Source organism: Bufo gargarizans, chromosome 3 (genome assembly GCF_014858855.1).
Source record: "Bufo gargarizans isolate SCDJY-AF-19 chromosome 3, ASM1485885v1, whole genome shotgun sequence".
Classification (NCBI taxonomy): Eukaryota; Metazoa; Chordata; class Amphibia; order Anura; family Bufonidae; genus Bufo; species Bufo gargarizans.
In genome coordinates, this window is record NC_058082.1 from 618,615,026 (window position 1) to 618,759,204 (window position 144,179).

Genomic DNA, 144,179 nt, shown 5'->3' on the forward strand with positions numbered 1-144,179 from the left:
AGCTGACACTCTAGGATGATTCTTCACCTCATTGAGCAGTCTGCGCTGTGCTTTTGCAGCCCTCTTTACAGGACGGCCACTCCTAGGTAAAGTAGCAGCAGTGCTGAACTTTATTTATAGACAATTTGTCTTACCATGGACTGATGAACAGCTAGGCTTTTGGAGATACTTTATAACCCTTTCCAGCTTTATGCAAGTCAACAATTCTTAATCGTAGGTCTTCTGACAGCTCTTTTGTGCGAGGCATCATTCACATCAGGCAATGCTTCTTGTGAAAAGCAAACCCAGAACTGGTGTGTGTTTTTTATAGGGCAGGGCATCTGTAACCAACACCTCCAATCTCATCTCATTGATTGGACTCCAGTTGGCTGACACCTCATTCCAATTAGCTATTGGAGATGTCATTAGTCTAGGAGTTCACATACTTTTTCCACCTGCACTGTGAATGTTTACATGGTCTGTTCAATAAAAACATGGTAACATTTAATTTTTTGCGTGTTATTAGTTTAAGCAGACTGTGATTGTCTATTGTTGTGACTTAGATGAAGATCAGATCACATTTTATGACCAATTTGTGCAGAAATCCATATAATTCCAAAGGGTTCACATACTTTTTCTTGCAACTGTATATGTGAGATACCAGTAAGTGGTCTTGCCATGCAGCCTCACATAAATAGTGCTGTGGAATAATACCAAATCGTATTCATCAGTGATGACTCAAGAAGCATAGTATAGGACAGAACCACCCATGTCCAGGCCTGACATAGGGTCATTTTAACACATTGGTGAGCTCTGTGCAGGTGCACCATTCACTCTATGGTTAAAGCAGTCCTGGCCTGACAGCCACTTAATAAGGTCTTCAAGGAAAGAAAGGAATGACTGCTATCAACAACCGATTGTTGTAACCTGCTGATGAAATGAATGAAACCTCTGTAAATCAGAAATCTATTTCCATGTTTTTCGAGTAAGGACCAACTGTAAATTACCCCCTACTACTGCCTCTCTTACATTCTGTAAGCACTGGGGGGCTGCACTTCACAACACCTTCACGAACCCAACCCAGAGAACGGCAACTAGAGATGAGCTAATTTCTTAAAAATTTGATTTGGTCGGTTCGCCGAATTTTTCCGAAAAGATTCGATCCGAATCTATTCGTGGCAAATCGCTTTAAAAAAAACCCTGCTATTTTCTGGCTGCAGAGAGCCTGTATAGTGGTGTAGAACACTGTGCCTTGCAGTAACATGCATAGGGAGTCTGCTGTGGTAGTGAAACAATACTGTGAGTCAGTATGACATGCAGATGACAGGCGTCACTCTTAGAATCACTTCACTTATTTGGGCAGTTACGCGGTCAAAACTGACCAACTAACTCAAGTGTAAACTCAGCCCTACAGGTCAATGTTATTGTCAAGAAGAAGAGCACTCCTTTTACACCGTCGTCAGCTAATTCCACATAGATGTCTACAGAACCTGCTCTATTAAACACTTATACAAGTAGAGCCCCCCCCCCGACAGAGTGGAGAGGGTGTCAGCAGTAAGTTTGTGTTGGCGTCACAGATTTTTTTGCAGAACAACGGATCCTGTCTGTTGATCATCTGCCTTCACTCGGTAAGCATTTTGTCAGTAATCCATCAGTGTTGCTAAAGCAAAAAAAAAATCAGTGGATCCAAAACAGAGATAACACATGGATAGAATATTTACATGTCTTCTGTGTTTTGTACCCACTCCTGCTTTTGGCTACCAAATCATAGGTGAATTCTGATGCAAAATAGGGACCATGTCATGCAGGCCTTACAGCTGCTACATAGACAGGATCCGTTGTGCGTCTCATTTTTCCTTCCTTCTGACAGAGCAGAAGAAGAGTCAAATAAATAATGTTATCAGCCAGGCTGAAAGGCAAAATAGTGGCCCAGTCATGAAGTGGGGAGGGTGGAAACAGCATGAGAAGTCAACAGAGTGGCCCTATGACATAGTGGTGAGGTGGAAACAGCATGAGGAGACCACAGAGTGGCCCAATGACAGAGTCTGAAGGTGGCAACAGCATCAGGAGGAGGCCACAGAGTGGCACAATGACAGTGTGGAGGTGGCAAAATGACAGAGTGTGGAGGTGGCAGCAGCATCAGGAGGATGCCACAGGGTGGCACAATGACAGTGTGGAGGTGGCAGCAGCAGTATCAGGAGGCCACAGAGTGGCACAATGACAGTATGGAGGTGGCACAATGACAGAGTGTGGAGGTGGTGGCAGCAGCAGCATCAGGAGGAGGCCACAGAGTGGCACAATGACAGAGTGTGGAGGTGGCAGCAGCATCAGGAGGCCACAGAGTGGCACAATGACAGAGTGTGGAGGTGGCGGCAGCAGAATCAGGAGGAGCCCACAGGGTGGCACAATGACAGTGTGAAGGTGCCAGCAGCAGCATCAGGAGACCTGAGTGGTGAGGTGGCAGCAGCATCAGGAGACCATAGAGTGACCTGTTGACAGTGTGGGGAGTTGGGTGGCAGCTAAAGATGGTGGGTGAAAGAAGGAGCACTTGGCATCAGATGTGTGGCATCAGGCGGGTGGCAGCAAAAATAGCAAAAATAGAATGTGAACCCAGCCATAGTGTCAAATTAAACACCAGTACACAGTGGAGCAGCGTGGCGGAGAGGGGAGGCCGCCATGTACTGCTACTTGGTCCTGGTGGTCAGGGATGAGGACTGTGTTTCCCAAGGATCATTTTCTACTAGAAAATACAGGGCACAGTATAATACACTAGAATCTATATAATATAAAGATATTAGCCCTACCACCGAATAATAATACAATTAGGTGATCATTTTTTTTATATAGAAATACGTCTATGTTAGGCATATTTCTGACACAGATTGTGGCGCAAAGGTCCTTAGCACCACAATCTGCATATTTTTACCACTCATGCCAGGTCTAAAAAAGGATGGAGTGAGCAGGGAAAGGGATACAGTTATGGCCATCCAGTTTTTGGATACCACCGCCATACATTGACCGGATAACACCTCTGTACAGTGACCGGATAAGACCACCATACCATGACCGGATAAAGGGGTGTAAGAGGGCATAGTACAGGGAATGACTAGGGGCACTGCACAGGGTGTGGTAAGAGGGCACAATTCAGGGTATAAGAGGGAACAGTACGAGGTGCGGAGAACAGTACGGGGTGGGGGGCACAGTCACATGACCCTGTGACATTAGAAGGTCCTTATGGTAAATGCGGTTCATACGCCACCATAATGAGAGGCAGAGGAGTGAGACAGGGGTGTGATTATATAACTGTCGGCCAGTACAGGCCCCAAAAATTAGGCAATAGGCATTCACCTGACAGCAAAGAACTTTGGATTCTGTGGCTGGAGGTACATTAGGCAGTCACAGGATAAAAATGTAACTGTCGGCCAGTACAGGCCCCAACAATTAGCCAATAGGCATTCACCTGACAGCAAAGAACTTTGGATTCTGTGGCTGGAGCTACAAGGTGCCTTGTTAAGGCAGTCGTCCCTAGGTGAGTGTTGGACTTACCGCAGATGGCAACACTATTATCAGCAGCTGACCTTAAAAAAAAGCCCACACTGCGGAGCCATGTGCCGACGTCCTAGGAGCGCAAGATGTGACTGTGCATGGTGGATGGCTTGCTCAAGATACATTTGCAATCTGCTTTTTGCCTCCTGTGCAATGCGAGTTTTGCCTGAACTCCCCTCCTCTTCCTCTCTTGTGGACACCCACGTGAAGTCCATCGACACGTCATAATCGTCACCTTCACCACATTAGAGATCTCGGAGTAGGAGCAACAGCAGGGGCCCACCCTTCTTGGGCTGATCTGGGTACTGTCGTCAGACCGCTGGGTGGCGACCGTTACCACCTCCTCTTCCTCATCTGATGTGAAGAATGGCTGTGCATCGGTAAGGTCTGGGAATAAATGGGAAAAGAATTCCTCTGACTCGAGTGGAGGGGCTATCGTGGTGGTGTCTTTGGGGGTGCACACAGCAGAGAGTGAGGAGCGTGCAGATACATAGGATGAGGAGGGTGCAGAAACAGAAGGCTGAGTGAGCCACTCAACCAACTCTGGTGCGGCCTTTGAAGTTATCACACGCGCCTTCTCCAACTTCCCACTTAGGCCCCGGCCTGGTGCACCTTCCCGACCCCTACCACCCCTGTGGAACAGTATACCTCTTCCTGTCATTTTCTAAACGACGATGCAGGGGGAGAAACAGAACTGGATCGCACATCCAGAATGCTATGCTTTGATCTAACTCGCTTATCAGCACTATAATAAAGTGTACAGCCCCCCATACTGCATGCTGTACAAGAGGCATTAGTGTACATTTTGATCAAAAGGCATAAGCCTACTCACCACGCCAAGGTCGCCTCTTTGAGTGGGACCTACTCTGAAAAAGGCGCAGCGACCATGCAGTGACGAGGTGGCGCTGCCCTAGTAGTCTTTTCTGGTATCAGCACTCCTCCCATTCGGCACAGGTGGTTTTAATCACACAGGTCTGCATATAGTGGTCATTGACCTGTAGCTCCTGATAGTGGTGGACATGTTGTGTTAGACAACTGTTCACATGGTGCAGTCTTGCGTAAAGGCCTTTGTTTTTGTGGCGCTGTGCTGGTGGGTTGGTGGGACCCAGTGCCATGGATGGCATAATCAGACAGCAGAGGTGCTGTTTGACCCTTGGGTCCCGTCCGCCTACTAGGGCAGCGCCACCTTGTCACTGCATGGTCGCTGCGCCTTTTTCAGAGTAGGTCCCACTCAAAGAGGCGACCTTGGCGTGGTGAGTGGGCTTATGCCTTTTGATCAAAATGTACATGTCACGGCCTATGGTGTGTTTTGTGACACTTTCCTTCACTTGGTTGCCTGTGGCAACGTGTGGTGTTGTGTGCATGTGGTGGCAGTGTCTCAGCCCTATGGCTGATCCCCAGGACATGGTTGCCACGCATGCCGCTGCCCGCGGCAACAGATGAAGTGTGTGTTTAAGTGTGTACGTCCTCTTTAAGTGGTCGTCTTCCCTTGCTTTGTATTGGAAGGGTTGACTCCCTTCTGTGTGTGTGATCACCTGGTGTGTCTGAGTGTGGGTGTGGCTACTTTGGGCTATAAAGCCTCTGCTGTTTTCAGTTAGCTGAGGGGTTCTTCAGCCATGGTTGCTGGAGACATCCTCCTGTTATACCATCTGGGTTCCAGGCTCTGTGTCGGTGGCAGGTAGGTGTGGTACTAGTCTCACTTACCTGCCATTGCCATATGTCTGTTTCTGTTTCCCCTGTCTTTATAGCTTGGCCAGTGAGACTCCTGTTCGTCCGTATCTAGGAGGAACAGGTAGTCTTACCCAGCTCCTAGTCCAGAGCCACCCTGAGGGCTAGCAGGAATATTAGGTTCCGGAGTATGAGCCCTCCTACCATCAGGGTCGGCTCATACAGGCTAGGAGACAGGGTCAGAATTAGGGATTGTTAGGAGGTGACCTGCTCCCTGATTCCTGTCCTGGCCATGCTCTGACCATCCATCTGCTGATACCGCACGGCTGAGGGTTTTCCCCATCCTCAGCCGTGACAGTATGACCACAATGGCTCCTCACGTGGCATTTTCCTCGAAAGAGGGTGCAGCATGTACCGCCATCTGCGGATGGGGTGCATGCGCGTTCTCCGGAGGGAGAGCGTTATGGGGGTTTCACCGTTTACGGCGCGGTGAGTGGCATTCCCCGCCATTCCTTTCTCACCGTTGTCCGTGTTGGTGTCCCCTTGTTTGTCATTCCCCTCCCCCCCTCCCATTGTTTTTTATGCCTCACCAACTTTCCCCTTTTGTTGTTGGGAGGGGCTTTGAGGGGTGGGAGTATCCGGCCTTCGGAAGAGGGCGCAGCATGTGGTGCCTACCGCTTTCTGGCACACATGCTTATCCTCTGGAGGGAGGGTGAAAGGGGAACCCTGATACTGTGCAGTTCTCTGTGGCTGTGGCTGCAGTGTGTGTGAACTGGCACTTGTGGTTGGGTCTCTCCTCGTCCACTTCTCAGAGGTTCGCTCACCTGTGTCGGTGTGGCTGGCTGCAGTCCTCGTTGGACTGGCTGTAGTGTATGCTGGGAGAGGATGCATACTGGCAGCGACTTGGTGGAACCGTTTACTGAGAGTGGACGCAGTGTTCAGTGCAGGTCTCTCTGGGCTGTTTCTTTGCTGGTCTCTGGTCCCAGTGTGTTGTTCCAGAGGCTTGCAGTCAGCACCCTGGTCCCTGTGTGTTGTTCCAGGGGCTGGCAGCAGTCCTAGGGAGACTCGCTGACACTGATTCTGCTACCCTTTTCCCTTCTCCCTTCCCTGTTTAGGGATCCCACACTGGTTTTCCCTTTTTGTGTGGTAAGGGGGCTTTGAGGGGTGAGAGTGTCACGGCCTATGGTGTGTTTTGTGACACTTTCCTTCACTTGGTTGCCCGTGGCAACGTGTGGTGTTGTGTGCATGTGGTGGCAGTGTCTCAGCCCTATGGCTGATCCCCAGGACATGGTTGCCACGCATGCCGTTGCCCGCGGCAACAGGTGAAGTGTGTGTTTATGTGTGTACTTCCCCTTTAAGTGGCCGTCTTCCCTTGCCTTGTGTTGGAAGGGTTAACTCCCTTCTGTGTGTGTGATCACCTGGTGTGTCTGAGTGTGGGTGTGGCTACTTTGGGCTATAAAGCCTCTGCTGTTTTCAGTTAGCTGAGGGGTTCTTCAGCCATGGTTGCTGGAGACATCCTCCTGTTATACCATCTGCCAGTGGGGGCCACCCTTGTGGTCATAAGCTTTATGTATGGTGTTAAGTAGATGTTTCTTTGGTCTTCATTTATTGCAGCATATGGTTTCCTGGTTTCCCGTGTGATGTGTGTTGTGTGCTGTGTCTCTTGTGTTGTTGTGGACAGCAGCACTTATACATGGGTTCCAGGCTCTGTGTCGGTGGCAGGTAGGTGTGGTACTAGTCTCACTTACCTGCCATTGCCATATGTCTGTTTCTGTTTCCCCTGTCTTTATAGCTTGGCCAGTGAGACTCCTGTTCGTCCGTATCTAGGAGGAACAGGTAGTCTTACCCAGCTCCTAGTCCAGGGCCACCCTGAGGGCTAGCAGGAATATTAGGTTCCGGAGTATGAGCCCTCCTACCATCAGGGTCGGCTCATACAGGCTAGGAGACAGGGTCAGAATTAGGGATTGTTAGGAGGTGACCTGCTCCCTGATTCCTGTCCTGGCCATGCTCTGACCATCCATCTGCTGATACCGCACGGCTGAGGGTTTTCCCCATCCTCAGCCGTGACAGTACACTAATGCCTCTTGTACAGCATGCAGTATGGGGGGCTGTACACTTTATTATAGCGCTAAAAAGCGAGTTATATCAAAGCATAGCATTGTGGCTGTGCGATCCAGTTCTGTTTCTCCCCCTGCATCATTATTTGAGTATTTTCTTCTTTATTACTGGTATCAGCACGCCTCCCATTCGGCACAGGTTGTTTTAATCACACAGGTCTGCATATAGTGGTCATTGACCTGTAGCTCCTGATAGTGGTGGACATGTTGTGTTAGACAACTGTTCACATGGTGCAGTACTGTGTGGTGGCCTTTGTTTTTGTGGCGCTGTGCTGGTGGGTTGGTGGGACCCAGTGCCATGGGTGTCATAATCAGACAGCAGAGGTGCTGTTTGACCCCTGGGTCCCGCCGCCTACTAGGGCAATGCCACCTCGTCACTGCATGGTCACTGCGCCTTTTTCAGAGTAGGTCCCACTCAAAGAGGCGACCTTGGCTGGTGAGTGGGCTTATGCCTTTTGATCAAAACGTACACTAATGCCTCTTGTACAGCATGTAGTATGGTGGGCTGTACACTTTATTATAGCGCTGAGAAGCGAGTTATATCAAAGCATAGCATTGTGGATGTGCGATCCAGTTCTGTTTCTCCCCCTGCATCATTATTTTAGTCTTTTCTTCTTTATTACTGGTATCAGCACGCCTCCCATTCGGCACAGGTGGTTTTAATCACACAGGTCTGCATATAGTGATCATTGACCTGTAGCTCCTGATAGTGGTGGACATGTTGTGTTAGACAACTGTTCACATGGTGCAGTACTGTGTGGTGGCCTTTGTTTTTGTGGCGCTGTGCTGGTGGGAACCAGTGCCATGGGGGGCATAATCAGACAGCAGAGGTGCTGTTTGACCCCTGGGTCCCGCCACCTACTAGGGCAGCGCCACCTCGTCACTGCATGGTCGCTGCGCCTTTTTCAGAGTAGGTGCCACTCAAAGAGGCGACCTTGGCGTGGTGAGTGGGCTTATGCCTTTTGATCAAAATGTACACTAATGCAGCATGTAGTATGGGGGCTGTACACTTTATTATAGCACTGAGAAGCGAGTTAGATCAAAGCATACCATTGTGGATGTGCGATCCAGTTCTGTTTCTCCTCCTGCATCATTTTCTAAATGACCCTCTGCCTAAGTCTGTAGAGAAGAGCACCATTTGTGGAAGAAGGTATATCGCAGCCCTCAATCAGTATTTAGTGGAAAAAGTTATATAGCAATACCACCCCTCAATCAGTATTTTGTGGAATAAGGTATATGGCGGAAATAGGTATATGGCACCCCTCAATCAGTATTTTGTGGAAGCATGTGTATTGCAGCCCTCAATCAGTATTTGGTGGAAGAAGGTAGATAGCAATAGCATCCCTCAATCAGTATTTTGTGGAAAAAGGTATATCGCACCCCTCAATCAGTATTTGGCGGAAACAGGTATATAGCACCCTTTCAATCAGTATTTGGCGGAAACAGTTATATAGCACCCCTCAATCAGTATTTTGTTGAAGCAGATGTATCGCAGCCCTCAATCAGTATTCGGTGGAAAAAGATATATAGCAATAGCACTCCTCTAACACTATTTTGTGGAAGAAGGTATATGACACCCCTCAATCAGTATTTGGCGGAAACAGGTATATAGCACCCCTCAATCAGTATTTGTCGGAAACAGGTATATAGTACCCCTCAATCAGTATTTGGCGGAAACAGGTATATGGCACCCCTCAATCAGTATTTTGTGAAAGCAGGTGTATCGCAGCCCTCAATCAGAATTTGGTGGAGGAAGGTATATAGCAATAGCACCCCTCAATCAGTATTTGTCGGAAACAGGTATATGGCACCCCTAAATCAGTATTTTGTGGAAGCAGGGGTATTGCAGCTCTCAATCAGTATTTAGTGGAAGAAGGTATATAGCAATAGCACCCCTCAATCAGTATTTTGTGGAAGAAGGTACATGGCACCCCTCAATCAGTATTTTGTGGAAGCAGATGTATCGCAGCCCTCAATCAGTATTTGGTGGAAGAAGGTATATAGCACCCCTCAATCAGTATTTGGCGATAACAAGTATATGGCACCCCTCAATCAGTATATTGTGGAAGCAGGTGTATCACAGCCCTTAATCAGTATTTGGTGGAAGAAGGTATATAGCAATAGCACCCCTCAATCAGAATTTTGCGGAAGAAGGTATATGGTACAACTCAATCAGTAATTGGCGGAAACAGGTTTATAGCACCCCTCAATCAGTATTTGGCGATAAAAAGTATATGGCACCCCTCAATCAGTATATTGTGGAAGCAGGTGTATCGCAGCCCTTAATCAGTATTTGGTGGAAGAAGGTATATAGCAATAGCACCCCTCAATCGGTATTTTGTGGAAGAAGGTATATAGCACCCCTCAATCAGTATTTGGTGGAAACAGGTATAGAGCACCCCTCAATCAGTATTTGGCAGAAACAGATATATGGCACCCCTCAATCAGTATTTTGTGAAAGCCGGTGTATCTCAGCCCTCAATCAGTATTTGTTGGAAGAGGGTATATAGCAATAACACCCCTCAATCAGTATTTAGGGGAAGAAGGTATATGGAAGAAGGTGGGTGCGTGCCACTGGGTGATGCAGCGGTTGCTGCAGCAGGCTGGACCACCACATATAAGCCACAGTTCTCCCAGGCCACTTTATGGTGACGCTGCATATGTTGACGCAGGGCCGTGATGCCAACATTGGCACCCTGGCCACGCTTCACCTTCTGCCCACAGTTTCTACAAAGGACCATGTTCACCTCCTCCGGTGGCTTAACAAAAAACTGCCACACCGCCAAGTAGGTGATTTTACCCCCAACACTCCGCACTGACTGACTGCTATCGCCACTGCTTCTGTGAACCCCTGCACCGCTACTTTCCGGGCAGGTAGGCTCCTGCAAAGCGGTTGGCGGGTTGCCTCACGGGCAAGCTGACACCCTCTTCTCTCGATGATCATGAAGCCCCTAATTGACCCGGTTCCCAAGTGCGATCAGTTACATCATTATCGAGTACTGTCTGGACGTCAATGATGTCCCCCTCAACAGTCTCTGGGTCAGAAGCTTGACCTCTTGCAACACCAGCTCCCATGTCACTCTCTTCATCACTACTTGACTGCCTACTGGAGGAAGCGGTGTATGTCTCCTCCACATCTTGCCTGGCTAGTAGCTGCTGACTGTCCTCTAGTAGCTTGTCCTCGCTGTATAGTGGAGCTGAGCCCACAGCATATAATACTTCTCTGGCTGAGGGAACAGAAAAGGACAGAGGCAGGTTGAGGACAGGTGAGGGCACAGGGCCTGCTCCCGGGCCATGCCAACTAAGGGTTGAGTCTGACGAACCCACAGAATCTTGGCTGGGGGTGTCTGATGTCACTTGGGACGAAGTGGATGACCGAGTCAACCATTCAAGAACCGCTGGGTTGCTGGTCAAGACACGACCGCTAGATAACACCGGGAGCTCAGGCCTCTTGCTGCGACTCCTGCTGCCACGCCCCCTTACTCTGCTGCGACCTATGCCTGCGCCAGAAACATTTAGGCCTCTGCCACTCCCCTGTGCAGGGCCTGGCACTTCTCTGTCTGACATACTGTTAGATCAAATAAATAAAAAGGAAAGTAAAACACCCCAAAAGAGTCTGTAATTTTGTCCCTTTACCACACAACGGCTAATAAGCCCTTTTTTTTCTGCTAATACATGCCAAAGAAGGCTTAAGAACATATAACTGCACCGCTGAACAGCAAATAATATATATTTTTTCCCACTAATACACTCCAAAAAGGGCTTTAGAACACATAACTGCACCGCTGAATGGCAAATAGGCCCTAACTTTTTTCCACTTATACAAGCCACAACAGTCTTTAGAATATATAACTGCACCTCTGAACAGCAAATAATATATAATATATAATAATATATATGCCACTAATACATGCCAAAAAAGGCTGCAATTTTCTCACTTCACCACACAACGGCAAATACTTTTTTTTGTGCCACTTATACATGCTAAAAAGGGCTTTAGAACATATAACTGCACCACTGAGCAGCAAATATATATTTTGTTGCCACTAATACACGCCAAAAAAGGCTGTAATTTTCTCACTTCAACACACAACGGTAAATACTTTTTTGTGCCACTAATACACGCCAAAAAGGGCTTTAGAACATATAACTGCACCACTAAACAGCAAATACCGGGTATATATTTTTTTTGCCACTAGTACAAGCCAAAAAGGGCTTTAGAACATATAACTGCTTCGCTGACCATAAAATAGGGCCTTACTTTTTTCCACTTATACACGCCACAAAAAGCTTTAGAACATATAACTGCACCGCTGAACGGCAAATAATATATATTTTTTTTGCCACTAATATATGCCAAAAAGGGCTGTAATTTTCTCACTTTACCAAACAATGGATAATAAGCCCTTTTTTCCCCACTAATACAAGCCAAAAAATGCTTTCGAACATGTCACTGCACCGCACAAGTGCAAATAAGACATAGAAATATTTTCTTGTAACAAACCCTGTTAATGGCTGTATGAAACAACACTTGCACCCCAATAACAGGAATGGTTTGTTGGAATTACAGAGCTGTATAATGGCAATTTGGATCCTCAGTCAGTGCAGCAAAGTGTAATAGGATTGTTCCTGTTACCCAGGCTGTAAACTCCCCTACTGAACCCTGTTCTGCTTCAATACTGTGGAATGATTCCTCCCTATCCTTCCCCTGAACTTCTATTCAGCAAAATAAAAGTTTTAAAGTCTTTCCTTGCACTTTCCCTAGCGCCTGCTGATGCCTCTACCTGCACTAAGTACACTGGAAAATGGCTGAATCCAAGATGGCTGAGGCTCTTTATAGGGCTGTGACATCATAGGGCTGGCTGGCTGCTGATTGGCTGCATGCATGGCATTGTGGGTGATCCCTCGTTCCTAGTGTTCTTTGTTCCATGTCCTTACACGTGTAGCAGCCATTTTAGGAAAAATGTGATTCGTTACCACGAAGCGTGAGGAAATTCGGCTTCGGTGCAAATCAAATTTTTCCTGAAATTCGGATTGAATTCCTCTTTATCAACTTCAATTTGCTCATTCTAGCAGCAACATATGTAGAGGCACCATTACACTTTTCATGTGGCAGCACCCTGAAAAGTAGTAATTCAGAGGTGGAGGGGTCACAAACTTCCTAAAGGGCCGTCTTGCCCAGATGGACCAGAGCGGGCAATGGGAGTTGTAGTGGCTCTGGCTACAATGGTTATCCTCACAAATCACAGTGGCAGTTCTCACGCAAATGCTCCTTAGGGCCAGGGCAGTGCCAAAAGGGCAAACCCTTTCTTCCCTCTGGGCTCACCCTGATGTTGGGGTTCCTGCCTGATAGTAGCGGGGGTGCCCTTGGTGTTATGAGTGGTGTATGGGTGCAAAGCAGGAAATGTAGGTGCTGTGGCCGGCGAGTAGTGCTGGAGTCAGTAACCAGGCCAGTTGTACAAAACAGGTAAGTCTCTCTCTACTAGAGTGCAGAATGGGGGTTTTAGTACATCCATTAGTATCAAAATACAGTTCCAAACAATTCACAGTAAAAATGCAATGAATGGAAATAAGCAATGATGGGGGTTGTAGTACTGCTTCCCACTATCTTTCTCTCTCTGTAGAATTTGAGACTGGTAATGAGGTTCTTGCACAATGTGTCTGTCATTCCCAGCTGGGGGATACAGGATTAAGATATGGCTGGCCAGGACCATGTCAAAGTGCGAAGGGTGTATCATCAATGTTCATCTCAATGCAGCAAAGTCTTTATCAGCCTTAAACAGTGAATATGTTCCTGACTGAATCCAGTGCTCAGTCATGCAGATTCTGGACCTTCTGGTTCTTTTCTCTCTCTGGAGTACTGTAGAGATGGCTTTCTAGGTGCAAATATCTCAGAGACAGTGACTCTCTGCGACTCAGGACTAGTCTTCTGAGGAGTAAGCACATGTGGCTCCTCTCTCTTCCTCAGCTAACACTGGAATGGACAAGGACAGAGTCAGGATTGTTAACCCTGACTGATCCATACACAACTATACAAGTAATACTATAAATCAGAAACAGTGGTGTACCTACCACACAGCTGCTATGGGACCCGTGAAGAAGGGAGGCCCAAAGTGGAGGAGAGTCCCCGCCTCCTCTATCTTCCTGTCTCCCGCCTGCTAGCCCTGCCTCCTAACCCCGCCTCCCGCCTGCTAGCTCTGCCTTCCGCCTGTTTCTCCGCCTTCCGCCTGCTAGCTCCACCACGCCTGATTCCTCTGGCTTGCCACAACCCCACCAGTAATGAAGTAAGTGACGACTTACAGTAGTCTAGGCTTTGCTCTATGATGATGATGTCATATTAATGTTTGTGTTTACTCCTAGGCGGTTCTATTATGCTGATGTCACTATCTTAACATATAAGCTGTTTTGTATTGTTACTAAAGCAATTCTCTATTTTCCTAGGATGTGCTTTGGATAGAAATTAATTTCTAACTACTAGCAGGAATAATAAAGGAATGGCACAACATAGAGTCACAAGAATAGTTATTACATGGGGAATGCAAGTAGTTACTGAAGCAGATCAGGAGAGGGGTCAACTCCTCTTTATTGGTGCCCCATGGGATGATCAATGATTGGGATATGTTTTTATAGCCCACCCCTGACCTATACTCCTCCAAAATGTTGTCTCTGACCTGTTTGGAGAGCTCCTTGGTCTTTATGTTGCTTAGTAGTTTTGCAGACTCAGGACATTTTAGAAATGGTGTATTTACACTCACATCATGTGACAGATCATGTGACATTTTGATTACACACAGGGCAAACCTATCCAACTACCCTAATTATGTGACTTCAGATGTTGGACCAGACCTTATTTGGGGATGTGATAGTAAAGGTTGTGAATACATACAGTCAGGTCCATAAATATTGGGACATGGTCACAATTCTAACATTTTTGGCTCTATATATGTCACGGACGGTGTACAGGATACAAGACAAAGCAACATGCATATATGACTTACTGGATCCAAAGCTAAGGAACCAAAAGGGAGACCCCTGCACAAGACCTAGCACTTTCCCTGGCTGCTCAGCCTATGCAAAGATCCCAAAGGTGGATGGTTGCATATCCACGTACCTCGACTATATAACCCCTGAACACCCTACAATAGTGAGGGGACACGACCACCGGCTCCCTACACCAGACACGGAGGGAGTCAGGGTCATCTGGGATCCAGCAAACAGAAAATAACAGATAAATGTACAGCACTTAGCTTTGTAGCAGACTGGGAAACAGGATCAGCATGCACACACACTCCAGGAAGAAGTATAAGCCGCCCAGTAATGCATTATGGGGCGGAATTTAAAGGGATGCAATCAGTCCAACTACATGACAGCTGAGAGGGGCTAACGAGATGAGGAACTGAACATCACAACAAAGAAAACTCAAGGAGGAGGTTCTGAAAGGCTTCTGTCAGAGCTTCTCAGCTGTCTGGTTGTGACAGTACCCCTCCCTCTACGAGTGGACTCCGGACACTCAGAGCCCACCTTCTCAGGATGGGACCTATGGAAAGCCCTGATGAGACGAGAGGCCTTAATGTCCGTCACTGGGACCCACATCCTCTCCTCAGGACCATAACCCTCCCAATGAACAAGGTACTGGAGAGAACCGCGGACAAGACGAGAATCCACAATCCTAGGGACCTGAAATTCAAGATTCCCATCAACCATAATCGGAGGAGGAGGCAAAGGCGAGGGTACAATGGGTTGAACATAAGGTTTCAATAAGGACTTATGAAAAACATTATGGATCTTCCAAGTCTGAGGAAGATCAAGACGGTAGGCAACAGGATTGATGACAGACAGAATTTTGTAAGGCCCAATAAACCTAGGACCCAACTTCCAGGAGGGAACCTTCAATTTGATATTCTTGGTAGACAACCACACCAGATCACCAACATTCAGGTCCGGACCAAGCACACATCTCTTATCTGCCACACGCTTATATCTCTCACTCATGCTTTTTAGATTATCCTGAATCTTCTGCCAAATAGATGACAAAGACGAGGAGAATCTGTCCTCATCAGGTAAACCAGAAGACCCCTCTCCCGAGAAAGTCCCATACTGCGGATGAAACCCATATGTACCAAAAAATGGTGACTTATCAGAGGACTCCTGACGACGGTTATTTAAAGCAAACTCCGCAAGGGACAAAAAAGAACACCAATCCTCCTGATTATCCGCCACAAAACAGCGCAGATATGTCTCCAGATTCTGATTGACGCGCTCCGTCTGGCCATTCGACTGCGGGTGGAAAGCAGAAGAGAATGACAACCGAAAACCCCAAGCGAGAACAGAAAGCCTTCCAGAATCTGGAAACAAACTGCGTGCCCCTATCAGAGACTATGTCTGAAGGAATACCGTGCAATTTGATAATGTGATCAATAAATGCCTGCGCCAGCGTCTTAGCATTGGGCAAACCAGGAAAAGGGATGAAATGCACCATTTTGCTAAAACGGTCCACCACCACCAGAATCACAGTCTTCCCCGAGGAACGAGGCAGGTCCGTTATGAAGTCCATGGACAGATGTGTCCAAGGACGGGAAGGAATGGGTAAGGGAAGGAGAGGACCTGACGGCCGTGAATGAGGGACTTTGGCACGAGCGCAAGTCTCGCAGGCTGCCACAAAACCCTCAACCGACTTACGAAGCGCAGGCCACCAGAATCTCCGAGCGATGAGATCCAGTGTGGCTCTTGCCCCCGGGTGCCCAGCAAGGACCGTATCGTGGTGTTCCTTAAAAATCTTGTGTCTTAGGCCTCATGCACACGGACGTTTTTTTTCACGGTCCGCAAAACGGGGTTCCGTTGGTCCGTGATCCGTGACCGTTTTTCCGTCCGTGGGTCTTCCTTGATTTTTGGAGGATCCACGGACATGAAAAAAAAGTCATTTTGGTGTCCGCCTGGCCGTGCGGAGCCAAACGGATCCGTCCTGAATTACAATGCAAGTCAATGGGGACGGATCCGTTTGATGTTGACACAATATGGTGCCATTTCAAACGGATCCGTCCCCATTGACTTTCAATGTAAAGTCTGGAGTTCTGTTATACCATCGGATTGGATTTTTCTCCAATCCGATGGTATATTTTAACTTGTAGCGTCCCCATCACCATGGGAACGCCTCTATGTTAGAATATACTGTCGGATATGAGCTACATCGTGAAACTCATTTCCGACAGTATATTCTAACACAGAGGCGTTCCCATGGTGATGGAGACGCTTCAGGTTAGAATATACAAAAAAACTGTGTACATGACTGTCCCCTGCTGCCTGGCAGGTGCTGCCAGGCAGCAGGGGGCAGACCCCCCCCCCCTGTTTTTAACTCATTGGTGGCCAGTGGGCCCCCCCTCCCCTGTTGTTAACTCGTTGGTGGCCAGTGTGCGCACCCCCCTCCCTCCCTCCCTCTATTGTAATAATAGCATTGGGGCCAGTGTGCGCAACCCCCCCCCCTCCCTCCCTCTATTATAATAATAGCATTGGGGCCAGTGTGCCCCCCCCCCCCCGATCATCGGTGGCAGCGGAGTAGAAGATTCTTACTTACCTGGCTGCTGGCTGCTGCGATCTCTGTGTCCGGCCGGGAGCTCCTCCTACTGGTAAGTGACAGGTCTGTGCGGCGCATTGCTGTCACTTACCAGTAGGAGGAGCTCCCGGCCGGACGCAGACATCGCAGCAGCCAGCAGCCAGGTAAGTATGAAAATCTTCTACTCCGCTGCCACCGATGATCGGGGGGGGGGGGGGGGTGCGCACACTGGCCCCAATGCTATTATTACAATAGAGGGAGGGAGGGGGGGGGGTTGGGGGGGTGGGCACACTGGCCCCAATGTATTAAAACAATAGAGGGGGGGGGTTGGGGGGGCGCGCGCACACTGGCCCCAATGTATTAAAACAATAGAGGGAGGGAGGGGGGTGCGCACACTGGCCACCAACGAGTTAACAACAGGGGAGGGGGGGGCCGCACAATGATATTCAAACTGGGGAGGGGGGGGGGGTCTGCCCCCTGCTGCCTGGCAGCCCTGATCTCTTACAGGGGGATATGATAGTACAATTAACCCCTTCAGGTGCCGCACTATCATATCCCCCTGTAAGAGATCGGGTGCTGCCAGGCAGCAGGGGGCAGTCTTGTACACAGTTTGTAGTGTATTCTAACTAGAAGCGTCCCATCACCATGGGAACGCTTCTGTGTTAGAATATACTGTCGGATCTGAGTTTTCACGAAGTGAAAACTCAGCTCTGAAAAAGCTTTTATGCAGACGGATCTTCGGATCCGTCTGTATGAAACTAAAACCTACGGCCACGGATCACGGACACGGATGCCAATCTTGCGTGCATCCGTGTTCTTTCACGGACCCATTGACTTGAATGGGCCCGTGAACCGTTGGCCGTGAAAAAAATAGGACAGGTCATATTTTTTTCACGGCCAGGAAACACGGCTCACGGATGCGGCTGCCAAACTGTGCATTTTCCGATTTTTCCACGGACCCATTGAAAGTCAATGGGTCCGTGAAAAAAAACGGAAAACGGCACAACGGCCACGGATGCACACAACGGTCGTGTGCATGAGGCCTTAAAGCGAGAGGCACAAACAACCTCCCAGGAGGACAAAGATCAGGAGCCTCTGACTGGGCTGCCTGCACCTCTGCCTCCAATTCAGAAAAAAGAGCAGAGACCACCACACCTTCGGCCAAAATGGGACGCGGGTCTTCAAAATTCCCGCCTCCCGGAAAACAACGTGACAGGGCATCTGCCTTCACATTCTTAACCCCAGGGCGGAACGTGACAACAAAATTAAATCTTGAAAAGAACAAAGACCATCTGGCCTGTCTCGGGTTCAGACGCTTGGCTGACTCCAAGTAGGCCAGATTTTTATGGTCAGTAAACACGGTAATAGGGTGTCTGGCTCCCTCCAGCCAATGGCGCCATTCCTCAAAAGCCAACTTGATGGCCAACAATTCCCTATCTCCCACATCGTAATTTCTCTCTGCGGAGGACAGTTTTTTCGAGAAAAAGGCACACGGTTGCCATTTGGCAGGAGAGGAACCCTGAGACAAGACCGCACCCACACCCACCTCAGAAGCATCAACCTCAACTATGAAGGGTAAAGAAATATCAGGTTGCACCAAGATGGGAGCGGAAGCAAAACTCTCCTTGATATTAGAAAAAGCCTTACGCGCCTCTACCGACCAAGAAGAAAAATCTACCCCCTTTCTGGTCATATCAGTGAGTGGTTTAACAATAGAGGAATAATTCAAAATAAACTTCCTGTAATAATTGGCAAAGCCCAAAAAACGCATCAGCGCCTTCTGATTCTCAGGAAGCTCCCACTCAAGCACAGCGCGGACCTTCTCGGGGTCCATGCGAAAACCAGAAGCGGAGAGAAGAAACCCCAGAAATTGAATTTCTGGAACCGCAAACACACATTTTTCCAATTTCGCGTATAATTTATTCTCCCGCAGGATGAGCAAGACCTGACGTAAGTGTTCCTTATGAGTTTTGAAATCAGGAGAAAAAATCTAAATGTCATCCAAATACACTAATACAAATTTTCCCATTAAATGATAAAGAATGCTGTTCACGAAATGCTGAAAAACGGCTGGGGCATTCATCAAACCAAAAGGCATAACCAAATTCTCAAAATGGCCCTCAGGGGTATTGAAGGCCATCTTCCATTCGTCTCCTTCTCTAACCCTGACCAGGTTGTATGCCCCTCTTAGATCTAATTTGGAAAAGACTTTAGCCCCAACAATCTGGTTAAACAGGTCCGGGATCAGAGGAAGCGGATAAGGGTCACGAATAGTGATACTGTTCAGCTCCCTGAAATCCAGACAAGGTCTTAAAGAACCATCTTTTTTCTTAACAAAGAAAAAACCAGCGGCAACAGGTGACTTTGAGGGTCGTATGTGTCCTTTTCTCAGACTCTCAGAGATATAAGCACGCATAGCGATCCTTTCAGGTTGGGAAAGATTGTATAAACGAGATTTAGGCAGCTTGGCGCCTGGGATGAGATTAATAGGGCAATCGTACTCCCTGTGCGGGGGCAAATCCTGAACTCCACTCTCAGAGAAGACATCCGAAAATTCAGAGAGAAAAGATGGTACAGTCTTAGTGGCAACCTCAGAAACAGATGTCGTGAGGCAATTCTCTCTGCAAAAGTCACTCCAACCATTTATTTGCCTCGCTTGCCAATCAATGGTGGGATTATGTTTAGTGAGCCAGGGTAGCCCCAACACTAGAGGAGTAGGCAAACCGCTAAGGACGAAACATGACACATCCTCAACATGAGCATCACTCACAATTAAACGGATATTGTGAACTATGCCCTTTAATGATTTCTGAGAAAGTGGAGCGGAATCAATAGCAAAAACAGGAATATCCTTTCCCAAAGTGCACACCTGGAAACCATGAGTTATTGCAAAATGACTATCCACGAGATTGACCGCTGCTCCACTATCCACAAAAATCTCTCAAAAAATGCTCTTGCTCTCTAGCGCCACCCTAGCAGGCAGGACAAAACGGGAACTACAAGCAAACGGAAAACCTTCAATTTCCGCCTCAACCCTGCCAATAGTAACAGACGGAACATTTTTAAAAGATTTTTTCCTCTTTGTTTCTTTATTACTCCCAGAGAACTGCCTGAATCTCCTAGAGGGACAAACATTTGCCAAATGATTTATACCTCCACAACAAAAACAAACCTTCCCATGCGGGCTGAATCTTCTATTGTCAGAAGCAATCAACCCCAGCTGCATGGGCTCCTGCTCAGAAGGGGCTGACAGCGACTGAGACCCCTGCGCACAGAATGGGACCGCTGCACTGTCCTGGGACTGAGTATGACAGGAAAGAGAGATCTCTCCTCTCTCTCTAAGACACCTGTCAATACGAACGGCCTGAGACATAGCAGAGTCCAAGGAAATAGGCCTTTCATGAAAGGTAAATGCATCTTTCAATCCCTCTGAAAGACCATGGCAAAATTGACTTCGGAGTGCAGCATCATTCCAACCAGTATCAGCTGCCCATCTCCGAAATTCTGAGCAGTATATCTCTGCGGATTTTTTACCCTGGCATAATAGACGTAGTCTAGACTCAGCCAGAGCAATACGATCCGGATCATCATATATCTGACCCAGGGCTAAAAAGAAATCATCCACTGAACGGAGGGGCCGTGCCCCCACCGGCAGCGAAAAGGCCCAGGACTGAGCGTTACCCCTGAGCAGCGATATAATGATCCCCACCCTCCGTTCCTCATCACCAGAGGAATGGGGAAGAAGGCGAAAATGGAGTTTGCAAGCCTCTCTAAAACGCACAAAATTCTCACTACCCCCGGAAAACGTACCCGGGAGCGAGATCTTAGGCTCAGAACAAACTCCATGAACGCCAGCTGAACCGGTCACTTGAAGCTGAGAAAAAGTCCTGCAGAGATCAGCTACCTCCAATGAAAGACCCTGAAGGCGTTCAGCCAAAAGTGAAACCGGATCCATGCTTGAGACGGTTTTGGCGGCTTATAATGTCACGGACGGTGTACAGGAAACAAGACAAAGCAACATGCATATATGACTTACTGGATCCAAAGCTAAGGAACCAAAAGGGAGACCCCTGCACAAGACCTAGCACTTTCCCTGGCTGCTCAGCCTATGCAAAGATCCCAAAGGTGGATGGTTGCATATCCACGTACCTCGACTATATAACCCCTGAACACCCTACAATAGTGAGGGGACACGACCACCGGCTCCCTACACCAGACACGGAGGGAGTCAGGGTCATCTGGGATCCAGCAAACAGAAAATAACAGATAAATGTACAGCACTTAACTTTGTAGCAGACTGGGAAACAGGATCAGCATGCACACACACTCCAGGAAGAAGTATAAGCCGCCCAGTAATGCATTATGGGGCGGAATTTAAAGGGATGCAATCAGTCCAACTACATGACAGCTGAGAGAGGCTAACGAGATGAGGAACTGAACATCACAACAAAGAAAACTCAAGGAGGAGGTTCTGAAAGGCTTCTGTCAGAGCTTCTCAGCTGTCTGGTTGTGACAATATACCACCACAATGGATTTGAAATGAAATGAACAGGATGCGCTTTAACTGCAGACTGTCAGCTTTAATTTGAGGGTATTTACATCCAAATCAGGTGAACGGTGTAGGAATTACAACAGTTTGCATATGTGCCTCCCACTTGTTAAGGGACCAAAGGTAATGGGACAGAATAATAATCATAAATCAAACTTTCACTTTTTAATACTTGGTTGCAAATCCTTTGCAGTCAATTACAGCCTGAAGTCTGGAACGCATAGACATCACCAGATGCTGGGTTTCATCCCTGGTGATGCTCTGCCAGGCCTCTACTGCAACTGTCCTCAGTTCCTGCTTGTTCTTGGGGCATTTTCCCTTCACTTTTGTCTTCAGCAAGTGAAATGCAGCTCAATCGGATTCAGGTCAGGTGATTGACTTGGCCATTGCATGACATTCCTCTTCTTTCCCTTAAAAAACTCTTTGGCTACTTTTGCAGTATGCTTTGGGTCATTGTCCATCTGCACTGTGAAGCGCCGTCTAATTAGTTCTGAAGCATTTGGCTTAATATGAGCAGATAATATTGCCCGAAACACTTCAGAATTCATCCTGCTGCTTTTGTCAGCAGTCACATCATCAATAAATACAAGAGAACCAGTTCCATTGGCAGCCATACATGCCCACGCCATGACACTACCACCACCATGCTTTGCTGATGAGGTGGTATGCTTAGGATCATAAGCAGTTCGTTTCCTTCTCCATACTCTTCTTTTCCCATCACTCTGCTACAAGTTGATCTTGGTCTCATCTGTCCATAGGATGTTGTTCCAGAAGTGTGAAGGCTTTTTTAGATGTCGTTTGGCAAACTCTAATCTGGCTTTCCTGTTTTTGAGGCTCACTAATGGTTTACATCTTGTGGTGAACCCTCTGTATTCACTGGGGAAGTCTTCTCTTGATTGTTGACATTGACACACGGACACCTTCCTCCTGGAGAGTCTTCTTGATCTGGCCAACTGTTGTGAAGGGTGTTTTCTTCACCAGGGAAATAATTCTTCGGTCATCCACCACAGTTGTTTTCCGTGGTCTTCCGGGTCTTTTGGTGTTGCTGAGCTCAGCGGTGCGTTCCTTCTTTTTAAGAATGTTCCAAACAGTTGTTTTGGCCCTGCCTAATGTTTTTGCTATCTCTCTGATGGGTTTGTTTTGTTTTTTCAGCCTAATGATGGCTTGCTTCACTGATAGTGACAGCTCTTTGGATCTCATCTTGAGAGTTGACAGCAACAGATTCTAAATGCAAATAACACACTTGAAATGAACTCTGGACCTTTCATCTGCTCATTGCAATTGGGATAATGAGGGAATAACACACATCTGGCCATGGAACAGCGGAGAAGCCAATTGTCCCATTACTTTTGGTTCCTTAACAAGTGGGAGGCACATATGCAAACTGTTGTAATTCCTACACCGTTTACCTGATTTGGATGCAAATACCCTCAAATTAAAGCTGACAGTCTGCAGTGAAAGCACATCTTGTTTGTTTCATTTCAAATCCATTGTGGTGGTGTATAGAGCCAAAAGTTTTAGAATTGTGTTGATGTCCCAATATTTATGGACCTGACTATGCACGCGCAACGTTCCAATTTTATCTACTTTATTTACTTTTTACTTTGCTTTTTATTTACCTTTTTTTTGTCATTCCAATGGAACACTGTTTTGTCAGGTCCATTCCATAAAATTAAATGCAACAAAACAAAAAAAAAAAAAACGATAAGGGGAGGTGTGTAATTTTACAAGGAACTGTAGAATACTTGGTCAAAGTATGGCAATGTGTTATCATTGTATATTGGTATTATTTCAAATCTTTTATAGGGCAGTACTAGTGGTATTATTTATGCTATGTGTTGGCACTATTTATGTACTGCATGTATATGCTGCTTATGCAGCACGCCAGACCTGCAGGGTATAGCGATAGTGAGGTCACGGTTATGGGCAATCGAGGGTTACTCACGTTTCTCAGGAGAACCCTGGGCAGGCATGCGACAGTGAAGGAGAGGTAGACACTAGTTCCTCTGGGGCACACTCTGGATGTAGGGACCTGGCCTAATGGTGTGTGAGGTGCCCTGGATGTTGCAAGTATTTTGAGTGCCTTAGGTAAGGACCCTTTAAGGATCGTGACGCCAGTGCCTGTAACGGTGGCACACCGGTTTGCAGGAGGATTAATGGAGTACACAGATGGTAAACCAAACGTTGCTTTACTTTAGGAAACAGTCCAACTTTATACAAGCAGTTGCAGTAGTGTATAATGCAGTCCTTTATAGTACAAATGCACAGCAGGTTTACTTGATAGCTCAGCAGGTTTCAATCTTGCAAGCTACTTGGAGGGTATACAGTTAATGTTTTGCAGTACAATGCTGCTCTATCCCCACAGCTATTCTAGCTGGCTGGATCCCAAGGCCCGGATGCCTATTTGCTGGCTTGAATCCTTGGTATATATAATCCTTCCTCCAGTATTGGCACTTGCTTTAGATTACAGTACCTTGGTTTCCTAGCTGGCTTCTCTGCTGGAGTGGAAAGGTGGCTGCAGGTTTCTCCCAGGAGGTGCTCTCCTACTACTGGGGTGTCTCATCTGTATTTGTTGGATTACTGGTCTCCAGGCAGGCTGTACTCCTTCTATCCTCCTGGTGCAACTAGGAACCATGACTGTCTAGCTGCATGTCAGGAGGAGGCCCTCAGCATATCTTGGGCTGGTGCCTTCTCACTTCTGTCTCCACAGACTCCTGACTATGACCTCACCCCTCCCTGTCTGGGCCTGGACATTTATACTAGGGGCTCCCTATCTCCCTCTAGTGTCTGGGATGTCTAATTACACCCAACTAGGCCTGATAAGCATATAACAGGGGAAATATACCAATGCAAAAACACACAGGAAATACATTACAATGCATAGATAAATATAATATCACTGTCCCTTGTGAGCAGAAGTAACACGTTACCCAATTGACCCTTGTGTAGTGCCCACTCCTACCTAGTGGGACACTACACATATGCATAACCATATCTGAGAGTCCTATCCTAGACAAATTTTAGCATGCACCCTTAGTTCTTCACTGTCCCTGTTTGGCATCTCAAACAGTTAGTAAACATCATTCCTGGTCTTAGTGGACAATGAGAAATGGCAGAACAGATCTCTGGAACCCAAATGGGTATATATCTTGAGGGTTTTACCAACCAGATAAGCCAATTTTACTACAATGGAGAGCATACAATAATATATGGACACTTATAAAACTTCAACCTCTAGAGCCATCCTTACAGACAAATTTATAGCATATTGTGATGGAAAAATCGACCTGAACTTCAAACACATTGGGGGAGATTTATCAAAACTGGTGTAAAGGAAAACAGTCTTAGTTGTCCCTAGCAACTAATCAGATCCCTCCTTTTATTTTCCCGAGCCTCTTTTGGGAAATGAAAGGTGGAATCTGATTGGTTGCTATAGGCAACTAAGACTGTTTTCCTTTACACCGGTTTTGATGACTTTCCCTCATAATGATAAATCTCCTGCTAGAATTATATCAAGATGACAGCTTAGGTGGCATGCACTTTCTCAGGTGGTGTGACCTTTCTACTGCAGCTGGTGGCAGTTGAAGGATTGAACTGAGCATGTGCTTTTATCTCAGCAGGATAGAGAAATTAGAAAAACAGCAAACAGCAGGTGGCGCTATGCAGATAGATTTCAGTGAATAACTAAATGACTATATTAAATTTTAATTACGTGCAGTTAAAATGTATTTAGATCAAGGTGCTGGCTTGAAAAATTTAGAATATTTAATATAATAACAAAATATCCAAAGTAATGTTGCATTTGTAGTTCCTTCCACCCACAATTATGACAGAACAGGAGTACAGTATATAGCATGAATACAGCATAGCATACATAGGCAAAAAAAAAAAAATCACTGGTCCGTCAAGTTCAACCTTTCTTGATAAACATTAAGTTTTACTTATAACCCTCAATACCATTTGTCATAAGATAAGATTCAAGCCCTTTTTCAAATGCTGACATAGTACTACGGGGAACATTTATTAAACGCCGGTCTTAATAATGCCCGGTGCTGGCGATGGTTCCATTAAAGCAATGAAGAGGCGCCGGCCTCTCCATAACTTTGGCACAACCAGAGCCAGTTCTAATACATTTAGACCTTTTTCTACGCCTAAAACAGGTGTAGAAAATGGTGAATGAGACTGGCCTACCAGCCTGTCCCCTTCCCCACCCACGCGACGTCCACAATTTTAGACCTGGCGTGACCCGCCGGTGTGCTGCCATCTGCGCCTGAAATATGACTAATTTAGGTATATTTCAGAATAGCGAATGACCCCCTATTTTATATCTGCTATTACTACCTTTTGGGGTAGAACATTCCACAGTTTGCTTTAACTGTAAAGAATCCTTTCCTGTACTGATGCTTAAATCGCCTTTCCTCCACACACAATGAATGGGCCATTGTAAAGTATTTGGTATGAATAAATCAGGTGCCAGCTTTTTGTACTGGCCACAAATGTATAGTATTTATACATGTAAATGAGATCAGCTCAGTGGTATCTTTTCCCAAGCTGGACAAGCTTGATTTTTCTAGCCTCTCATTGTAAGAAAGACGTTCCCTCCCATTTAATAATCTAATCATCTACATTTGAACCCTTTCCAGCTCAGCTACTTTTGTTTTTACGGAGGTACCATTGGTGTTATTACAGTCAATACATTGAAATGTTAATTATAATAATTATAGTCCATAAAACTGCATTCCCCAGTCGCGCAAGTGTTAGACACTCTACTGTACATATGTCAGATTTTGAAGATAATGAGGAAACTCTAGTAGCTATTCATCAGTGACTGCCTTGTAGATCATTATTTCCTCACCTTATGGTTGAGTTCATCCCATAAGATCTCAATATACCTTATGGATCAGTCGGCACTGTGTAGTAGCGTGCGGGTGCATGGTCCTAGGGTTGGTATCCCGGACAATAGTAATGATAATGAAGGATCGGCACTCCTTGAGGCGTTTCGGCACTTCAGGTGCCCTTGTCAAACATTGTGATAAAAAGATCTCAATAGGGATGGCATGTAGAGATATTGAACGCCAGTTCACCAAAGCCCCATAGTCACAGTCAGCTCCATACCATTGTGTTTCTTCTACAATACTTGACAGAAGACCTCAAGCTCTCTTGTGTAGGATCTTTTCACTTGCTCTGTGTTCTCTACCTTCAATCATATCAGGAGTTTGCCTCACCTATCTGTATCACTCAAGTTATTCACCATCCAATGTCTGTGTTTTTCAAATTTTACCCTTTTCTTTCTAGATTTCAGATGTTAAGTGTTGTCTTTGCAGTTCTGCCTGTAAGGCCAGAATACCAGAGCTATTCTTCTACACTTGTACATTTAATGGAAAACATTTATCACCTATTCACTAGATCAATGAAAGTGTTTTGATTGTCAGGGTTTCGACCACTGGACCCCCACTAGATTTACCCCTCTTCCATCGCTCATATAAAACAGCAAGCAGAATTAGTATGGAGCAGCAATCGAGCATGCATACAATTACAGAGACATCCCAGTGCTTTCACTAGTGGGTGGGTCCTGTGGATAGATGATACATGTTTTCTCCTAGAATACTACTTTAGGGAATGAGCCCCCTCATGGTATTTAAGGTCTCTCAGCTTGTTAAACTAAGTGATTTCCTCCTGTGGTACATTTGGACTTTGAGCTTCTTATCTATCCTGTTGGATTCAGTTTTCCCTCTTCTCTCAACACAGTAGTGGACACATTTGCTAGAAATTGTCAGTTTCCACTGTGCAAACACAATGACAATTTTTTTATCTAATAACCAAGCAACATTTAAGCTTCAGTAACTACCATAAACCAAGCGAGGACCTGAGTAACTACCGTAAACCAAGTAGGGACTTGATTAACTACCATAAACCAAGTAAGGACCTGAGTAACTACCATAAACCAAGTGAGGACCTGAGTAACTACCATAAACCAAGTGAGGACCTGAGTAACTACCGTAAATCAAGCGAGGACCTGAGTAACAACCATAAACCAAGTTAGGACCTGAGTAACTACCATAAACCATGTAAGGACCTGAGTAACTACCATAAACTAAGTGAGGACCTGAGTAACTACCATAAACCAAGCGAGCATAAGTAACTACCATAAACCAAGTAAGGACCTGAGTAACTACCGTAAACCAAGCAAGGACCTGAGTAACTACCGTAAACCAAGCAAGGACCTGAGTAACTACCATAAACCAAGTAAGGATCTGAGAAACTACCATAAACCGAGTAAGGACCTAAGTAACTACTCAGGGGCGTAGCTATGGGCTCATGGGCCCTGGTGCTAGAGTTCAGCTTGGGTCCCCCTTCTCTCAGTGCTTTGTGGCCAGGGGCGGGGAAGCACATAGCCTTCGTGCTGCCTGAGGCAAAAACCTCCCCCCGACCCCGCCATGCCAAATTCTTGGCCTAACCCCTTCCCTCCAGCCAGAGGGGTAACTTGACCAGCATGCACTTTCTATAATGCTAGTGTCTTTTTATGCGGCACAAGGGTCTTTGGGCCCCTTCAGGCTCCTGGGCCCAGTAGCGACTGCTACCTCTGCACCCCCTATAGCTAAGCCCCTGTAACTACTATAAACCAAGTAAGGACTTGGAGCAGGTAAACCTCAAAAAGTTCAAGCACACCACAGTTCAGATATGTCTCTACATTAGCAATATTGGTAAGTATTGTAGACTGTGTCAGAGCACCTGGTATACTCCAAAGGATTCCAAAACCATGACCTTTGAATATTGTTTATTTATTTTTATGTATATGCAATGGTCACATGCCACTAGGGACAAGTTAAAACGGCAGTGGTTTAGGAAAGAAGAGAATCAGGTTTTTGAGGTTATAAAACCAGACAACTTAGTTGGGAAGCTCCTTCTCTCTAGAATATATACGATCTTGATGAGCAATGGTCGTAGGACTGATAAAGGTAGTGGTTATATAAAATGGACTAAAATGATTGTAGACTTATCTGCCAAATCTTGGGCTGACATTTTGAATATGGTTCTAAAAACATCATACAGGGAGCGCAGAATTATTAGGCAAGTTGTATTTTTGAGGATTAATTTTATTATTGAACAACAACCATGTTCTCAATGAACCCAACTCATTAATATCAAAGCTGAATATTTTTGGAAGTAGTTTTTAGTTTGTTTTTAGTTTTAGCTATTTTAGGGGGATATCTGTGTGTGCAGGTGACTATTACTGTGCATAATTATTAGGCAACTTAACAAAAAACAAATATATACCCATTTCAATTATTTATTTTTACCAGTGAAACCAATATAACATCTCAACATTCACAAATATACATTTCTGACATTCAAAAACAAAACAAAAACAAATCAGTGACCAATATAGCCACCTTTCTTTGCAAGGACACTCAAAAGCCTGCCATCCATGGATTCTGTCAGTGTTTTGATCTGTTCACCATCAACATTGCGTGCAGCAGCAACCACAGCCTCCCAGACACTGTTCAGAGAGGTGTACTGTTTTCCCTCCTTGTAAATCTCACATTTGATGATGGACCACACGAACCGCCGAAGCTTTGTGGAGGTCTCGCCGTCTCCTACCCACCCTGGACCTACGACAAGGCTCCAGGCTCCAGTGGGTGAACCTCTCCTAAATGCAGAGACAGGAACCAGGAACAAGCTCTAACAAGAGCTTATACTCAGGGGAGTATTGTGATATAGCAATCCCCAAGAGTGTAGTTATCGCATTCCCCAAACATGAGCCAAAAACATCATGAAGGTATAAAAGCAGCATCTGACTGTACTTGCACGTACAGCCTCTTTTATTCACAAACCACAAACATAGTACTGCCCACAGGGTTTTGAAATACAACCAATCAATATATTACAACACATACAATGTAAGTACAGCAACCAATCGGACACGCCCCTAGGGGACCAGAAGGGAGACTGTGACACAGGATAGATATGTAGCAATTCAGGATACAGACACAACACATCCCCACAATGCATCATGGTTTCCTCCTCTCTGCCCTGGAGACACTCGAGGAGCAATCCCATTATCTCTCAGGACAAAGGGAAATCGCCAATACACATGTGGAGACAACAGGACAGAATCACCATTTAAACACACAATGGGACAATAGAAACACACCCAGCATATTCCTCCCTTCTGTCTAGGAGATAATTGAGTCAATTTCTGTATCCACTCAACTATCTCCTAAGCTGAAAAGTTACACTTCTTATAAATTGTTACAACTTTGTGAGTTTACATTGTACATACATATAACTTATATCAATTTAACCAGTATAACTTGGGGACAAACCTATCCAAAATTCACTTGAATAGGTTCAGGGGTTTAAAAGTTAGTAAAAGTATCTTAAAGGGCCATAATCCTGAGGCAAGAGGCTGGTAAACAGGCCTCTCCAAAACCCAGTGGCGAGGTTGGTTTCGCCACAACGACCTATCCTAAAGATAGGTCATTAATATCAGACCGGCAGGGGTGTCGGGAGATCAGCTGTTTGAAGAGAGGGCAGTGCTGATATGAGAGCTTCTTTCTCTGCTCTGTTTACCTGCTCACCGCAGCAATTGCAGTGGTGAGCAGGTAAACAGAGCAGAGAAGGCAGCACTCGTACGAAAAATAAAAGGACAACCCCTTTAAAGACATACTTGGAAAATATTACATACAGCGCTACAGAACATACAGGGTAATACAGCCCCACATATGTACCTTTTCCATCCAGTGATGTCTCCTCTGATGTAGATATTCTCTTTCCTCATCTTCTCCTTCAGACCAGACTGCCATGGTGACTTCTTTCAGCTGCCTCTTGTCTCTGCAGAGTAAGACATCTTACTTTCCTACTTTTCCATCCTCCTCCTCACCTTTTTTAACACCCCATTCTGCCCCCCCCCCCCAATCCCCAATGCTGTACTGTAGAAACAGTCCCCCTGAAAATACTGGTACCACACAGATAGTGTGCCAGTACAAAAAAATCCCCCCTTACCTTTCAGATCAGACCCCCATATCAAACCCCAGATGAGACCCCCCTATCTCAGATCAAACCCCCTTTAGACCTCTGTCAGACCCCATATCAGACCCCCATTAGACCTCAATGTCAGACCCTGCGCCAATATCAGACCTTAGATAAGACCTCCATTAGACCTCCAGACCCCCATATAAGACCCTCATTAGACATCCAGACCCCGATTAGACCTCAGACCAGACCTCCAGACCCCCATTTGACCTCCAAACTCCCATATCTGACCCCTATTAGACCTATAGACCCCCAATCATACCCCCATTAGACTTCCAGACACCCATTCAGACCCCATTAGACCTCCAGACCCCCAATAGGACCACCATTAGACCTCCAGACCACCATTAGACCTCCAAACCCCCATTAGACTTATCTAGACCCCCAGTCAGACCCTTCAGACCCCCAATCAGACCCTTTAGACTCCTAATCAGACCCCCAATCAGACCCTTTAGACCCCCAATGAGACCCTTTAGGCTCCTAATCAGACCCTTCACACCCCTAATCAGACTCTTCAGACCCCTAATTAGACCCCAAATCAGACCCTTTAGACCCCCAATCAATCAGACCCTTTAGACCCTCAATCAGATCCTTCAGACCCCAATCAGACCCTTCAGGCCCCCAATCAGACCCTTTAGACCCCTAATCAGACCCCCAATAAGACTCTTCAGACTCCCAATCAGACCCTTCAGACCCCTATATCAGACCTCAGATCAGACTATAAAATAAATAAACAAACTTAGCTCTTCTGCTGTGCAGCTCCTCTTCCGGTCAGGCTGTCTCCTGGGCTCACTTCTTTTCTCAGGCCTTGCGCTACAGTCGCCTGACCTCTTGCAGCGTCAGGTCTGAGTGCGCTATGTATGTCCTGACGCTGCAGGCAGCCAAAACACAGCAGCACCAGCCCTGGGAAGAGCGAGCAGGAGGAGGAGTAAGTACTGTACTGTACAGCGCTCACAGGGCATCTTATAAAGGGAAATATACAGCACCACTGGCAAGTTACGCCAGTGACTGACCCTTGGTATGCTCGTCATAGTGGGGATGGCTGGTGGGCAGGAAAGTGATCAAAATTCCTAGAAAAGAAGCCTTGTTATAAAGGCAGACACTAAAAACTATTAAGGATCGTCTTGTTTTTCCATTTTTCCCCCCTATATACTCATATGGCAAAAGGGGTGGGAGGGGAATCATGTATGAGATTGATGATTCCTTTTTATTGTACTTACCTTATTTTTCGCTTTATAAGACGCACCTGATGATAAGATGCACCTAGGTTCTTGAGGAGGAAAAAAAATATTTTGAACCAAAAGTTGTGCTTTTGGTGGGTTTTAAACTAATAGTGGTCTGTGGATGACACTATTATGGGGGATCTGTGGATGACACTGTTAAGGAGGGTATCTGTGGATGACACACTGATATGGGGGATCTGTGGATGACACACTGATATGGGGTATCTGTGGATGACACTGTTATGGGGGACCTGTGGATGACACTGCTATAGGGATATCTGTGGATGACACTGTTATGGGGGGGATCTGTGGATGATACATATATAGCATCTTATGCTGGTCTACTCTGTGTCCCCTTATGTCCCTGTGTAAATAGTGACCCCCATTACACCAGGCCCTGCTCACAGCAGTCTTCATATGTAAAGGCTAGTCATGTAATCCTCAACCAGTGGCTCTGCTTTGTTAAACTACGGTAATCGTCTGTAGTAGTACTCACTATCAAACTAGCAGGCAGGCCGGCAGCGTAAAGTCTCTCACCCAGTCACGCTCCTGCTCCGCCAGCTTTATTAATGAAGTGGGAGGAGCATGACGGAGTGAGTGACGTTACACCTCCAGCCCCTCCTCCCACCCCGCGTGATAGAGCTCTGATACCTCGCAGGCCGCGCTGTGCAGCATAGCAGCCGCCGATGTATCAGTGTCAGTAAGGTAAAAGTTGCACCATTCGCTTTTGGGGGGGGGGGGGAAAGGTGCACTGCCACTTTTGGGGGAGGGGGAAGGTGCATCTTATAAAGTGAAAAATACGGTATATGTTTTATCATGGTAAATAAAGGAAAGAAAAAAGGGGAAAAAAACAAACCCAAAGGAGGCTCATCCAGTTAGAGACAATAGGTGAGTCCCCACTTCCATTGTATTGGCCAGAAAGTGGGGTTTATCCTGATGGTAGGTCTTACCGGTAAAAACACCATGCACAGCTTCAGAATGGAGCCACTGCCTTTGTAAAGATAACACATGCTACCACGCTGCTTGATACCTCCCTGATGAGCATCTTATATCTTGGAGGAAAAACGTGGAGGAGTAGGATTACAGCAGGCAGGGTGAGATAATTAGACCCATGAATTAGGTTCCCAGCACTGGATCAGAGGTCGCCCTTGTCAGGGTGGGTGCCCCACTAATATTTGGCTTTAAGGCTTGGCATAGCTCTTTTTGGGATTGCTAGATCATCACTAAGATAGACCTCCTGTATACATGTAAATAGATTTATTATTAAAATACAGATTTTTTTTGCATAAAAAAATAGTTTTTTTTAAATGTCTTTTTCAAATCTCTATTTCAGTTTGTGGACAATGTCACTGAGCGTGACGGTTTCAAAAACTATAAAATATCAGCCTGTAGTAAAGTTATTGTGCTTGTTATGCAATTGTTTCAAATGATTCTTTAATTGCTTTTTGTTATCGCTAAATTGGGGTCAATGTCATTGGCTGTTGCAATTAATCAACAATTAATTATACTCTATTAGTGTGAATGCATGTGCAGTGGCCATGAATGAGAGAACCTTATAGCAAATTGTCTTCCTTCATATTATTTGTGTACAGTGAGAAATGAATTGGTTATAGTAGTATAGCTTTACACATTATTTTGACCAGCAGCTAATATCCAGAGTAACTGCCGTGTGCCACACTGGGAGTGACTCAATGTGGTCCTGGTAGCCATGCTGACTGCAGTGCCTCCCACAGCTACTGGAGGGTACGTGGGGGAGGATCCCTAGAGTGAGCATGATGATCAAGGTGGTTCTACAGATGCTCAATTGGGTTCAAGTCTAGACAATTAGGGGGCCAGGGTAGTATTTGGAAGCCTTGGTCTGCTTTCTAACCAATATTGGACATTTCTCACTGTGTGACATGTATTGTCTTGGTAGAAGATCCTATCCGCCTCAGGGAAGACAATCAGCATGTACCGTATGATCTGTACCTGATCTGCAAGGATGAATTCATACCCAAATCTGTTGGGAGTGCCTTCCACATGGATGAGTGGCCCAAAACATGCCACCAAAACATTCCACAGACTGCCACAACCAGCTTGTATTCTTCCAGCAATGGTTTCAGGGTGTTTTTTCTCTGATGTTTCTCACCTGACACGCTAATGTCCATCCATTTGATAAAGCCAAAAATGTGACTCATTGGAGAAAGCAACCTTTTGATAATCAGCAGAGGTCCAATTCTGATACTGATGCAAAAATTGAAGCCTTTTCTACCAATGCAACCAAGGGCAGATTGGCCATAGACCTTACAGGAAAATTTCCAGGTGTGCTGATGCCCAAAGGGGCCACCCGAGCCCTCCTCTCTGCTGCTCACCAGGTACATAATGAGCTCTCAGTGGTAATTAATGCTGTGAGAATCAGGTGCTCATGTACCTGGCTGGTGAGCGCCTCGTAAATTCAACTGCTGTGCCCGCCTCTCACCTCCTAAGCCCCCAGCTCCATATCTTAATCAGAGAGAACTGGAGGAAGAGGGCTGAAAATTACAGCTATTGACCAGCTCTTGGGGAAATGTATTGTGCAGCACTGTGGTACATGGTTCTGCTCGGACAGTATTTTGCTCTATAGTATTGCTGACCCTGCCCACTTGTGTTGCCCCGCCTTCAGTCAATTTGGACCCTTCCTACAACATGGGTCCAGTTGAATTTTTTTTCCAGGGCCATATTAAGTTCCCAGTTCGTCCCTGAATGCAACATTAGCAGTGACCATCCATCTGTTTTGGAGTCCAATACGCAGTAGGGTTCATAGAACTGTCTGGTAGCCCCCTGGTTAATTTTAGTGGTGAGAATGTTGGTCCACCCTCTCGCACCTTCGTAGCTGGCGTTCACCTCCCACATCAATGGCACATGGCGCTGCACAGTTTCCACATTTCTTATTCGCAGTGGTGCCATTAGTCTACTCACGATACACTTTCACCATAGCAGCACACGATCGGTTCACCCACTGAGAAGTTTCTGAAACCCTTTGCTCGAAAGCCAATAGTCATCCCTTTTTGCAACTCTGATAAATCTCCCTTTTTACCCATGACAGCAATGAGGTATATGTGTGCAGACAGCCTATCACCACTGGCGTAACTATAGGGGTCGCAGTAGTCGCAGCTGAGACCGGGCCCCTAAGCCAGTGGAACTGTACTTTTCCCATTTTAAAATGCAGTGCATCTTATAAAAGGAATACTAGTGAGCACTTCCATAATGGAAGCACTCACTAGTATGCAGGAGGCAGGGAGAGAACCGATGTGAGCACTGTACTTACCCCTCCTCCTGCTCGCTCTTCTCAGGTCCCGCCCTGCTGTGTCCTGGCTGCCTGCAGCGTCAGGACGTACAGAGCACACTGTGACCCGTCAGGTGACTGTGGAGCACGGGCCCTGAGAAGAGAAGAGAAGAGAGCTAGGACAGGGAGAGTGCGGCAGGAGAGGTAAGTTACTTTATTATTTTACAGTCTGATCTGAGATCTGAAAGGTCTAATGGGGGGTCTGTAGGTCTGACTAGGGGTCTAGAGAAGTCTAATGAGGGGTCCGGAGAGGTCTAATGGGGGGTATGGAAGTCTGGGGGTCTGGAGAGGTCTAATGGGTGGTCTGGAGAGATCTAATGGGGGGTCTGGAGTGGTCTAATGGGGGGTCTGGAGGGCTGACGGGGGGTCTGGAGTGGTCTGATGGGGTGTCTGGAGTGGTCTGCCTGGGGTCTGGAGAGGTCTAATGGGGGTCTGGAGTGGTCTAATGGGGGATCTGGAGGTCTGACTGGGGGTCTGGAGTGGTCTGATGGGGGTCTGCAGAGGTCTGATATGGAGGTCTGGTCTGAGGTCTGATATGGGGGTATGGAGGTCTGGTCTGAGGTCTGATATGGGGGTATGGAGGTCTGATATGGGGGTCTGGAGGTCTAATAGTGGTCTTATCTGAGGTGTGATATTGGGTTGGGGTTTAACATGGAGGTCTAATGGGGGTCTGATTTGAGGTCTAAAACTGGGGTCTTATATGGGGTCTGACATCATGAGCCTTTAGCCACGCCCGTGCCTATCACACACCTTATATACCCATCAAGCCTGCTCACCACTCGTGACTTTCTTTATGACTTATACTGCCGACATCAAAAGTAGGAAGTGGTCATAATAATGTGATTTGACTGTGTAAAATTATGTTTTACATTACCACAGTCACACAATGCAATGTGTGACAATGCTGGGTGACTAACTTGTTCCTTTTCCTGAGAGGAACAAGACTAAAGTAAAGTGTCTCAGACATATGGACATCCACTAGGTCCAATATCAATGGCAGTCACTTAAAGTATAGGATACAGGGAGAGTGGCTGATCTCCGGAGTAAATACAGATGTAGCAGACTCTATCTTGCACTCCACGGTAGTTTTCCACAATTTGATTCAATATTAAATTCTCCCAGATCGTTGGAAATCATACAGATAATAAGTAAAAGGTAAATCTAAATACGTGGACAATCATGTTCAGGCTTAGTGAAGTTGGGCATACACATTAGAATAATGTGATTTTGGTAGGACAGTCTAATGTGTATTGGGGGAGAGGACCAACTTTACCCCAATGGTAGATGTTGGGGGGGGCGACGATCAGGCTGTTGGCCTTCAAACTGTCCAATCCTTTTGTTCTCCCCCCTCTGCCTATTCAGAATACATAGTAATCTTGCATCTGTATGAGATAAGGGGTGCAGGTGGAATAGCTGTCGGTAGGACGAGCGTTTGGGCGGCAGCTATCTAAAGGGTTTGGCTGTGCTTCCTGTTTAATATTATTGAGGAGCAATCTGGAGGAATTAGAAATGGGGTGATTATACGGGGAGCTACTGATGAGACTGTGCCATAATACTTACTTGTCAGCCAGAAAGTAACCGAGGAGTCTGCAGGAAGGTTTCCACGTGAGAAGGGGAAATATTGGTCAGCTCAGAAACCATTATTACAAGGGCTTTAAGTTAATGAGCTGTAAACTCTAAACATTGGTTTTCAAACCTAGTACATTATCTTAATGAGATAACACGGAGGTGACGCTTCTCACACAAGACTAACATGAAGGTGATAAAATCAATAGACTTAATGCTTATAGTCAATGACAGGCAACCATTAGCACCTCACTGGAATGAGAACAGACCCCTTTGTAAGCAGAGCTGGCATCAGGAGACCCTGGGGTGGATCACAGCATTGCTGTATGAAAATGATGACCTAAGTGTGTTTTATCAGTACATTAGTCTGTGTACAGATGTAGCAGTGTTAATTTAGTGCCCTATTACATGAGCTGATGCACGATTGGAAATTAACCGTTCATTTCTAAATAGTTGAGTCGCAGCAGAGCTGCATTAACATAGAAACATACAAGATTGACGGCAGAGGACTACCTAGTCCATCTAGTCTGCCCTTACATTATTATTAGTGTTGAGCGAATCAAACCTGATGACGAGGAATCAATCCGAATTTCAGGGAAAATGTGATTAATCGCAAAGCCGAATTTTTTTGTGCTTCGTGGTAATGAATCAATTTTCCCTAAATGGCGGTAAAAAAATAAATAAATCATAATTATGTTGCACACCTAATTGGTTGACACTGGTGTGGTTGGGGAGGTTTATATTCTTTATTTGAAGGGGTTGTCTGGATTCAGAGCTGAACCCGGACATACCCATAATTTCACCCAGGTAGCCCCCCTGATGTTAACATTGGAGCATTTCATGCTCCGATGCTCTCTTTTGCCCTGCACTGGATCACGCAGGGCAAAGGCTCTTTTATCTACAAATACACACAGTGCCTGGCGGAGGCCTCTGCCCAGCAGTGAACCCGGTGACGTCACCGGCTCAGATGGGCGGGCTTTAGCGCTGCCCTAGCCTTTTTACAGGCTAGGGCAGCGCTAAAGCCTGCCCATCAGTGCCGATGACATCACCGGGCTCACTGCTGGGCGGAAGCCTCTGGCTGAAAGCCCTAAGAGGAGCCCGGTACGTCACCGGAACTCCAGAAAATGCCTTTGCCCTGCGTGATTTTGAGCAGGGAAAAGGAGAGCATCGGAGCATGAACTGCTCCGATGCTCAAGTCAGGGGGGCTGCCTGGGAGAAAATGGGGATATGTCCGGGTTCAACTCTGAACCCAGACAACCCCTTTAACATTCATCTGCAATAGTAAGGGACATGGAGATTAGGACCTCCATTGTTCTTGTTATCTGCGGTGCACTCCAATAAGTGTCTTTTCATATTACATAGTAGTTGTACATTACCATTAAATCCTCAGTGATTACTTAAATCAGTGACTGCATCAACATATACTGAGCACCAAAATATGAAAATACAACAACAACATGGCTGCAGCAATAATCAGTGTACCTGCAATAATAAGGGTCCATTCAAACGTTCGTGGTGTATTGTGGATCCGCAATACACCCGGCCGGCACCACCATAGAACTGCCTATTCTTGTCCGCAATTGTGGACAAGAATAGAACATGTTCTATTTTTTTCGAGAGACGCGGACCGGAAGAACGGGGCTGCACTCCGGAAAAGAGGGATGCGGACAGCACACTGTGTGCTGTCCGCATCTCTTCCGGCCCCATAGAGGATGAATGGGTCCAGATTAGTTCCGCAACGTTGCAGAACGGACCCGGACCCATTCTACGGACGTGTGAATGGACCCTTAAGGACATGCATCAGACATGGAGATTTGGACCTCCCTTCTTCTTGTTATCTGAGGTGCACTCCAATAAGTGTCCCAAAGGAAACACTCCCCTGAGGTAGATGGTCCCACTCTAATGTCATATTACAGGACCTGTATATTGCTATTCTGGCACTTGTTAACATAAAAAAATGTACGGGGTGGATCATTCTCTTTACATATCTCACATTCTTCCTCACTAAATTAATGTCGTCCTCGACATTCCACATTTCCAAAATGATGTGGATTGTATTAAGGCACTGTAAGCCGTGTATTGGGGTGGGCGCCCCAGGATACAGCGAAGTCACAAACAAGGAAAGCAACTCTGACACCAGGTTTTGCAAAAAGGAATTTTACTAACGTGATAATAAAATAAGTTTACATAGGCCCAGCCCAAAGGCTGAGACCCCTGTGTTGCACATGTAACACCTTGCAAGGGGGCATTACCACTCTGTTTACCCCTCCACTATCCTTAAAGGTGTACCCTGTAACATCATGTGAATTTATACCAGGTCCTGCACAATGTGTAAATGTATTTATGATTTTGGTAATGGTTTGACATATAGTGTGCCTGGTTCACTAGCGGATAGCAGCACTTCTGCCAGAGCTGAGTTACCTAGAATGGAATTCTTCTTTTATTCTAGTCCCCCCTCTCTAGAGAAGGAGGGGTTATGTTAGTTTCTAGTCAGTCTAGCTTACCCCCAGCAAGGGAATGGCTGTGTTCCAGCCAGCAGAGCACTGTCTGCTCTGCTGGGCATAGAGGCCCAAGCTACACGCCTCAGAAGCCAGGAGGAAAGGTTCCCTAGACAAGCTAAGGATAAAGATAGAGTCAGACAAAGAGAGATGTTGCAGCCTACAGCCTATTTAATCCAGCCAACATAGCAGAGCTGAAAGAGTTCAGATGTAGCAGAGCTGAAAGTGTTTGCCTGCCAGAACTTCATGCCAAGCCTGCTGGTAACCAATACAGAGTTTGGAGACTGTTTTGATGAATGTTTATTTAAGTAAAGCTGTTAACTACTTCAATACAAGTCTGGACTCAATTCCTTCCTTCACCCACTTCATCCGCAACCCTATTTGCACTGCTTCGGACTACGCCTGGGGTTCCAGGATATCCAGGTAGGAGCACCGTGACAAGTGCTAAAGCCACACCTAAGGGACACTTTAGGTAGCCCTCATACGACTCTGGCATTCCTACACCTGGGTTCCACTATCACCTTCAACATAGGGGGACATAGTTCCTCGTTGCTGCAATGCAACTGGCGTCACAACAAAAACTCAAAAAAACTCTCAAAACACCTGTAGAAGAGACCCCATGTCACCAGTGGCCCGCTGCACATAGCACGGCGCCCCTTGATGGATGCCAAATTTAGCGGTAATTTTCCTACTGGAGGGCACAACTAAAACTGCCTCGCCGTACCTATTATTACCCTGAAACAAACATGAACGATTAGTTGGATGCTTAGTACGGGCTGGCCTGCGGTGCAACACAACAGTTCACAATCTTACCGTGTTATTATTATTCCCCCTCCCATAAATAGTCCGGTAGCACATGCCTGATTATTTCTCCTGAGCAAAACACTGAACTGAATAGAGTTTGTGTTTATCAGCTCCCAAATGTGCAATGTCCCTTTTAGTAATGGAGTCCTTGTAGTACAGTAGCAACACTTTAGGCCTGACACAAAGTAGAGACCCTAACTATCTAGCTACAGGCCTGGTCTAAGTCTCTAGGCGCCAACACTGCAGTGTGATGTGTGCACGATCTTACCAACCTGGGTCTGCTCTTTATCCACTGATGTCTCTAAACCGAACAACCAGTCTCTCCAGCAAACATGAGGTCTCACAGGGTATGCAGCTTGTTCCTTAGCTCTTGTCAGCCTTCCTGAAAACAATCTTCCTTTCCCCGGACAGGATCTGAGTCTTGGACAATGATCAGCTTCAGTCAGCTGCAGCTGTGGTCATAGAGGAGATCCTCTCACTCCTGGATCCCTTAGCTTCTCTGCTCACACACTGCTCCTCAGCTCTCAGCTCGATTCTAAGATGGCTGCTCCTTCTCCATGCTCTGAGAAAACCACACCTCTTATGAATATGGAAATGTATATGCAGTCAGTCAGCTGTGCCTAGGAAACAGCAGCATCTTGTGGCCAAACAGCAGAATGTCAGTCCAGAACATTTAATTTAATCCACACACAAACATTGTTCAAACAATGGGAGCTGTTTCTCAATCTCACAGCACTTTAGTAATTGAGAACAATCAAGTGGTGGTTATAACTCCAATAGAGGTCAATGCCTCATTGTGACACATGTTCTTATAAAATGTCACAAGTTACTTCTAGGTACATTGCTAGCTATGAGACCTAGAAGTTCCAATGTTAAGCATTGCTACTACAATACCTGGACTGTTTTCATGTTTTCTTTTCACAACAACATAAACCTTATCTTCCCCACAGGAGCGAAGTTTTCCTGGTCCCCCTTTCTCATTTAACTTCGTCACTAGAACTCGACTCATTTAAGTTCAGCGCCATGACTTTTCTGGTCAAAGTATTTCTTGCTTTTACCTGATGACATCTTTGCTGTTTCTGAAGCTTTTTTATAAGCTTCTGCCATTCTTTTTTTCCAGACAGTAACATAATCTGCATAAGTTTTGTACTTCTCTGAAACTGGGGTGTCTAACATTATGTCATTTGGAAGTCTTGGTGATCGACCATACAATAGGTAGAAAGGTGAATATCCTGTTGCCTCACTTTTTGTAGAATTGTAAGCGTGGACAACTTCTGACAAAGAGTTCTTCCAGTCTTGCTTTTATTCTTCTGTAAGAGTCCTCAACATTGACAACAATGTACGATTGAAACGTTCAACCTATCCATTACCCTCTGAGTGATAAGAAGTTGTATGAGAATTCTGAAGAATTTTCCAAGTCTTGCAAATAACTGATTCTCAAATTCTCTTTCCCAGATCATGGTGTAATTTTGTTGGAAAGCCAACCTTTAAAGCAAAATCATTAAATATTTTGTCTGCTTGAGCCTTACCAGACTTGTTTGTGGTAGCATATGCCTGTGCAAATCTTGTAAAATGATCAGTTACAACAAGGATGTACTCATATCCTCCTTTGCACTTTTCCATATGCAAAAAACCAATGGATACCAGTTCAAAAGGATAAGTGGAGACAATGTTGTTCAATGGTGCTCTGGCTGGTTTATTGGGACGTTTATTTTTTAAACACCTGAATTCTCTGGTGACATGATGCTCAATATCCTTCTGCATGTATGGCCAGAAGAAGCGTTCTCTGACAAGATTGACAGTTCTTTCCACTCCCAAGTGTCCCATTTGTTCATGGAGTTCTTTGAATACTGTCCTGTGGTAGACTTTTGGCAGGACCAATTATAAGTTATGGCTAGTCTTCCTATAAATAATACCATCTGAGTTGAGGTATAATTTAGGCCATTCTCTGAATAGAGCAGTTAAAGCTGGTGGTTCTGTTTTTCTCTCCTTCTTCGCTGGAAATCTATTTTGATGTTTGTAGTGTAGCAGTCTCCCAATGATCTTGTCTTCTTCTTGTGCTTTTCTGATTGTTTCTTTTGGGAGCTGGTTAGCGCTTGCTATGGGGCTTTGTTCAGCTTCCCAAGCTGCACTTTCTACAGTTACAGGACCCCATCATGGCATATGTTCCTTCTTTTCTATTTAACCTGCTTGCATAGTGCTACCAATAGCTTCCATGCTGATTTCTTGGGAACATTCCTTCATGTACTGGTCAGGATCTAGTGGCATTCTAGACAATCCATCAGCATTGCTTTCCCTGGATGGTATTTTATGCTAAAACCTATGGCCAGTCGCATTTAATTTTGCTGTAGTGAGAACATAGGTAAGTGGATTGTTGTCTGTATATACCACAAATGATGAACTATAGTACAAGTAGTCTCAAAACAGTCACATATTGCCCATTTCATTGCCAAAAACTCAAGTTCCCCAGAGTGCTACTGGTAGTTTTTCTCTTCTGCAGTAAGAGTTCTAGAGCCATAACCGATAACTCTCAACTTGCTATTTTGCCTTTGATATAGGACAGTACCAAGTCCTTCCTGAGAAGCATCACAGTGCAGTATAAATGAGTTATTAAAAGTCTGGATACCCCATCACTGATGGCTTAACTAACAAATCAATTAGTCTCTAGTATTTCTTGATGATGGGCAGTCCATTTGATGGGCTGACATGCAGGAAGTTGACTTTTGTCCTTCTGTTTACACCTATCTATTTTTGCTTTCTTTTCTTTGGTTGATGGTGAACTTGGCCCTGCAGACAGTAGATCATACAGTGGAGCGGCAATCCAGGAGAAATTCTGAATATATGTCCAGTAGTAGGACAGAAAACCTAGTCTAAGCTCTCCCACTATAGATGGAGGTTTGTTTTTCAAAGCCATTACTGGTGCAATTTCTGCTGGATCCAAAGTATAGCCATCACCAGAGACAATCTTACCTAGGAAACGGACTTGTCTTTTGAACAGCTCACATTTTTTTGTTGTTAGCTTGATTCCATGCTGTAGATAGCGCCGAAGAATAGTACATACATGTTCCATATGTTCAGTGAAAGACCTACTGTGAACCAGGTTGTCATCAAGATATAGTTAACAGATACTATGTCTCAGGCCTTCCAAGCATTCTTCCATGCAGCTCTAAAATTCTACAGGAGCTGAACTGAGTCCAAAAGGAATACAGATCCATTCATATAATCCCCAAGGTGTTATGAAGGCTGTCAAAGGCCTACTGGATTCTTCTATAAATCCTTGGTGGTAGGCTTTCTCTTGATCAAGTGCAGCGACCGGGCTGCAGGGGCAATATGTGAATGTTGGTGGGCCGATGGGGGTAGTAGTTGTTTACTCACTGTTCTGTAGAGCTCCCTGGGCCAATGTGCAGTGATTGGAAGGACAGCACCAGTTCCTTCGGGGCACACTCTGTTGCCCAGGGACTCCTGCCAGATGGTGGTTGAGGTGCCCTTGATGGAATGGTTTAAGATGCAGTGAAGGCAGGGTCCCTACTGTTTGTGATGCCAGCACCGTACATGCAAAGGAAGGTGGTAGAAGGGATGAGGAGTCAATGGTTGTGAACAACAGAACTTTTACTTGATCAATTGTCTTAGAGTAGTCAGTATAGTTCATCTATATGGCAAAAGTAATAACCCAAATATTGGCTCAGCTGTAATCCTTGTAACAGGCTTGGCAAATGTAGCTTGCAGAGTTTCCTTTCTAACAGGTGGGAGAGATTCCTTCTTATATCTGTATACACTATGTTCACACTCTAGCAGCCAGGTACTGGATATATTAACTTCTTACTTGTGATTAGCAATCCACAGGGCGGTTTCCCTAACAGCAGGCAAAATTCTCTGCTCCATTATTTGTACAGGATGATCTCCTAAACTCTGGTCCACCATGCCCATAGAGGCATGTGGTAATAGACAACTTTGCACCTAGTCGCCTGGCTATGTCCAGGTGCTTTTAGGCTTCTCCTGGTCACTGGTGCTGTGGAGTACATAAGCTAATGCTGCTTCTATCTCCACTACACTTTCTCTATATCCATGCATTCACTCTCTGGTCTGTGCTACCGTAAGTAGCTGTAAGGAATTTGTCCACACTCCCTCGGTTTGGCCATAGCCAAGGGGCTAAAGTGGCAGCTACATACTGGACTTATACTGTTCCATACCTCAATCAACTTCATCCCTTCTCCCAGCTAACTTCCTTCCTTCTCTCTCTGCCTTGGCACACCCTGCCAGCACCACCTAGGGGTGAATAAAGGTAATGACACTAACAGCCTGTTATGAGGAATTACAGCGATATACAAAAATACATTAGATAGGCATACTAAAGTTACACAGGGCAGCACAACCATCACTGAGTGGGACACTGCACAAGCACAGAAAACCAAGAACTTCCTGACAAGCTTTTCATCATATCTTGGATTCTAGGTATAGGATGACAGTCAGGAACTGACTTCTGGTTTAGTTCTCTATAGTCACAGCAGAGTCTCAGACTGCAGTCTCATTTTCTTACACATACTATAGGAGAAGAATAGGATGATTTTGATTTCCTAATCCATCCCCTATTTATCAGGTCTTGTAGATACTCTTTCACCTCTTTATGAAGTGGTTCAGGCACAGCAGTATATGACTTTGTAACAGGGGTGGCATCTTTTAGATTAATCTTTAATTGGAGTGATGGAATACATCCAACATCAGACTCATCCCTGGAGAATGCATGACATTTTCCTTTTAACATCCGCTTTACTATGCGCTGTTCTTCTGCATCAAGATGATCTATAGGAACCGAGGATCCCATTCCTCTAAAACTGAAGACACTTCACTCTCTGGTTTATCAACATTTTCCAATGTTTGAATGATTGTAGTCAAAGAAGAAACCCAAATAGATTTTATACAATCTGAGTATACTGCTTTAACTGTTTCCATGTGACCCAACGCAGTTTTCGGATCCAGTACAATATCATGTTTAGTGGGGTTCATTACTGGAATGGTACCTGAGCATAGTTGTCATAAGGTACAATCACAATAGTCTCATCTGTATATATTCCCTCTGGTAACTGTGCAGTGTTACTTGGCACGGAAAGCTTTTTCTGGTTCTTCTGATGAGGTCCTGCAACACGCCAGACCTGCAGGGTATAGACGAAGTGAGGTCACAGTTATGGGCAATCGAGGGTACTCACTATATTTGCGGAACCCTGGGCAGGCGCGTGGCAGTGAAGGAGTGGTAGACACAGTTCCTCTGGGGCACGCTCTGTAGATAGGGACCAGGCCTGATGGTAGTTGAGGTGCCCTGGATGTTACAGGTATTTTGTGTGCCTGGGGCAAGGTCCCTGTGGTATTCGTGACGCCAGTGCCTTTGGCCGGTGGCACGCCGGTTGGTGGTTGGAATGATGAAGGTACACAAGTATGCAGTGAACCAAACATAAACTTTACTGGACAATCCAACTTTGTACAGCAGGGAGTAGTATAGTCTCTGTATTACAGTTCCACAGAAGGGGCTCATTCACAAATATGGCAGGCAATAGTCATGCAAGTTACACTGAGGGTAAATTCCACAAGCACTCAGCAGCAGGTTGTAATTTTACACTGTCCTTTCTAGAACTCCTACTCTGGCTTGATAACTCCCAAGGCCCGGATGCCTAAAAGGGTGGCTTTTATCCTTGGTTACTTCCTTCCTCAGGTATTATACTACTTGCAATGGTTTCTAAGTTCCTCTGCCTATCAGGGGCACTTGGCTTACCCTGGGACGCCTCCTCCCATCAGGTGGATACTGTCGGTTTCTCCCAGGAGGTTGAATCCTGCAACTGGGGTATCTCTTCAGAGCTAACTTAGGCTCTCTTGTTCTCAGGCAGGCTGGAGCTTCTCAACAGCCTCCTGGACATCACTAGCAGCCAGGGCTATCCAGCTGCATGTCAGGAGCAGGCTTCTTAACCTGTGTCTTCTCAGACTCCTGGCTCTGCACTAACTTTTCCCTGTCTAGGCCTGGACATTTATACTAGGGGCTCCCTATCTCCCTCTAGTGTCTGGGATGTCTAACTACACCCAACTAGGCCTGCTGCTGCATGAGACAGGGGTACATTGCATATAACAACACATTAAAACATACATTAAATGCAGAGTTAAATATGACATTTCTGTTCCTTGTGAATAGGAGTAACGCGCACACCAATTGACCCTTGTGTAGTGCCCACCCATACCTAGTGGGACACTACATACCCCCACGCTATAACGTTGCCCGTCCTCGGCGCAACATGGAGGGTCCCTGCACAGCTGGATACTGCACCTGTAATGAGGACAATAAAGCAAAGCAGGAAAACACATCTACATTTGCAAAATATACATTATATGTATACATATATTAGGCAGTTCCACTGGAATAGGAGCAAGTAATGGTGAAAAGGGGCGTCGTTCTCTTCTCTCAGGATAAAACAATGGGAACAGGGGCGCTGACCTGGCACAGCGTAACAGTAAATACCAGGATAGTCCATATAATACTTTTTAAGTGCAAATTGTCCATGTTAGAACAGTTGTAGTCCATGGAAAATGTAAAACATTAAATAACAGCTCTTGGAGGCTCAAAGCATTTAAAATGAGTCCGTACCCAGGTTCTTTTCTTTTCGTTCATTCCACAGCTAAGTAGAGATATAGAACCTTGAGAAATCATAGCAAGCATCACAGAGGCTCGCACGGGGTGGAGTCTATCTCTGGGCACAATACTTTAAAACAGTAGCAAAATCTCAGAGGCTCATGTGCTTTTGAGTCTATCCCTGGGCCCAATTCTTTTAAATTCCAGTTGCATAATGAAATAGCAGCACATAAAATAGTCCACATCATTCAAATGGCATATATAACACAAGTGCTGTAATACCCTTAATCAACCTGAAAAGGGGGTTAAAGGGTTAAGAGGTGCAACATGGAAACAGGCACAACTGGGTTTTCACTCTGAGAAAGCAGGCAGGAGGTCCTGTAAACAAGATGGTCTTGCTGCACGTGGTATTTCAGTGGCTCACCGCCTCCACTGAGCCGTGGGTAACTGGCAGCAGCAACAGAGGGCCAAAACAACGAAGGACTCCTGTCCTGAAAGGGTTAAGTCTTCTTTAGGATCCCTTGGCAAAATAAAGCACACATCAAGGGCCTAGCAGGCCAATTCACAGGGGCATGTCATATTCACTTTGCATTTCAGTGGTGCTCCCTGGCTCCATTTGTATATTGGGCCTGTACTGAGGTTCAATCGATGGATGTGCCCACAACACAGTATTGGGGGGCAACTGTAACATTAAATGGACCCCTAATAGGTATAGGCCCCATAGGCCTAAGGGTAATCAAAGTCGCTGACCTCACCGGAGCAGGCATAACAAATGTGGGCTGCTGCACTGGCCTGGGTACCGCTGCTGCAAGCGGTCCGGTGGGTTCTGGAACGACTGGCTCTGTGCGCCGGTGCACAGCGTAAGAGGATCCCACCGCAGGTGCCGGCACTAAGGAGGGACGATTGACAGGGACAGGTACTCTCACCTTAGACCCGGAGACGTCCGAGTCCTTACGTTGTAGGCCAGGTGGAGTCCGTATCCTGGCGGAGGCAGTCTGGCGTAGCTCCCGCAATTTCAGCTCCAGCCGCACGATCTGGTCGTCCAGGCTTTCGGAGTCGGGATCGCTGGTCTCCGCTGTTGTTGTCGGCACTTGGGCGGTGGGTGGTTCGTCCTGCGCAGCCGCTGCAGGCTCAGGTGAGGCGTCCGCTTTCCTCCCTCTGCGGATATTCTCCAGGGCAGCTCTGAATCTCTCTGCATCCTGAAGCTCACGGACAGTTTTCTCCCTGCGAGGCAACTCAGGTGAGGGCCAGGGGCTAACCCTCTTCTCTACCACTGTCGGCTGCCAGAACACATTTGGGCCAATGAAAGAGCCCTGTTCTTGGAAGGCGTGATGGGCCGGTCCTGGAGAGCATTCAGATTCACGCTCGCAGCCAGGGTTGTCCTCCGGAGAGCGCACAGACTCACGCTCGCAGCCAGAGTAGTCCTCATCAAAGTCCCAGTCCTCTGTCTTCTTCTTAGGATGGGACACGGCAGTGGCGTAGGGGCCTCGCAGGCCCTCAGCAGGGGTAAATTCAACCTCCTCTCCCTCGCGGAGGTTGTGTAGACGTTCTGGGAGGTAACTCCGCTTGACGGACCTCCTGTTGACATATAAGTCTCGTCCAGTCAGGTAGTCTTTAATGAAACCGAAGCCTCGGTCCTTGTCAAAGGCCACAACCAACCCCCTTCTCCTTTCCAGGCGGGGTTGTGTGTCGGTGTGGCACTCGTGAACGGTCTTTGCCAGTTCTTCGTAGTAAACTTTGGTTTTAGTCGTCTTCTTTATTGCGGCCTCCCGGATCTCTGCCATTAGAGCTGACCACTTGAACGAGGGCTGGAAGAAGTCTCTCCAGGAGCCATAATAGGTCTCCGGTTGCGTCCTCGGTGGCGGGCAGGCGGGTCTCTCCGGTCCCGGAGAGTAGGCCGGTGGAGCGTCCTCTTGCTCAACACCAGTCATATTCATGTTTAATAAATCAGGCGCGGACATCTCAGCAGGAAAGTCCTCACTCCTCAACATGCTCCTTTGGGGTGGATTCGTTCCCCACATGTAGTTCTTCCCACCAGGATGCCGTTGGGGTGCTGCTGCTCTATGTGGTCTGGAACGCCTCCGTGGCAGGCAGACGGATCACATCCTGGAAAGACACTTGGAAAAGCTGAGCAACGGGGCAATGCTTAAGGAGAGTAACGGGATGATCACCAAAGTTAATTAAACGAACAGGCACTTTACCTTGAGACACGGTCACCATGCTCTTGGCTGTCCGTACGAAAGGATGATCCTTAATAGGAATAGGTTCCACTAGGGCTTGGTAGTCCTGGCCCTGGATCCCTAATACAGCACGGCACCACAGGATGATCTGGGAATTTGGAGGCAAAATCACCGGCCGGTTATCCCGGATCCGGACAGTGCAAATTTCTCCTTTCTTGTTGGCGAACCTTTGTTGAGCGCACAGCACACTAATAGTTTTCTGAATAACTCTTCTGGAAGCAGGTGAGGCGGATGATATGGTTTGATTCAAGGCTTCAAGCACTTCGGAGTAACAATTTTTAAGAACATTAGTCCCTAAGATCACAGGGTGTCCTCCTTTACCTCCGGCTTGTACCACAATCACGCCTTGCTGTGGCAGGGTGGCTTCTCCCACCTGAAGAGTAGGTTCCCAATACCCATGCACTTTCACTGGCTTACCGTTGCTAGCGATGATATCTAGCCAGGACTCTGGTGGCTGGGTGAGGAGACTTGGATCCCAGAACTTGTCGAAGGCAGGCCGTTGAATGGTGGTGACCTGTGACCCAGTGTCCAACAGGGCTTCAAAGGGTATCCCGTTGATACATATATAAATTTTCGGACGGGATCCTACATACTTAGGCATCCAGCTTGGATCCTTTGGACCTACTGTCCTACCTCCCGAGGGGCGGTCCTCTGCCTCAGGGGTTGCCCGTTGTAACTGCCAGCACATTGATTCAGTATGTCCATATTTCTTGCAGTGGTGGCAGACAGGCTGTTTCCTGCTTCTGGGCCGGTACTTCGGTCGCCCATCAGGCTCTTTTGGATATACATCTCCATATGCAGGTGGGAGCCTTGGAGGAAAAGGACCTTCATCTTCTAGTAACAATGGTCTCTCCCACTCCTCTATTTTCTTGCACACCTTCTCTAAGCTTAGAGTAAGATGGTTCACCTGCTCCATTAATGCGGCCACCACATCCGTGACCGGAGCTTGGGTGGCTTGACAGACTCCTGCAGACCCCACATTAACAGTCTTTGGCTGACAAGCCTGGGGTTCAGGGAAGGTTGCTGGCCCTGGAGCAGGGTTCTGGCCTAGTATGCTGATGGCCAATTCTTTAAAATCCAAGAATGTACAGTGAGGGTGTTGAGCTGACAACATCCGTAGCTGGCCCTTTAAATGTTCAGTACTTATGCCTGCAATGAATTGCTCTCTAAGAGTCCGGTCCTGGTCCTCAGCTTCTTTAGGATCCACTTGGACTACAGCTCTCAGCGTCTCCTGTAAGGACAGGGCAAAATCACGGAGCGACTCTCCAGGCTGCTGCTTTCTGCTGAAGAAACGCATTTTAACTTCTGACACCGTTCTGGCTTCAAACGTGGTGCCCAAACGTTCAAAGATCTGTTCCAGGCTATTTTTCTCAGAACGGGGCCATGACATTACTTCCCTGCGGGCGGCCCCTTCTAATTGAGCTAAGAGGATCTCCATTTGCTGCTCAGCATTGATGGGATAAAGCCGGAACAGAGCCAGTATTTGTTCCCTAAAGTCTTTTAATTTGTGGGCTTCCCCTGAATAACGTGGGAACCAGGGGGCCCCGAAATAGTACGGCATGGTTAGCGGCATCAGGCTTGGCGGTGCCGCGGCGACAGGGGCCCCAGAGTTGGCTGCGGGTACTTCGGCAGGCACGACTGGGGCTGCCTGTGCGATTTCCTCAACCGCGGACATGGCGTTGCTAGGTGGGTATGGCCCTTTAAATGGAGCGGAGCGGACCGGGCTATGGCAGTAACTTTAATTTTTTTTTCAGACAAGTCTTTACTACTAGCGGGGATCCCTCCGGTACCTTGGCAGGGGTCGGGAAGCTTCCGGACAGGTAAGCGGAGAAACCGGCAAAAGTTATTAAAGTTGGTACTCACTCCGGTGGTGCTCGCTCCAAGTCTCGCGAGATACGCAGCTACGGGTGTCGGACGTCTTGCGTACCGCGTCAGCAGGTAGGCGCGGCTTCTCGTAGCTCCGGGACTCAGGTAGGCGGGGTTCTTCTTCCTGGTTGGCTGGGCGATGGCTCCGCCTGATTCTTTTCGCGCCAAAGTCCTCTTTTTCGCGCCAAACAGCTCCACGAGGCGCACTTGTAATCCAATCAGGTTAAATGGGCAATATGGCTGTCTATTCACTGACAGCAAGCGGTGACTCAAATAAGCAGAAAACAGTCCATATAGCACAATCTTCACACCGCAGTTATTACAGTTCACTTTGGCCCAGCAATTTTCAATAAAACAATTGGGGCATGTCACTTTAAGACAATTTTCAGCACACAGTTTTTGTATCCGCAATGGCGCAGGAATATTTGGATCCTGTTCGTGACGCCAATTTATGCAACACGCCAGACCTGCAGGGTATAGACGAAGTGAGGTCACAGTTATGGGCAATCGAGGGTACTCACTATATTTGCGGAACCCTGGGCAGGCGCGTGGCAGTGAAGGAGTGGTAGACACAGTTCCTCTGGGGCACGCTCTGTAGATAGGGACCAGGCCTGATGGTAGTTGAGGTGCCCTGGATGTTACAGGTATTTTGTGTGCCTGGGGCAAGGTCCCTGTGGTATTCGTGACGCCAGTGCCTTTGGCCGGTGGCACGCCGGTTGGTGGTTGGAATGATGAAGGTACACAAGTATGCAGTGAACCAAACATAAACTTTACTGGACAATCCAACTTTGTACAGCAGGGAGTAGTATAGTCTCTGTATTACAGTTCCACAGAAGGGGCTCATTCACAAATATGGCAGGCAATAGTCATGCAAGTTACACTGAGGGTAAATTCCACAAGCACTCAGCAGCAGGTTGTAATTTTACACTGTCCTTTCTAGAACTCCTACTCTGGCTTGATAACTCCCAAGGCCCGGATGCCTAAAAGGGTGGCTTTTATCCTTGGTTACTTCCTTCCTCAGGTATTATACTACTTGCAATGGTTTCTAAGTTCCTCTGCCTATCAGGGGCACTTGGCTTACCCTGGGACGCCTCCTCCCATCAGGTGGATACTGTCGGTTTCTCCCAGGAGGTTGAATCCTGCAACTGGGGTATCTCTTCAGAGCTAACTTAGGCTCTCTTGTTCTCAGGCAGGCTGGAGCTTCTCAACAGCCTCCTGGACATCACTAGCAGCCAGGGCTATCCAGCGGCATGTCAGGAGCAGGCTTCTTAACCTGTGTCTTCTCAGACTCCTGGCTCTGCACTAACTTTTCCCTGTCTAGGCCTGGACATTTATACTAGGGGCTCCCTATCTCCCTCTAGTGTCTGGGATGTCTAACTACACCCAACTAGGCCTGCTGCTGCATGAGACAGGGGTACATTGCATATAACAACACATTAAAACATACATTAAATGCAGAGTTAAATATGACATTTCTGTTCCTTGTGAATAGGAGTAACGCGCACACCAATTGACCCTTGTGTAGTGCCCACCCATACCTAGTGGGACACTACAGTCCCACATGCACACTACACTTGACACCCATTATAGTACCTGCTGGAATAATGGTATGACTTACTCCAGTTCTTACCTCCTTAGAAAATGCTTCTGCTTGGCTCACTTGGACAGCTTTTACCACCATCTCTGCTTTTCTTGTAGGCAGTGAAAATGATGCAGCCAGTGTACTCACCAAGGACGATGAAGGTTTTTTTTTCTTAGGATGACTTCCTCAATCACATTATATCCAATTATTGGCTCTTCAGTTACGTTGTTGTCACTGGATACTAGGAGAGGCACCAGGAATTCTATGCTGTCATTATCAGAGTTCAGTTGAAAAGTTCCTTCGATCCATCCAATGAAAGGAAGTTCAGTCTTATTTACTGCTCTCCCACATAATGGTTCAAAGCCTAGTAATTCTTCCACTGCCCTTACTTCTGTTTGAGGAAGGTACTGCTGTCGCCAACTTTCATTGGTGATATTTGCTTGAGCTCCAGTATCCCATAATGCCTGAACAGGAACACCGTTCAGTTTACATGGGACCATACATCTTTTTCCTATTAAACTGATGAGTTCTCTTTGGCCTCTTGATACGCTTTCACTAATCTGTAAGTTAGTTGTGCACTTGCTAGTAGTGACTTGCTGTGTATTGCTTTTTTGAAGCTCCAGTTGTTGGATGCGATCACATACATTTTGGAAATAAGTGTGTAACAGATTTTCTTTGGCTTCCATACCTGAAGATGACACTTTGGTTGGGACTGAGGCTTGGCACAGGTTACTGGTTGTCCCTCACCAGCAACTTCCTGTCTTTTAACTGTGCAGATCTGGGTGCACAACATCCCCTAGCGCAGGCATGGCCAACCTGCGGCTCTCCAGCTGTTGTAAAACTACAACTCCCACCATGCCCTGCTGTATGCTGATAGCTGTCCGGGCATGATGGGAGTTGTAGTTTTGCAACAGCTGGAGAGCCTCAGGTTGGCCATCCCTGCCCTAGCGTAATGTCCTTCTTTGCAACATTTGTAGCAATGGCGACATGTATGACCTTGATCTGATGCCTTGCAGGCTTCACAAATTTGATTCTGCTTACTTCTGGAATATACTTGGGATGTAACCAACCTTGGTTCTTGAGAAGTCTTAAGTAGCTTTTTCAATTCTGACATCTCATTCCTCAGTTCTTTTACAGTTTCCTCCCAGTTTGTCACTTCTGTGTCTTCTGAAGGTGGTACTTTCTTTGTTTTTAGTGTAGGTGGAGCAGCTTGAGTTGTAGATGACTCTACTTTTGTAAACAATCCTTGTTGTGTGGTACAAGCCTGCATTTAGCTAAGTTTGCTGATTTTGCTGGAAGAGCACTTCTTTCATTTCTGTTCCCTCTCTTGTTCTAAACTGGCAGCTTCATTCATTTTCTCTATTAATACGTCATTAGTGACAGTGTGATTATCCAAATAGGGTTTCAGTTGGAATTTAATGTGTTCACTAAGCAGTCCTGTTCCTAATGATTTTCCTTTCAATCAAATCTGTTTCAAATTTTTCCTCTGCTCCCACTTCTCTAGAGGCAAAGAGAAGTCTGTCCTTTACTTATATTGTCCTGACGAGATAATTTTGAGGAGATTCTTTTCTGTCTTGAGATACATTTATTAACCGGTGGTATAAGTCAAAGTTGCTCTCCTCCTTATAGTGTCCTTTTAAAATGGTCTTTAGCTGTGGCAGTGTTAAGTCACTTTTCATCTCTAACATATTTCTTATAATCAGGCCTGGGCTTACTGCCTCAATCACCTCTAATTCATTGTAGCCTTTTTGCAGTCCTGTGTCTATCTGGTGCATGATATTTGTATAAGACAGTTTGTCTTTTTGACCTCTTTCACCAATTTGGCCACTAATTTTAAATTCTTTCCGTATTGTCATTTCTGGCAACATTTTCTGTGGTGAAGTTCAGACCAGACCAGAGAGTATTTTTCTGACACCTCTTGATTTGCTTGCCTTAATGTCTTCAAAGCTAGAGCTTTTTCTAATAGCTTGCTAGATTCCTGGAATCCTTTTTGCAAAGCGAGGTACTGTACCTTTAAATCTTCCAATTGAGTCTGATCTGTCAGGGTCTCAGTTTATTTTACCTGTGCCCCCACCTTTGTCTCTGAATGCAGATCTGTAATGAACTGTTTTCACTTTTGGAGGAACAGACAGGTAACATCTTCATCCTCTGTTTCTCCCACTTCATCAAGCAGCATATTGATAGCATTCAGGAGGTGCCTGCTGGTTCTGGCTTTGGAGATTTGCTCCCCCTGGCACTTTAATATATTTGCTAACTGCACCCAGTTCATCAAATGTTAAATGCAGCAAGGACTCATACAACAGGTGCCTCCCCCCAGGGCCCCCTCAATAACGCATCCCAGGTGTGGGAAATGCAGAGTGGTATGTTGTGGCCTAAAATGTCTCTTTATGTGTGTAACGGTGCTCCTACCTGGATACGACTGGACCCCAGGCTTTGGCTTCCGAAGCAGTAACTAGGGGGGAATAATTGAGGGATTTGAAGAAATAACTTGAGTTCAGACCTTGAGATGAAGTTCAATGGTAGCTTTACTTGAATAAACGTTTCTCAAAACAGTTTCAGGCTTTGTCTTGGTTCCAGCAGGCTTTAGAATTAAACTGGCATGCAAACTCAACTCTGCTATACCTCTGTTTCTCTCTGATTTTGCTGCACTGACAGGCTGGCTATATAACTCTAAACGAAAAAGCAAGTGGAGATAATATATCAAAATATCACTTTATTCTCAAATATAATAAATAGGGGAAAAGACAGGATGGTAAACAGTATACAGAGAAACATAGGGCGGTATACACTATTGCGAAACCATATATGTCAACACGAGAATGAGCATGGATAGCCTACAGGTATAGATGATTATGGTGCATAGACAACCAATACTGCATAGCAGATAGTGAGATTAACCCAAGAAGGGGTATATGCTATAAAGCAGAATCAATAAATCACTGATTGTCCATAGACCTCACATCAAAAAATATATATATATACATAGACATCCTATACATGGCTATATAACTCATCTTCTTCTGTATGCTGCTCTTCTTCTCTGTAGTATGACTCTAGGTTATGCCAGGGAACTTTCCTCCTGGCTCCTGAGGCTTTAAACTTTGGCCTCCATGGCCAGCAGAGCTTAGGGGTCTCTGGCTGGCATAAGCATGTCCAGCAGAGATGTGCCCCTGCACACCCTTCCCCTGTCTAGGAAAGGCCTAAACTGGAACTGACTGGTCCCCACCCTTTCTGCAGGAAGTAGGACAAGCCCACGTCTCTCCAGAGGGGGCTTAGAATGGAATGGAAAGCTCCATTCTATCTAAGTACAGCTCTGCCGTGTTTGCTGCCACCTGCTGGTAAACCAGGAACATTACATGAACATAACAGCTGCAAACAGATTAGGAATGCACAGTATATAGGACCTGGACAACAATACATAAGATGACGCTTTGTTAGACAAATAAAGATAGTAGCAGGATGCAGGAGTGGCAACACCACTCTGGGGTGTTACACTCACTAGTTTCATTAATGCAGTTCTCCACATCCATTGTCAGTCTGCTGTTCAGGCAACACTCCCAGGACCTCACTGAGGTGACATTCCCAGGACCTCACTGAGGGGACACTCCCAGGACCTCACTGAGGGGACACTCCCAGGACCTCACTGAGGGGACACTCCCAGGATCTCACTGAGGGGACACTCCCAGGATATCACTGAGATGGCTTCACTTTACAGTCGGTTCTTTTCTATCTCTTATTGAGTGAATTCTGCTCTGTATCTCCTATGAATTGTCACTCAATCCTATCCTCGTCGCCATTTTTGTTGCACACCTAATGAGTTGACACTAGTGATGAGCGGGAGGTGCCATATTCGATTTCACAATATTTCGCGAATATTCGATTGAATATTCGTGTTATATTCGTCGAAATCGAATATTCGTAATTATTCCAATGATCACGAATAATATGCGATTTAATTAATCGCGTATTGCGATTTTTCCTTTGATAGTATAAGGCAACGTTCCTATGACTAATTGACTATGGCTAGGCTAATATGTGTATTTTACAAAATTTCGTAATATTGCTCTAACTTCGTCTTTTAGAATATTACGAATATTCTAAAAGACGAAGTTAGAGCAATATTACGAAATTTCGTAAAATACACATATAGATTGTAATTTAGCTAATATAGTGCTATAATCCTTTTTTTTTTCTCTATTTTTTTGCCTCTTCTGAACTTAAGTTTTGTAAAATATGTACACTATTAAAAAAATTACTATAGCAGTATATTAGCTAAATTACAATCTATGTGTATTTTACGAAATTTCGTAACATTGCTCTAACTTCGTCTTTTAGAATATTCGTAATATTGCTCTTACTTCATCTTTTAGAATATTCGTAATATTGCTCTAATTTCGTCTTTTAGAATATTACGAATATTCTAAAAGACAAAGTTAGAGCAATATTAAGAATATACGTAAAAAGTTGAAATCGCAATGCGATTAATATAACTCGAAGTAATCGCATGGCGATTTCAACTTAGCACTGCTATATTCCATATTAGGCTAGAATTAACGAATATGGAATATAGCAGTGTCAAGTTGAAATTGCAATCCGATTAATTCAAGTTATAATAATCGAATTGCGATTTCAACTTGACACTGCTATATTCCATATTCGTTAATTCTAGCCTAATATGGAATATAGCAGTGCTAAGTTGAAATCGACATGCGATTACTTCGAGTTATATTAATCGCATTGCGATTTCAACTTTTTACGTATATTCTTAATATTGCTCTAACTTTGTCTTTTAGAATATTCGTAATATTCTAAAAGACGAAGTTAGAGCAATATTACGAATATTCTAAAAGACGAAGTTAGAGCAATATTACGAATCTTCTAAAAGACGAAGTTAGAGCAATATTACGAAATTTTGTAAAATACCCATATAGATTGTAATTGATCTAATATGGAATATAGCAGTGTTAAGTTGAAATCGCAATCCGATTAATTCAAGCTATAATAATCGAATTGCGATTTCAACTTACTGCTTTATTCCATATTCGTTAATTCTAGCCTAATAGGCTAGAATTAACGAATATGGAATATAGCAGTGTTAAGTTGAAATCGCAATTCGATTATTATAACTTGAATTAATCGAATTGCGATTTCAACGTAATTCTCAAATCCGACAGTACATTCTAGTATATGAAGACGTTCCCATGGTGATGGGGACGCTCCATGAGCACGGAAGTCGGCAGAAGCGGCAACGGGCACTGACTGGAGCAGCCAGGAATCCAAAGGACAGGTAAGAACAACTTTCGGGAAGTGGGAAAGAAAAAAATATAACAATTAAAAAATAAAACAACGAATATTCGATTTTGCGAATATATAGAACGATATTCTAAATATTCTCGAAATCTCGAAATTGAGATATTCGAGAAAAAAATTCGCAATTCGAATATTCGCGCTCAACACTAGTTGACACTGGTGTGGTTGGGGTTTTTATATTCTTTATTTAACATTCATCTGTAATAGGGACATGCATGAGACATGGTGATTAGGACCTTCCTTGTTCTTGTTATTTGAGGTGCACTCCAATAAGTGTCTTTTCATACTACACAGTAGTTGTACATAGCAAAAATTGGCCCCATAACAAAAATCTGAATTGGGCCCCTATGCCCTGTTCCTAGCCCCTCCCACTACCCACACATGGCTCCTCCCACTACTTACATTGGCTGCTCCCTGTCCACGACCCCTTTTCACCCAGAAACAAAGAAATACAATGTATTATAAATAACCTAATCAAACAGGGATAAAATACAGGTCCTTCTAAAAAAATTAGCATATTGTGATAAAGTTCATTATTTTCTGTAATGTACTGATAAACATTAGACTTTCATATAGTTTACATTCATTACACACCAACTGCAGTAGTTCAAGCCTTTTATTGTTTTAATATTGATGATTTTGGCATACAGCTCATGAAAACCCAAATTTCCTATCAAAAAAGATTAGCATATTTCATCCGACCAATAAAAGAAAAGTGTTTTTAATACAAAAAAAGTCAACCTTCAAATAATTATGTTCAGTTATGCACTCAATACTTGGTCGCGAATCCTTTTGCAGAAATGACTGCTTCAATGCGGCATGGCATGGAGGCAATCAGCCTGTGGCACTGCTGAGGTGTTATGGAGGCCCAGGATGCTTCGATAGCGGCCTTAAGCTCATCCAGAGTGTTGGGTCTTGCGTCTCTCAACTTTCTCTTCCCAATATCCCACAGATTCTCTATGGGGTTCAGGTCAGGAGAGTTGGCAGGCCAATTGAGCACAGTAATACCATGGTCAGTAAACCATTTACCAGTGGTTTTGGCACTGTGAGAAGGTGCCAGGTCGTGCTGAAAAATGAAATCTTCATCTCCATAAAGTTTTTCAGCAGATGGAAGCATGAAGTGCTCCAAAATCTCCTGATAGCTAGCTGCATTGACCCTGCCCTTGATAAAACACAGTGGACCAACACCAGCAGCTGACATGGCACCCCAGACCATCACTGACTGTGGGTACTTGACACTGGACTTCAGGCATTTTGGCATTTCCCTCTCCCCAGTCTTCCTCCAGACTCTGGCACCTTGATTTCCGAATGACATGCAAAATTTGCTTTCATCCGAAAAAAGTACTTTGGACCACTGAGCAACAGTCCAGTGCTGCTTCTCTGTAGCCCAGGTCAGGCGATTCTGCCGCTGTTTCTGGTTCAAAAGTGGCTTGACCTGGGGAATGCGGCACCTGTAGCCCATTTCCTGCACACGCCTGTACACGGTGGCTCTGGATGTTTCTACTCCAGACTCAGTCCACTGCTTCCGCAAGTCCCCCAAGGTCCGGAATCGGTCCTTCTCCACAATCTTCCTCAGGGTCCGGTCACCTCTTCTCGTTGTGCAGTGTTTGCTGCCACACTTTTTCCTTCCCACAGACTTCCCACTGAGGTGCCTTGATACAGCACTCTGGGAACAGCCTATTCGTTCAGAAATTTCTTTCTGTGTCTTACCCTCTTGCTTGAGGGTGTCAATGATGGCCTTCTGGACAGCAGTCAGGTCGGCAGTCTTACCCATGATTGCGGTTTTGAGTAATGAACCAGGCTGGGAGTTTTTAAAAGCCTCAGGAATCTTTTGCAGGTGTTTAGAGTTAATTAGTTGATTCAGATGATTAGGTCAATAGCTCGTTTAGAGAACCTTTTCATGATATGCTAATTTTTTTAGATAGGAATTTTGGGTTTTCATGAGCTGTATGCCAAAATCATCAATATTAAAACAATAAAAGGCTTGAACTACTTCAGTTGGTGTGTAATGAATCTAAAATATATGAAAGTCTAATGTTTCTCAGTACATTACAGAAAATAATGAACTTTATCACAATATGCAAATTTTTTTAGAAGGACCTGTACATGTAGCAGCATAGAATTCCAGCTATTAGCAGAGCAAGTGCAGGGCAGCAGCTCACATGAGGCATTGCTCTCCTGCCTGTGCCCATGTATGCCGGGGCTTTAGCAGGTACATTTTACAGGTTAGGTACACTTTAAGCTTACAGCACTGGCAGTCACTCTTATGAACTATGGCTGTTGTTTGCTCTGCTGCTATGTGTGCCCACCTAGCTCACTTACCCCTTATAAACTGTACCAGTGCCACATAGCCTCCCTTAAGAATAGTACCAGTGCCAACATAGTAACCCTTATGAACTACACTTGTGCCACCATAGGCCCCCTTATGAACTACACCAGTGCCACCATAGCCCCCTTTTGAACCGTACTGTTGCCACTATAAACCACCTTATGAACTGTACCAGTGCCACCATTGCCCGAACCATACCAGTGCCACCATAGCCCCACTTTTGAACTGTACCAGTGCCACCATAGCACACTTATGAATCAATGTCACCATACTCCCCTTTGTACACTGTCTCAGTGCCACCATAGCCCTCCTTATAAACAATACCAGTGCCACCATAGCCCTCCTTATAGGGTAACTGTCATATTTTTTTTATTTGCTAGTTTATTAGAGCTAGGCATGTATACCTGAGTTAGTCTGTCAATGGTTGTCAAAAGATCTGAAGTTACCTTATAATAACAGCTTTCATTAATTTCCTCTGTCCCTTTTCACTGCTCCCTTAAAAAACTGTTGCTATGCCTTATCTGTCTTCCCTTTAGTATAAACAGAAGACAAAGGGGCGGTCTTCCACACTGCATGCCTGCATTAGGCTTCAGAGTGAGGAGGCGTGTCTCTCAGTAATCCAATCTGATTGGCTGGCAGGGAGCCTCTGGCTACAGCAAGTGAGTATAAGAAGTGAGGAAAAGCAGTTTTGGCCTCAGAGAACTGGCAGAGGAGCCATCTTGAGAAGGTCCTCATATTGTAAATGTTTAAACAGCCGTAACTAAGGGAAAAACTCAAGGAAAACAGTGGTATGTGAAGAAACTAAATATTGCTTTATGCATAATGCTGCTGCTGCAGTAACATATGTTAAAATAGATTTTTTTTATGAAAACATGACAGTTACCCTTTAGGAACAGTACCACTGCCACCATAGCCCCCTTATGAACAATGCCAGTGCCACCATAGCCCTCCTTAAGAACAGTACCAGTGCCACCAGAGCTCCCCTTATGAACAATACTAGTGCCACCGTAGCCCTCCTTAAGAACAGTACCACTGCCACCATATACCCCCATAAGAACAGTACCAGTGCCACCATAGCCCCCCTTATGAACAGTACCACTGCCACATATACCCCCATAAGAACAGTACCAGTGCCACCATAGCCTCGCTTATGAAGTATACCTTGCACTGTCAGCCCTGCTGTGCCTGCTGCTCCTTATAGTGTGGACAAGCAGTGCTCCTGGGCCCAACTCATGAACTTTTTATTTAAAAGAAACAGCAGTGCACAGGGCTGCTGACTTACTGTGTGCACTGTGGCTTGCTGGTCACAGAGAGGCAGACAGGGCCGATCTCCACACACTCTGCAGATGACTGACCTTTGTCTGAAGCCTGAAGGATAATGCTGATCACAGCAGTTAGGTCAGTTCACAGCAGGGCCAGCCAGTGGCAGTCCTGTGCCAGCACACATTCCTTTGCTGGCTAGCCACTCAGCAGAGCTCCTACATTGCTAAATGCTGATTGGTAAATCAGCCAGTGCCGGACACACTCTATGTTATGGGTGAGGACAGTGATTGTGGGTGGGATGTGAACTGTGTAAGGGGGAGGGGAGCCAGCCTGGGCCCGGCCCCCCTTTGGAGCCAAGCACAGGGGCTGCAGAAAGCCAGTAAGCAGGGCCCAAACCCAGTGGAGTGCCTAGGGTGTTTGGCACCCGGGGCGAGTCCTTACTCTGCCCTCCCCCCCGCCAATACTTTAAAATAATTGTACCCCCTCACAGTAGTAGTAGTAGTTTTTTACAGATGTGTGCCCCCTTCACAGTAGTTATGCCCACATTGTGCCCTCTCACAGTAGTTATGCCCACATTGTGCCCCCTCACATTAGTTATGCCCTCTCTGTGCCCCTTTAAGAGTTGTAATGGCCTCTTTGTGCCCCCTTTACAGTAATAATCCCCATTGTGCCCCCTTCATAGTAATAACCCCCATTGTGTTCCCTTCATAGTAATGATCCCCATTGTGCCCCTTTATAGTAATAATGCCCACTGTGCCCCTTCATAGTAATAATGCCCAATTTGCCCCTTCACAGTAATAATGCCCATTGTGCCCCCTTAATAGTAGTAATGTCCACTGTGCTAATAATGACCTCTGTGCCCCTCCATAGTAGAAATCCCCATTGTGCCCCCTTCACAGTAATAATGCCCTCTGTGCCACCTTCATTGTAGTAATGCCCTCTGACTCTGTGCCCCCTCCATAGTAGAAATGCCCATTGTGCCCCCTTAATATTAGTAATGCTTTCTGTGCCCCCTCCATAGTAATAAAGTCCTAAATGCCACCTCTATAGTAATAAAGACCTCTGTGCACCCTCCATAGTAATAAAGCCCTCTGTGCCCCCTCCATAGTAATAAAGTCCTCTGTCTGTGCCCTCTCCATAGTAATAAAGTCCTCTGTGCCCCCTCCATAGTAATAAAGTCCTCTGTGCCCCCCCCCATAGTAATAAAGACCTCTGTGCCCCCTCCATAGTAATAAAGACTTTTGTCTGTGCCCTCTCCATAGTAATAAAGCCCTCTGTGCCCCCTCCATAGTAATAAAGGCCTCTGTCTGTGCCCTCTCCATAGTAATAAAGCCCTCTGTGCCCCCTCCATAGTAATAAAGTCCTCTGTGCCCCCCCCCCATAGTAATAAAGACCTCTGTGCCCCCTCCATAGTAATAAAGACTTTTGTCTGTGCCCCCCCATAGTAATAAAGACCTCTGTGCCCCCTCCATAGTAATAAAGACTTTTGTCTGTGCCCTCTCCATAGTAATAAAGCCCTCTGTGCCCCCTCCATAGTAATAAAGCCCTCTGTGTACCCTCTGCATAAAAAAAAACAACACAGTAACTACTCACCTTGTTTGTTCCTGAAGCTCACATACCTCTCTACCCTGCAGGCACAGATCGCTCTGCAGCACTGTGCGGGCGGAGCTTATGCAGATTTTTGGGCTGCAGGCTCCGCCCACACAGGCTGGCAGTGTGATCTGTGTGTACAGACTGAATGGTGGAGCGGGGACAAGTCTTCCTGCTTCACCATTCTGTGTGCTGCCGGCCTGAAGGAGGGGAGGAGCGCGGGGAGCTGAGCGGTGAGTGACAGGACCTCACCTCCCAGAGCTCCAGCAATGAGCGCTTCCATCTGTATTGATGGAAGCGCTCATTGCTTCTGGCACCCCCCTGAGAGCCTGGGAGGACCGCCCCCCCCTTAGTACGCCACTGCCTCCCCCCCCCCCCCCATGAAACTACTGTAGAGCAGGCTGGCTGCTCCTGCACACAGAGCTCTAGAATGCCTGCCCCCCCCCCCCATGTGTCCTGTTCTCTGCCCCCCATAGTAAGTTACTGATTGATTAACCCCTCCACTGCTGTCCCTGGATGGCACAGAGGGGTGATGGCACCTACTTCTCCAGGCTGCCTGTGAGGACCAGACATCAGCTGTCTACAGGAAAGGTTAGTGTCTGTGTGTAGAAATAGGTGTATAACTATGTTCGTGTGTGTGTATATATATTTATTTATATATGTGGTGAGCTCATATATACGTGCATCCATGTATGTGGTGAGCTTGTGTATGAGTCTGTCCATGTATGTGGTGAGCTTGTGTATGAGTTCGTCCATGTATGTGGTGAAAGCGTGTATGAATGCGTCCATGTATGTGGTGAAAGCGTGTATGAGTGCGTCTATCATGTGGTGAGTGCCTGTATGAGTGCATCCATGTATGTGGTGAGCTTGTGTATGAGTGAATCCATGTATGTGGTGAAAGCGTGTATGAGTGCGTCTATCATGTGGTGAGCTTGTGTATGAGTGCATCCATGTATGTGGTGAGCTTGTGTATGAGTGAATCCATGTATGTGGTGAGCTTGTGTATGAGTGAATCCATGTATGTGCTGAGCTTGTGTATGAGTGTGTCCATGTATGTGGTAAAAGCGTGTATGAGTGCGTCCATGTATGTGGTGAGCTTGTGTATGAGTTCGTCCATGTATGTGGTGAAAGCGTGTATGAGTGCGTCTATGTATGTGGTGAGCTTGTGTATGAGTGCATCCATGTATGTGGTGAGCTTGTGTATGAGTGCGTCCATGTATGTGGTGAAAGCGTGTATGAGTGCGTCCACTTATTAAACCTGACAGGGCACACCTGTGAAGTGAAAACCATTTCAGGTGACTACCTCTTGAAGCTCATCAAGAGAATGCCAAGAGTGTGCAAAGCAGTAATCTAAGCAAAAGGTGCTACTTTGAAGAACCTAGAATATGACATATTTTCAGTTGTTTCACACTTTTTTGTTATGTATATAATTCCACATGTGTTAATTCATAGTTTTGATGCCTTCAGTGTGAATCTACAATTTTCATAGTCATGAAAATAAAGAAAACTCTTTGAATGAGAAGGTGTGTCCAAACTTTTGGTCTGTACTGTACTTTGGTTATTTTGGAAAACACTGTTCTAATGGCATGGTGTACCCCTTACAAAAAATACTTCAAATGATGATCAATGTAGATTGTTCATCTAATTGTTCTCTAATTTTGATTGCCAGTTGTATGTGGTGAGCGCGTGTATGAGTGTATTTATGTAAGTGGTGAGCGCATGTATGAGTGTGTCCATTAAGTTGGGGGGGGCTGTACAAAATTTTGCTGTGGGCCAAGTCAGTTCTAGCTACGCCCCTGATCAACATATACTGAGCACTAAAATATGAGAATACAACAACATGGCTGCAGCAATGGTCACTGTACCTGCAATAGTAAAGGACATGCATCAGACATGGAGATTAGGACCTCCCTTTTTCTTGTTATCTGAGGTGCACTACAATAAATGTCCCAAAGGAAACACTCCCCTGAGATAGATGGTCCCACTCTAGTGTCATATTACAGGACCTGTATATTGCTATTCTGGCACTTGCTAACATTAAAATTTTATGGGGGTGGATCATTCTCTTTACATATCTCACACTTGAAATCGGTTTGAGCGTGAAGAGACAGCCGCCCCCATCTTGATTGAGGATCCTGCTTGAAATCCTGTGCACGGTGACGTATGACATCACCAAGCTGGCTGACGTCATGACGGGCTATGTGAGATTTTGCGCTGGATCTTCAATCAAGATGGAGGCAGCCGACTCTTTGTGATCACATGGATGAAGGTAAGTATGATTTTTTTTTTTTTTTTAACTGTAATATTAATTCCCTCTTTCCTCAGGGCTATAAGATTAAGTTCTTTAAGTGTATCCTGTTATGTTTTATGCTTAAGACCCCCCTCCATTTTTGTAGCCTGTCTCTGCACCCGTTCCATTCTATCTATGTCTTTTTGTAGGTGGGGGTCTCCAGAACCGCTCACAATATTCCAGATGTGGTCTCACTAGCGCTCTATACAGTGGGATCACAATCTCTCTCTTCCTACTGGTTCTGCCTCGAGCGATACAGCCAAGCATCCTACTTGCTTTCCTTGCTGCCTGTCCACATTGTGCACTCATTTTGAAGCTGTCTGATATTTCCATGCAGCAATTGTCCCCTTTGTATGGGGATGAACAATCGCTACTCCCCGGTGGTGGGCAATTGTGACATACTCTAGGGGCAACTGGGGAGGGATCATTACATTTCTTGGTTACCATTGAAGGCAAAATACATTGGGGAGGCATTGATCAAACCTTGTATGCCAAAAACTGGTGTCAAAAGGTTGCCGAGTTTGACACACGCTCCGCTTGTGCAAAATTTCGCAAATTTTGGGATGTTTTGCACATTGTCATAAAGTGGGTATGCCCAGGCATAGATGGCCGGGGCATTTATTATAATGTAACCCAGAAAACTGTCATGCATTTTACCTGAATTCTACCCCAGCTCCCTTGAACGGATCTGTATAGATGTGCCACAATTTTTAGGAGATGTCTATCTCATATGTCATGATCAAAGAAGAGCTACAGTCAATGTTGTGCAGTAATCAGGTGCCACGTGGAGGTACACAAGTACACAATAAATGTGGCACATCTGACACCAGCAAGCGATAGATTAAGACTGGTATATAAAATGCCGGTCTTAATTAATGTCCTCCATGGTCTTTGGTAAGGACAAGAGGCGGTGCGGGTAAAATTGACTCATGTCTGGAAAAATATTGTGGGAAGATGATATAGATTTCTGTGATATTTGGCACCTCGAGGCACGATGACGTCATAATTAATGCACCATGCAGGGCAATAGGCTCCTCTCAACTCTCAGCACTACTGTGGGACCGCTCCTGCTTATCTGTCATGGTGGGTGAAGACCAAAAGCGTAGGAGGCCCTGTGACCATCTCCCCTTTAATTCAGCTGTTATTTGTTATTTCTATTTGGAAAAGTTTAAATATAAAATACATAAATCCTGTATAAATCAGAATTTTTCAGACTCCTGCCAACATATTTGATGAAAAATAAAATTTATTTCCAGTCTTTAACCCGTTCGCCCGGTCTGCCAATCTCTCATACATAGCAGACACCTACTGAAGAGATCTCATCATAACTGGAACGGCTTCTTCCTATCTTGGCTGTGTAAAAGTGAGATAAACAGAACGCTTATATCAGCAGATCACAACGTGTGACACAGCATATAAGGTGCCAAGTGCTCACTTTAATATTTTTGGTCCTAGCAGATTTACCTCTTTAAAGGCCAACAGTGTAATTATTCTGTAAAATAAGAGGCGTATGAGAAGCCTCTGAACAGATAGATCATTTCGGATGTATAGATATGAATCTGATGCAGCTAGGGGCATCCATTTAGGTAATGTAACCTTGAAGAAAGCAGATGCCGCAAAGAGACAAGAATATATAGAGAGTTTCTTCAAAATAATTTGAAGGTTGCAAGTATAAAGACTAAGTAGACCTTGGAAAAGTTTTTGGTGAAGATTACGTTTTATTTGCAATGGTAACAACATTATGGGGGTCATTTACAAACTGGCATATATCTGTCGCACATTGTGGAGCAAAGGTTATTTGCTCCGCAATCTGTGGCTTTTCTCCGCTCACACCAGGTTTCATTTATTCATATTCAAGGAGTTTTGCCAAGTTTTGAATTTACCCCTTATCCACAGGATACTATGTCCACTATTACTTATTATGGGGCACAAAGGTGAAAATGTTATTATGTGGGAAGGGGCGCAAATGGGGTCCTTATTGCTCTTCTGGGGCACATAAAAAGTGCTAATACTTTCCAGGGGGCATAAATGAGGCATAATTACTTTCTAGGCATCATTAAGATAATTACAATTTTATGCATTTCTACTACGCAGTGTGCATAAAGGGGGTCATTATTACTGCGTTGGGACAAAAAGGTGATATTATTACTGTCTTAGGGTCATGGCGGTGGACATAATTACTATGTGGGGAGCACATAGGAAGCACTATCAAAGTTTGAGATCCTGAGAAGGCCACAATTACATGTGGGGTAGAAAGATGGCACTTTACTGTGTGGTGCACTATTACTGACTGGTACCCCACTACTGCCTAGAATACAATGTGAATCTGTATCTATTTGTCAATATTATTTTGGAGGGCACTATCTATCTAGCACTATTGTAGGGGTGCTGTCTTTGTGGCACTATTTTTTGGGGAGGTGATTTTAGTTATGATGTTATCGATCTGATAAACAGTATTTAGGGACACTGTTTAACAGAATTGGGGTAGTAACAGAATAGGCAGACTGGGTAGGTAAGGAAAAGATAGGTAAGTTATTGGAAAAGTGATAAGCCAAAAATGTCTGCAGACACAAGTCATGGATGGTAGAAGTCATCATGGTATCTGGGCCAGATGGAAAAGATGGAAAATGTAAACAACTAGGGAAGATGTCACTTGTCATTGAATTTAACATTACTCATTAACTAACTCAACTAACATTATTTGGTCTACAGCAGTAATGTGTATATCACCTTTGTATGGTAATAAATCTAGTTTCTGTACAATGTGTTATATGGCTCTCAAAAAATATATTTATTTGATTATTATTTCCAGGTGTGCACAGTTATTCCTATGTATTAGTATTACTATTGTATATATATATAGTATTCCTATTGAGTTTTTGTTTATACATACTGTTTGTGCACCCTGTTTTTTCAGTTATAACTACCTAGAAGTCAGGACAGTAGTTCATAGTTATAGAGATTTCAGTTACTTGTGTCCAATTTTCTACAAATTCCCTACTGCATCGCCAAAACGGTTTGTTAAATATTTTATGGTTTTACTATACCTTTGCGGTGTTTATTTTCTATTAAAAAATCAAGAGCTACAGAATATTTCTGAAGCAATTTCTATAAAACACTTATTTTGCTGTTTCTATGCATAAGTGTATATGCAGTACCCCAGTGGAGCTACTGCAAAAGGTTAGCTATTGCTACAACACTTAACCTATTGTTATTTTGTGCTATGTTTATTGTTAAGTACTTGTTTTTCCTATGTCATGTAAGACCCACGGCAACTTTACAGGGAACCATTTGGTTAACATTTGTTTATCATTCAGGATGTCAGGGTGCTGTACCCAGGTCTGCCCCCTATTTAGTTAGTTAGACTCTAGAGGACTTTAGTCTGAGGAGAGCTGCAAGACAGACGTGTGTGAGAGAAGCTCTGCAGACAAGGCCTCAAGTTTTAGAGAACTGCTATCTCTGAGACTTTGATTTACCAAAGAACAGCTCTAAAACTAAAGCCTGTATTAGACAGCCCGATTTTTCGGCAGATAATCGCTAATGAGCGTTTGCATGAATGCTTGTTATCAATCTTCTGGCAGTGTAATACTGCCGTCGATTGCCCCATAATCAAACATCCGGCAATATAAATCTTTTGACATGTTAAAAAATTATCGTCTGTAGACGGCAGATTGTGTTGTCTAATAACGATCTGCCGCTGGCAAAGCATTGTACAGCATAGGGACAAATGATGGCATAGCAATTGCTCCTCTCGATGCTGTGGAGGACATCGCAGCGTTAAATAGCAGCGGTCTCCTCCGCTAGCGTGCAGGCGATTGCTGAGAGGGAATGCTACCCTCCCGACAATCGTCTGCCACATCGGGCTGGGTAATACAGCCTTAAAGCACTTCTGAAAGGAGAACAGACATCTTGAAAAGGTCTAGAACCTACATCGTCACATCAGATAACGCCAGTAAGCTTGTGTCTTAATCTGTCCCCCTCAGTTTGGGAATTGCAGTAGGAGTAAACCTAATTGCATACCTATTAAAGGGTATATAGAGAGACAGCCTACTACTACCTCCATAATTGCGTTGCTATTCGCTGAGATTGCGGAAATCAATGCTCTGCTAGATACTTCTGAACTGTGATTTTGCTTGTACTACAACTCTTATCATCCACACAGTAAAGATACTTAATTTACTGCAACCCATGGGCCTGATCATTGTCTCTATACTGGGCTGGCCCTGCGTCCACCCTGCTGCCTTGCACCTTGACCAAACATCTAACATCAAGGGTACCCCAGCTATCACCAGGCAGGAGCCCCAATACCCCAGGGTGTGCCCCAAGAATAAAAGGGTGTGCCCTCCATTCACTGCACAGCCCAGGAAGTTTCATGGTGAGGATAGCCACTGTGAACTATGAGTACTACTACCACAATCATATCCACCACCAATACTCCCATCCTCGCCTCCCCTCCGGGTTGCTGCATATACCCGCTGAGGTTAATAGAGAAAAGGTTAAATAAACAGTAGTATGACATGATGGGGTTTGCACCATGATGGGGTTTGTACAGAACAAAAAACATCAAATGTATCACTATGACTTGATATAGAAAGCACCATGGCTTTGCCAGTAATGCCACCCAGTACCTCCTCTCATGTTTGAGAAACTGTCTCTGAGATTCCATAGCTAGCAGCAATGACTAAGCATGTGAACACACCCGAAAAGCGTTAACAGAAATAACGAAGTTTTTTTGTATCCACACTTTTTGTACTGAATATTCAAATAAAGCTTCTATGGATTTTAAATGACCTGTGCTGGACTTTTCTACAATCTTCAGAGTGGTTGTGATCTGAATCTTCCTGGGCATGGTACACGTCCTCAACTCTGGTGAGCTGGAGATCTACTTTGTTTTTTCTAGTAGCAATGATGTAGGGGAAGTCTGGTGCGCCAAACAGAAAGACCCCACCTATGGTGCACGGAAGACCATAGTTGCATACAGTTAAGGCCTGTTTCACACCTGTGGTAAGAGATCCGATCTCTCTGCATTCTGGCATTCACTATAATGGGGAACGGTGGCGATCCAGCCTCAACCTGGCATCCAGCCTCAACTTCTCGGCATGTTTCCCAGGTTACAGACAGATATCCACTGGTTCCCATTGAGGGTGACAGCATCTGACAGTGCCAGATCCAGACATCTCCGGAAGGCTGCTCCCTGCTGGAACAGCCTGCCGGAGATGTCAATGCAAGTGTGAAACATGCCTAAAAAGCATTTCTTAGGATTATATGACCAGATTTTCATATGATTCTGAGTTATGATTCTGGGCACCTATCCTTCATGGTGGTATCGTTATTTGAAATTTTGACAAAAAATAAAAAATTCTAGGAACTCGCCATGCCCCTCACGGAATACCTTGGGGTGTCTTCTTTCCAAAATGGGGTCACTTGTGGGGTAGTTATACTGCCCTGGCATTCTAGGGGCCCTAATGTGTGGTAAGTAGTTTGAAATCAAAATGTGTAAAAAATGACCTGTGAAATCCTAAAGGTGCTCTTTGGAATGTGTGCCCCTTTGCCCGCCTAGGCGGCAAAAAAGCGACACACATCTGGTATCGCCGTACTCAGGAGAAGTTGGGGAATGTGTTTTGGGGTGTCATTTTACATATACCCATGCTGGGTGAGAGAAATATCTTGGCAAAAGACAACTTTTCCCATTTTTTTATACAAAGTTGGCATTTGACCAAGATATTTATCTCACCCAGCATGGGTATATGTAAAATGACACCCCAAAACACATTTCCCAACTTCTCCTGAGTACGGCGATACCAGATGTGTGACACTTTTTTGCAGCCTAGATGCGCAAGGGGGCCCAAATTCCTTATAGGGGGGCATTTTTAGACATTTGGATCCCAGACTTCTTCTCACGGTTTCGGGCCCCTAAAAAGCCAGGGCAGTATAAATACCCCACATGTGACCCCATTTTGGAAAGAAGACACCCCAAGGTATTCAATGAGGGGCATGGCGAGTTCATAGAATTTTTTTTTTTTGGGCACAAGTTAGCGGAAATTTTTTTTTTCTCACAAAGTCTCCCTTTCCGCAAACTTGGGACAAAAATGTCAATCTTTCATGGACTCAATATGCCCCTCACGGAATACCTTGGGGTGTCTTCTTTCCGAAATGGGGTCACATGTGGGGTATTTTTACTGCCCTGGCATTTTAGGGGCCCTAAAGAGTGAGAAGAAGTCTGTAATCTAAATGTCTAAAAAATGTTACGCATTTGGATTCCGTGAGGGGTATGGTGAGTTCATGTGAGATTTTATTTTTTGACACAAGTTAGTGGAATATGAGACTTTGTAAGAAAAAAAAAATGAATAATATTTCCGCTAACTTGGGCCCAAAAAAATTGAATGGAGCCTTACGTCTGAATGGAGCCTTACAGGGGGGTGATCAGTGACAGGGGGGTGATCACCTCATATACACTCCCTGATCACCCCCTGTCATTGATCACCCCCCTGTCATTGATCACCCCCCTGTCATTGATCACCCCCCTGTAAGGAGACGCCCATATGTGTTTTACGGATCCACGCATCCATGGATCGGATCCGCAAAACGCATACGGACGTCTGAATGGAGCCTTACAGGAGGGCGATCAATGACAGGGGGGTGATCAGGGAGTGTATATGGGGTGATCACCCCCCTGTCACTGATCACCCCTCTGTCATTGATCACCCCTCTGAAAGGCTCCATTCAGACGTCCATATGTTTTTTACGGATCCACGGATACATAGATCGGAACCGCAAAACACATACGGACGTCTGAATGGAGCCTTACATGGGGGTGATCAATGACAGGGGGGTGATCAGGGAGTGTATATGGGGTGATCACCCCCCTGTCATTGATCACCCCCCTGTAAGGCTCCATTCAGACGTCCGTATGCGTTTTGCGGATCCGATCCATGGATGCGTGGATCCGTAAAACACATATGGGCGTCTCCTTACAGGGGGGTGATCAATGACAGGGGGGTGATCAATGACAGGGGGGTTATCAATGACAGGGGGTGATCAGGGAGTGTATATGAGGTGATCACCCCCCTGTCACTGATCACCCCCCTGTCATTGATCACCCCTCTGAAAGGCTCCATTCAGACGTCCATATGTTTTTTACGGATCCACGGATACATAGATCGGAACCGCAAAACACATACGGACGGCTGGATGGAGCCTTACATGGGGGTGATCAATGACAGGGGGGTGATCAGGGAGTGTATATGGGGTGATCACCCCCCTGTCATTGATCACCCCCCTGTAAGGCTCCATTCAGACGTCCGTATGCGTTTTGCGGATCCGATCCATGGATGCGTGGATCCGTAAAACACATATGGGCGTCTCCTTACAGGGGGGTGATCAATGACAGGGGGGTGATCAATGACAGGGGGGTTATCAATGACAGGGGGTGATCAGGGAGTGTATATGAGGTGATCACCCCCCTGTCACTGATCACCCCCCTGTAAGGCTCCATTCAGACGTCCGTATGCGTTTTGCGGATCCGATCCATGGATGCGTGGATCCGTAAAACACATGCAGACGTCTGAATGGAGCCTTACAGGGGGGTGATCATCCCATATAGACTCCCTGATCACCCCCCTGTAAGGCTCCATTCAGACGTCCGTATGCGTTTTACGGATCCGATCCATGGATGCGTGGATCCGTAAAACACATACGGGCGTCTGAATGGAGCCTTACAGGGGGGTGATCAATGACAGGGGGGTGATCAGGAAGTTTATATGCGTGATCACTCCCTTGTCATTGATCACCCCCCTGTAAGGCTCCATTCAGACGTCCGTATGTGTTTTACGGATCCGATCCATAGATGCGTGGATCCGTAAAACACATACGGACATCTGAATGGAGCCTTACAGGGGGGTGATCAATGACAGGGGGTGATCAGGGAGTCTATATGGGTGATCACCCCCCTGTCACTGATCACCCCCCTGTAAGGCTCCATTCAGACGTCCGTATGTGTTTTGCGGATCCGATCCATGTATCCGTGGATCCGTAAAAATCATACGGACGTCTGAATGGAGCCTTACAGGGGGGTGATCAATGACAGGGGGGTGATCAATGACAGGGGGTGATCAGGAAGTCTATATGGGTGATCACCCCTCTGTCATTGATAACCCCCCTGTAAGGCTCCATTCAGACGTCCGTATGTGTTTTGCGGATCCGATCCATGTATCCGTGGATCCGTAAAAATCATACGGACGTCTGAATGGAGCCTTACAGGGGGGTGATCAATGACAGGGGGGTGATCAGGGAGTCTATATGGGTGATCACTCCTCTGTCATTGATCACCCCCCTGTAAGGCTCCATTCAGACGTCTGCATGTGTTTTGCGGATCCGATCCATGTATCAGTGGATCCGTAAAAATCATACGGACGTCTGAATGGAGCCTTACAGGGGGGTGATCAATGAAAGGGGGGTGATCAATGACAGGGAAGTGATCAGGAAGTCTATATGCGTGATCACCCCCTTGTCATTGATCACCCCCCTGTAAGGCTCCATTCAGACGTCCGTATGCGTTTTGCGGATCCGATCCATGTATCCATGGATCCGTAAAAATCATACGGACCTCTGAATGGAGCCTTACAGGGGGGTGATCAATGACAGGGGGGTGATCAATGACAGGGGGGTGATCAGGGAGTCTATATGGGCTGATCAGTGGTTCATAAAGGGTTAATAAGTGACAGGGGGGGTGTAGTGTAGTGTGGTGTTTGGTGCTACTTTACTGAGCTGCCTGTGTCCTCTGGTGGTCGATCCTAACAAAAGGGACCACCAGAGGACCAGGTAGCAGGTATATTAGACGCTGTTATCAAAACAGCGTCTAATATACCTGTTAGGGGTTAAAAAAATCACATCTCCAGCCTGCCAGCGAGAGATCGCCGCTGGCAGGCTGGAGATCCACTCGCTTACCCTCCGTTCCTGTGAGCGCGCGCGCCTGTGTGCGCGCGTTCACAGGAAATCTCGGCTCACGCGAGATGACGCCTATTGGCGTTAGCGTAGCCTGGGAGAGCCGCCGCAGTGACGCCTTTCGGCGTTAGCGCGGCGGCAAGTGGTTAAATTGGTCTCAAAATATTTGTTTTTAAAGCATTAAAATTTTATTGTATACAACAAATATTGTCTAAGTAAATTTTACCCTAAGACTATTTAATACAATGCTAATGTCCCACAATAAAATCTAACTACAGTCTAGCATGCCAAAAGCTGGCAACAAAATGATATTGTATAAGCAAACAGATAATAATCATCAATCTTAAGCAACTCATTAAAACTGTATTTTTAAATAGATTCTTCATGGAGAACAAATGCCTCATTAATCTGGAGCATTTCAAGCCGAGAGCGGCAGTAAGGTCAGAGAGAATAATGAGTGACAAGACAGGTCCACGAGACGCTGCATGTTCCTTACCTTGAAGCCTTCCGTAATGTAAAGGTCAACAGATTTGTTAACTAAAGAGAAAAATGAACGGTTATCTCAATGATTAGCTTGAAATGGCTGAATTACTGCTTATATAGAGGTGTTCTCTCATTCATGAGTATGGGGTAATGGGAAAGGTAACGCAAGATGATGACACAAATCATTTGTCTTCAGGAAGGATAGTACTGCACAATATCACAATCCAACATAGCTGCTTTAATCCACAATGTTGTCACACTCATCAAAGAATAATGGCCAGAAATAGTCAGATTAACATCGAAATTACATTCAATGTCTATGTGCACGCAGGAAATAAGGAAACCAATCTCTTATTATGGTGAATGGTTGGACCCTACAATTCCTTAAGATAGTATAGTATTCTTGTGTTGGTTCCTCCTTCAAGATCCTGGGTTGTCCAGCTGTAATAGAAATGTACGTATGTACAATGGGACAGATTTCATAATTTTGCCTAAATTGTAGCATCAAACTGTCAATTTAGACATAACCTTAGACAATTTAGACAATTTAAAGATGCACCAAATTTCTCAGGTTTAAAAAGGGAACCTGTCACCGAGATTTTGTGTATAGAGCTGAGGACATGGGTTGCTAGATGGCTGCTAGCACATCCGCAATATCCAGTCTCCATAGCTCTGTGTGCTTTTATTGTGTAAAAAAAAACGATTTGATAGATATGCAAATTAACCTGAGATGAGTCCTGTCCCTGGACTCATCTCAGGGACAGGACTCATCTCAGGTTAATTTGCATATGTATCAAATCGTTTTTTTTTACACAATAAAGGCACACAGAGCTATAGGGACTGGGTATTGGGGATGTGCTAGCGGGCATCTAGCAACCCATGTCCTCAGCTCTATACACAAAATCCCAGTGACAGGTTCCCTTAAAGAGTTTGTGCCAATGGCAAAAATATTCCTTGCCTGGCCCAACATCACCCAGAGACACCCATCATATTGACAGCCTGACACGAACAGCCATAGGGAGCAGGAAGATTGTTGACCAGAAGAGCAAGAGCCGGTGTGGAACAATGGAGAGGATAATCTCTTGCAAAGCAACCTGCTGTAACAGTCTACCAGGACCAGGGCCACCAGCAGAGAACTGACACTGGAACAGGAAGAGGTGAGTAACTTAGGGATTATGGGGCTAAGGCGCTATTTCTAATATATTAGATCAAGGGCCCTCTGCCAACTTAAAAGCTGCTTTCACCTGTATGTTACCAACTGTCTGTTAGATACCGACATTCACAATTACAGGCAGATTGCAAGAGAGACATGCTCTGTGATGACCTATTAGAGAGCCACGGGCCTTTATAATGTATGTTTGTATGGTAGTCCCTTACAGTCTGTGTCCACCACTGACTGTATTATAATTTTATTCTGGCCCATTAGACAGATACATATTGTAAACTGTAGTGAAGGTAATTTTCTTACTGATGTCTGTATTTGTGAGTTATAACCTCCCTTCTTATCCTGAGCTGGGTCACGTGACCCACACTCTGATCTCCAACTGGCACAGGACAGGAAGTCAGTTACTTCACTATTAATTCCTATGAGACTGACATTGAGGCTCCCATAGGAATACATAGAGAAACTGACTTCCTGTCCACACATAAGATGCTGTGTTATTTGGAAAGTCAGAGTGCTGGTTACATGACACAGCTGAGCATCAGAAAAAAGGTTATAACTCACAACTACAGCCACTGTTAAGAAAATTACCTTCACTACAGTTTACATTATGTACCTTTCTAACTGGTCTGAGACTTGAAAAAATTGTGGGAGTGCTTCTTTAAGCTTGATTGCACTTACGTGGTACAGAAAACGGCACCAGAAAATTGAACAGCCCTCCCAAACAGAAACATGTGCAGAATGAGGGAAACCGGCCAGGTGCTCTCTAAACATGATTTACTCTCTAACTATGGTGCAGGTGCTTTTATTTTTTTATACATGTTCTCCTACGTGGTTATGGACCTATACTGCCATCCCAGCTACTTACAGAATGCTATATACATAGGGGGTCAAAATCCAATCAACCAGTTCCTTTGGGGTCTGATATGTGCTATGATAACCAGATTATCTGTGAATGGCTATCATGTTATCTTGACCGAGTGTGAAGTCTGTTTGCATTTTGCCTTTCAGATAATCCTTTTCAATAAATATTAACTAGCGTAGCACGATAACAAACAGCGAGAATTACATGCTAATCCGACTGTGGTCAATTCCTTGCAAATCTATATCACTTTCTTCAATTTCTCACATTTCCATCAATCGAGAAAACCCTTGTGGGTAAAACTACTTAGCATTGTTGTCCTTGTGATTCATTCTATCACAGAAGAAAAAAAATTGGGAAATTTATGACAAGTTCAAAGCAAAATTAGAAAATTCCATGTACAGAAGAGGCTGCACAATTATCATTGTTATTAGATCTGGGTTAAAAGTTTAAGGTTGAGTCACAGTGTGCATTCACTCCTACTTCCCCTTAATCACAGGGGTCAGAAAGTTAATATTAACACAATACAACATTAGAGAACTTTTCCTCATTGCTTGAACTTATGACGCTACTTTTTGGAGAGGTCACAAGTTCACCACAATGTGTAGACATGCTCTCCTCGCCGTCCCGTGAAGGCCAACGTTTAGAAAGAGCCTCTTGTTCGATGGAGAGCAGATAAAAAGTTCAAGATAAATATTTTGGACATGACTGGGGTCACCGGCGGTTACAGTTAATAATTATTTCATGTTACCATGTTAAAGAGCAATTTTCTGGTCTTGTAAATAATAGAAGCCATTTTCTGACTCTGGCCCTCTCCCTGAAGTATAATTCGCTTGACATTCTGTGTCAGAAAGGCTTTGTGATAAGATCATGTGGATATCTCAGTGGACCGGGTGACCAGATCATCACTTTCACGTGATCTGTACCTTCAGGGGATGGGGGTTCATCATTTTTACATTTATTTTTTTGTATTCACTACAAATTCATATGGGATTATAAGGATTGGGTGACATTCAGAGTTTAAAGGATATTGCCTGCAGCTTTATGTGTTTTTATATGACATGGAAAATGACCTGATGCACTCTGCTAAGCAAAATATATATAGGCTAGTATGGTAAAGGAAAATAAATATGCAGGGCGACATCAAAGACTTTTTTGAATAGACGCATCTTAGAATAGCTTAATATATAAAAAAAAAATGGCATCAAACTATTGGATGCTATGTTAAACTACAAAAAATCTATGAAATTTGTCCCTCCTAAATATTCATAAAATATATAGAAATGGTATAGATTACGTCTGAGGTTATTAGAATTATTTGTAATTCATTCTTTGTAATTATAAACACATGAATGCAACAACCCTGGAGGGGGAGCAAAAGGGGAGAGTGGGAGTGGGAGCAGGGGCAGCGCTTCCATAGAGGCAAGGGGAGCAATTGCCCCCAGGCCCCTGAGTCCTTAGGGGCCCCCTGCGCCGGCCCGTAACTAGACTAGTCTATAATTCTGTTGTTGCGGCGGCCCTGCGGGCTGTTGCGGCTAGCGGCCGGGTAACAGCTCATGGAGTCCCCCCGATCCGGTCCGGACTAAGAAAAAGACTGAGGAGGGGCCCACAGCCGCTCTGAGCCCCACTCTGCTGCCTGCCTGCCTCTTTAAGAGAGCAGTGGCTGCTGGAGCGTGCCGCCGCTGCAGCACAGGCACGTCTTCGCGTCTGACGTTGCCAGCTCCGCCCCCACAGACTCTGCCAGGGAAATCCCACAGCCGCCCCACACAGCCAAGTTCCAACAGCAACAGAAGAACAGGAGGTAGCAGGTTAGGTACAAATAACAACTGGATCCCATCTCACCCGTCCCAGTGCCAGTGGCATGTGGCAATGGGAGTAGTCTGTACTAGCCATGGACTGAGAAATGTGCCATGGGGGGGAGGGAAGGAGAGATGTGCTGCTGCCAAGTGCCACTCGACCATGAAGGGTGAGAAATGTGCCATGGGGGGAGGGGGAGGAAGAGGGGGTAAGGGGAGGGGGACGGGGGGCCCACTTATTGTTTTTCGCTCCAGGGCCCCATTTCACCTAGAACCGGCCCTGAGTGGGAGTGATGGTGAGGGTGGACTCACAGTGGCAGTGTCATTCTCCTGTGCTCCCACGGCTGTGCAGTGAAGAGGGGGCGCACCTGGTAGTTGTCTTTCCCTAGGTGACATCCTGGTTGTGGTCTTCTGCCTGATGGAAGGTGATTATAAACACATGAATGCAACAACCCTGGAGGGGGAGCAAAAGGGGAGAGTGGGAGTGGGAGCAGGGGCAGCGCTTCCATAGAGGCAAGGGGAGCAATTGCCCCCAGGCCCCTGAGTCCTTAGGGGCCCCCTGCGCCGGCCCGTAACTAGACTAGTCTATAATTCTGTTGTTGCGGCGGCCCTGCGGGCTGTTGCGGCTAGCGGCCGGGTAACAGCTCATGGAGTCCCCCCGATCCGGTCCGGACTAAGAAAAAGACTGAGGAGGGGCCCACAGCCGCTCTGAGCCCCACTCTGCTGCCTGCCTGCCTCTTTAAGAGAGCAGTGGCTGCTGGAGCGTGCCGCCGCTGCAGCACAGGCACGTCTTCGCGTCTGACGTTGCCAGCTCCGCCCCCACAGACTCTGCCAGGGAAGTCCCACAGCCGCCCCACACAGCCAAGTTCCAACAGCAACAGAAGAACAGGAGGTAGCAGGTTAGGTACAAATAACAACTGGATCCCATCTCACCCGTCCCAGTGCCAGTGGCATGTGGCAATGGGAGTAGTCTGTACTAGCCATGGACTGAGAAATGTGCCATGGGGGGGAGGGAAGGAGAGATGTGCTGCTGCCAAGTGCCACTCGACCATGAAGGGTGAGAAATGTGCCATGGGGGGAGGGGGAGGAAGAGGGGGTAAGGGGAGGGGGACGGGGGGCCCACTTATTGTTTTTCGCTCCAGGGCCCCATTTCACCTAGAACCGGCCCTGAGTGGGAGTGATGGTGAGGGTGGACTCACAGTGGCAGTGTCATTCTCCTGTGCTCCCACGGCTGTGCAGTGAAGAGGGGGCCCACCTGGTAGTTGTCTTTCCCTAGGTGACATCCTGGTTGTGGTCTTCTGCCTGATGGAAGGTGAATGCCCTTGGTGTTGCAGTGGTGCTGTGCAAAAGATAGGAGACAGAGAGACTGGAGGTTGCAATTGAAACATAAACATGACGTCTTTACTAAAGAGCAAGTGTTAATTGGTCACATGGCCTATGTGCATCTCAGTCTCATTCAAGTCAATGGACCTGGGCTGCAATACCCCTTTAACCCATTTAAAGATTGCGTCTGCATGCAAGTGCAGAGGGCACCATAGCTGATGGGTGCTTGCTGTTTTAAACACCAGGGCTAATGTATGCGATTGACAAGAACGTTGATCGCATACATTTAACCACTCAGATGCCGTGGCCAAAAATCGTGAGCACTCGCTCCCAGCTGTGCACCAGCTCCCCCTAGCGAGGATCGGGGGGATCTGGATGCTGTGTGCAGTAGCCTCGGTCCTCCTGAATGATCCGAGGCTGATAGACATTAGTTACTATGAAGGCCCTGCTTGTGCCAGGGCTCTATAGAAACATAACGTGATCCTCATAGACTCCAATGCCAATGTATTGGGGTCTATGAGAGAAGCAATCTAATGATTGTTTGTTATAGTTACCTATGGAAACTATTAAAAAGTATAACAAAAAAAAAGAAAAAAGTTTTTAAAAATGTTAAACAATATATATAAAAATAAAAATCAAATTTCCCCAAAATAAAAATAAAAATACATAAACAATTGAAAAAATAAACATCATGATGCAAAAACACCCATAATATTAAAATATAAAAATATCTGTCCCATACTGCAAACAGCGAAATGGAAAAAAGCCAAAATGGCCGATTCACAGTTTTTTGGTTGCTTCACCTCCCACAAAAAGTGAATAAAAAGTAATTAAAAAGTCATACACACCCCAAGAGGGTATCAATGAAAATTACAGATTGCCCCACCAAAAATGAGCCTTCACACAGCTCCGCACACATAAAAGAAAAAAGTTATGAAGTATTAAAACACAAAGCAAACCCTTCACATATGTGGTATCTTTGTAATTGTACTCACCTGGAGAATGAAAGTAATAGGTCAGTTTTACCACATAGGAAACATTGTAAAAACAAAACCCATAAAATGTGGCGGAATTGTGATTTTTTTAATAATCCCACCTCAATTAGAAATTTTTTCCCGCTTCCCACTACATTGTATACAACCGTACAACTTACTACACAAAAAACAAGCTCTCATACAGCTATGTGAATGGAAAAATATAAAAAAGTTATGGCTTTGGAAAGGCTGGGAATAAAAAACTAAAATGTGCGAGACTTTGGGTAATAACTTCAGAAATGAACATGTGGTTGTTACAAAATGATGCAGGATTTCCACCCAAAATAAAAAAAAATGTTGCAATTGTTAAAAATAGTTTGTTGTCCGCATCCTTAGGTATCACTAACTTTCTAAGGTCTTTAACAACTGTGTCCACCTTTTCAACCACTTTTTATTTACTCCTCTAACACACTTAGGCCTCTTTCACACGGGCGTTGCGGGAAAATGTGCGGGTGCGTTGCGGGAACACGCGCCATTTTTCCGTGCGAGTGCAAAACATTGTAATGCGTTTTGCACTCGCGTGAGAAAAATCGCGCATGTTTGGTACCCAAATCCGAACTTCTTCACAGAAGTTCGGGTCTGGGATCGGTGTTCTGTAGATTGTATTATTTTCCCTTATAACATGGTTATAAGGGAAAATAATAGCATTCTGAATACAGAATGCATAGTAAAATAGCGCTGGAGGGGTTAAAAAAAAAAGAATAATAATTGAACTCACCTTAGTCCACTTGATCGCGAAGCCGGCATCTCCTCCTGTCTTCATTTTAGCTGTGTGCAGGAAAAGGACCTATGGTGACGTCACTCCGGTCATCACATGATCCATTACATGATCTTTTACCATGGTGATGGATCATGTGATGACCGGAGTGACGTCACCACAGGTCCTGTTACTGCACACAGCACAGAAGACAGTCAGAAGAGATGCCGGCTGCGCGATCAAGTGGATTAAGGTGAGTTAAATTATTTTTTATATTTTTTTAACCCCTCCAGCGCTATTGTACTATGCATTCTGTATTCAGAATGCTATTATTTTCTCTTATAACCATTTCATAAGGGAAAATAATAATGATCGGGTCTCCATCCCGATGGTCTCCTAGCAACCGTGCGTGAAAATCGCACCGCATCCGCGATTTTCACGCAACCCCATTCATTTCTATGGGGCCTGGGTTACATGAAAAATGCACAAAATAGAGCATGCTGCGATTTTCACTCAACGCATAAGTGATGCGTGAAAATCACCGTTCATGTGAACAGCCCCATAGAAATTAATGGTCGGTTTTCAGTGCTGGTGCAATGCGTTCAACTCACGCATCGCATCCGCGCGGAATACTCGCCCGTGTGAAAGGGGCCTTAAAATAAAAAAGTTGGCAACTTTTCAAACAGTGTTGATTACAAATTTTTGAAACCTACATATTTCTATTGTTCCAGGCTACAACTCAACCCTGTGTAGTCAGATCTTGTGTTCATGTCTTACTTCTTGCTGTCCTTTCAAATGTTAGTAATAGGTAAGGGATGTATGGAAGGGAGTATGACTGCAGGATCAGACTACACAGGTTCCGTTTGTAGTCTGTAACCATGGAGATACATACATCTGGAATTAGCTGCATACACAAAATGGTAGAAGACTTTTGGGGTCATTTATTAAGAAGGGTGTTTTAGACGGTGGGTCTGGGATGGTGCTTGATGCACCTAAAGTTATGTAGAGGCACCGGCCTCTACGTAAGGCTACTTTCACACTAGCGTTCGGGCGGATCCGTTCTGAACGGATCCGCCCATAATAATGCAGACGGAGGCTCCGTTCAGAACGGATCCGTCTGCATTAAAATTGCAAAAAAAAGCTAAGTGTGAAAATAGCCTCGGACGGATCCGTCCAGACTTTCAATGTAAAGTCAATGGGGGACGGATCCGCTTGAAGATTGAGCCACATTGTGGCATCTTCAAACGGATCCGTCCCCATTGACTTACATTGTAAGTCTGGACGGATCCGCACGGATCCGCACGCCTCAGCACGGCCAGGCGGACACCCGAACGCTGCAAGCAGCGTTCAGCTGTCCGCCTGTCCGTGCGGAGGCGAGCGGAGCGGAGGCTGAACGCCGCCAGACTGATGCAGTCTGAGCGGATCCGCTCCATTCAGACTGCATCAGGGCTGGACGGCTGCGTTCGGGTCCGCTCGTGAGCTCCTTCAAACGGAGCTCACGAGCGGACCAGCGAACGCTAGTGTGAAAGGAGCCTAACTTAGGCACATCCACCGCCAGCCTGAATCTACACCAGCTGGTGTAGATTTAGATAATTTTCTATGCCTAAAACAGACGTAGAAAATGATAAATGAGAAGGGGCCACTTCTCCACCCAGATCTCGCCACCTTTTTTAGCCGTGGATGGGGAAGAAGTCGCACATTCGGGTGCAAATCCCATTTGCAACTCAATCTGCGACAGATCTACGCCAAAAATTGGCGTATATCTATTCATAAATGACCCCATTTTTTTTTTTTATTAAGACTAATGGCAAAGTTGCTAAATTTTTGTTGTTGCATTGAACAAATAAATAAGTAGATATAGCTCATACAGTATTCAATTGTATTTATCATGTTATACATCATATTTCATATACAGCATAATTTTTCTTACCTCTAAAATCTAATGTTAATGCTGTTATTTTTTATCACTTAATGTCTCTTCTTACCACCAATTCCCACCATCAATTTCCAATTATAACCCTACAGCCTCCTTCCCTTCATTTCCTCCTTCTGTAATTCTATCCATGAACTGAGCTCCAGGAACTAATTCCAAGCTAATATTTTCAATGGCTTTTTGAACTTCCAAAGATTTCAGATTCTTATCTTAAGTAAATAAGATAGAAATAAAGTGTCAGAATTCTCAGAGATCTGCGAATTATCTTTTGAGATGTTCCTTATGTAAATCTAGAATACTCTTAAATTCTCTAGAACATAGTTGAAACTACACTATTTCATACTAAGGTATCCAGTAAAAGAAAAAAAAAAAGAATATGCAAAACATTCCTATTATACAATTAGAACTATGTGTAATAGAGGCCACTGTATGGCATCCGTCAGAGGTGCCACAAACCCCGGAGGAGCGGAAGATAGGGGTGGTAGTGGCTCTGGCTGCAAAAGTTATTCACAGTGACAGGAGGGCGCATCCTTTCATCCCTGAAGGCACATCCTGATGTTGGGGCTCCTGCCTGATGTTAGTTGGGGTGCCCTTGGTATTATGAGTGTTAAACGGGTGCAAGATAGGAGATGTACAGTAGGTGCTGTGGCTGGCTGGTGCTGATAGTCTCTCTTTACTAAAGAATAGAATGGGGGTTGTAGTGCATCTAACAGTATCAAACACCAAAGTCTCTTTCTTTCTGCAGAAACTAATGCTGGTGATAAGGTTCTTCCAAACTTGTCTGTAATTTCCAGCTGAGGGTTACAGGATTAAGATGTGACTGGCCAGGACCATGTCAAAGTGTGAAGGGTGTACGAGTAATGTCCCTCTCACTGCAGTAAAGTCTTTATCAGTCTTAAAGGGGTTATGCCATGATTGATGTAAAAAATTTAAATCAGACATCATATAGCACATTCTAATCTCTTTCTAACAAAGCTTAGAACCAGCCCTGTACCTCACATGGATCCAGAGATCTCCCTATTCATTGCTTTTACTGATCTGCTAGATTATCTTTAGCCTGGCCGCTCAGGGAGCAGGTCCTTTCTGCTGTAGCTCTTGCTCTGTCGCTCTCCTATAGCTTCTAATACAACATACTGTATGGCTGGTGGCAGTTGACAATTAAAACTGAACACGTTCTACCAGCTCAGTAAGATGGACAAAAATACGGAAAAGAACAAACAGCAGGTGGCGCTATACAGCGAATCCTTACTGACTCCAATGCTCGACCATGCAGATTTTGGACCTTCTAGTTCTCTCTCTCTCTCTTTCTGGAGTACTAAGACATGACTTTCTTGATGCATAGCTCCGAGGAGTGAGCACATGTAGCTCCTCTCCCTTCCTCAGTTAACACTAGAGTCACTACAGAACTAAAGGTGCACCTAAGTCCATCTCCTATCTTCTGAAAAGGGCAGAGTCATTATTGTTAACCCTAAGTGATCCATACAAAGTTGTATGCTGGGTACACAATACATCAAATAATATGAAATAACATTTGATAATGAAACAACTTTGCAAGTACCCTATTTTGGGGTACTGCATTGACATCCAAATGTATACATCCTGGCATATACATTACACAAATAAGAGACTTTTAAAACTTGGTATATAATCTGTATTCTGGGCCACATCAATCTTCTGGACCCAGGTACAACGGCCACGCCTGCACCTCATATAGCTACGCCCTGTGTGACAGGTTTTGCTCTTTTCTATGGAAACTTTGACCTGCCCGGAATCTTTAATGGTCTAGAGCAGGGTTCCCCAACTGGTGTGTAAGGGGATCAGACCTTACCTAGGATCTTCTTTGGCCCATGACTGGTGTATGTGGATCCTCACTTAAAACATGTCAGGAAACAGATGGACATACCATACCTGGAACAACAATGTTTACTGAACTCATGTGGGGCAGAAAGGTTGGCGCTTACAGAGAACTTACAAGAGGCAACTGGCTTAGTAGTTACATTCTGACTTGGGGCAACTGTCTTGATAGTGACTACGGTCTCTAATAGAGGTCACAGGCTTAGTCGATAGCAACAGGGTAGGCACAGAGACTGTTTCCTTATGTGGCGACAGAGCTGACAAATATACAATCTCTTCATTAGTAAAAAGGCTTACCCTCTCTGTAGACATTGCACCTAACTTTCCTGGATAGTGATGATCTGTCTCTGAATCTCCTTTTGCAGGGCAGCAGGGGATTGCTTTGGCTGTTTGACAGGCTATGGAAATGTTCTCCCCATGGCATATTAACACAGGCATCTGAACAAATTGTTTTCTTTTTCACACTCGACACGCTTAGACTGTTAGTCTACTCTCTACACAGCTGTTTCTACTTGCGACAAGCGAGCGGACTATGAGGCTGACGTTGGTTTCTTATTCGCCAGCTTTTTATTCACATCTTTGTATTTTTTGCGTATTTATTTTTTTTTATTAATTTTGAGGACACCTTATTCCAAGTAGTAGAAAAAGTTGCAGTAAACTGTCCTTAAAGTAAATCAGTTAAAAACGGCATTAAAATACAACAAATGGGGGCTACAAAATGGGCACAAAAAAAGTGGGATTTAAGGAATTAAATTAATTCGGGCCAGTGATCTCACACTGCCAACATACAGAGGTTGATGCATTAGAGATAGTGGAGTTCAGCCTTGCCTAAACAAACAGGTTCTGCGCTCAAAAACTGGCATCAAAGTGGGCAGACGGACACTTTTTACTGATTTGAATAAGTAACTGATGTTTTAACGGGTTAAATTAATTTAGGGCACTGATTTCGCACTGCCAACATACAGAGTGTGATGCCAACATACAAAGGGTGATGCCAACATACAGAGGGTGATGCCTCGCATCAGATACAATGGAGTTCAGCCTGGCCCAAACAGGTTCTGGGCACAAGAACTGGCATCAAAATGGGCAGATGGACACCTTTTACTGATTTGAATAAGTAACTTAACTCCACTGTATCTGATGTAGGACATCACCCTGTCACACTTCGGTGTGGGAAGGAAACACCACACAGAGCATAGGAGGGAAGGGGGGAACAGGGAATCAGGCCTGATAACTAGGGAAGGAAGATGGACACCTCCTAGTAAAACATAACCAAAATCCTAATTGACTACCAGTGTGAACAGACCCCAAAGGTAGGTGGGTTCATATGCAGGAATGCCTAGAGTCCTATCTAGCCCTATAGGACCCTGGTACTAATGGCAGGAAAGAGACTACCTGTTCCTCCAAAAGGAAGGACGAAGTCTTCTTCAGGCCTTCTACAAACAATAGTGAAATGCAAAACACAGAACCCAAGCAAAATACAAAAGGGAAAGGAAAGACTTAACTTCAAAGGGGGCTATGAAAGTACCAGGGACTAAGCTGAAATCCAAACACAAACTATCCACAGGCACAGAAGCTATAAACCGCACAGCATAGTGAGAGAAGCAACTATAAATAAGGAAGGTTAAATGACCACATCAGCAACACCTGGAGGCAAGGGGTGTGGCCAGTACCAGAAACAACACAGACACCTATTGATCCACAAGGAAAACCTGTTAGATCAAATCACGTGTTGCCAGTCTCACAGATCTCCTGCCACTCACTGTCTCCGGGACGTCCGTGACACAACCTCTGTATGTGGGTAGTGCGAGATCACTGGGCCGAATTCATTTAACCCCTTAAAAACACCATTTACTTATTGAAATCCGTGAAAAGTGTCCTTTTGTCCACTTTGATGCCAGTTTTCATGCCCAGAACCTGTTTGGGACAGGCTGAACTCCACTGTATCTGATGCGGGGCATCATCCTCTGTATGTTGGCAGTGCGAGATCACTGGCCCGAATTAATTTAATTCCTTAAATCACACTTTTTTGTGCCCAATTTCATGACCGAATTTTTATTTTAATGCCGCTTTTACCTGATTTTTGTTAAGGACAACTCATTGCAACTTTTTCTGCTACTGGTGATAAGGTGTCCTTAAAAAAAAAATGTATCCAATTAATAACACCACCTATACTAAATATATTTGCCTCTCTAAAGGTTAAGAAATCTATGGGAGAATGCTGATGTAAAAAAAAAAGGGAGGTGCTAAAAGCTGAAATGTGTAAAAATCAGATGGGAGTAAACTCCCTCTGAATGTAACTCAGTGCTTAATCAGTGCATCCCCTTCCTTAGACAGCATCAAAAATAATGAGATGAAGTACACATATCCCAAAGAGAGCAACCAGAGACAGTGTAAAGGGTCATACCAGTAAAAATCAGGGTGGGTGAGTGTTATCTCCTCGACGTACGTTTCGACGTTCTGCGTTCTCAGGAGGAGTGGTCAACTGACGAATAAGAAACCAACTAGAGCCTTGAATAAGAAACTGTTTGAATAAGGCTACTTTCACAGTTGCGTTTCGGGCGGATCCGTCATGGATCTGCAAAAATGGATCCGTTACAATAATACAACTGCATGCATACGTCATAAACGGATCAGTTTGTATTATCTGTAACATAGCCAAGACGGATCCGTCATGAACACCAATGAAAATCAATGGCAGACGGATCAGTTTTCTATTGTGCCAGATTGTGTCAGAGAAAACGGATCCGTCCCCATTCACTTACATTATGTGCCAGGACGGATCTGTTTGGCTCAGTTTCGTCAAGCGGACAGCAAAACTCTACAGGCAGTGTTTTGGTGTCCGCCTCCAGAGCGGAATGGAGATGGATCGGAGGCAAAGTGATGCATTCTGAGCAGATCATTTTCCATTCAGAATGCATTAGGGCAAAACTGATCCATTTTGGACCGCTTGTGAGAGCCCATGACGGATCTCACAAACTGAAAGTCAAAACATGAGTGTGAAAGTAGACTAAGAAACCAGCTTCAGCCTTGTAGCTGAACTTTCCTACTAACTTGACTTTTCTGCATGTTTACTTGTAGTCTTGTGCAGGCTAGATAGTACACAGTGGATACCCCTACTACGAGTTACCCTTTTGCTGCTGTGGGTTTTGCTGCATTTCTGCCCCCTGTAGTACCTGACAGGGTGCACATGCTACGGAATGCCACTCTACCTCCATTGTTAACTAATTACCAAGTATGGTTTTGCTGACTTCAAGCTTTGGAGTCTTCCAACACTCTCTCAATGCTGCCTGTGAGGTCCTGTCTGGTACATGCTCTACTGCAGGGGTGGCCAACCTGTGGCTCTTGAGCCGCATGCGGCTCTTTGCTTCTTCAAGTGCGGCTCTAGCTGTGGAGCCGGCAAGCAGCCAGCCCGGCTCACTCCCCACCCCATGCTCAGATCTCTTTTCCTGATCGGGCACTGTTGCTACTTTGCAGCTCCAGCTCACTCTCCACTACGTCCTGATGCACACAGTGTGAGAATGTAGTACCTGGAGACACACACTATGACCTGACGTTGTGCTCATCAGGTCACAGTGGAGAGTGTGTCAGACCTGTGCAGCGTCCCACTCAGGACACGTGGGAACTGCAAAATAGCTTTAAAACTGCATTATCATATTGCATGTTATTTTGTACTACAACACCTGTTGTATCCCTGTTCATAGGCTGGTCTAGTGTAATTTATACATCCCACCACTAGATGGGGATAGCACTTAGGTCATATAAATACCTAAGACAGGCCTAGTTAGTCAGAGTAGACAGAACAGATCAGTGATCAGAAGTCAGCCTGCTGAGTTTGAGAGAGTGCAGATCTAGCACCTCTGCTCAGATAAATGCTTAGTCCAGAAAGGGACGAGAGAAACAAAAGATTAACATCCAAAGGATAAAAGCCACAATCCAGGCATAAAATATTTGGGTATCCAGGTGAAGGATACTATATCCACCGGCAACCTCACCAGATTACACTGATACAGAACCTTCAGGCTAAGCTAAACCCAGCCAAACCTATTAACAGTGGATCAACAGGATTCCTTCAAATTGCAAAGGACTGTATTCTATTTGATGTACCTACTGCAACTGGAACCAACATCAGTAAAAGCTGTGAGTTGTATCCTACCACTGTCTACTTCATTCTTACCATTGGTTGTACCACCATTAACGGTACTGGCGTCACGACAAATACCATCACCTCAGCCGCAACAAGCACCCTAAGCACCCTTGACACTAAGGGCACCTCAAACTCCATCTCGGCTGATGCTTCCCTACCACAGAGCGTGCCCCGGAGGATTTCGTGCTGTCTTTCTCAACACTGTACTGGCTGGCTGCACCTGCACAGTAGCAGGTGCCCGAGCAGGAGCCCAGTGCCTGATCAGGAGAGGGAAGAGATTTTTTAAAATTATAAAACTGAGCATGGGGGTCTGAACTAAGCATGGAAGGTTCTGATCTGAGCAATGGGGGTTAGATCTGAGCATGGGGGGGATCTGAGCATGGGTGTTCAGATCTGAGCATGGGGGCAGATCTGAGAATGGAGGGTCTTGTTTGAGCATGGGTTGGTCAGTTCTGAGCATGGGGGGGTCAAATCTGAACATGGGGGGGGATCTGAGCATGGGGGGAGATCTGAGCATGGGGGAGATTTGAGCATGGGGGGAGATCTGAGCATTGGGGGGAGATATGAGCATGGGGGGAGATATGAGCATGGGGGGAGATATGAGCACTGAGGGTCTGACACTGGGAGTCTGATTTGTGTTGTCTGATCTGAGCATTGGAGGTCTTATTTTGGGGGTCTGCTGAGGTTTGGGGATATTATTTTAGGTCAGTTGAGGATTGGGGATCTGATTTAGGTGTCTGATCTGAGGTCTGATGAAAAATATATATATTTTTTTCTCTGCTAATGAAAAATAAGAAAAAAAATATTTTTTATCAGACCTCAGATCAGATGAAAAAATCATTTTTTTCTATTTTTCTTTGTTAAAACCTAGGTTTATCATGTAGGGCGAAAAATACGGTGACTCGTGTGTAAATGTAAAGCTTGTGGCTCCTGGTAGTCATGCTTTTTTTTTTTTTTTGCCTCTTTGTGTCTGTAAGGTTGGCCACCCCTGCTCTACAGCATGAGGATGCCTTGGGCATGACCACTCAGCCCAGCTTTGCCGCATCTATACCAGATAAACCTTCATTGCCACCAGTGCAGATTGAGTTTCTACAATAAATTAAATGTGTTTCCAATATTCAATAGTGCCGTTGAACTCTACTATTTATGTACCACCCTTTGACCTTCTGCCTAAAGGTATATGTGCAGCATCCTTTTAGGTCACTGCTAGTGGTTAAAGGAAAAATATTCTATAGCAATTGATGTGATGTGATATATTTCTGATGTTCTGCACTGTTTTAAAATGTTTTTCACTGGTTTATTTCATCTGCATAGAAAATACTATTGTAGAGGTTGTACTCTAACCATGGGTAATTCCAGCTCCTAAGATGCTTTCCAGAAGGAAGGTATAGTTTAAGCTCCTAATCTGGCCTAGGAGGGTATTGATTGAGCCCCTGAGACTGTGAGCACCAGAAGAACCTCTGAGATTGTTGAGCAGCTGAAAAAGGACTGCAAGGTAACACGCGTATATGGCTAATAGACCTGATAGCACTAATTTGGGTTTAAAAGCATCTGGCTCCCATTCATATTAGTTTACAACTCGTGGTACTGCTTTGTAGAATCTGCATCGCTGAAGGACTTGCAGAGAAACTCTGAATTTATGTGCACCCTGCAACTGGACCAGTATGTAAGGAATTGCTATGTAAGGATTTTCTTCTCAGAGGGACCCTGGACCCATGATTCAGCCACAACTTGTTGGAACTGGTGCTAAGATTTGTGCCTCATGTCTATGATTCCATATCTAACCATGAAGGACACACCTTCCATTGGCCAAGAGACCCCAACAAGGGTGTGCTTTGAGGGAAACTACTACTACTATCCTGCAAATCCCCCCATCAATATAACAGCCCTGGGAGTGAGGGAGGCAGACCCAGCGACCATGAGTACTGTGACTACAGCTAAAACAAGCACCACTACTACTCCCATCCTCCTTTCCACACTCCTTCTGGTTTGACCCATATGACTGCCGACTACATCACTCACAATCACAGGCCACTTATGACACCACCAATCTGTATATACCTTTATGCATTACCTATACAGGGTGTTTTACCCACACCCATTTTCCAATTATTTAGCTCTCACCTTACATGGCATAAGGCACATATCACATCCACATGGCCTATTACAGGTTTTCCCCTATCCCCACCGATCCTGAGAATGGGGTCGGTCAAACATGTGTCCTGCTGCTCTATTCATTCTCTATGGGACTGCCGAGCGCTGTACTCGTCTGCCTCTGGCACTCACATATAGAATGAATGAAGTGGAAGGACACATGCTTGACCTGCTGCTCCTTCAGAATGGGACCCTCAATTTTTGGGATCGGTAGATGTCCCCATTCAGTTGGACCTCCAACGATCATCTAGTTATCCTCTATCCTGGGGATAGGGGATAACATAAACTTGCCACAACCCCTTTAAATGCAGGTCAATACAATGAGGTATAATAGAATATCACATAAATACAATTAAATACAGTATGTTTTTTTTTTTTTTTCTTTTTATTAAAGTATTTTATATAATATAGTAATACACCAATGAAAGCAATCCTTTGTCCATTAAATGCATGGATAATCAAAGAAGGAAACATAAATCCAGTATCAATAAAGATAGCAGACAGATATCCGCAAGATATATGAACCAAGATCAATTTAGCAAAATACAATAAAGTATACCGTAAATTGTGATGTTTGTCACAAAAGAACCATATAGACAATAAACTCGTACAAAGGGAGGGACACCACAAGACAAGACAAAGGGGGGGGAGAGGAGTAGGAAACTAGTACTATTGGTGTTTAAGAGCGTGAGGCAAAGAACTCATCCCACAATTGCCAGATTTTCTCAAATCGATCAGTCTGGTTAGCCAGTATGGCTGCTAGATGTTCCATTTTTCTAACCTCAGCAATACTAGTGATGAGATTGAGCTGCAAAGGTGGGACAGATCTCTTCCAAAAACTCGCAATCAGACGTCTGGCTGCCGTCAAAATGTGCAAAGTTAGTCTTAGGAAATGCCGTATCAATGGGATATGAGGCATGTTCAACAAAAAAATAAAAGGGTCTAATCAGGGTGGATTTGATTTAAATCAAAATTATTTAAATCACGATTTAAATCATGATTCAAATCACTAGTCAGTAAGGCTTGATTTAAATCATAGTTTTCTACTTGAAGACTAATTCTCGCTGGTATAACTTATAATATACAAGTAGATGAAGATTTTTAGAATAACAACTTTTCATATTAGTTTGATTAGGTTGATTCTGCATTCATAGGTTTGTACAAGTTAGGATTAAGGTATTTTTCTCAACTCTGTTCATGATATAACATTTTTGCTGTCAAGAAGAGGCATGTGATCTCTGCTGAGTCAAATTCAGTTTTGAGAACTGCAAAAATAAACCAAGCATCTGTGATAATATCTTGTAGGCAGAGAAACTGCCCAATAATCTTACAAAAGCCTCTAGAAGAGCATGACATTGTGAATGGATTAATGGAATTTATTTCCCAAAAAATGTACACATATAGAAACATAGAAATATAGAATGTGTCGGCAGATAAGAACAATTTGGCCCATCTAGTCTGCCCAATATACTGAATACTATGAACAGCCCCTGGCCCTATCTTATATGAAGGATGGCCTTATGCCTATCCCATGCATGCGTAAACTCCTCCACTGTATTTGCAGCTACCACTTCTGCAGGAAGGCTATTCCATGCATCCACTACTCTCTCAGTCTCGTCTTTCTTCCAAGCTATTCATGTTAAGGTCCTTTAATCTTTCCTGGTAAGTTTTATCCTGCAATCCATGTACTAGTTTAGTAGCTCTTCTCTGAACGCTCTCCAAAGTATCAATATCCTTCTGGAGATATGGTCTCCAGTACTGAGCACAATACCCCAAATGAGGTCTCACTAGTGCTCTGTAGAGCGGCATGAGCACCTCCCTCTTTCTACTGGTAATGCCTCTCCCTATACACCCAAGCATTCTGCTAGCATTTCCTGCTGCTCTATGACATTGTCTGCCTACCTTTAAGTCTTATGAAATAATGACCCCTAAATCCCTTTCCTCAGATACTGAGGTTAGGACTGTATCACTGATTTTATATCCTGCTCTTGGGTTTTTACGTCCCAGGTGCATTATCTTGCACTTATCAACATTGGATCATATGACGGACCATGTGATGAGCGCAGTAACATCATCAAAGGTCCTATTCCTCACAAAAGAAGACAGAAGAGATGCCGGCTGCGCGAACAAGTGGATTAAGGTGAGTTAAATTATTTTTTATATTTTTTTAACCCCTCCAGCCCTATTGTTCTATGCATTCTGTATACAGAATGCTATTATTTCCCCTTATAACCATGTTATAAGGGGAAATAATACAATCCACACAACCTTGAACTCAAACCTAAACTTCTGTGAAGAAGTTCGGGTCTGGGTACCACATTCAGTTTCTTATCACGCGCGTGCAAAACGCATTGCACCTGCGCGATAAAAACTAAACAACGGAACGCAATCGCAGTCAAAACTGACTGCAATTGCGTAACTACTCGCGCGGGTTTGCCGCAATGCACCGGGACGCATCTGGACCTAATCCGGACATGCTCGTCTGTAAGGGGACTAAGGCCTCTTTCACACGGGCGTTGCGGATTGGGGCCGGATGCGTTCAGGGTGCGTTCAGTGAAACTCGCACCACTTTGCAAGTAAGTTCAGTCAGTTTTGTCTGCGATTGCGTTCAGTTGTTCACTTCTTTCCGCGCGGGTGCAATGCGTGACGTGAACGCATAGCACCCGCACTGAATCCCGACCCATTCATTTTAATGTGTCAGTGTACATGAGCGTTGTTTTTCATGCATCACTTCTGCATTGCATAAAAATCGCAGCATGTTCTATATTCTGCGTTTTTCACGCAGCCCTGGCTCCATAGAAGTGAATGGGGCTTTGTGAAAAACGCATTGCATCCGCAAGCAAGTGCCGTTGCGATGCCTTTTTTCACTGATGGTTGCTAAGAGATGTTGTTTGTAAACCTTTAGTTTTTTATCACACGCGTGAGAAAAGCATCAAAACGCATTGCACCCGCGCAGAAAAAGCTGAACAACTGAACGCAATCGCAGACAAAACTGAGTGAACTTGCTTGCGAAATAGTGCGAGTTTCACTGAACGCATCCGGACCTAGTCCGTCACGCTTGTGTGAAAGGGGCCTAAGGATCACCACTGATTTGGTAAGATTAGTCAAGCACCACTGCTCCCCTTTCATATGATGCTCAAGGTGACATTAGATGGTGAATTGTTCGGAATAGACTTTAGCTAGGAAATAAAACCAATTCCATTTCATGTGCCCCAATGGGTGGGGAATTAAACAATACAACCAAAAATATTTTCAAATTGCCAACGTGCAAAGAGATCTGTGCCCCTTCAGCTAGCATAGGTCATCATGAGTACTGTAGTCCTGGAAAACTCCTTTAAGTACCCAACAGATGTTTATCTTTAGGCAGGAACCAATGATAAATTGGTAACAGGGCCCCCATCTATCATGTGTCATTTATAATACTAGTGTCTTCTTATGTGGCATAGGGACCATCAGGTCCCTCAGGCATTAGGACCCAGGTGGGACAGGTACATCTGCACCCTCCATAGCTAATCACTGACACTATAAACTCCCTTGACCTGTTGGATACTGTTAGGCTGGGTTCACACAGGCGAGATTTTCGCGCGGGTACAATGCGTGAGGTAAACGCATTGCACCCGCACTGAATCCGGATCCATTCATTTCTATGGGGCTGTGCACATGAGCGGTGATTTTCACACATCACTTGTGCATTGCGTGAAAATCGCAGCATGCTCTATATTGTGCGTTTATCAGGCAACGCAGGCCCTATAGAAGTGAATGGGGCTGAGTGAAAATTGCAAGCATCCGCAAGCATGTGCAGATGCGGTGCGATTTTCACGCATGGTTGCTAGGTGACAGTCTATTCACTGTATTATTTTCCCTTGGTTGTAAGGGAAAATAATAGCATTCTTAATACAGAATGCTTAGTAGAAGGTCAATTGAGGGTTAAAAAAAATAATAATTAACTCCTCTCCTCCTCTTGATCCCGTAGTTGCCGATCTCTTCTTACTTCTTTAATCATGAGCTGCTGGCTAAAGGACCTGTGGTAATGTCACATCACATGGTCTAATCACATGGTCCATCATCGTGGTGATGGACCATGTGATTGAACCATGTGATGAGCTCAGTGACGTCACCACAGGTCCTTTGACAGGTCCTGAAGAAAGAACAGGAGACCGGCAACTACGCGATCAATTGGAGGTGAGTTAATTTGTATTTTATTTTTTAACCCTCAATTGACCTTGTACTAAGCATTCTGTATTAAAGAATGCTATTATTTTTCCTTATAACCATATTATGAGGGAAAATATTTACATCTACACAACACCGAACCCAAACCTGAACTTCAGTGAAGAAGTTCGGGTCTGGGTACCACATTCAGTTTTTTATCACGAGTGTGCAAAACGCATTGCACCCGCGCGATAAAAACTGAACAACGGAACGCAATTGCATTCAAAACTGACTGCAATTGAGTACCTACTCGCGCGGGTTTGCCGCAATGCACCCGGGACGCATCCTGAGCCAAAACGTGATGCCCGTGTGAACCCAGCCTTAGGCTACATGCACACGACCATGCGTTTTTTTGCAAAAAACGGAAGCCGCCCGTGTGCCTTCCGCAATTTGCGGAACGGAACAGGCGGCCCATTGTAGACATGCCAATTCTTGTCCACAAAACGGACAAGAATAGGACATGCTATATTTTTTTGGGCGGGGCCAAGGAACGGTGCAACGGATGCAGACAGCACACGGAGTGCTGTCTGCATCTTTTGCGGCCCCATTGAAGTGAATGGGTCCGCATCCGAGCCGCAAAAATGGCGGCTCGGATGCGGACCAAAACAGCGGTCGTGTGCATGAGGCCTTAGTCAGACTGGAGTAAATTGTTCATAACATACACAGACCACTTAATTCTGAGTTTATTTTAGCCGGAGATAATAAAATATGGAGTTAGTTTATTATACTTTTCATGTCATTACTTCACTACTATTACTAATGCCGGGCTCATACATTTTGACTTTGATCACAACGACCTCAGAGTGTAATTATGGATAATAATATCCTTAACTGGAGTATATTGCTGTTGGGAAAGTAGCTATTCATTTAAAAGTAGGTTATTTCTTAGCATGTCGTGACCTGTGCGCTTTATAATTACAGCAGGTTAGTAGATCCAGTGTCCCTGCTCTTTATTCTTTTGCATATTTAGCTGATTTTTTATGAACATGAAAATCACATTCAAATTTCTAGGTGTAACCTTTGAAAATTACACATATTTGAGCTTTTAACGCTATTAAAGCAATTTCTGATACTCGCTACTCCTGTTAATTGTCAGGCCAGCAGATGTCTCTACAAACATAGTGACAAAGGTGGCAACCAAAGGACATGCCAGCAATAAAGCTATATACGTACTTCATTTTGCAAAGGCTCATGTACAACATGTGTCTATTGATATAGTTGCCACAAGCCTTAGAGGAGCAGAGCGGAGGATGGGAGTGGTAGTGGCTCTGGCTGCAATAATTATTTACAGTGGCAACCAACCGTCACATCGATGCTCCCTATGGCTGAGCAGTGATAGGAGGGTGCACCCTTTCTTCCTTTGGGACACACCCTAATGTTGGGCTTCCCTCAGGGATTATTTTAACAGGAATGATGTTTGTCCTGGAGCTAAACTGAACTAGCATCTACCCTTAACAGCAGGCAGAGCTAAACTGAAGTGGTTGATACAATCCTGACCAGAAACCTCTTAGCGGGGAAAGCTTGTTCCCTCTGCTGAATCAGGGCACAATTTAATAAACAGTGCCACCTACAGATAGCTTTTGGGAATGCATACAAAACATAATACAAAGCATGAACAGAATAAATAACATCAAATCTTGAACAATTTTCAAGTATCCTGTTTTGGGGTACTGCTCATTGGCTATGAGAGATTTTCATAATCTACAGTACATCTAGCTATTGCCACTAACATGTGGGGCAGATGATCAATTAGTGAGTTACATAACATACACACATTTTAGGTCCACCGGGCACAGGCAAACTCATATAGACATCACTATGCCGGGTAATGAAGTAAAGGACCTTTCACTCACTTTGGCCCTTGTACCCAATAGAACAGCAATTCAAATTTCAGTATGATCTATCAGTATATTTTTGGTGTATGAGTGTGAGAGGAAAAGACCATTCCAGGATTAAACTCAAGCAAACACAAACATTTCATACAATTGTTGCTCATGGCTGGATTTAAATCCAAGACTCCATGGCTGCAAGGGACCAGTGCTAAACATTGAGCAACTGTGATGCCCCCTATTATGCCTGCATAGACAGTGCAGCAGGGTGTATACTTTAGGGTATCTGCCATGGGGGTGAGGAAACGATTATTACTGTCCTCTGGAAGTGATGGAGTGAGGGTCAAGGCAGGGTTCCCTCGGAGTACTGGAGAGGACTGATATTGTGACAATGCAGAGTAGTGGTGAAAGGCAATGACGAGGCTGGATTTAGGGGTAACCAGTAGGGTTGAGCGAACCCGAACTGTAAAGTTCGGGTTCGTACCGAACTTTAGTATTTTTGGACCCCGAACATTTCAGTAAAAGTTCGGGTTCGGTGTGCGGCGCTTTCTTGGCGCTTTTTGAAAGGCTGCAGAGTAGCCAATCAACAAGCGGTTAACTGTCTGACCTTAGAAGCCATCACAGCCATGTCTACTAATGGCCCAGAGCAGCATGTGACCCAGGCTCTATATAAGCTTGAGTCACGTAGCGCTGCACGTCACTCTGCTGTTACAAGTGTAGGGAGAGGATGCTGCTGGACTTGTGATTTCAGGGAGAGAATAGGAGAGAATCTAACTCAGCGATCTACATAGAAATAGTTGTTTGGGTGCAGTGCACAATCGTTCTACCCTGCCCTGAGCCCATTGACCCAAAAAAAAAAAATATTGTATAATTCTGTTAGTTAGGTGGGTGGCGGCGGCTGACATTTTATAGAAGCTAAGTGCACCAAAACTGCATCTGAGCTTTTGGGACATTGCAAATCACAATTCTTTTGGCAATCTACAACATCTGGATTAGTCGGTGTGCAATTTAAGGTAGAAATACACCCATCATTTTCTGGGGTTTTAAAAACACACTTTTGACAAAAAACACTATTTTCAGGCCTTGCAGCATCAGCACGTGTGAAATTACAGGCTTATATACTGCGGTCAAATTCAGTTGTTAAACAAACACTCGTTTGAGCAAAAAAAAAAAAAAAAAAAAATGTTGTCAGCCTATGATGCAGATGTCTTGTGAGATACACCCTTAATACATTTGGGTTAGATTCAGAGATTTGAAATACCGCCATTTGGTGCACCAATATTAAATTCAGGCCTACACTGGTTCAGACCGTGTGAGATACACCTTCTACATACAAGGGTTTGATTCAGGCATATGAAATACAGCCATTTGAAATACAGCCATTTTGGGCAAAGAAATATTTAATTCAGGCCTACACTGATTCAGGCCGTGTGAGATACACCCTCTACATACAGGGGTTTGATTCAGGCATATGAAATACATAGGTGACAGGGAATAACATTTTATATATTATTCAGTAATTAATGCGCACCACATCCATTTATTCAATGCTTAAACTTTGAAAAGTTTTCACACTTTTACGCTTTAATAATTTCTCCCATATTTCAACTCTATCATTTTAAATTTGAAAAAATGAATCCTCCCTTGGATGTGGTCTCTCTTTCTCACGCTCCCTTTCTGGCCTGGAACCCTGATTCCCCACCACCTGTGATCACCATAGTAGGCGCATAAAAGAACATCGAAAGTTGATAGAGCAGATATCAAATTGCATCGTGAACATCACGGGGACATGCGACATGGTGCGGCAGTAAGTGTGCACACGCCTACACGAACTGACTGACAGGGGTCAGCCCCTGCAACTTCTGGGTCTTCAAATTGGGCACATGGTCTGAGATTGCCCTTTACCCCTTGGAGGTGCTGGCCTGCCCGCAGCCAGTGTATTGTCTGAACGTGTGTTTAGCATGACTGGAGGGGGTTATCACAGGTTGTATTTCCCAATGTTTTGGGGTGTACCCTAATTTAAAAAAATACAAATACATTTAAAACCAAAAAGAAGTGTAGGCTACCTCCTCCACCGCCACTTCCACCTACACCGCCACATCCACTGCCTCCTCAACCTCCTACTCCATATGGACCTGGTCCTCCTAGAGCAAGATTATTATTTTTTATTTTTACATAATTTATGTTATTTTAAGTCATTTCCCTATCCACTTTTGTTTGCAGAGCACTTGCCATGCTCTTAACCACATTTTGACGCCATTTGCAGCCCTCTAGCCCTTTCCATTACATTTTTACAGCCATTTTAGTGCTCAAAAGTTCGGGTCCCCATTGACTTCAATGGGGTTCGGGTTCGGGATCAAGTTCGGGTCAAGTTCGGGTCCCGAACTCAAACTTTTTTCTGAAGTTCGGCCGAACCCGTCGAACCCGAACATCCAGGTGTCCGCTCAACTCTAGTAACCAGTCCACTGTACTTTACTGAAGCAATTTAGGCAGACAAAACATACAGGCAATTGCAGACTAAGCTCACACTTTTCAGGTTACATGCACAGTTTTCCCAAGGCTGCATATAGGCCGTACAATGAGTATGTCTCTGAGTCTCTTTCCAGTTAATCCAAAAACACACTTTTCAATTTGGTCAAAGGGGCACAAAGTCTCTCTCACAATAAATTCTCACTCTTGGTACAGCATTACAATGCCCTACTTTGGGGGTGTAGTCTTTTAACAGATGGCCAGTCTGTCTCAGTAGTATGGTAGGGTGCCTGAAGCTTCTTCCCAACCAAATGCGGTGAAGTCAACAGCCTCAACACTGTACATGCATTTTCTTGAACTGATGTCTTGTCCCTTCTGCTAAATTCAATGCTTTCTCTCAGAGACTGACACAGGTTTCCAGTTACTGATCACCCTCAGCTTGCAGGGCTGATGTAACCCAGACATGCTGATGTCTGCTGCTTCTCTCAAAGACATCAGCTAGCCACTTTAGCTGCTCACACTTTGGCTGCAAGCTGCACAACCTGACTGCTGACTGCATACTACGCTATTATACAACTTCCAGCTCAGAGGGGATGGGGCCAGCACACACCTAGCAACTGAGTCTAAGGAAGGGAAATTAACCATTTCTCCCATATACAGCCAGTGTGACACACAACAAAGTTACACAACCCCACTAACCAGTGAACCCCCAAATCACTGCATAATTAACATGGAACAAGTCTGATGAATAAGCAAATCAGAGCTGATTGCCCTGATGTGCTGCCAGCAAACAACAAATCTGTATGGGGACAAACAGTCACAGAAGCGATTACTTGTTCCCATACAAAGGGAATGATTGCTGCAGCTCTTCCCTTTGCACAACAGGCAATTATCAAGAACAAACAGTTTGTTACTGATAATTACCTCAATCGTTCCATCTTCAAGGGCCTTTACTATCCTGACATTTGTAGGCTTCCAGTAGTACTATGTAGCTGTCAATAAATACCCCAGCTGTCTCTGTCCCAGTCTACCCAGTAAAGCAAGTGAGCTCCATAAAACAGGAATTGTCAGTCTATTGTGGCCAGTGTAAAGACTGACGTTTTTTAGGTGGATAGTCACCAAAAAATAATAGTATCTACTTTTTTTTAGTCCTCTACGTACGCTTCAGTTTTCAGATGATACACACGCTTGTTACAGTATGTAATACAGTTCTGTATTCTATAATAGCTGTAGTACATTATTCTCATTTTGGCAGCTACTTGTAAGAGATGACTGGACCTGTCTGCTTGCCTCTGGTATTCGCTGCAGACTCTACAACTAAGATCTTACTATTGTTACTATTTCTAGATGAATGTCTTCATGTGTTATTAGGTCAGTGAACGCCTTCAGGAATTGTTTCAGTGAAAGTAGAAGGATCAACTTTAACAAAAGACATGACAATCGCCGCAAGGCCAGCGCATACAAAGCTGGTACATATACTTAATATGTTTGAAATACTATGTAAAAAAATAACGAGTGGATCTATGTTTTACAATGAATGCAAAGAACAATGGCGTTGTTGCCTATTATAAACCGTTCTGTCAGCTCTCAGCTCTCAGTGTGATGCAACACCAGCCCCTGGCTAATCCGGTAATGCCTAGCTTCTAATTGACACTTTGACAGAACGTAAACACTTTTGGTATCTCCACAGTAGGTGGCATAAGTGCCCTTTGGGTCTCTGATCACCCCTATTCAATAATTATGTGTGGCCACTTTCCTGCCTGAATTTAATAGGGACAGTGGTGAATTGTGAAAAGAGTAAGATTACTCTTGTTTTCCCAACAGGTGAGTCTCAGAGGAGGGACCTGCACATACCACACAATGATGGCATCTTCTGTGGATTTATCATAAATGGTTAAAGGTGGAAATATTCCTATAAACAGTTTTTCCAAGCCACCTAAAGGCCCGTATACTTTCAAGCAGCCTATCTGCGTCCAAATCAGAATATTTTTAAATTGCCTTTGCAGCGCATGTGTTATGGCAACAGTCCATGTCCATGCCGCTCCTTTCCAGCTACCGTATAGCTTCACCCGTTCCATTGCTCCAGGTCTCTGATGGCTGGAGCCAACTTCCTGCTTCTATGCTTTCTGCTGCCCATAGGGTGCGTGTGCGTGCTCTCTTGGGCTTTTAAAGGGTCAGCAAATGCACTCTAATCAGTTTCAGGATATGGCAGATGTTCCTAAAGTATTAAAGGCACCTTTCCCAGTGGGAGAGTACCTGAGCAATAGATTCTCGTTTTCTGTAAATGTGTTCTACTTGTCCCACTTGCTCTCCTGTGCTGACTTCTACCTGATTCCAGATTTGACCCTTCCCTCCATGACCTGAACTCTGCCTGATCTCCATACTGACCCATAGCTTCCTGCCCTGACCCTCGGACTGACTTTGGATTGCATGAACTCTGCCTGACCTCAGCTTGTCCCTAACTACAGTTTTGCCTGGTCCCTTGTTGCTTCGCACTATTGTATCCTGACCCTCGTGAGTCAATAATCTAGAGACTACTCCAAGAGCAAGAGGTAGCAGCCTGGTGGTTCAACTGCAACAAAGCCCAGATCCCTGTAAATGGGTTAAAGGGTGAAGACCAGGAAGGCTATTGTCCTGAGATAATGCCTTAAGGATACAAATCTGTAGAGTAGACACAGTAGATCTACATCTGCTTAGTAATATTATGGTGATAATATTGTCTTTTACTTTGTTCCTTTCAATGTGTCCCCATTATCTATTTCATTTTTCTCTCCATGTTTACTCTTTCTCCTCTACTCACCAGTTTATACAGCCTGTACTTGTTATTTTGGTGGTGGTCCCTCGAGTTTTACTTTCAAAATCACAATCGATGCTCTACCGACTTTATTATCTTATTTCTTGCTCCTCAATTGCAAAGTTTTTGCTCTGATATCACAATGTTTTATTATTCTAAGACAGTATTTACTTCTCATCAAGGGTACAGGTACTATAGAGACAACACTAGGCCCAGACCAGGTTGGCTGTATCCCTTATTTTAATGGACCTGCAAAGCAACCACCTCTCCACAGGTCCTACAGTGGCATCAAGAAAGGTTGTGGAGAATTAACTCAAAGATCTTGTAAAGGAGATGAGAGGAACAAACAAGCACCAAGGCATCTCGATCAAGAAGGTTAGGGTTGTGGTACTGTATTTTATTTTATGCTATGAGGCCCCACACCCCTATATGACTGTACTATGGCAGTCAGTGGTTGACTAGGTTTAATATATACCACCAAATTATTGCATCTAGAGATGAACAAAGTATTGGAAAATTCGATTTAACTGCTTCGGCGAATAAAAAACAAACAAAAAAAGTGCTTTGTGATGAATAACTTCGTCACAAAGCGCATTTCTTTGTAAGTAGTGGGTGCAATGACAGGGAACGGCGATTGCGCCACTCCCCGTCATTGTACCCCTCAGATGCCGTGTTCATAGCTGATTGCAGCATCTGACAATAATATTGAAGTGTAAACTAGAAAAATAAATAAATTATATAATACTTACCTTATCCATTTGCTAGCGAAGAGCCGGCCGCCGCCATCTTGATTGAAGATACAGCACGAAATCTTGCATGGCCCATGATGATGTCACCACATCTTTTGGCACGCATGGGATTTCACCAGTGATCTTCAGTCAAGATGGTGGCGGCCAGCTCTTCTCACTCAAACGGATGAAGTAAGAATTATTTTTTTATTTTTTACTGCAATTTCAGGGAAAATCGATTAGCTACCAAGAAGCACAAGGAAATTTGGCTTTGCGGCCTGAAATTTGGATCGAATTGATTCGCTCAACACTAATTGCATCTTCAGACACATAGAGAGATGCCTGTCTGTATACATTCAAATACAGTTTGAACCAATGTTCCCCTGTAGTAAATTTCACCCCCAGAAAAGGATCAATACTGCTAACTTGCGGAGACAAAATACGGAATCGATGTTCCTTCTTGGTGTCATAAATGCTGTCTGTACCCTTTGCTATCACCCTTCACCTTCTAGGCTTGAGTTCTGTCCAAATTGACCATTCCCATATAAAAACGGAGTGACTAAGAGTTATCCGAGTGTTTCTGAATATACGTCCTATTTATAGTCAAGGACAGTGTAAAAGCTTAGAGTGGGATCCGAGCCATGGGAAACAGTGCAGATTTCCATCAGATTTAAATAGATGAAACACATCTACTATAATGTGTGAAGCACATTGGGAGGTCACCTTGCAAGTTATAAGCTACTTTAAGCACAGTATACCGAGAATTAAAAACTAGCATCGTTATCTACCAGAAAGAGCTATGCTAAGCAACCTGCTACATAATAACCACGTGTTCCCCGTGATATGAAAGGCATCAACTTTTACCCACTAGTGTATTTCATTTTGAAGCACAGGTTTATTTTGGGGAGTCTATGCATATACAGTAGGCAATTACACTTACAACAATTCCAGAACATAAAAATAAAAAATTAATAATGATAAATATATAATAAAGTAACTTAAGATGTGAACAGGATATATATATATGCAGCATAGTGATGAGTGCGGTGGAATCCGGAAGCATGAAACATACGTCATTCAGACATGCGCAATTGCGCCCTAGGCACGCCGGACTGCACGCGATACCATGGATGGCAGCCATTCACCTCCTTACTCCTCCTTCACCCTCCAGTAAGCACTTGGCACTGAACATTATTAATTACACATGGCACTGATGATGGTGATGATAACATCAATTATGCATATATGTAGGATTTTTCTTATATAGGTTGGAATTGTGATTACACTTTTTTGTTTGATATATATAACATGATCATGAGATATTAATGTTTTACTTTTATTTTATTATTATGTGTCTGCACCGTATTTTTATATGATTCTTTGTTAGGCTACTTTCACACTTGCGTTTGGGGCTCCGCTTGTGAGTTCCGTTTGAAGGCTCTCACAAGCGCCCCCGAATGGATCCGTCCAGCCCTAATGCATTCTGAGTGGATGCGGATCTGCTCAGAATGCATCAGTCTGCCAGCGTTCAGCCTCCACTCAGCTCAGCAGGCGGACACCCGAACGCAGCTTGCAGCGTTCGGGTGTCCACCTGGCCGTGCGGACCCAAACGGATCCGTCCAGACTTACAATGTGAGTCAATGGGGACGGATCCGTTTGAAGTTGACACAATATGGCTCAATTTTCAAACGGATCTGTCCCCCATTGACTTTCAATGTAAAGTCTGGACGGATCCGTCTGAGTAACTTTTACACTTAGAATTTTTTCTAAAATATAATGCAGACGGTTCCGTTCTGAACGGATCCCATCGTCTGCATTATAGGAGCGGATCCGTCTGTGCAGACCCCAGACGGATCCGCTCTGAACGCAAGTGTGAAAGTAGCCTTAATTGTTATGAATTGAACCAGTGGCGTAGGGATCGCCATAGCAGCCATAGCAATGGCTATGGGGCCCTACGCCACTGGGGGGCCCGCCGCCGACTGAGGATTAAAAATAAATAAAATAAAAATCATGTGGCGAGAGGGCCGGGCCCGGGGCGTGGCGCTGTGATAGGGGGCGGTCGGACTCGTAGCTAGAGGCAGTCTGGGCTGTGGTTCGCCGGAAGTGGAGGAGGCGGAAGCAGCATGTACAAGGAAGCTGCGAGGCGAGCTGCTGGAGTGTGGGTGGCTGGCTGGCTTGGCGGCGCGCGCGGTACGGTACGGCTTCACTGTGTCGGTTCAAGTGGCTGAGGTGAGGGCTGGCTGGGGAGTGGGACTGAGTCTGTCCCTGTTGCGATGTGTGTCCGACCAAAGCGGCAGGTGGCAGCGTCAGTCAGTGAGTGGAGTCAGACGTGGAGTACTGTAACTGGAGACTAGAGCGGACAAGTATTACAGACCCCTCAGATAGGATTAGGTGGCTGTGTCTTTGCCAAAATCCCACTAACCATTACCACAAATGCAGCTGCGCCTTCCAGGCTTGAGCAGGTATATGTGTGAATATGGAAGATGCTGAGATCCGGCTGTACCTCACAGTGAGGTACAGCCGGATCTCAGCATCTTCCCTAATCCATATTTACACATATACCTGCTCAAGCCTGGCAGGCACAGCTGCATTATTTAATAGTGTGGTGTGGTAATGGTTAGTGGCGTTTTGGCGAAGACACAGCCACCTAATCCTATCTGAGGGGTCTGTAACACAAGAAGGTGAAAGTACATATCGTGGGGGGTGTATGTGTATTAAACAGAAGGTAGGGATATGTATCTTGTGTAGTTTGGGTATTAGGGAGAGTAAGGGGTGTATATATCTATTGCTGTTACAGAGCCGCTCTTCACCTACATGTGTATCAGCACTAGATATATACCCCTTACTCTCCCTAATACCCAAACTACACAAGATACATATCCCTACTTTCTGTCTAATACACATGCACCCCCCACGATATGTACTTTCACCTTCCTGTGTTACAGACCCCTGTACAATTTAAAGAGGACCTTTCACCTGGAAAAACATTGTGAACTAAGTATGCAGACATGTAGAGCGGCGCTCGGGGATCTCACTGCACTTACTATTATCCCTGGGCGCCGCTCCTTTCTCCAGTTATGCCCTCCGGTATCTTCGCTCTGTAAGTTATAGTAGGCGGTGTCTGCCCTTGTCCTGTGGGCGTCTCCTTCTCCTAGGCTGCAGCGCTGGCCAATCGCAGCGCACAGCTCACAGCCTGGGAAAAAAAAAACTCCCAGGCTGTGAGCTGTGCGCTGCGATTGGCCAGCGCTGCAGCCTAGGAGAAGGAGACGCCCACAGGACAAGGGCAGACACCGCCTACTATAACTTACAGAGAGAAGATACCGGAGGGCATAACGGGAGAACGCAGCGGTGCCCATGGATAATGGTAAGTGCAGTGAGATCCCCGGGCGACGCTCTACATGTCTGCATACTTAGTTCACAATGTTTTTCCAGGTGAAAGGTCCTCTTTAACAATCTTCTATAATACACAGACATTTGGGCTGGGTTCACACCTGAGTGTTTTACAGCGCGTTCCTACGCGCTGTAAAACACTCAACAGGCAAAAACCAATGATTCCCTATGGGCATGGTTCTCACCTGAGCGTTTTACAGCACGTACGAACGCGCTGTAAAACGCCCTACGCCCCCAGAAGTACAGGAGCTTCTTTGGGGCGTATTGTCGCACTTTCCTGCACATAGACTTAGCGGGAACGAGCGACAATGGGCGTTTGCTTGTTTTCTCGCGCGTATGTAAACGCACGATAAAAACGCCTGAAAAATCGCATACAGAGTACGCTCAGGTGTGAACCCACACTTATATTCATACATTTCCTACACTGGCACAAATGCGTTGCCAGTGACCAACTGTCTGTGCTCAGTCCTATGCGTAACCGTCGCAAGCGCATGAGGAGCTGCGGATGTGGTGGCGAGGTCCGAGAGGTATGTGGATGTGGTGGCGAGGTCCGAGAGGGCCCATAACAGTTTTTTTGCTATGGGGCCCTGTCATTTCTAGCTACGCCCCTGAATTGAACACACATGTTGTGTAAATTGCTATGAATCAGCACGCTATATATACTTGGCACTTTGTCTGGATACACTGCTTGAGAAAGGCTCCTGTATAGAGCCGAAACATCGCATGTCCTGCTTGGGTAAATAAAGTGTTTTTGTATTTTTTTACTTCTTGGAGTGCTGCCCATCCTTTTTTGTATTCTATATATATGCGTAACGGGGAGAAGCAGGAGCGGCAATGCGGGAACCAGGAGCGGCGCGGGGAGCCAGGTAAGTAGATTCAGTTTGGGGTTCTGGGCATATGGGAGACATTTTTTTGTCTCAGATAACCCCTTAAAGAGTGTGTCTCTGCACAGTCTGACACGGACAGAGCAGACAGGACAGTGCCTCTCTGTGCAGGGACAACCTCCCCCCTTCCCCCAAATGCTAACACCCAGTTGGAAATTCATTTTTATAACTTCTAGCAGGAATAATAGAGGAATGGGTCAAGCATTGCCATTTCACATAGAATACAATAATTTACTCAAGCAGAGTAGTGACAGGATATGGCCAAGTCTTTGTGCATGGAGCCTATATGACTCCTTTGTATCGAGCTGCATGCCTTCATTGGCCCCATCCGGGTTATTTCAGTTGCTTATGTATGTTTCTAGTGGATACTAACTTCATAAGTAAGAGTCTAGTGAACATGGCACATTTTTCTGTCACATCTTTATGGAACGCCTAATAAACAAAATCTTGGTATGTCTCCGTATGGAATCGGAAGAATGCAGAGGTGCGTTAAGGCCTGAAACTCTTGGTATAGTATGACTCTGTACAACTCAGAAGGCTGTATGAAACCGTAAGATAAAGCTGCCCATGAGCCCTCAAACAACGTCAATAATGCGTATACCATTTACGGACAAATAGCCCATTTGGATGCAATAAATAAAGTGTCTCTTTACTAAATTGATAATGGGAGTAGTAGTTCATATAGCAGCATAGGCACAGTTACAGAGCAGCCTTCTCCCAATAGTTGTGTATAATAGATTCAAAGACTCCAGCCAAGTTGTATAAAGTGCAATTTCGTTTTATTTTGCAAACAGATGGTGGTTGCTACGGCAGAGTGACGTTTCGGCACATCCGTGCCTTCATCAGACTAGTGCCGCTTGAAGTAAAGAGGGTCTCGGTTGTGGACGCAGTGGGAGGTAGACATGGCGCTTCTTCTCTCCAGCGGCACTACCGCATGTCTACCTCCCACTGCGTCCACAACCGAGACCCTCTTTACTTCAAGCGGCACTAGTCTGATGAAGGCACGGATGTGCCGAAACGTCACTCTGCCGTAGCAACCACCATTTGTTTGCAAAATAAAACTAAATTGCACTTTATACAACTTGGCTGGAGTCTTTAAATCTATTATCTATAGGGAGGGGGAACCCTACTCCAGCAGAATATCCACTGTGTGCTACAAGGGCTCTGCTTGAAATAGTTGTGTATAGGCAGTAGCAATGATGGTAGTAGTAGTCCTCCCTGTGTCTCACTCTCAGTTCACTTTGCAATTTCCCCAAATAACCACAGGCGTGAAACTCCGCTCTCGTTAACTCTTTCTGCAATTCCCGGGCAGAGGGGTGCAGATCTAAGATCTGGATGACCAGTCTATGTGCGTACCTTCAGGTTTATCCTCTCAGTCAAGTGGCCTTCTGGCAGCTGTTCAGATTCAGGAGTTGTGTCTCCTGGATGACGCTTCTCTCTGGGCCTACTTTGTAGAGACTTTCACACACATCTTACCTGTAGCTTCTCTCAGCTAACACTCTAACTAACCAGGAGGCGGACCAAATCCATCACCCTGGTAACCTAACCAGGTGTGCTAGTTTGTTAACAATTTTTTTTCCGTACATTGCTGTTAGGCACCTTTTCTTCCTTTGGGGCACACACTGGATCTTCTGAGGCTCTTCCCTGGTACGGGTGCCCTTGGTGGGGGATGTTTGGGAATACAAGGGAATTGTATGGGTGTAGCACGCCAGCAGGTGGCTGGTGGAGTCAATAACCAGGCCTGTTCATTGTAATATCAAAGTCGTTCTTTACTGAATTGAAAATGGGAGTAGTAATACATAGCTATATATAGGCACTATGTCCTCTCCGCATCCGCATTTCAGGAGCGCTGCCGCGAACTTCCAGGCTTCGGCCCCGAACTTCCGGGACACGGCTCCGCAAAAAAAAAAAAAAAACATGTCCTATTCTCGTCCGCAATTGCGGACAAGAATAGGCAGTTCTATGCAGGGTGCCGGCCGGGTGTATTGCAGATCCTCAATTTGCGGATCCGCAATACACTACAGACGTGTGAATGGACCCTTAGTCAGAGGGTCATTTAGAAAATGACTGGCAGAGGAAGAAGCAGACCGTTCTGCAGGGATGGTAGGGGTCGGGCAGGTGCACCAGGCCAGAGCCTAAGTGGGAAGTTGGAGAAGGCGCGTGTGATAACTTCAAAGGGTGCACCAGAGTTGGTTGAGTGGCTCACTCAGCCTTTCGCTTCTGCACCCTCCTCATCCTCTGCATCTGCACCCTACTCACTCTCTGCTGTGTGCAACCCCAAAGACACCACCATAGCCCCTCCACTCGAGTCAGAGGAATTATTTTCCCATCCATTCCCAGACCTTACCGATGCGCAGCCATTCTTGGCATCGGATGAGGAAGAGGAGGTAGCAACTGTCGCCGCCCAGTGGTCTGACGACAGTACCCAGATCAGACCAAGGAGGGTGGTCCCCGCTGTTGCTGCCTACTCCGAGATCTCTAATGTCAGTGGTGGTGAAGGTGACGATGATGACGTGTCGACGGATGTCACGTGGGTGCCCACAAGAGAGGAAGAGCAGGGAAGTTCAGAGGGAGAGACGGAGCAGCAGATTGGGAGGAGAAGCAGGCAGAACTCGCAGTACACAGAAAAGGCAAAAAGCAGACATATCTGGAGCGAGCCATCCACCATGCACGGCCACATTTTGCGCTCCCAGGACGCCGGAACATGCCTCCGCTGTGTGTTTTTTTTTTTAACGTGTCAGCTGCTGATAATAGTGTTGCCATCTGCAGCTGTCAACGCATAAGTCGCGGTAAGCCCAACACTCACCTGGGGACGACTGCCTTAAGAAGGCACCTGGCCTCCCATCACTGAGCCCAGTGGGAGCAACGCAGTCAGAACCCACAAAGCCACACTCCCGGCGCTCCGCGTCCTGCCTCTTCTCCTTCTCCTCTCACCTACATTTGTCCTCCACTCCACCTTCCACCGTCGCTTTCATCTGGCACAAGGCAGGCTTCCATGGCCCAAATGTTCGAGCGTAAAAGAATAATGATGCTGGATGATCCTCTTGCCCAACGGCTGACCACTGGCTTGTCAGAACTGCTAGCCCACCAACTACTGCCATATAAATTGGTGGACTCGGAGTGCTTTAGATAAATTTGTGGCCATTGGCACACTGCAATGGAAGGTCCCCGGAAGGAAATATTTCTCCCAGAAGGGCATCTCTGAACTATATAGCCACGTTCAGCGGCAAGTTAATATATCTCTGGCACAAAGTGTCGGTGCCAAGATACATCTGACCACAGACACGTGGTCTTTGCAAACACAAGCAGGGAATGTACTGTACATAACCTTTACTGCCCACTGGGTTAACCTTCTGATGGCCGTCAAGCATGTTACCCGTGGCACTGGTGTGGATTTGGTGTTACCGCCATGGATTGCATGCAGGCCTGCCTCTTCTTCTCCTCCTCCTACTCCATCCTCCGTCTCCTCCTCGGCTGACTCCTCCTTTTCCACTGCTAACGCCTCTGCCGCTGCACCCCCCAAGCTCCAGGAACCTATTCAACGTGCCAGGTGAGACGTTGCCATGCTCTGCTGCGGCTGTTGTGCCTGGAAGCCAAGAGCCACACCGGTCCTGCACTCCTTTCAGCTCTGCGGTCACAGACCGATCAGTCGGTAAACCCTCTCAATTTGACAGTTGGTAAAGTGGTGTGTGACAACGGTGCCAATCTGCTGAGCGCACTGAAACAGGGCAAAATGACACACGTTCATGGCACACGTACTAAACTTAGTAGTGCAGCAATTCGTTACCAAATTTCCTGGGGTCCAGAACGTCTTGCGGCAGGCCAGGAGTGTAATTTCAAGTGGTCATAGCACTCAACAGTAGCCTGGCTTATTTTGAGGGTGCACGTCACGGATATGTTCCTCGCTCCACCTCAGGAACCATTCTTGTAATATTTATACAATTAGACTGCACTCCGTTTGATTGATGTGATGATTAGTGAATTTTATTCAGCCGGACATAATGATGTACAATGTACAGTTATGACAACGTTTCAGGCTTAATGAGAGCCCTTCATCAGGCTTGCGGCAGGCCAGGAAAATATCTGGCCATTTTAGATGATCTTACACGGCCATGGCTTGCTTTGCTGACATTCAGCGGCGACACCACTTGCCCATCAGACGTCTGATTTGTGACTGCGCTGGAACTTCACCTTGTATATGCTTGATAGGCTGCTCCAGCAGAAATGTGCCATTAACGACTACCTGTACGAACTCTGCGGCAGGACAGGTTCTGGGGAGCTTGGTTTCTTTTCACCGCGGCAGTGGCTGCTCATGCGCGACGCATGCAGACTTCTGCGGCCATTTGATGAGATAAGCAAACTGGTCAGTCGCACCCAGGGCGCCATTCTTTCTGGAGCGTGCATTGCGTTGTGTCATTGATCAAGCCGAGGAGCAGGAGCTGGAAGATGAGGAAGTTGCAATGCTGAATGAATTCCCAGGGGGGGCTACTCCATCTGAGACAAGTCAGCAGGAGTCTGAAGAGGAGTCAGAGGAGGATGGTGGCTAGGGGGAGGAGGAGGAGGAGCAAGAAGAGCAGGCTTCAAATTTTTCAGGGATACCTGGTGTTGTCCGTGGCTGGGGGGAGGAGACCGAGGACGACATTCTCCTGGGCGATGATCAGGAGCTAGGGCGCTCCACCGCTTCCAACTTAGTGCAAATGGGGGCCTTCATGCTCCAGTGTTTGAAGAGGGACCCCCAGATAAAAAGCATAAAGGTCAAGGACCTGTACTGGGGGGCAACGTACTTAGACCCCCGATACAAACACAAAATTGCGGACATGTTACCAGCATCACAGAGGGCTGTCAGAATGCAGTATTTTCAGGCCTTGCTGCGAGAGGTGCTGCAATCTGCTGTTGCGGGCACTGGCAGGGGAATTTCCACCCACAGCAAAACAGGTGCGGGTACCAATCCTACCGCACCTGCAAAAAGAGGGCGGTTTGAAGATGTGTTGGTCACTTCGGATATGAGATCATTCATGCAGCCAACCAATCGAGGGCCGCCCTCCGGATCCAGCCTCAGGGAACGCCTAGACCGACAGGTGTCCAACTACATCGGGTTAACGGCCTATGTGGACGCTCTGAGAAGCAAGGAACCCCATGACTACTGGGTGTGCAGGCTTGACCTGTGGCAAAAGCTGGCACAATTTGCCATGGAACTCTTTGCTTGCCCATCGTCGAGTGTCCTGTCCGAAAGGACGTTCAGCGCAGCAGGGGAGATTGTGACCGATAAGCGCACTCGCCTAGCTCACGACAGTGTGGACTTCCTCACATTTAAAAAAAATGAATAAGGCATGGATCTCAGAGGAATTCAACACCTGTGATGACCACGTGTAATTGAATTTCCTCATGCCAGCCCACACATATCCACCACCACCCAGAACAAAGAATGGTCCTTGCCTAATTTTTGGGGCCTGTACTGGCCGACAGTTACATATTTATCCTGTGTACGCCTAATGTACCTCCAGCCACAGAATCCAAAGTTCTTTGCTGTCAGGTGAACGCCAATTGGCAAATTTTTGGGGCCTATACCGGCCGACAGGTACATATTTATCCTGTGACCGCCTAATGTTCCTCCAGCCACAGAATCCAAAGTTCTTTGCTGTCAGGTGAACGCCTATTGGCAAATTTTTGGGGCCTGTACTGGCCGACAGTTAATTTTTTTTTTTATCTCTAGCCACATAATCACACCCCTGTCTCACCTCTCTGTCTCTCATTATGGTGACGTATGAACCGCATTCACCATAAGGACCTTCTAATGTCAGAGGGTCATGTGACTGTGCCCCCCACCCAGTACTGTGCCCCTCACCCCGTACTGTGCCCCCTTATACCCTCCATTGTGCCCTCTTACCACACCCTGTGCAGTGCCCCTAGTCATTCTGTACTGTGCCCTATTACACTCTTTTATCCGGTCACGGTATGGCGGTGTTATCCGGTCACTGTGCAGAGGTGTTATCCGGTCAATGTATGGCGATGATATCCAATAACTGGATGGCCATAACTGTATCCCTTTCCCTGCCCACGCCATCCTTTTTTAGACCTGGCATGAGCAGGAAAAATATTCAGATTGTGGTGCTAAGGACCTTTGCGCCACAATCTGTATTAATACTAATTGTATTATTATTCGGGGGTAGGGCTAATATCTTTATATTATATAGATTATAGTGTATTATACTGTGCCCTGTATTTCCAAGTAGAAAATGATCCTTGGGAAACACAGTCCTCATCCCTGACCACCAGGAACAGGTAGCGCTCTGTCAGCACATGGCGGCCTCCCCTCTCCGCCACGCTGCTCCGCTGTGTTCTGGTGCTTATTCTGACACTAGGGCTGGGTTCACATCCAATTTTTTTCATCCATTTAATGCATACCAAAAATGTATGCGTTAACAGATGCCTCAGATGCCGTACAGTGGCGTCCGTTCACCATACAGTTCCATGGTAGAAAAGACATTTACGTTAGCGTATGCATTTTTTTAATGGACTCTGCAAGATACAAAAAGGTGGAGTTTGTATACATCAAACCAATAAGAAATATAATTTTTCTAGGCTCCAGCAGGGCCTCTGAGAGTTTCCCTTTAAGACGCATAAAAATGGCCTCTGAATAAAATACATATTTTTTGTGGGAATTTTTGCCAATGATCCCCCTATGGTATGTCACTGTCCATGTTGTGGGACTATTTGTGTACCTCTAGTAAGTGTATGATGGCTGCAAATATGAGCTGAAGGTTTTTCAGGTTCGCCTGCCATTAAAGTGAATGGGGCCCGCCGCAAAAGCGTGGTTCGCGAACATTTGATTGTGAACGCACATTCGTGAATTGTCCCGGCCTATGTTCATCCATCACTAGTAATGATGAATTCAAACCCGCAGCACCTCCACAGGGAAAACAAAGTATTACACAATTTCTATTGAAATCAATGGGTTGTACTTGTAATGCCTATGTGCGACAGGTCCTTCAGAGCACTTTGTTGTTGCTGCGCTGTTTTCTGGCTAAAGTATAAGGTTTCTGAATGGTGGACATCCCTATATTAACTCTAAATGTCTTTATGTTTTTCTAAACTAGACAACCCAAAAGATAGAGATGGATATGGGCCTGAAGTACGAGGATTTTCATTAAAGACTAGGATTGCTCTTTGAAAGTCACCTTACATTTCTGTATAAAGCAGCCATCCCACAGGTTCATTATGACTTCAATTATCTTTAAATGTACAGTTGAGGTACGTTATATAATAACTGAAAAGGCACAAAAATCTAATTATCAGATCGAATCTTGTTAGCTTAAGCTAGAGTTAAATATTTGAGGAGGTTGTTTGATGCAAAAATATCCACTGGCTTGAAACTAGAGTTAATTAGTGAATAAAATGTGAAATATTCTTTAATCTCTGCCGTTAATGTAGGGCTGAGAGCGAACCATATGACGTATGCTCAAGCTTTGATACAACCATGCAATTTCTTTCAATAAGAATCGTTGAAATTAAGTAAATTAGGTGTACTGTTAAAGGAATGTCCCACAAAAATATTCTACAGTTTTCATTCCACCACCTGGATCTGAATGCTTTTGTAATTGCATGTAATTTAACATTTAGCATACCCACTGAGTTATTCAGTAATATGTATCTGTATAGCGCCACCTGCTGTTTGTTTTTTCTTCTTTGTCCTGCTCACTGAGATGGCCGCACATGCTCAGTTTCATCTTTCAACTACCTCCTGGGCTGTGATAGGGAGAGCATGGACACGCCCCCTGAGCTGTGATAGGGAAGAGCATGGACACGCCTCCTGAGCTGCGGCAGAAAAGACACTCCCCCTGAGCTGTCAGCTTGATATAAATCTAGTAGAGCAATGAATGGGGAGATCTCTGGTTCCATGTGAGGTACAGGGCTGGTTCTAGTTTTATTAGAAAGAGATTGTCATGTGCTATATGATGTCTGATTTTCACTTTTTACATTAATCATGGGATAACTGCTTTAAGTTAGTTATTCTCTCCTGATTGAAATGTTTCTATCACTATCCACTGCTGTGCCTCCATTCCTAAGAAATTCTGTTTTTTGTTTTAATATGTAAATTAGCTGTTTGGTGCAACAAGGGCGGCACTATTGCACCTCGTTGCACTGCATGATCCCTGCTCTCCCTGCTTTGTGATAACATGGCCAGGCAGTGGCAATGTACTCTCCTCTGGCCCTGTGTTCGCGCTCATGCACCGTCAATGCACAGTGCAGCCCTGATGCTTGCCAGGGCTGAAGTGGTATGTACCGCGCAGCCCTGGCAAGCATCAAGGCTGAACTGCGCATGCACCGACTGCCAAAGCGACAGCACCTGTGCAAAATCACATGGCCAGGCAAGATTACATCCCCACTGCCTGGTCCTGTCAATCAAAGGGCGGGGGCAGGGCTGTGATAAGGGACAGAGCTTTTTGGTGAATAGTAAACAGTGAATAGTTGCAAATTGCACAACGGTTGCAAAAATTGGTGCAAATCTATACCCGTTCATTTTCTTATTGTTAGATTTAAAATGTATACTCCTTTTAAAAAATTGGGCACAAATTTTTCTGACTACCTCTATATACTAGCATAAGATACACTAGTCTTGGTAAATAGTACGTAAGCAGAATTCTGCACGCTCCTGTGTATGCCAACAGTGCTGACTTACATCTCAGGAGCCCGAAGGCACAGGGGGGCAGATTTCTGAAAACCTTGTAAGAGAAAAACTCTTTGTTACCCAGAGCAACCAATCACAGCACAGCTTTCATTTTGCATTCTGCTGTTGAAAAATGAAAGCTGCACTGTGATTGGTTGCTATGGGTAACAAAGACAGTGGAGGAGATTTATCCAAACTGGTATAGCAACCAATCAGATTCCACCTTTCATTTTCCAAAGTGACTACACCAGTTTTGATAAATCTCCCCCATTGCTTCTCTTAGCCAGTTTCAGAAATCTCCCTGATTGTACACTTAGCATCTTAGACTTAATCCATCACGTAGGCCTCACTTTACATGAGTTGATCAAGATTAGAAAAAAGGGTATGTTTTTCTTCCAGAAACGGCCCCAAGGCATAGGGATAAGCTGCAATACCACACTGAGCCCATGGACAATGATGGCGCTGTTTTTTTGGGGAAAAAATGCAGACCTCCTGGCTACCTGTCCTCTGTACGGTGCAAAGGCCTGGATGGATGCTGGGGTGTCCTCCTTTTCTGTGGCTCCACGCTTAGGGAGCAGCACTGCACTGTCTGAGCATGTGCCAAGATTAGAAACTGACCTCCCTCAGTCACTAGAGCCGGCCGACCTGTCACTCTGTGACTGACTGAAGATGAGCGATGAACTCAGGGCCCGTGTGCAGCTGAGTGCCCCTTCTGAGCTCGGGCACGAAAGCAGCTGCTTCCCTTATGCCCTTTTTTCCTTACCTGGAACTGTTACTAGGAGGGGGGTGTAGCTCAGCAGAGTTGGGGCATGACTTAGCTGAGTTAGGAGCGTGGTCCTCCTTTTTGGGGTTAATCTAGTTTTGGGCTCATTCACACCACCGTATGAATGAGTCCACATCCGTTCCACCCATTCATTTCAATGGGGGCTGCAAAATATGTGGACAGCACACGGTGTTGTTCCGTTCCCTGGCCCAGCAAAAAATATAGAGCATGTCCTATTCTTGTCCGCAATCGAGGACAAAAATAGGCATTTCTAAAATGGGCCGCTCGATTCGTTCCGCAAATTGCGGAACGCACATGGGCGGCATCCGTGTTTTGCAGGTTAAGCAGGTGTCCACCCTACTCCTGACATATAGCATGAGTAAAATTTATTTAACAATTACAAGGAGAAGAAAGGGAAAAAGTAAAATATCCACATAATCCTAGAATTTGCATCTTTTCCTGGTGAAAGATGAGTGCGACGATGACAAGAAAAGATCTGGAAATAAAAACGGAGATTACTCGTGGAGTTTACACGAGCAGTGGGATTACTGACAGGATTCTCTGAAAGCACTGGCTGGATACTCCTAACGTGAGAGGTGTATGGGGCGAGTTCCAAGAAAGATTAATGGAGGCTAAAGACGGAAACACGTAATAAATACATGCAGCAGATGGGACTGCTCAATGAGATAAATATATTCCACTGCTCTTTACAGATCTTTCAAGATGTTAGCTCTATGAGTAATTTGTAATTTAGAAGGGTGACAGTAATCAGACCTTAACTTAACTCTTTCAGCACATGTCGATTTTTCGTTTTTGCGTTTATGTTTTTTTACTCCTGCCCTTCCCGGAGTCATAACTTTTTAACATTTTTCCTTCCGCATAGCTTATGGGTGCTTTTTTATTTTTTCAGGACGAGTTATACTTTATAATGGCACTATTTACTGTTGTATACAACGTAAAGGGAGGCTGGTAAAAAAAATTCCAAATGGGGTGGAATTGGAAAAAAACATCCAAAGCTCCACCACAGTTTTATGGGTTTTGTTTTTACAATGTTCCCTAATGCGACACAACATTTGTATATTTTTCTTGTGTTTTAATACTTAAGAAAAATAAAAACTATAGAAAAAATACATTTTTATTTACATTCTGACTCCCATAACTCTTTTTTATTATACTTTTAATTTTTCTACTTCTACGGACCTGTATGAGGGGTAATTTTTTCCGGGAAATCTGTAAAAAATTTTAAATACCATAATGGGTTGTGTATGACTATTTGATCACTTTTTATAAAAAAAAATTGGGGAGGTGAAGTGATGAAAAAATTAAGAATTGGCAATTTTTGTAAAAAAAAAATTTCCATTACGCTACTCACAGTATGGGTTAAATATTTATGATGTGTAATGGCGTTTATTTTTTACTGTTTATTCTTATTATGCAGAATAAGGAACATAGGAACAGAACAAGCCTGCCACAGGGAATGAATGGCCCCCAATTGCTGGTAGGGGTGCTGTTCTGGCCCAGAGAGTGCAGTGCTCCTGGGTAGGAGTGCACCTCCAATGAGGCCAGGTGAGGCGGTTGCCGTAGGTGGTGAGACCTAGAGACAAGAGGGGGCAGTGGAAGGGCCATGACAAATGAGCGCTTCCATGCTCCTGGGTTTTCAGAACTTAGATGCTGTGGTCAGCACTCAGATGTCTACGATCGGCGTTATTACCAATCGCAGACATTAGCCCCAGGTGTCTGCTGTGTCGAACAGCAGGCACCCAGCAGCTATGGTGCTTGCTCCGCAGTAGGTGTAGTTTTTAAAGGAACGACATCCTACATACATGTCCGGCAGATGTCGTCTGGCAACTAGGCAGGCCAAGGAAATGTTGCAAGCTGCCGGAGACATTCCTGGTAAAACCTTGCTATGTGTGGGCGAGCATTTTTTTGCTGAAAAATGCCAGTTGGAAGCCCTGCCATGAGAGGCAACACATGTGGCTGCAAGATGTCCTACACAGATTGTTGTGTTGCATTTTCCCTTGTATCACTACTAGGGGTGACTGACTATCGTAAGTGATGTATCCCCAGATCATCACACCAGAAGTTGGGGCAGTGCATTGCTCCACAGCAAAGGCATGGTTGAAGCACTCACCATGAGGGGTTCATACTCAAACCTGACTATCGTGGGATCCCAAGCAGAATTTGGATTCTTCAATAAAGAAAATATGGTTGCAGTCTGTAGCAGTCCAGGTTTCTAGTTCATGATACCACTTGCAAACAAAAGCAATGATGGCTGGCCATCAATGGCAGGACACAAATTGGGTGATGTAACACCAAAGTTCCTACTACTAAGGGCTTGGAATGGTCTGAGCAAAGACAGGGGTGTGTAAGAAGAATGTGACCTGTATCTGCATGGTGGACTGAGAAACTGTGAGAGCTGCTCGTGCTTTTCGGTGGAACAAACTATCCTCTATACTGATGGTCTGTCTAGGCCATCCAGAGCCTGTTGTGTGCTCTCACATAGCCACTGCTCCAAACAGCTCTTAACAGCAAGGTCAGAACTGCCTAGATGGTGGGTAATTCATTGAAATAGCCATCCTGCTTCTCTCATTCCAGTGATGCAGCCCTTTTCGAAGTCTGTCAACTGGGCAAAATGTCTTTGAGTGCCTCATAGAGGCATGTCTAGCAGACAACGATCTCTCACCAAAATGTACACTACATCAAAGTATCTTCTGAGAGCCTTTCTTTAGGGCAGTGAGGGAAGTACTTTTATGCCTTCTTGTGGAAAGACTCAGTGTCTAATCAGACCACACCTTTAATCAGGCTTGGACTGGCCCACAGGGGTACAAGTGAATCCCCTAGTGGGCCCCTGAGCAAGGTGGGCCCCTAGTCTCCCACTCACTGCACAAGTGGCATATGGCACAGTAGACTTACTGCACTACATACAGTACATATATTCAATGTACAGCACCTCAACCAGCCTATGTTCACATAAAAAACTTGTTAGGTTATTATAGAAACTCCCCAGTTTATTATTATAGACACGGTCAGAGCTGAGATGACTTCTAGGTATAAAGGAAAGCTATCCGTGTCCTCTTCTCCCCAGGCCCTACCTTCTCAAAGTTCTGGTAGCATCTTGCTGCTGTGTGAGTAGGTAATATTTGAATATATCCGTACGGTGGGCCCCCAAAATACATTTTACTGGTAGGCCCTAGGCACCTCAGTCTGACACTGCCTTTAATCATTTACATAGCTGTCATAACTGCATGCCGAATTTTGCAGCATTTTTATCTGGGTGTGTAATTTTAGTTTTTGTTAACCATCCATATTTGGACAATTATATCACTGGAGTTTTCTAAGTCATTGTGACTGCCCAAATATGGACATTTACATCAGTTTCCAGCTTTCCTGGTCACTGCTTTTTCCGACAGGCGCCCTAGTGTAAGCTGCAGTAAGCTCGCTCTAGCATTGGGTCCATGCAGGGTTGAGAGGATGAAGCTTCTGGTCAGGAGGACGCAATCCATGCTGTTCACCAGCTCAGGGGAGGACTGGATCTGCCGGTATCCGCTGCCTTCTCCTGCACCAACCACAGTTGCAGTGCTTTACACTGCCACATATTACCTTACCACCTACCAGAGAAAGTGGAGATTTTCTCCATGCCCTAAAGTCCAGGAAAAAGCACTTTTTGTGACCGGACTAGGTTCCTATGGATCTTCCAATAGAAAGCCTGTTGTGATAAACCCACACAGGTTCATTCTTATAATTGGTTTCCAGATCCCATGCGCCCTCCTATCCTGCAAGGTGGACTACCATGAGCTCCTCAGACATAACCCTGGAAGAAGCTGCAGGTCAGAGCTGAGCCATTGGGGACATTGGTCAGAAGTTGAACTCCTGACAGCGGATGTGTCTGCTCCCATGCTCAGCAGTTCTTTGCCGGGGAATCCAGTGATGTCTCTGGAGCTTCGCAGTGCATAAATTAACTGAGGCCAGTGACACATATTATGGCATCCATGATATATAGGAATTTTTAACTGGATGCAGTTGTATGAAAAAGCATAATCTACTATATTGCTCCATACTGTTTTTTTTGTACTAAAATGGTAAGATTTATGAAAACTGATGTGATGGGTCGGTGTGGTCAGTATCCACTTATATTCTCTTGCACTGTTTGAAAAATGTATTTTGTTATGTAAGATTTAATATATAGGGTGGGCCATTTATATGGATACACCTTAATAAAATGGGAATGGTTGGTGATATTAACTTCCTGTTTGTGGCACATTAGTATATGTGAGGGGGGAAACTTTTCAAGATGGGTGGTGACCATAGCGGCCATTTTGAAGTCGGCCATTTTGAATCCAACTTTTGTTTTTTCAATAGGAAGAGGGTCATGTGACACATCAAACTTATTGGGATTTTCACAAGAAAAACAATGGTGTGCTTGGTTTTAACGTAACTTTATTCTTTCATGAGTTATTTACAAGTTTCTGACCACTTATAAAATGTGTTCAATGTGCTGCCCATTGTGTTGGATTGTCAATGCAACCCTCTTCTCCCACTCTTCACACACTGATAGCAACACCGCAGGAGAAATGCTAGCACAGGCTTCCAGTATCCATAGTTTCAGCATATGCTGTGAAGATACGAGATGTGCAGCACCTGAAACTACGGATACTCTGAAGCCTGTGCTTCAGAAACTTGTCAGAAACTTGTAAATAACGCATGAAAGAATAAAGTTACGTTAAAACCAAGCACACCATTGTTTTTCTTGTGAAATTCCCAATAAGTTTGATGTGTCACATGACCCTCTTCCTATTGAAAAAACAAAAGTTGGATTCAAAATGGCCGACTTCAAAATGGCCGCCATGGTCACCACCCATCTTGAAAAGTTTCCCACCTCACATATACTAATGTGCCACAAACAGGAAGTTAATATCACTAACCATTCCCATTTTATTAAGGTGTATCCATATAAATGGCCAACCTGTAGAATTGGGTAACATAGCAGATAAGCCACAGCCCCTGTTAGGAGCTCTGACTGATGCCCCTGGGGGCTCAGCTCCGACCTGCAGCTTACCTGTTGGCCATTATGATGAATAATGAATGTAATCCATGAATGGCTCAGAGCAGAGATGTCAAATTGAGACAGCCCTTCACAGTGATATTATTGCAGCAGATAACGACAAAATTAGGAGGGTCTTTTTGAGTCCCATGGCTTACATAATAGGGTGAGGCTAATCTACTATTTAAGATACAGTAATAGCATAGATACAGTGCTATACCAAACGCAGTACATAAATACAGCACCGGAACCAAGCTCTTACCAAAAATTCAACACCAGAACTAAGCTCAGCACATATATACAGCACCAGAACCAAGCACAATACAAACCAATCTAATAACATAAATACAGCCCCAGAACCAAGCAAATAACATCAGCTGTAAGCCGTGTACTGGGGTGGGCTCCCCAAATTACAGCAAAGTCACAGACAAGGAAAGCGACATTGACACCAGCTTTATATGCAAGAATATAAACTTTACTTTGGAAACAGTTTTAACACAAGTACAAACAGTATAATTAATACCCCAGGCCCACAGTCACCCTCCCTGTCTGAGGGACAGGCCTAGCCCGTTGGCGTACACAGCAGAGCCTACAAGTCGTACTGTGCGGCTATAGAGGACACACCTAACCGGTGGCAGACGCAGCAGAGCCTACAAGTCAATTACTGCGCTGCAGTCCAGTACAGTAAGGCCTAACAAAGCTATAACCCTATCTAACTAGCCAATACAAGGCCTAGGCTAGTCTCTGTTACTTTAGGCGCCAAACAGTAAAGTACAATTGGTAATCAGGTGTACTGACCTGCGTCCGTTCTGGGCCCTAGGATGCCGCTTACCCGGGATGGCCACCAAGCTCTCAGCAACCGTGCGGCCTTGCTTGATGATAAGGTTTTCTGTCCATACACTGGAACTGGTCTTCCTGGGACAATCTCTCTTTCAAAGAGCTGGATCCAGACAGGGGACAGCTGATACTCTCCTTCCTTTGAGTGTCCATTCACTGCCGGACATCCGCAAGCCAGGATGGAATCGGATTCAGTCCCTCACAGCACAATCCTTCCACCATGTCAAATCAACACTTCCTGGTTCACCCATAAGCATGAGTCATCATCTGCTTTGCATATGCAGATCCCAGAGTGTGCTGACTGTGCTGCAAAACAGTGGCCTCTAGTGCCCGGAATGCTGAATGACAGTTCCAATACAATTTAAACATAAATATCATACAGGCAGAGCTTATCCACAATCTCACATACCACCCCACTAGAAGTTGTCGTCCTCGGCAACTCTCCCCATACAAACTCATCCTGGGCATAGCGCTGTGGAGGCACACCTGCATTGGGCCTCGCTGAACTTCTCAGATTGGGGGTTTCAGAAATACTGGGGGCATCAGGCATATTTGACAAGAGAGGAGCTGTTGATTGCTCAGCATTGCATCTGGGTGGAAAACCTGCCATGGCCGGAACCTCTGTGGACACTTGGGCGGGGACGACCCACCATTCCTCCTCTTCCTCATCTGAGGGACTTTCCTCCATACCTTGAGCGTGAGAAGGCACCCCCTCCATGCACACCGGCTCATCAAAATTGCAACATCTCAACATATTACGGTGTAAGTTCCGTGAGGGTTTCCCCTGTCCCTACTGGCTCTACCTCATAGACCGGAATAGCGGGGTCTACCCTTCTCTTCACCGTGTATGGAACTGCCTCCCACCGTCCATCCAACTTCCCTGATGGCCATTTGGCTTTGACCATCACCCGATCACCAGGGACATACCCATCTTTCTGCACTGGTGTTGGGTTAGGGTATACCACCTGTCCCAGATGCTCCCCCACAACCTTGCGGCGGTGCTCCTGCACCCATGCGGTGGTACTTCTCGGTGGGGGCTCCATCGGGTTGGGCATGTGGAGATCTTCAATCTCCCGTCTGGCTCGTCCAAACATGAGCATATGTGGAGAGTATCCGGTGGTACTGTGTACTCTGTTGTTATAGGCCCACATCAACTCAGGTAGGTACGCAGGCCACTGGACTTTTTGACTGTCTTCCAGAGTCCGCAGCATCTGAAGCAAGGTGCGATTGAAGCGTTCGTACGCCCCATTTCCTTGTGGTTGATACGGAGTGGTGCGGGAGCATTCAATCCAAATACAGTTGGTACAGTTCATTCATTAGAGTACCCTGAAAGCATGCTCCCTGGTCAGAATGTATCCTCCGTGGACACCCGAACACTTGTATAAAGTGTTTACAAACAGCTTCGGCGGCCGACTCTGCGGTTTGGTCTCTGGTGGGCACAGCCACCGCATACTTGGTAAAGTGATCTGTCATAACTAGACAGTACGAGTGTCCCGAGGTAGAGTATCCAATCTGTACATAATCGATCATCAGAAGTTCTAGGGGCGCTGAGGTGCGGATGGTCTGCACAGGAGCCCGCTGTTCAGTACTCTTACTCAACCCACAGGATCGACACTTAAGACATGGGCCCTGGGCCAGATTGGACAGTATACAGCCGTGGACCACTGACGTTTTTCGCTCCCAAATGAGCTCCTTTTTCATGAGCTTCCCTGGTGGCCTCCGGTCCCAACGACATGGGAATGACAATCTGTTGCCGGTACTGCAGCTCTGACTGTAAGTATACAATACGGCACAGGAGGCCCTGGGTAATTCTCAGCTTATCCCACTGCCTCAACAACTTCTGACCCTCTAGGGTCAGGCAGGCTCGTTCTTCTGGCCAGATCTTGCTCCGAACCCATTCTTTCACTTTCCACAAGTCTTGGCAGCTATCCTGGACTCTTTCCCAATCAGTCAACATTTTCCCCAGCACCAGCGTCATTCCAGACGCCACCCCACTTGAATTTGCCACATCCGGGAACAGAGGTAAGCGACCAAGGTCAGGAGTTTCAGTATCCTCTAACTCCTCATCGGCTCTCTGAGTCGACTGTCCTACTGGAACTCGAGAGAGTGCATCGGCGTTGCCATTCTCCCTACCGGACAGGAACTTGATGCGGTATTGGTACTTAGAAAGGCGGGCCAACCATCTTTGTTCGAGTGCACCAAGCTTGGCATTCTCCAGTTGTGCCAACGGGTTGTTGTCCGTCATCACGATCACTTCTGCACCAGTCAGGTATTCTGCAAACCTTTCGATCATGGCCCACACCAGTGCCAGCAGTTCCAGTTTAAAGGAGCTATAGTTATCAGGGTTGCGTTCTGACTCTCTTAGGGACCGGCTCCCATAGGCGATGACTCTCTCCCGTCCATACTGGACTTGGGACAATACGGCCCCCAGACCATGTAGGCTTCCATCAGTATACAGCAGAAATGGGATATCAAACCGCGCGTAAGCCAGGATCGGCGCATTGGTCAGCGCCTCTTTCACCGCTTCAAAGGCCTCTTGTTGTCGGGGCCCCCAGTCGACGGGGCGTTTCTTCGGGCCCCCAGCCGTGCCTCTTAGCAACTCATTCAACGGGCCCACCAGATGAGCAAATTTGGGTATAAACCAGTCAGTCCCACGAACGCCCGTACCTCCCGTAGCGTACTTGGCAGGGGCCACTTCTGAACGGCCTCCACCTTTCTGGGGGCTGGTTTTACCCCCTCCTGGGTGACCACATGTCCTAAGTACTTTATCTGCTGTCGGAACAGCTGGCATTTTTTTGGCTTGATCTTGAGCCCATGGTCTCGTAGCCGTCCCAAGACTTGTCGCAGCTTCTGGAGGTGATCTTCAAAGGAAGCCCCGAACGCTACTATGTCATACAGGTATATCAATACTGATTCGAAGTTGAGGTCCCCCAGACAGTGTTCCATCAATCGCTGGAATGTCCCCGGAGCATTGGAGAGGCCGAAGGGCATCCGGTTGAACTCGTAGAGTCCCATAGGTAGAATGAAGGCCGTCTTGGCTTTGTCCTTCTTGGCCACCGGCACCTGCCAGTACCCACTAGCCAGGTCAAAAGTTGAGAAGAACTTTGCTTGGCTTAGGGCTGATAATGACTCCTCAATCCGTGGAAGGGGGTAGGCATCCCAGACGGTCTGAGCATTCAGCTTCCGATAATCCACGCAGAACCGGAGACTCCCGTCTTTCTTCCGCACCAAGACTACTGGAGCAGCCCACGGACTTTGACTCTCCTGGATCACCCGGTTCTCCAACATGCTGGCCACCATGTCTTTCACCTCCTGATACATCTTAGGTGGGATCTGCCGGTAATGTTCCCTGATCGGCGCAACATCGCCGGTTGGGATTTCATGTTCAATGGCAGTAGCACACCCAAAGTCCTCATCATGTCTTGAGAAGGCCTCCTGAAATTCCCAGAGGGTGTCTTCCAGAAGCTTTTGTTCCCCCGGGGTCAGGGTTCTGCAGTCCACCCCCATACGGGCCATGATCACTCGACCGTTCCACTCCGCTTTTGGGGTTTCCCTTGAATGGATCTCCACAGCATAGGTCCAGGCTGATCTCCTATCCTGCTGCAGCATGAAGCCCCTTCGTCGAGCGATACTCCCTTCGGACACATAAACTTTGGCCAGCAGGGTGTTTGCAGGGATGGTTAATTCGCAGTCCTCAACATTACAGCAACGTATAGGCACACATCCGTCCTTCACAACGGCGACGGCCTGGGCTACCAGTGGGCGAATCTGCGTTTCTTCTTGATAAGCGGGCTCGATCAGGACCTCCAGTCCATTCAGTCATTGCCCAGCCCCCACTGGCAGCATCAATATTCGCTCCTGTCGAGGTGGGATCTTCAACTGAGTCCTCCGTAGCACCCTCACATCTCCAATGGCCCGTCCGGACAGGTTACTCTTTTGCAGGCTACAGCTCCTCACCATTTGTTGTAGGACCTTCTGGGTAGGCCGGTGTGCGGTGGCCCGTTGCCAGTACTTCGGCCCTTCCTTGGCATAGAGTTGATGGTCTAGGTCTCTCAGTATATTCATGCCCAAGGTCACGTCCATTCCTTTATGGGACGAATGGTCCACCAGCACGACCCCTTTCTTGCCGATGTCTTGCCCAAACAGTCGGACCCGCATCCAGACTATCCCTCGAACATCCATCTCTCTATTATTGGCAGCCGTCAGCCTGATGATGCTCCCATCTTCGGGCTCCATCATATGCCTGAAGTGTCTCTCGAAGAACTCTAGAGGCATTAGGGTGCACTCTGACCCGGTATCAACTAGGCAGCAGACCTTTCGGCCTTCCAACTAGGCTTCTAATACGGGGCTGCTGGCATACAGATCATGTTCCTCACGCAGGGGGCTTAACTTCTGGTGTACCGCCGCAGGATGCCCAGCTACTGCAGCGGTCGGAAGTTTAATGTCGGCTCAGACACTTCCTGTTCTGGGCACTCTCTGGCCATATGGCCGTACTTTCGGCAAGCCCAACAGGGGGGTCCTCTTCTGACCAGCCCCCTCACCGGGGTTGTTCTGGGTGGAGTGGCACGAGGTGCAGGGACCGTTTCCGGAGGCCGGGACGGTTCTGCTTTCATCTGGGACACTTCCAGCCGGAGCTCTTTCAATTCCTCCCGCAGGGCCTGGACCACATCCTTTAAGGACTCCGATTCTTCAGACCCCGGCCGGTCCCTTGTAACATGCGTGCTATTCACCACTCTCGCTGCCACAGGTATGGGCTCTTCCTCTCTCTCTACGGTGGCTAAGTAGACACTGTAGAATGTTATATCGGCCATAGTTCGGGTCATCTCTTGTAATTTATCTTGTAAGAATTTATTGGAGAGCCCCACTATGAACTGATCTCGTAGAAGCCGGTCCACCTCCCGGAAGGCGCCCATGGCCTCAGGGTCTCGTCGTTGTATCTCATTCAGAGTCTCCTGTAGAGCATTGGAATATTGCATCGGGGTCTCGCCCTCTCGCTGGGGTCGGTTAAAGTGACTCCATAACGGTACAACTTTTGCCTGCCCCCTTGGGCTCTCTCTAGCAGGGAGAATATCTTCTCTAGGGTATCTCTCTCGGAGTCAGGCCTTACCATCACTGTCCGGCCTGACGTCACCCTCCAACGCAACCTCGGCCCGCAGTTCAGGGGTCAGGTTACACATTTTAACCGCACTTCGCACCCTTTCAGTCCAGTCCTGCAATGTCATGTTTCTACCGTCATACTTTGGCAGATGACGCAGCAGTGCCCCTACAGGGATGTATCCTACCGGTGTAGCCATATTGTTGGGGGCAAGCTGGACTTGCGCCTGTGCACCCTGGGCTGGGTCCTGATCCGGCACCACTGGCGCCGGATCACGATCTCCCGCCACGTTCCCATCCATAACGGTAGCTGTATCCTGCCGACTACGCCAAGTTGTAAGCTGTGTACCGGGGTGGGCTCCCCAGGACACAGCAAAGTCACAGACAAGGAAAGCGACACTGACACCAGTTTTATTTGCAAGAATATAAACTTTACTTTGGAAACAGTATTAACACAAGTACAAGTATACAGTATAAGTAATACCCCAGGCCCACAGTCACCCTCCCTGTCCGAGGGACAGGCCTAGCCCATTGGCGTACACAGCAGAGCCTACAAGTCGTACTGTGCCGCTATAGAGGACACACCTAACCGGTGGCAGACGCAGCAGAGCCTGCAAGTCAATTACTGCGCTGCAGTCCAGTACAGTAAGGCCTAACAAAGCTATAACCCTATCTAACTAGCTAATACAAGGCCTAGGCTAGTCTCTGTTACTTTAGGCGCCAAACAGTAAAGTACAATTGGTAATTAGGTGTACTGACCTGCGTCCGTTCTGGGCCCTAGGATGCCGCTTACCCGGGATGGCCACCAAGCTCTCAGCAACCGTGCGGCCTTGCTGGATGATAAGGTTTTCTGTCCATACACTGGAACTGGTCTTCCTGGGACAACCTCTCTTTCAAAGAGCTGGATCCAGACAGGGGACAGCTGATACTCTCCTTCCTTTGAGTGTCCATTCACTGCCGGACATCCGCAAGCCAGGATGGAATCGGATTCAGTCCCTCACAGCACAATCCTTCCACCATGTCAAATCAACACTTCCTGGTTCACCCATAAGCATGAGTCATCATCTGCTTTACATATGCAGATCCCAGAGTGTGCTGACTGTGCTGCAAAACAGTGGCCTCTAGTGCCCGGAATTCCAAATGACAGTTCCAATACAATTTAAACATAAATATCATACAGGCAGAGCTTATCCACATTCTCACACAGCAACAGAACCAAGCATGACACATATAACCTCAGAACCAAGAACCAAGAACCAAGCTTATAGCATAAATACAGCACCAGAACCACTCTAATAACATGAACATAGAACCAGAACTAAGCATAGTACATAAATAAAGCACTAGAACCAAGCTCAATACACACACACATATATATATACAGTATATATAAGCACTAGAACCAAGCCTATACATAAATACAGCACCAGAACCAAGCCCAATACTTATATAGCATTGTCATTTAGCTTTCGCCATTTAGGTTTGTGAAGTATGAAAGTACAGCTCTCTGTATAGCCTGAACAGTTGTGGTTTCACAAGGGGACTTCCCGGATCCAGGGTGCTGCTACAGACCTCTAGGCCTTAAGTGCCTAGTGGTTTCCTCTCTCCTTGTCGATTGTCCCACTTACACAGAGCAACCATCCTCCCGATGCTCCAACGATCCCTGGGTGTTTGCACCTCTTAGACCCAGCAGCACTAGCCCTAGTCTCTTTTCTCCTCTACTAACCCAAACTTTGCTGCTATAGTTGCATACACAGGATACAGTATATCATGAATAAGGTTATTTACCTAATAAGTGTTATAAGTTATTTGTGAATATTCTAATGGTAGTGACTGGATGCAAATCAAATTGTCTTCTGATGGGTCCCATTCTTCTGTCCGAACCTGGTCCTACAGGAAGATCCTCTTGTATTCTGGTATAAGGGTTGATGGGGTAACATAAAACATATCAGTGCTGAGTTGGAGTACTGAACCAAGCAATTAAAATAAATACAGACTCATGGACTATGCAGGATCGTTTTATGGCCCGATTCAAACCACCCCTCAATTAACAATGCAGACACACTAAACAATGCCGTCTTCAATATTTTAACTAGAGCACACTATGGCCCAGACAGCCATGCAGTAATTGAATGCAGCACGGCCATGTCACAAGCACCACAAGCCACATCACAGGTACGCCATTTGGTGGTGTCCTAAAAGTGCTGCAGAACTAGCTCATACTGGAGTCACAGGGAACTCACACAGAGCGCGCAGGGAGCGCACACAGGGGACGCAGGGAGCTCACAGAGTGAACTCCCAGATCAGTGACCACCCATACTTGAGGGCAGTGCAGGACTGCTACAATGAGAGTGTGACCCCAACAGCCCTGCACCCCCTCATATACAGACACTGCTGCATGCCTTTTACTGGATGGACTTACCAGGTGCTTTCATAAGACATGGTCCTGGGAGCTCCTGCAGTCTAGGAGCTAAGGTCAGAGTCTGGGGGTCGGATGCAGGAAAAGGCCCAGTCAGCCCAGTCTGGTTTGGGCCTTGCAGCCTGGAGCAAGTGCAGCCAAAGGATGGGGGCAAAGCTATGTTTGCTCCGCCCACCGAGAACGTCCGAAGTCTGTGGCAGCAGGATTCTAATGCTGCGCAGTTACCGAGGTCTGGGGAGATGGGGAGACTGAGCAGGATGGACAGCTGCGGACCGCTGCAGCATGTTAGAGTGCCAGTCAGGGAGTGCCAGTCTGATGTAATTTATATTATGTCTTCACAAATGTGCATCTAAAACCATGTTAAATGTAATTGTTTTCCTGTAATTTTCCAGGTTCACCAGCAGGTGGCAGCAACTTATTGGCCAGGTACTAGTCTTAGTTTAGTATATCTAGGCTGGAATGAATTATTCCAGCTTAGCTCCCCCTCTGTGGAGGTGTGGACTGTTCCCACATCCTGCAGCATGGGTCTACCCTCTGCTAGGGGTAGGGTGTGTGTTAGGAGTTCCCCTGCATAGGGAAGATAGCAAGGATCTTGTCTAGCTTGAGACCTGATCACATTCCCAGTCTGAGCTCCTTTAGCCTCAGCTGGATAAAAAGAAGCAGAAAGCCACTGACAACTTCCAGAGTTCCAGGAAGAAAGCATCCCCTGAGAAATCATCTGAGAGATAAGTCCAGAGACCTAGGAGAAGCCATTCCTCCTCAGCTAGTCTGTCCCCACAAAGCAGAAGCTACAGAAAAGTACAAAAGATTAATTCCTGCCACAGTTACAGAGCTACCAAGCAGACATCCTATCCTGCAAGCTCCCCACATATCAAGCAGTAGCATTTATTCCTGCCAATGATTGCCAAAACCTGCTGGGACCAGAGACCAAAGCTGTATACTGCTTGGATACAAGTTATCTTCAGTAAAGAAACGTTTGAACTTCATCTAAAGGTCTGGACATCATTTCTGCTGCAAAATTCCTCTATTACTCCTACTATCACTGCACTCAAATGTATTGCAAGTGAGCCAGGAGTCCAGCCGAACCCAAGTAGGAGACACCGTTGACACAATTATCACCACCCTACAGAGACATTATAGGCCATTACACCACTCTGACATTCCTAATCTGGGACATGCGTTATAACACCTTGGAAGGGCCCTGGGATAGTCCCCAGCGCACGCTGAAATTGGCGTCACGAACAAATACAGACTATTATCCACCTGACCCAGCCACTGCAATAAAGTGGCGTCAGCGTACCCGTATCCTGGCCACTGCACACCCACCTCTGAGAACCACTGCTGCCTGCCTGCAAGCCAGAGCCAGGAGCCTCCTGCTTCAGACTCCCTGCCAGCTTTGGTGTGTCTGATACCCTGGACTGTGCCCCCTACCCTGGACTGTACCCCACCCTACACTGGACAGTGCGGCCTAAATATACACTGTTGGCGGCACAGTACAAGGGTATACGGGGATACACCTGTACTGTGCCCCCTTATACTCTATAATGTGCCTCCTACCCTGTACTATGCCCTGTTATACCCTCCATTGTGCCCCCTTACCATACCCTGTACTGTGCCCTCTAATACTCTATACTGTGCTCCCTTATACCCTATATCCAGTCACTGTATAGAGGCATTATCCAGTCACTGTATAGAGGCATTATCCAGTCACTGTATGGAGGCATTATCCAGTCACTGTATAGAGGCATTATCCAGTAACTATATGAAGGTGTTATCCAGTGTATGGCGGCATTATCCAGTCACTGTATGGAGGCGTTATCCAGTCACTGTATGGAGGTGTTATCTGGTCACTGTATGGCAGCGTTATCAAGTCACTGTATGGCGGTGTTATCCAGTCACTGTATGGTGTTGTTATCCAATATGGTGGTGTTATCCGGTCACTGTATTTAGGCGTTATCCAGTCATTGTATGGCGGCATTATCCAGTCACTGTATGGAGGCATTATCCAGTCACTGTATAGAGGCATTATCCAGTAACTATATGAAGGTGTTATCCAGTGTATGGCGGCATTATCCAGTCACTGTATGGAGGCGTTATCCAGTCACTGTATGGAGGTGTTATCTGGTCACTGTATGGCAGCGTTATCAAGTCACTGTATGGTGGTGTCATCCGGTCACTGTATGGTGTTGTTATCCAATATGGTGGTGTTATCCGGTCACTGTATTTAGGCGTTATCCAGTCATTGTATGGCGGCATCATCCAGTCACTGCATGGCGGCATCATCCAGTCACTGTATGTAACTGTTATCCGGTCCCTGTATGGAGGCGTTATCAGGTCACTGTATGGCAGTGTTATTATTTGGTTGTAGGGCTAACATATTTACAGTGTATACTGTAGATTCCAGTATATTATGCTGTAGTGTGGCCTGTATTTTCCAGTAGATTAAATGAGCCTTGTAGAACACAGTCCACACCACTGTCCCCCAGGAACAGCCTTCTGTATGTAGCCTACAGTACATGGCAGCCTCCCTTCTCTGCCATGTTGCTCCGCTGTGTACTAATGCTTTTTTTGGCACACAAGCTGGGTTCACATTACCTTTTTTGCCATGCATTTAACATATACAAAAAACGTATACCTTAACGGATGACTCAGATTGATCTCATACAGTGGCATTTATAGGATTCCATTTTTAAAAGAAAGTACACTTTTATTGCCAGACTCTGCAGGATACAAAAGCGTGGTGTGCTGCGTTTTTGTATCCCTTTTTTTTCCAACATATACGTCAAACAGATGGTAAAAAGGTGATTTGAACCCACCCTTACATATGCACGCATGCAATGCCAGGATAGTCATGAAGAAGGGGCCCCGTGCAAAAATTTGCTGTGGGGCCCAGTCAATTTTAGCTACACCCCTGTACCTGGCCCATGCAAGATGATGATACCTGTGCCTGGTGGTGTGTGTCAGGTACCCTTGCAGGTCATCTAGCACACAGACCACGCTGATGTAAACAGTTTCAAATGGTCTGATGTGACACTTGGGTGCCTCTCACCTCCCTTAAATGTGCCTAGAGTTGTGTGGCATTCATCATCCATTTCTGCAGAGCATTGTTTACAATGAAGCTGTCATCAGTGTGGGATGTGGCCAAAGGAAGTCCACTTCTATGCCTTTCTGTGACTCTTCCAGTCTCTCTGTATTTCTGATACACCCTGCTGATGACTCTCTGTAATACTCTAAGCTCAATGGCCACTTCCATCTGAGAACATCCTGCTTAAAGCCTGGCAATGGCGAGGTACTGTTCATCAATTGTTTGGTGTTGTCTTGATCTCATGATGTCAAAATGTGAACAGCATGATGAGGAGGACTGTTTAAATACCAATTTTAATTGAACCAGGAAATGTATTGGACGATTCATGGATCAAACACCTGTTGTAAATTTTGCCATTAAGCTCCTTGTTAGAGAACAGCAAGTTGTGCAAACAGTACTGAAACATTGAACAGTTGGACTTGTGCATTAAAAAGTTTAGAGAAGGTCACATTAAGTTCACCTGTAAAGGTTAGAGTGCATTTAGGTTCATCCTGAAATGTCACCCACAAGCCAAATATCCCTAACATTTTGTGAGTAGTGTATAACCCAGGTGTTTTTCTAGGCTCATGATCCTGCTATAAACCATTTCTAAATAGTACACTTAAAGGGGTATTCCGATTAGAAAAAGTTTTATCCTATCCTGTGGATGGGAAACAGCTTTTCTAACCAAAATACCCCTCTAATGTGTCTCCTTCCTGTCTGTGATTTTTTTTTTGGGGGGGGGATAGGGGGGAGTCAGGTTTGCTGTGGTTTTTACAAATGAACCATTATCAGTCGTGTTTAAGACTTGAGCCAAGTTTTGACAACATCAACAAGCTTTCAAGCTGCAGCGATGTCTTTTGGGGTTTAACAAGTTCACACAGCACGAATTAGCAATTGGAAAATTCAAGAAATATACAGCAGAAATCTGAAGCTAAGCCACGGCTTCTCCATGTAGAATCGGCAGCTATAATGCTATGGGTTTTAAAATTATTTTGCATTATTCTGCAGGGAACCTTTCCCTAGCTTATGTATGGGGTATAAAATACAACATTTGCAATTATTTATTATTATAATTATTATTTTTTCTGCAGAGATTTTTTCCAGGGCATATGGCGTATAAAATAATCCATTCACATGCATCTCCAACCAACTATTAGCAGTTCAGTCAGGATTTTAGGTAGGAAATCCATTCCTAAATTCCTACAGAATCCTGAAGGTGCAAACATGGTTGCAGAATGGTAGCATGTCACACGAAAGATACATAGAAAAGATGCCATCACCTCCAAATGTTGGTGGTAGTTGCCCTGGAGTGAGTTGGCTCTAGCCCTATTGTCTTGCCTACCATCTAGCCCTTTTAAATGCTCTTTATTTGTAACTAAAAAAAATTTATTTTACGGTGTGTTCAAATAGGACTGAACTAGTTGAATTCCCTTTTAAACTTTCTGGTAACATAAGCTGTATAGGTTTTACTCTCATGCATGAAATATTGCCACACAGTGGACATTCCTGAGTATTACATTATGAGTTGATAATATTCACAAGAGTTCACTTTTAATTTTTGATTTCATTGTTTACCATAAGCACCAACGTGTGTTCTTAAACTGTACAAAATCTCTAGTCACATAGGACGGTATCAGTTCCCAGTGAGGATCACTGTTGGTAAGTTTTTATTCTTTTCTGTTAGACAAAACATAATACTATTATAAGGCTACTTTCCCACCTGCATTGTTGTTTTCCCGTATTGAGGTTCGGCAGAGGATCTCAATACCGGAAAAAAACACTTGCATTTAGTCCTAATGCATTCTGAATAGAACGAAATCCATTCAGGATGCACTAGGACAGTGATGGTGAACCTCTTAGAGACCGAGTGCCCAAACTGCAACCAAAAACCCACTTATTTATCACAAAGTGCCACACCAATTTCATATATCTTTCATGGACTTTATCATTTAGCTATAATAACCTGCCTACATTTAATGTGCTGCCTGTGCTGTTCATAGCATGTCCTGCACTGATGAATGGCAGGAAAAGTCTAAGGCATATTGGTACACCATAGACTTTCTCCAGGGTCCGGGTGCCCACAGAGAGGGCTCTGAGTGCCGCCTCTGGCACCCGTGCCATAGGTTCGCCATCACTGCACTAGGATGTCTTCTGTTTCAGAGGCGTTCTGCTTTGTGACCGGACACGAAACTGCTGCAATCTGCGGTTTTGTGTCCGGTCATAAAAAACAAAGAAAAAAAAACGGATCCGTCACTGAAAACAATTTAAGTCAATGGTAATCCGTTTTTTAGGAGCAAAAAAACCCCCCGGATTCGTCACCCATTGACTTTGTTTTTTCCGTTTTGATTTCACACAACCACATCCTAACGGAATGTGTGTTCGTGCAAAATCAAAATGGATCAATTTAATTCCGGTATTGAGATCCTCTGCCGGATGTTAATACCGGAATTAACAACGCAGGTGTGAAAGTAGCTTAGTAATATGATTGCAGTACGAACAATGCCAGTAATAATATTTTATATTAAATAGAGAATAAATCGAACATATAAAGTGGAGTGTATGTGTGTGTGTATGTCCGCTAAAGGAATCCGCACCGTCGCAATTACAATTACAAAATTTGGCACACAGGTACATTAGGTGTCCGGTAAGGTTTTAGACCGGGTCTTAGTTTTCTAGCACATACCGTTCCCAAGACATTCCCAAAAAATGCATTAGCCAATAGAAGCTCGCAGGCCCTTAGTCTCCACATACACACAGTTTTACAACAGGTTTCCATAACAACCCAGCCATTTTTCTTCACTGCTGTAGGTCAGGATTAAAGGGGTAGGGCGCTGTGGATGACACTGTTAAGGAAGCAGAGTGCTGTGGAGGTCACAGTTAAGGGGGCAGGTAGGGTAGCCATTCAGGACAACTTCAAAAGACGGACTTAAAAACACCGCCCCCCCAGGCCCCGCTAAGCCCCCCCCCCTTCCCCGACCCGGTTAAGCCATTTCCCTCCCACTCCACAGCCGACGGGGATTGAAAAAATGAAGGTAAAAATCATTTCTGTCAGCTGCAGGGGTGGAAGAAAGATTGACTTTCTCCCTGCTGCTCCCGCTTAGACAGCACAGTGCTGCTGTCTGAGAGCGAGCTGTTCAAAAGGACGGAGGACAGGGAGTCTGAAAGCCGGACTGTCCGGCCTAAAACCGGACCTCTGCTCACCCTTGGGGCAGACTGCTGTGGAGGTCACAGTAAAGGGAACAGTCCGCTATGGAGGTCAGTGTTAAGGGTAAGATTGCTTTAGAGGCCACTGTTAAGGAGATGGGGTACTGTGGAGGTCACTAATATAGTGGCGGCCGCTGTGGAGGTCACTGTTAAAGGGGCGAGCTGCTGTGGAGGTCACTGTTAAGGGGGCAGGATGCTGTGAAGGTCACTGTTAAAGGAGCGGGCGCTGTGGAGGTCTCTGTTAAGGAGGCAGGGAATGGTGGGGGTAACAGTTAAGGGGATGGTCCGCTGTGGAAGTCAGTGTTAAGGGGCGGGGTGCTGTAGAGGTCAATGTTTAGGGGGCGGGTTATTGTGGAAATCCCTGTTAACGAGACAGGGTACTGTGGAGGTCACTGATAAAGTGGCAGCCGCTGTGGAGGTCACTGTTAAAGGGGAGGACACTGTGGGTGTTACTGTTAAAGGGGCAGGCCACTGTGGAGGTCACTGTTAAAGGGGTGGGGTACTGTAGATGTCAGTGTTATAGTTGAAACTGTCGATATCTTTTAACGACACACACATTAAATGAAATACAGGGAGTGCAGAATTATTAGGCAAGTTGTATTTTTGAGGATTAATTTTATTATTGAACAACAACCATGTTCTCAATGAACCCAAAAAAAACTCATTAATATCAAAGCTGAATATTTTTGGAAGTAGTTTTTAGTTTGTTTTTAGTTTTAGCTATTTTAGGGGGATATCTGTGTGTGCAGGTGACTATTACTGTGCATAATTATTAGGCAACTTAACAAAAAACAAATATATACCCATTTCAATTATTTATTTTTACCAGTGAAACCAATATAACATCTCAACATTCACAAATATACATTTCTGACATTCAAAAACAAAACAAAAACAAATCAGTGACCAATATAGCCACCTTTCTTTGCAAGGACACTCAAAAGCCTGCCATCCATGGATTCTGTCAGTGTTTTGATCTGTTCACCATCAACATTGCGTGAAGCAGCAACCACAGCTTCCCAGACACTGTTCAGAGAGGTGTACTGTTTTCCCTCCTTGTTAATCTCACATTTGATGATGGACCACAGGTTCTCAATGGGGTTCAGATCAGGTGAACAAGGAGGCCATGTCATTAGATTTTCTTCTTTTATACCCTTTCTTGCCAGCCACGCTGTGGAGTACTTGGACGCGTGTGATGGAGCATTGTCCTGCATGAAAATCATGTTTTTCTTGAAGGATGCAGACTTCTTCCTGTACCACTGCTTGAAGAAGGTGTCTTCCAGAAACTGGCAGTAGGACTGGGAGTTGAGCTTGACTCCATCCTCAACCCGAAAAGGCCCCACAAGCTCATCTTTGATGATACCAGCCCAAACCAGTACTCCACCTCCACCTTGCTGGCGTCTGAGTCGGACTGGAGCTGTCTGCCCTTTACCAATCCAGCCACGGGCCCATCCATCTGGCCCATCAAGACTCACTCTCATTTCATCAGTCCATAAAACCTTAGAAAAATCAGTCTTGAGATATTTCTTGGCCCAGTCTTGACGTTTTAGCTTGTGTGTCTTGTTCAGTGGTGGTCGTCTTTCAGCCTTTCTTACCTTGGCCATGTCTCTGAGTATTGCACACCCTGTGCTTTTGGGCACTCCAGTGATGTTGCAGCTCTGAAATATGGCCAAACTGGTGGCAAGTGGCATCTTGGCAGCTGCACGCTTGACTTTTCTCAGTTTATGGGCAGTTATTTTGCGCCTTGGTTTTTCCACACGCTTCTTGCGACCCTGTTGACTATTTTGAATGAAACGCTTGATTGTTCGATGATCACGCTTCAGAAGCTTTGCAATTTTAAGAGTGCTGCATCCCTCTGCAAGATATCTCACTATTTTTGACTTTTCTGAGCCTGTCAAGTCCTTCTTTTGACCCATTTTGCCAAAGGAAAGGAAGTTGCCTAATAATTATGCACACCTGATATAGGGTGTTGATGTCATTAGACCACACCCCTTCTCATTACAGAGATGCACATCACCTAATATGCTTAATTGGTAGTAGGCTTTCGAGCCTATACAGCTTGGAGTAAGACAACATGCATAAAAAGGATGATGTGGTCAAAATACTCATTTGCCTAATAATTCTGCACTCCCTGTAGATGAAATATACCCTTGCAAAGCCGGGTCCTTCTGCTAGTTTAGTTATAAATATGACCCTTAACTAGAGTTGAGCGAACACCTGGATGTTTGGGTTTGAGAAGTTTCGCCGAACTACCCGGAAATGTTCGGGTTCGGGATCCGAACCCGATCCGAACTTCGTCCCGAACCCGAACCCCATTGAAGTCAATGGGGACCCGAACTTTTCGGCACTAAAAAGGCTGTAAAACAGCCCAGGAAAGGGCTAGAGGGCTGCAAAAGGCAGCAACATGTAGGTAAATCCCATGCAAACAAATATGGATAGGGAAATGAATAAAAATAAAAATAAAATAAATAAAAATTAACCAATATCAATTGGAGAGAGGTCCCATAGCAGAGAATCTGGCTTCACGTCACCCACCACTGGAACAGTCCATTCTCAGATATTTAGGCCCCGGCACCCAGGCAGAGGAGAGAGGTCCCGTAACAGAGAATCTGGCTTCATGTCAGCAGAGAATCAGTCTGCATGTCATAGCAGAGAATCAGGCTTCACGTCAGCCACCACTGCAACAGTCCATTGTCATATATTTAGGCCCAGCACCCAGGCAGAGGAGAGAGGTCCCGTAACAGAGGATCTGGCTTCATGTCAGCAGAGAATCAGTCTGCATGTCATAGCAGAGAATCAGGCTTCACGTCAGCCACCACTGCAACAGTCCATTGTCAGATATTTAGGCCCAGCACCCAGGCAGAGGAGAGAGGTCCCGTAACAGAGAATCTGTCTTCATGTCAGCAGAGAATCAGTCTGCATGTCATAGCAGAGAATCAGGCTTCACGTCAGCCACCACTGCAACAGTCCATTGGCATATATTTAGGCCCAGCACCCAGGCAGAGGAGAGAGGTCCTGTAACAGAGGATCTGGCTTCATATCAGCAGAGAATCAGTCTGCATGTCATAGCAGAGAATCAGGCTTCACGTCAGCCACCACTGCAACAGTCCATTGTCAGATATTTAGGCCCAGCACACAGGCAGAGGAGAGAGGTCCCGTAACAGAGAATCTGTCTTCATGTCAGCAGAGAATCAGTCTGCATGTCATAGCAGAGAATCAGGCTTCACGTCAGCCACCAGTGCAACAGTCCATTGTCATATATTTAGGCCCAGCACCCAGGCAGAGGAGAGAGATCCCGTAACAGAGGATCCGGCTTCATGTCAGCAGAGAATCAGTCTGCATGTCATAGCAGAGAATCAGGCTTCACGTCAGCCACCACTTCAACAGTCCATTGGCATATATTTAGGCCCAGCACCCAGGCAGAGGAGAGAGGTCCCGTAACAGAGGATCTGGCTTCATGTCAGCAGAGAATCAGTCTGCATGTCATAGCAGAGAATCAGGCTTCACGTCACCCAACATTGGAACAGTCCATTGGCATATATTTAGGCCCCGGCACCCAGACAGAGGAGAGGTTCATTCAACTTTGGGTAGCCTCGCAATATAATGGTAAAATGAAAATAAAAATAGGATTGAATGAGGAAGTGCCCTGGAGTACAATAATATATGGTTAAGGGGAGGTAGTTAATGTCTAATCTGGACAAGGGACGGACAGATCCTGTGGGATCCATGCCTGGTTCATTTTTATGAACGTCAGCTTGTCCACATTGGCTGTAGACAGGCAGCTGCGTTTGTCTGTAATGACGCCCCCTGCCGTGCTGAATACACGTTCAGACAAAACGCTGGCCGTCGGGCAGGCCAGCACCTCCAAGGCATAAAAGGCTAGCTCTGGCCACGTGGACAATTTAGAGACCCAGAAGTTGAATGGGGCCGAACCATCAGTCAGTACGTGGAGGGGTGTGCACACGTACTGTTCCACCATGTTAGTGAAATGTTGCCTCCTGCTAACACGTTGCGTATCAGGTGGTGGTGCAGTTAGCTGTGGCGTGTTGACAAAACTTTTTCACATCTCTGCCATGCTAACCCTGCCCTCAGAGGAGCTGGCCGTGACACAGCTGCCTTGGCGACCTCTTGCTCCTCCTCTGCCTTGGCCTTGGGCTTCCACTTGTTCCCCTGTGACATTTGGGAATGCTCTCAGTAGCGCGTCTAACAACGTGCGCTTGTAATCGCGCATCTTCCTATCACGCTCCAGTGCAGGAAGTAAGGTGGGCACATTGTCTTTGTACCGTGGATCCAGCAGGGTGGCAACCCAGTAGTCCGCACACGTTAAAATGTGGGCAACTCTGCTGTCGTTGCGCAGGCACTGCAGCATGTAGTCGCTCATGTGTGCCAGGCTGCCCAGGGGTAAGGACAAGCTGTCCTCTGTGGGAGGCGTATCGTCATCGTCCTGCCTTTCCCCCCAGCCACGCACCAGTGATGGGCCCGAGCTGCGTTGGGTGCCACCCCGCTGTGACCATGCTTCATCCTCATCCTCCTCCACCTCCTCCTCATCCTCGTCCTCCTCGTCCTCCAGTAGTGGGCCCTGGCTGGCCACACTTGTACCTGGCCTCTGCTGTTGCAAAAAACCTCCCTCTGAGTCACTTCGAAGAGACTGGCCTGAAAGTGCTAAAAATGACCCCTCTTCCTCCTCCTCCTCCTCCTCCTCCTCCTCCTCCTCCTGGGCCACCTCCTCTTCCATCATCGCCCTAAGTGTTTTCTCAAGGAGACATAGAAGTGGTATTGTAACGCTGATAACAACGTCATCGCCACTGGCCATGTTGGTGGAGTACTCGAAACAGCGCAACAGGGCACACAGGTCTCGCATGGAGGCCCAGTCATTGGTGGTGAAGTGGTGCTGTTCCGCAGTGCGACTGACCCGTGCGTGCTGCAGCTGAAACTCCCCTATGGCCTGCTGCTGCTCGCACAGTCTGTCCAGCATGTGTAAGGTGGAGTTCCACCTGGTGGGCACGTCGCATATGAGGCGGTGAGCGGGAAGGCCGAAGTTACGCTGTAGCGCCGACAGGCGAGCAGCGGCAGGATGTGAACGCCGGAAGCGCGAACAGACGGCCCGCACTTTATGCAGCAGCTCTGACATGTCGGGGTAGTTGTGAATGAACTTCTGCACCACCAAATTCAGCACATGCGCCAGGCAAGGGATGTGCGTCAAACCGGCTAGTCCCAGAGCTGCAACGAGATTTCGCCCATTATCGCACACCACCAGGCCAGGCTTGAGGCTCACCGGCAGCAACCACTCGTCGGTCTGTTGTTCTATACCACGCCACAACTCCTGTGCGGTGTGGGGCCTGTCCCCCAAACATATGAGTTTCAGAATGGCCTGCTGACGTTTACTCCGGGCTGTGCTGAAGTTGGTGGTGAAGGTGTGTGGCTGACTGGATGAGCAGGTGGAAGAAGAGGAGGAGGAAGCCGAGAAGGAGGAGGTGGCAACAGGAGGCAAAGAATGTTGCCCTGCGATCCTTGGCGGCGGAAGGACGTGTGCCAAACAGCTCTCCGCCTGGGGCCCAGCTGCCACTACATTTACCCAGTGTGCAGTTAGGGAGATATAGCGTCCCTGGCCATGCTTACTGGTCCACGTATCTGTGGTTAGGTGGACCTTGCGACAGATGGCGTTGCGCAGTGCACACTTGATTTTATCGGATACTTGGTTGTGCAGGGAAGGCACGGCTCTCTTGGAGAAGTAGTGGCGGCTGGGAACAACATACTGTGGGACAGCAAGCGACATGAGCTGTTTGAAGCTGTTTGTGTCCACCAGTCTAAATGACAGCATTTCATAGGCCAGTAGTTTAGAAATGCTGGCCTTCAGGGCCAGGGATCGAGGGTGGCTAGGTGGGAATTTACGCTTTCTCTCAAATGTTTGTGAGATGGAGAGCTGAACGCTGCCGTGTGACATGGTTGAGATGCTTGGTGACGGAGGTGGTGGTGGTGTTGGTGGTACATCCCCTGTTTGCTGGGCGGCAGGTGCCAACGTTCCTCCAGAGGCGGAGGTAGAGGCCGAGGCGGCAGCAGCAGAAGAGGCCGAGGCGGCAGCAGCAGAAGAGGTAGCAGGGGGAGCCTGAGTGACTTCCTTGTTTTTAAGGTGTTTACTCCACTGCAGTTCATGCTTTGCATGCAGGTGCCTGGTCATGCAGGTTGTGCTAAGGTTCAGAACGTTAATGCCTCGCTTCAGGCTCTGATGGCACAGCGTGCAAACCACTCGGGTCTTGTCATCAGCACATTGTTTGAAGAAGTACCATGCCAGGGAACTCCTTGAAGCTGCCTTTGGGGTGCTCGGTCCCAGATGGCGGCGGTCAGTAGCAGGCGGAGTCTCTTGGCGGCGGGTGTTCTGCTTTTGCCCACTGCTCCCTCTTTTGCTACGCTGTTGGCTCGGTCTCACCACTGCCTCTTCCTCCGAACTGTGAAAGTGAGTGGCACGACCTTCATTCCATGTGGGGTCTAGGACCTCATCGTCCCCTGCATCGTCTTCCACCAAGTCTTCCTCCCTGACCTCCTGTTCAGTCTGCACAGTGCAGAAAGACGCAGCAGTTGGCACCTGTGTTTCGTCATCATCAGAGACTTGCTGAGGTGGTATTCCCATGTCCTCATCATCAGGAAACATAAGTGGTTGTGCGTCAGTGCATTCTATGTCTTCCACCGCTGGGGAAGGGCTAGGTGGATGCCCTTGGGAAACCCTGCCAGCAGAGTCTTCAAACAGCATAAGAGACTGCTGCATAACTTGAGGCTCAGACAGTTTCCCTGATATGCATGGGGGTGATGTGACAGACTGATGGGGTTGGTTTTCAGGCACCATCTGTGCGCTTTCTGCAGAAGACTGGGTGGGAGATAATGTGAACGTGCTGGATCCACTGTCGGCCACCCAATTGACTAATGCCTGTAACTGCTCAGGCCTTACCATCCTTAGAACGGCATTGGGCCCCACCCAGTGGCGTACCGCCCATAGAGGCAGACCACGCCACTGCTATGGGGCCCGCGGCACTGGGGGGCCCGTAGCGCAGATAAGGCCCCGCCCACACTACTTGGCCCCGCCCACTCATGACCTGCAGCCGGCTATGCGGCTGCTTTTCTCCTCAGGGCCCAGCCCCAACATCAACTCATCATCGCAATCGCCGCGCCGCCCCCCCCCCCATGTTTAGCTGAATCGCCTCCCAGAGGCGCGGCTAAGTCCTCAACACCCGCCCCCCTCCTCAGCGCCGCGCTCTGCAAACACCCGATCCTCCTCTCGTCGGCATCCCAAATCCCGCGCAGGCGCAGTGCCGGCGATTGCCTGCGCTCTGATAATACGGCTGAGGGCAACAGCTTCAACATCGTCACTGGGCATGCGCCGAGCCCAGTGACGATATTGAAGCTGTTGCCCTCAGCCGTATTATCAGAGCGCAGGCGCAGGCAATCGCCGGCACTGCGCCTGCGCGGGATTTGGGACG